A 121,896-nucleotide genomic window follows, 5' to 3' on the forward strand; every position below is an offset into this window, starting at 1 on the left:
TTACTCTAATCTGGCAGCACTTTACAAAGCAGGTTATCATTTTTTCCTCATTACTATAAGAAAAGTGAGACTCAGCAAACTTAGATCTTGGTCTCTCTGACTTCAAGTCTACTTTTTGGCCATTACAATAGTAGCTCCCACATTAGAGAGATTCCAAAAATAAGATTCTCAGGACATATCTTGGAACTTCTGATTCTAAAGTTTGCAGGGGCCATTCCAAGTGATTCTAACAGTGATGCAGGTTTGGGAACCCATGTACTGCACATATTGCCACTACCCTGCTGTAACCTCCAGTATGATGCAATCCACCTTTGAAATTAAACCAGAATCATTTTTAAAACCACAATGTGTTCTTACAGATTCATGAGACATATTTTGTTCATAGGCATTTCATATACTAGTCTGCTCATGTGAAGAATATATTATATGGTGTAGATTATTTGCTAGACTCATTCTTTCTCTTGCTCTGTCTTCTTACCCAGACCCATTTGAATGGCAGTTAGTTAACACCAGTAGTTCAGTTTAAGTCTTGGAATGAGAATTTTTCTCTGTAGGCCTAGCAGACCTACATAAGGACCAAAACCCTGTCCATGAGGTCATAATCATATAGCCATCTCTAAGTTGCCTTGTGTATTGGGAAGAAATAAGAATGAAGTACCAGCCTGGTCTTCTATAATAATTAGCATTGAAAAGTGTATGCAATTTGATTGCTTATATAAGGAGATCAAATTTTAACCAAAGTATTCTAAATAAATATTTCTCTTGGAATACAGCCATGAATATTTTTCATGACTTGAGGATATACTTTATTACATTGCTATATTCCAACAAAAATGAGACAAAATTCCATTATTTCCTCTCAGACCTTCTAGGTTTGCAACCTAAAGCCACGTATTTTAAAAATGCAAAATGAGATACATAGAATACTTTTATATATATGTCTATAATATTTTTTTTTTTGCTGCTTGTGCTTTCCACATCAAATGTATATCAAAACACTCAAGAGCTTTAGAACAGTGAGGAAATCTTCAGACTGATGGATTTACAAAATAAGAACAAAGCATCTAGACCACTATTTACCAAACATGGTAGTGACCATAATTTTTCCACATTTATACAGGCCAGGAAATGAGGTATGGAGATATCCAGTAATCTTCTAAATCAATTAAAGATTCACCAGAAGATATAGAGAGAAAATCCAGGATTTATGACTGAAGACTGTTTACTGGACTCAGTAGTACCTCATGATGCTGTCTTTAATGTTTCTACAGTGCTTTCTCATGGATACAGAATCCTCTTAGTCAACACTGTCAATTGTGTTTGTCCTGTAAGTCAATAAAATAATTTTAAAAGATTTTTTTTAAGAGACGGGGTTTCGCCATATTGCCTAGGCTGGCCTCAAGAAATCTGCCTGCCTTGGCCTCCCAGTGCTGGGATTAAAGGCGTGAGCCACCATGACTGGCCCAAAAACTGATCTGTTAAGCCCAATATAAAGAAGGCCAGAGGAGGAATGTTGCCTCTGCCTGGCTGTCTCATCTGTGGTAGAGCTAAAAGTAAAGGTCAGGGCCTTGGTTGGTGAAGACTCCACTTTAAAAGTTTCAGTTGAATGTAGTTGATTTTGGAATAAGTCCAAAGAAGGAAGAAGGTTCTACTTCTGAGATGGAAGCCCATGAAGGCATTATGCCAGGAAAGATTTTAAAAGCCAGGAAATGAATCAGGATGGTTGTGAATGGAGAAAGTCAAACACATCACTAAATCAGGAGGGCCAGGCAGATGAGAAACCAAAAAATGTAGCCAGCTTTGGCAAATGCTCATTACAAACGAGATTCCAGCCAGATGAGCTGATGGTTTATTCATCCACTCCATTGTTCTTTTTATGTATGACATAATGCTTCAGTGTAATTTCCATAAAGCAAGACATATCTATTCACTTTAGGTTGTTGTGTTAATTAAATGGAGAAATCATGTTTTCTAAATTCTGACCTATTGTTTGGTATTGCACCTTTTGTGAACTCCAAAAATAATCTAAGAGGAAGATCTTAAGCTTTAGTATAAGTGGCATCTTTTTTCAAGGATGAAAATTTAACATGTAAGCTAGTGTCAAATTCCTGACAAATATTCATTCATGTATTCAACAAATGTACTTTCTACTGTACTCAAGACAGGATGGTGTTAGGAGCTAGAGACTGAGCATATTGCTAAATGGCCGTGGCCTCGAGATTTAGTAATATGAATTTAAGGGGAACAAGAAGTTCTCCAGTTCTCCACTCAAATTATTATTGCTCAGAGCAAGCTATTAGATATAAATCTGAGAAACAAAAGAAAGACCAATTAGATAATCTATTTATGCCTTGGAGAACTAAGCAAAATGAGAATGCTTCTAATTTGTTTTGCATGAATAAACTCCAATCAAAAGATTGCCCTTTTGCATAATAACCATAATAACATAGTAGGTAGTTTTATAAATCTCACATTTATAATTTGAAGTTTTGACAAGGCATTTCTAAGTGGCATTTCAGGATTCTTATCAATTATTTTATTGACTGTAAAATTACATTTAGTGACTTGCTTAAGCTTTCTCTGCAAATCAGGAGTTAGAATCAAATCCTTGCTTTATTTAATAATACTATTTCCGAACACCATAAAATTTTTCCAGTTACAAAAAGCACTATTTTATCTGTTATATGGTGCAGCTATGGGCTGTAGTAAAAGCTACAGACTTTTTACCACTTTTCTTGGTCCTGAAGGAAAGGAGACAGAAGATGTCCACGTCTGCTTCATAAAGCATTAGAAATGGTGATCTTACAGATGGAAAAACATTCAACTGAGATAATTGTAAAATTCAAATCTAATTAAACCCTGGCATTGGAAGGTTTTTTATTGCTTCTTCTTATTTAATGTATAATCATTGATAAAGCAGTACCTCTAAAATGGGCCTTTGAAAACTAAACATGTGTTTACTTTTTTTGTAACAAAAAGGTGGGGAAATTTGAAAAGTTAGCTTCTTTGTAGGTTTATATGTATGTTTTGAGTGTGTTTAATTTCCTGCTTGTTTAGCTTTCTTTTATAATTTAATTTTGCTGCTTATGATAATACTAAGTTATATAAAGTACTTAGAAAAGACATATAGATATTTTTAAATTACACAGTCATTAAATCCTCACGACAGCCCTACGAGATAATAAATTATTGTCCTTATTTTGTGAATTGAGAAACTGAAGCACAAATATATGTAAATAACTTGTCCTGAACATTCTTATTTTATATTTCAACAGTATCACTGAAATTTGCTGTTCAAATATCACAAATAAACTATTCCTTGAAGGATTTTCATGTAATATAAAAATAACAGGTAGGGGAAATTCTCTTTCCAGTTACTGATTTTTAAGTTAAAATATAATTCCTGAATTAATTTATTTGTCTTTCTTGAAGTTAGACAGCCAATGTGTATTTGAGTCTAGGATTGAATTCAAGCTAGGCATTTTCATAGAAATTAACATATACAAATATAAGTCATTATTTTAAAAAATTTCCCTGCTATATATAGAAAATATTTTTGAATGAAGTAAACAGATACATTATCTTTCTTTTTCTTTCCCTCTGGATATTGATTTTTCTTTTTTCTAAACATAAGTATTTTTTAAAATTATATTTGTTTATAATCATTGATTTTACTTCTGTATTAAACCCAAAGCTGGGGGAGGGGCATGGTGGCAAGATAGCCAAATAGGAACAGCTCCAGTCTGCAGGTCTGCAGCTCCCAGCAAGGCCAATGCAGAAGGCGGGTGATTTCTTCATTTCCAACTGAGGTACCCAGTTCATCTCATTGGGACTGGTTAGACTGTAGGTTCAGCCCACAGAGGGTGAGCTGAAGCAGGGTGGGGCATCGTCTTACCTGGGAAGTGCAAGCGGTCAGGGGAACTCCCTCCTGTAGCGGGGGGAAGCCTTGAGCAACTGTGTCTTGAGGGACTTTGCACTCCAGCCCAGATACTGTGCTTTTCCCACGGTCTTCGCAAACCACAGACCAGGAGATTCCCTCTGGTGCCTAGACCACCAGGGCCCCAGGTTTCAAGCACAAAACTGGGCAGCCATTTGGGCAGACACCAAGCTAGCTGCAGCAGTTTTTTTTTCATACCCCGGTGGTGCCTGGAATGCCAGTGAGACAGAACTGTTCACTCCCTTGGAAAGGGGGCTGAAGCCAGGGAGCTGAGTGGTCTTGCTCAGAGGTTCCCACCCCCATGGAGCCCAGCAAGCTAAAATCCACTGCCGTGAAATTCTCAGTGCCAACACAGCAGTCTGAAGTCGACCTGGGATGGGATGCTTGAGCTTGGTGCAGGGAGGGGCATCTGCCATTACGGAAGCTTGAGTAGGTGGTTTTCCCCTCACAGTGTAAATAAAGCCTCAGGGAAGTTCAAACTGGGTGCTGAACCTACTGCGGCTCAGCAAAGCTGCGGTAACCAGACTGCCTCTCTAGATTCTTCTCCAGGCAGGGCATTTCTGAAAGAAAGGCAGCAGCCCCAGTCAGGGGCTTATAGATCAAACTCCCATCTCCCTGGGACAGAGCACTGTGGGGAAGGGACAGCTGTTGGCACAGCTTCATGAGACTTAAACGTTCCTGCCTGCAGGCTCTGAAGAGAGCAGAGGATCTCCCAGCACACTGCTTGAGCTCTGCTAAGGGACAGACTGCCTCCTCAACTGGGTCCCTGACCCCCATGCCTCCTGACTGGGAGACACCTCCCAGCAGGGTTCCACAGACACCTCATACAGGAGAGCTCTGGCTGGCATCTGGTGGGTGCCCCTCTGGGATGAAGCTTCCAGAGGAAAGAGCAGGCAGCAATCTTTGCTGTTCTGCAGCCTCCACTGGTGATACTCAGGCAAACAGGGTCTGGAGTGGACCTCCAGCAAACTCCAGCAGACCTGCCAAAGAGGGGCCTGACTGTTAGAAGGAAAACGAACAAACAGAAAGCAATAGCATCACATCAACAAAAAGGAACCCAGGCAAAAACCCCATCTGAAGGTCACCAACACCAAAGATCATAGGTAGATAAATCCAGGAAAATGAGGAAAAACCAATGCAAAAAGGCTGAAAATTGCAAAAACCAGAATTCCTCTTCTCTAAAGGATCACCACTCCTCGCCAGCAAGGGAACAAAACTGGACAGAGAATGAGTGTGACGAATGGACAGAACTAGGCTTCGAAAGGTTGGTAATAACAAACTCCTCCGAACTAAAGGAGCATGTTCTAACCCAATTCCATGGAAGCTAAGAACCTTCATAGAAGGTTACAGGAACTGCTAACTCAAATAACAAGTTTAGAGAAGAATATAAATGATCTGATGGAGCTGAAAAACACAGCATGAGAACTTTGCAAAGCATACACAAGTATCAATAGCCAAATTGATCAAGCATATCAGAGGAAGAAAGGATATCAGAGATAGAAGATCAACTAATGAAATAAAGTGTGAAGACACGATTAGAGAAAAAAGAATTAAAGGGAATGAACAACGCCTCCAAGAAATATGGGACTATGTGAAGAGACCAAATCTATGTTTGATTGGTGTACCTGAAAGTGATGGGGGGAATGGAACCAAGTTGGAAAACAAACTTAAGGATGTTATGCAGGAGAACTTCCCCAAACTAGCAAGGCAGGACAACATTCAAATTCAGGAAATACAGAGAACCCCACAAAGATACTCCTCGAGAAGAGCAACCCCAAGACACACCATCATCAGATTCACCAAGGGTGAAATGAAGGAAAAAACATTAAGTGCAGCCAGAGAGAAAGGTTGGGTTACCCACAAAGTGAAACTCATCAGACTACCTGTGGATCTCATTGCAGAAACCCTACAAGCCAGAAGACAGTGGGAGCCAATATTCAATATTTTTAAAGCAAATAATTTTCAACCCAGAATTTTATATCCAGCCAAACTAAGATTCATAAGTGAAGGAGAAATAAAATCCTTTACAGTCAAGCAAATGCTGAGGAAATTTGTCAACACCAGGCCTGCCTTACAAGAGCTCCTGAAGGAAGCACTAAATATGGAAAGGAACAACCGGTACCAGCCACTGCAAAAACACAAAAATGTAAAGACCATCAACATTGTGAAGAAATTCTATCAACTAGTGTGCAAAATAACCAGCTAGCATCAAAATGACAGGATCAAATTCACATATAACAATGTTAACCTTAAATGTAAATGGGCTAAAATGCCCAAATTAAAAGACACAGACTGGCAAATTGGATAAAGAGTAAAGACCCATCACTGTGCTGTATTCACGAGACCCACCTCATGTGCAAAGACACACATAGGCTCAAAATAAAGGGATGGAGGAATATTCACCAGGCAAATGGAAAGCAAAAAAAGCAAGGGTTGCAATCCTAGTCTCTGATAAAACAGGCTCTAAACCAACAAAGATCAAAAAAGACAAAGAAGTGCATTACATAATGGTAAAGGGATCAATGCAGCAAGAAGAGCTAACTATCCTAAATATATACGCACCCAATACAGGAGCACCCAGATTTATAAAGCAAGTCCTTAGAGGCCTACAAAGAGACTTAGACTCCCATACAATAATAGTGACAGACTTTTACAAACCACTGTCAATATTAGACAGATCAATGAGACAGAAAATTTACAAGACTATTCAGGACTTGAACTCAGCTCTGAACCAAATGGACCTAATAGACATCCACAGAACTCTCCACCCCAAATCAACAGAATATACATTCTTCTCAGCACCACATAGCACTTATTCTAAAATTGACCACATAATTGGAAGTAAAACACTCCTCAGCAAATGCAAAACACAGAAATCATAACAAACAGTCTCTCAGACCACAGTGCAATCAAATTAGAACTCAGGATTAAGAAATTCACTCAAAACCACACAACTACATGGAAACTGAACAACCTGCTCGTGAATGACTACTGGGTAAATAATGAAATTAAGGCAGAAATAAATAAGTTCTTTGAAACCAATGAGAACAAAGACACAATGTACCAGAATCTCTGGGACACATTTAAAGCAGTATTTAGAGTGAAATTTATAGCCCTAAATGCCCACAGGAGAAAGCCGAAAAGATCTAAAATTGACACACTAACATCACAATTAAAATAACTAGAAAAGCAAGGGCAAACAAATTCAAAAGCTAGCAGAAGACAAGAAATAACTAAGATCAGAGCAGAACTGAAGGAGATAGACACATGAAAAACCCTTAAAAAATCAATGAATCCAGGAGCCAGTTTTTTGAAAAGATTAACAAAATAGACAGACCACTAGCCAGATTAATAAAGAAGAAAAGAAAGAAGAATCAAATAGACACAATAAAAAATGATAAAGGAGATATCACCACTGATCTCACAGAAATACAAACTACCATCAGAGAATACTATAAACACCTCTACACAAATAAACTAGAAAATCTAGAAGAAATGGATAAATTCCTGGACACATAAACCCTCCCAAGACTAAACCAAGAAGAAGTCGAATTCCTAAATAGACCAATTACAAGTTCTGAAATTGAGGCAGTAATTAATAGCCTACCAACCAAAAAAAGCCCAGGACCAGACAGATTCACAGCCAAATTCTATCGGAGGTACAAAGAGGAGCTGGTACCACTCCTTCTGAAACTATTCCAAACAGTAGAAAAAGAGAGACTCCTCCCTAACTCGTTTTATGATGCCAGCATCAACCTGATACCAAAACCTGGCAGAGACACAACAAAAAAAAGAAAATTTCAGGCCAATATCCCAGATGAACGTCGATGGCAAAAATCCTCAGTAAAACACTAGCAAACCAAATCCACTGGCACATTAAAAAGCTGATCCACCAAAATCAAGTCAGCTTCATCCCTGGGATGTAAGGCCAGTTGATACGCCAACCAATAAATGTAATCCATCACATAAACAGAACCAATGACAAAAACCACATCATTATCTCAATAGATGCAAAAAAAAGCCCTTCGATAAAATTCAACAGCCCTTCATGCTAAAAACACTCAATAAACTAGGTATTGATGGACCATATCTCAAAATGATAATAGCTATTTATGACAAACCCATAGCCAATAGCATACTGAATGGGCAAAAGCTGGAAGCATTCCTTTTGAAAACTGGCACAAGACAAAACCCTCACCACTCCTATTCAATATAGTATTGGAAGTTCTAGCCAGAGCAAGCAGGCAAGAGAAAGAAAGAAAGGGTATTCACATAGGAAGAAAGGAAGTCAAATTGTCTCTGTTTGCAGATGACATGATTGTATATTTAGAAAACTCCATCATCTCAGCTGAAAAATTCTTTAAGCTGGTAAGCAACTTAAGCAAAGTCTCAGGATACAAAATCAATGCGCAAAAATCACAAGCATTCCTATACACTAATAATAGACAGAGAAACAAATCATGAGTGAACTCCCATTCACAATTGCTACAAAGGAATAAAATACCTAGGAATTCAACTTACAAGGGATGTGAAGGGCCTCTTCAAGGAGAACTACAAACAACTCCTCAAGGAAATAAGAGAGGACACAAGAAAATAAAAAAAATTCCATGCTCATGGATAGAAAGAATCAATAGCATCAAAATGGCCATACAGCCCAAAGTAATTTATAGATTCAATGCTATTACCATCAAACTACCATTGACTTTCTTCACAGAATTAAAAAAATACTTTAAATCTCATATGGAACCAAAAAAGAGCCCATATAGCTAAGGCAATCCTAAGCATAAAAAATAATAATAATAATAATAATAACAAAGCTGGAGGCATCACGCTACCTGACTTCAAACTATACTACAAGGTTACGGTAATTAAAACAGCATAGTACGGGTACCAAAACAGATACATAGCTCAATAGAACAGAACCGAGGCCTCAGAAATAGTGCCACACATGTATAATCATCTAATCTTTGACAAACCTAACAAAAACAAGCAATGGGGAAAGGATTTCCTATTTAATAAATGGTGTTGGGAAAACTGGTTACCCATATGCAGAAAACTGAAACTGGACCCCTTCCTTACACCTTATACAAAAATTAAGATAAATTAAAGACTTAAATGTAAGACCTAAAACCATAAAAACCCTGAAGAAAACCTAGGCAATACCATGCAGGACATAGGCATGGGCAAAGACTTCATGACTAAAACACCAAAAGCAATTACAACAGAAGCCACAATGGATAAATGGGATCTAATCAAACTAAAGAGCTTCTGCACAGCAAAAGAAACTATCATCAGAGTGAACAGGCACCCTACAGAATGGGAGAAAATTTTTTCAATCTATCTATCTGACAAAGGGCTAATATCCAGAATCTACAAGGAACTTAAACAAATTTTAAGAAAAAAAAATCCCATTAAAAAGTGGGCAAAGTATATGAACAGACACTTCTCAAACAGACATATGAAAAAAAGCTCAACATCACTGGTCATTACAGAAACGCAAATCAAAACCACTATGAGATACCATCTCACACTGTTAGAATGGTGATCATTAAAAAGTCAGGAAACAACAGATGCTGGAGAGGATGTGGAGGAATAGGAACACTTTTACACTGTTGGTGGGATTGTAAATTAGTTCAACCCTTGTGGAAGACAGTGTGGCAATTTCTCAAGGATCTAGAACTAGAAATACCATTTGACCCAGCCATCCCATTACGGGGTATATACCCAAAGGATTATAAATCATTCTACTATAAAGACATGCACATGTATGTTTATTACAGCACCATTTACAATAGCAAAGACTTGGAACCAACACAAACGCCCATCAACGATGAACTGCATAAAGAAAATGTGGCACATAAACACCATGGAATACCATGCAGCCATTAAAAAAAATGAGTTCATGTCCTTTGCAGGGACATGGATGAAGCTGGAAACCATCATTCTCAGCAAACTAACACAGGAACAGAAGACCAAACACCGCATATTCTCACTTTTAAGTGGGAATTGAACAATGAGAACATATGGACACAGGGAGGGGAACATCACACACCAGGGCCTCATGGGGGTGTGGGGCAAGGGGAGGGATAGCATTAGGAGAAATACCTAATGTAGATGACGAGCTGATGGGTGCAGCAAACCACCATGGCACATATATACCTATGTAACAAACCTGGACGTTCTGCTCATGTATCCCAGAACTTAATTTAAAAAAAAGAGAGAAACAAAAATTGAATTAACAGAACATAAAGTAAGAGATGCACAAAGCATGGGGAAAAGGTATAAATCTGTTTAATTGGAGTCCTGGAAGGAAAGGAGAGAATAGGGCAGAAGCAATATTTAAGGAAAAATAGCCTATTCCACAACCTTTTCTCTTTATTTCTGAATTCATTATTCTGTCCTTCAATGACAATTTTTTTTTGGGGGGATATAGATTAAGAGTTTTATTGCAATGAATTGGCTTACATCATTATGGATTCCAAGGGGCAGGCCATCAGGAAAGGCAGGCTGGGGCCCTGGGACACGATCTGTGGCCTCAGTCTACAGGCAGAATTTCTTCTTCAGGAAAGCCTCGGCCCTGCTCGACTGATTGAATCAGGCCCACCCTGGTTATCCAAGACAATCTTTCTTATCCAAAGTCAACTGACTTCAACGCCATCTACAATACACTTTCTTTCTTTTTTTATGAAAATTTTTTTTTATTATTATTATACTTTAAGTTTTAGGGTACATGTGCACAATGTGCAGGTTTGTTACATATGTATACATGTGCCATGTTGGTGTGCTGCACCAATTAACTCGTCATTTAGCATTACATATATCTCCTAATGCTATCCCTCCCCCTCCCCCCACCCCACAACAGTCCCCGGAGTGTGATGTTCCCCTTCCTGTGTCCATGTGTTTTCATTGTTCAATTCCCACCTATGAGTGAGAACATGCGGTGTTTGGTTTTTTGTCCTTGCGATAGTTTACTGAGAATGATGATTTCTAGTTTCATCCATGTCCCTACAAAGGACATGAACTCATTATTTTTTATGGCTGTATAGTATTCCATGGTGTATATGTGCCACATTTTCTTAATCCAGTCTATCATTGTTGGACGTTTGGGTTGGTTCCAAGTCTTTGCTATTGTGAATAGTGCCGCAATAAACATATGTGTGCATGTTTCTTTATAGCAGCATGATTTATAGTCCTTTGGGTATATACCCAGTAATGGGATGGCTGGGTCAAATGGTATTTCTAGTTCTAGATCCCTGAGGAATTGCCACACTGACTTCTACAATGGTTGAACTAGTTTACAGTCCCACCAACAGTGTAAAAGTGTTCCTATTTCTCCACATCCTCTCCAGCACCTGTTGTTTCCTGACTTTTTAATGATGGCCATTCTAAATGGTGTGAGATGGTATCTCATTGTGGTTTTGATTTGCGTTTCTCTGATGGCCAGTGATGATGAGCATTTTTTCATGTGTTTTTTGGCTGCATAAATGTCTTCTTTTGAGAAGTGTCTGTTCATGTCCTTCACCCACTTTTTGATGGGGTTGTTTGTTTTTTTCTTGTAAATTTGTTGGTGTTCCTTGTAGATTCTGGATATTAGCCCTTTGTCAGATGAGTAGGTTGTGAAAATTTTCTCCCATTTTGTAGGTTGCCTGTTCACTCTGATGGTAGTTTCTTTTGCTGTGCAGAAGCTCTTTAGTTTAATTAGATTCCATTTGTCAATTTTGGCTTTTGTTGCCATTGCTTTTGGTGTTTTAGACATGAAGTCCTTGCCCACGCCTATGTCCTGAAGGATAATGCCTATTTTTGAATGGCTGATGTGTGTATTGATTAAATGGAAGAGCTGAGCTTGAAGAACAAATCTTGCTGATGCTGGAGTTTAAGGATTGCCCTTTCTTCTGTACCATGCTGCATCCTTCTCACCCTCTAGCCCCTGCTCCAATGCTATATTCTCTCTCAGAGATATTCTTTTCATCTATGCAAATAGAAAGGCATCTTTTCATTTGCCACATTCCTTTCTTTTCTCTCAGGGATCACTGTCCTGTGCTGCTTGATGTTCAATATCTGAAAACCAGTATTTTACATACTTTGTTTTTCTAATTGTTGCTTAAAAGGATAAATCTTGTCCCTATTGTTTTATCCTGGTAGGAACTGTTCAAGTCCATTTACGTAATTTTTGTAACTACAAATGGTTGTTTATACTTTGTAAGGACTTCTTCCAAATGGGGTATTTCACATAAAGTCAGTTCATGTAAAAAAATCCGAAAGATATTGAAATGGTACCTGCGAATAATTGTATAAGGCAATTTCTTGTTAAAGTGATCATGCTTAATAAGTATTACACAATCAGAAAAGGTCTAGGTAAGCCTTTCACTTGTCAGACTTAAAAGAGCATAGTCCTACTCAGGATTTTAGCGAAGGCACACATCTACACTCAGGTGTGGGATGGCAACCATTCAAATTTCCTGAAAGAGGGCTTTAGATCATTCTTTGCCGGTGCTTCAGTGTTTTCTGGCAGTCTTTTCTATTTGCCTCTTCTGCAGGGAACAATAGAATTCCATGCATCTCACTCATAACTTTCAAGGTAGGTCTGCTTACCATTTGCAAAAATAAAAAAAAAAAGTGATTTTTTAAAAGCTACTGCCAAGAGTTTTAGAACATTTACTTAGAGCCAATTGTGAATCACAGGAAGTCATTTTGTGGCCAAAGTCTGACTCTTAACAATCTAACTAGGTTAGTAGGTCACTGAAATTTTTTTCCTTTACTTGAAGCTGATCTTTTTGGTGGGAGGGCAGTGCGGGGGAGAATGCCATAATCAAATGTCAACGGGATTCATTTTTAATAATTAGCTAGGAAAGAGTGACAATCTATGAATTACATTTTAGAGTCTAAAAAGAAGCCCCCATTTTGCCCATCTCTTTCGAGTTATGCTGCCAATGGTAGTGTGACTTAGGGCTCTTTTTTTTTTCTTGTTTTGAGACGGGGTCTCTCTCTCTCGCCCAGGCTGGAGTGCAGTGGCGCCATCTCTGCTCACTGCAAGCTCCGCCTCCCGGGTTCACGCCATTCTCCTGCCTCAGCCTCTCCGAGTAGCTGGGACTACAGGCGCCCGCCACCACGCCCGGCTAATTTTTTGTATTTTTAGTAGAGGTGAGGTTTCACCGTGGTCTCGATCTCTTGACCTCGTGATCCGCCCGCCTCGGCCTCCCAAAGTGCTGGGATTACAAGCGTGAGCCACCGCGCCCGGCCAGGGCTCTTTTTCTAGCTCCTGTCTTCTGGTAACTTGCTCTCTTCACTGAACCAACTCACAACATAGGTAAATGTATAGTCTCTACTTTTATTTTACCGTGATAATGGTGAAAATTCCTGAATTTTCCCCTCAGTGCTTCTATGTTCATCTGCATGTTTTAGCACTGAGATGCGTGTTCTTAGTTTTTCTGTTTACACAATTCAATTTTGAACAATTGATTTTTTATCACTTCAATTATTATTCACCTCCAATTTTTAAATGTGAAGTTAAAATTCTTTTGTTTCTTTCATTTTTATTAAAAGATAAAAGTGTTTAGAAGAGAGGAAAAGGCAGCAAAATGCTTTAGAAGTCGTAGCGGACAAGAGAGTAAGGGACCTGAGTCTAAAGCCCACTCATTCATTCAGATATTCCATAAGTGTTTCTGTATCTCAAATTCTGTGCCAGATACTGGAAATAATATTGTGTGCAATACTTTCATCTTTCCTGCTCTCATAACACTAACAGTCTGATGGGGAAGGCAGGAAGGCAGGAGGTAATCACATAATCACAAAATAAAAATGTAACTAAAAAATGTGATAAGGGCATTATAATGCAGAAGAACTTGAGAGAGGTTAAAGAATGCTTCCTGGAGGAAGTGATATCTAACCAGAGATATAACATATAAGGTGGAGTAGGGAGCAGGGTAGACGAGTCCAGGCAGCGGGAAGAGTTTAAGGAAAGGCCCTGAGCCAGCAGAGTGGTTTAAAGCAAGGATGAGAGTGGTTTAAAGTAGTGTGTCCGGAATTGGTGGGTTCTTGGTCTCACTGACTTCAAGAATGAAGCCGCGGACCCTTGCGGTGAGTGTTACAGTTCTTAAAGGTGGCGTGTCCGGAGTTTGTTCCTTCTGATGTTCGGATGTGTTCGGAGTTTCTTCCTTCTGGTGGGTTCGTGGTCTCCCTGGCTCAGGAGTGAAGCTGGAGACCTTCGCGGTGAGTGTTACAGCTCTTAAGGCGGCGCGTCTGGAGTTGTTCGTTCCTCCCGGTGGGTTCGTGGTCTCGCTGACTTCAGGAGTGAAGCTGCAGACCTTCGCGGTGAGTGTTACAGCTCATAAAGGCACTGTGGACCCAAAGAGTGAGCGGTAGCAAGATTTATTGCAAAGAGCCAAAGAACAAAGCTTCCACAGTGTGGCTGTCACCTCTCAGTAGGTAAGGGGAATAGAGGTTCCAGACAGGACAGGAGAAGTCAGATCTTGCAGGACCTAGTAGGACTTCATAGCGATTTTGGTCATAAAGCTAGCAGCATTTCAAAGGATTAGATTTTCATTTTGAAAGAATTCTTGTGCCCACTCTGTGGAGAATAAATTAGAAAGATGTAAGAGTAGAAGCAGCAAAGAGACTTTGCAGGATTTCAGAATGTAGCCTGTGGTCCTTTAGGATTTCATGATGGATTATATGTAGTGAATGAGAGTGTCAGCAGAGACCTGCATCTTGCCATTAACTGAAATGAGGAACATCTTTGTAAGGGAATATCTTGGGTTTGGGTTTAGACTATTAACACTGTAAATATCTTTGAATGATATCTTTGAAACTGAGGCTTTCAGGGATTTACTTTCTGTATCTATAAAATGAGAAAGTAAGTAAATCAGCTCTAAGATACTTCTTTTTCCTATCTACTTTGACTTTATTCTGTCTCCTTTAATTCTTATCCATAGAAGAAACTGTGATACATTGCCTGATTATAACCAGAAAATTTTAGAATTGGAAAAGAAGGGACTTTATGCTAATCTTGACCAAGTATATTTTCAGAGTTAGAGGAAAAGATGTTCGGGGTCTAAACTGTCAACTATAGTTTATTGTTCTTGTCTCTAAACTGAATACAGCATTAAATTCCCTATCTGATTTATTTGCCACCTGTTCTCAATCCTTACAGGTGTCTTTTTCAAAGGAAGTGTGGGTATATTAGTTTGCGCTCACACTGCTAATAAAGACACACCTGAGACTGGGTAATTTATGAAGGAAACAGGTTTAGTTGACTAACAATTTCACATGGCTGGGGAAGCCTTACAATCATGGCAGAAGACAAATGAGCAAACATACGTCTTACATGGTGGAAGGCAAGAGACTGTTCAAGGGAACCCCCATTTATAAAACCATCAGAACTCCTGAGACTTGCTCACTACCACAAGAAAAGTATGGGGGAAACTGCCCCCATGATTCAACTACCTCCACCTGCCCCATCATTGACATGTGGGGATTATTACAATTCAAGGTGAGATTTGGTTGGGGACACAGCCAAACCATATCAGTGGGAGAACCCCAGTTATACCAAAGAATTTTTTAGAAGAAAATGCCTTTAAAAATAGTTAAAAGGTAGTAAATACACAAAAATAAAAGATCAATAAATAAATTTTCAGGTCAAGTCTACAAATGCATTCATTAATGGTGCATATATCTCAGAACATCTAAATCATAATTAGCTCAAGAATATACTGCATTTGCAGTGATAACACATACAGGATTCTTCCTGAAAATAGTGGCAATTGAAGCCACCTACATGGGAATGCTGAAAGTAGGAATTCAGCTAGTGTGGCAGGCAGCCTCTAAGATGGCCCCTAATGATCCTACCTCTTCTCATTTACACAGTTCAATGAGGGCTATACTTATTGACTCTCTTCTAACAGAACATGGCAGAAGTGATGAAATGTCATTCCAGTATGCAGTCTTAAAATATCAAGGGAACAGCAAAAAATTTACCCATGCTCCAATCTCTCCCAAATTCCACCTCAGGCAAGTCTTCAAACAACATTAAAAAAATCAAAAGACCATAATTTCTTGAGAGACCTTGACCTACAGGCAACCAGCCAAGACATGCTGGGATTTTGTACTCAGAAACTGTGACAGAATACATGTTTATTGTTTTGAAACACTAAGTTTTAGAGTAATTTGTTATGCAGCAATGGATAACTATTACAGCTACAGGAAATATTCACCTGACTTCATTATAAAACACTAAATTAGATTCTTCATGTAGTAGAACCATGCCAGTTTGGTTCATGAAAAACAAAATTTTATTACTCTTAGTAACTCATTTTGCTGTACTAAATCATCCTTGGTTGTATTAAACCATGAGTCTGTAGAATTCCCAAGCCATTTTTCCATGAGAAATAAAGAGAGGATGTGAATTTCTGAATCAGTTCTTGATCTCTTGGCTGACACTGACTGCCTACCAGTCATAAACTTTACTTAACACAAGAAATAAACAACAAAAAAAAAACACTGATCTATATCATCTGTGCTTTCTTTAAAATAAATGCAAAGTGGAGAATCTTGGGCTGTGGAGATCAGTATCTTCTGATGGGATTACCACTTTTCATTGGAGATTGAGTACAGTTTAGGAAGAACCAAATTAGTGTGTTTCCCCAGAGAGCAAGATAATATCAAATGGAAATGAAGGAAGAGGGCCACACTTCCACTTAGGATGTATAAATATGCAAAAAAAGCATCACTCTCAATATAACAATGAGAAAAAACTGGATAATCTATTATGTAAAATAGTCACTTTAATTGAGAGCTTACATCTCAAGGCAATCAGGTGAACTCCATTCCAAAGTGTGCCAAGCTACTCAGGAGAAACAGGACACATGAACTGTTTACATTTGGAAGAGTACAGGAGGAAGAGGTGACAGTCATAAAAGCAGTTAAGAAAAACTCTGCAAAAATTGTAGTAAACTGAGGGTTGGCTAGCATGAGCATTTAGAATCTCTGGGAGCCCCAAACACAAGGAGAGCCCGTATCCATTCATTAGCTCCACAAACCTCCTCTAGGTGCTCAGAAGGAAGATTGGGGACAGGGCGGGAGACCTGAGAGACCCCCTCCTTGGTAGCGAAGTTTTAGTACCTGCCAAAGTCTGAGGGAAGAACAGGAATACCTAGAGAAGCCCATCCAAACTTCAGGTTCTGCTGCTGGGAGACAGAAACAAAACCCACCTATGCTCCAAACTTTTCTCAGACATGAAACAAAAATACCAGAAGAGCGAGAAATCCACTCATGCCCAGGATCTGACCGTACTTTGACATGAGGCCAAAGGTGTTTGCCACAGTTGTATGGGCATTCACACCTCTCTTCTTTAAAATCTGTTCTTACCAGATTTGCGTTCCTTTCATGTTATTGAAGTTTTCATTCTGTTTTTTTTTTTGGTTTTACTTCCTCCATTAACTCCAGCAACTCTCCAGTCTCTAGAGCTGTGCGATGTGTGAAGTGCTCCTTAAGCCGTTTCCCCTTCTCAAACGTTCTGTGAGGTCTGTTTATGATGCTGATGTTCACCTTTGGCAGGAAGGAGCACTCTCCCGCCAGCCACCCAAACAGCCTTCCAGCCTCCATCCTCTTTGTTAGGATGTAAGGGTTGACATTCCTAATGAAAACCGTTTCTCTTGGGGTTAGCCCTTAGCAACTTGCTTGGTAAGGTGTACAATAGGAAGCAAATGCATTGTCTTCCACTGAAGCTGATTTGAACAGGGCTTTACTGTAAGCTTCCAGAGGCAGATGGAAACTCTGCCATGTGGGTGGTGGGTTTTGTTTTATTTTTCCACGTGGGCCCCTATTCCTAAAGAGAAAAGAACATCTGCTGTACTAGGAAAATTGCACATTAACTCTTACAACCACCCTTTCTGGAAAGGAAAAACAGTCCTCCAAGGCAAGACAACCTCTGATCAGGGAAGGGGGCCTGTGGGCCAAAGTGTAATTGCATTTTGCTACAATATTGCCATTGGTGAAAGAGGACTGGGCTAAATGGTCAAAACTCTATTATCCTTTATTCTAGTGGCTGGTGTGACATACTTCTTTAATGTTTGTCGAATAGAAATAGAAGAAAAAAATAATAAATACAAGAGTTATGTTATTCTAAAGTTCTTGTGAAAGGCAACAGCAATCATTTTTCAGCCAGACATTTGGTAGACTTTAGCAGCAAGAAATAGCAACAAGACATTCCCAACCAAGCTTTCATTTCCAAAAGCGGGAGAGTGGGGTTATTCAGTGAGGCATTTTTAGAAGCTAAGAAGCAATAAGAAACATGCCAGAACTTTCATATTCGCTGAAGATACTTTGACAATGTGGGAAGGACTCTGTTTCACGCAACATCAATTTCCATGGTCCCTTTTGATTCAGCTAATATTTATGAAGCACTTGCTATGGAACAAGCATGGTATCAGGCCCTGGGACTAGAACAGCGAACAAAAACTGACCTAGTCCTTACTCTAGTGTGTGTGCTGGCAGGGGTGAGTAAGGACAGGAATTAATCAAATACCTACACGATCTTTATAAACTGAAATAAACATTGTGAAGAAAAGAAACATGGAGAAGATAAAGGGCAGAGCTGATGCATGGTCAAATATGTGATTTTTTAAAAAACGTAATTGCTGATTATAGAAAATGGATTGGAGGAAAGTCAAATAATTACAGACCTCAGTAAGTAGTAAAATGTTCTGATGTCATTTTGCAAGAGGATTGACTTTTATATTAGGTTAATAAAAATATACATAGAAGAAAACTCATGCACTTGTCTGAAACTTTGTAAGACAAACTATATTCTATATGGGAAAGCAGTAAATTGGGCAATGTTCATGCAGAGTTTCCCTATGTTCTTAGTGCTTTTGATGTGTTATTATATATTCTTTTCATGCATGTCTTAACTGGAGTAGCAACTGAGTGGGTGGTAGGCAAATACCCTTTGTTAAAACTTGTTCTAATTATTTGCTCCAAAATACAGTTCCCAGTGAGATCAGATTCAACTAGTTGTTTGTTATTTCTGAATCAAAGAATTAGGTCAACAACATGAATCCTTAAAAGAAATCACAATAAAATATATACCTCTATAAAATAGATCCCTCTAGCTATTTCCTGAAAATAACATTGGTTTATAAAATGCAACTGATAGACATGATGTAGAAATGTTAAAATTAAAATAATATATGAAAATGTTATGCTTTTATTGAAAGTTATTTAAATAAAACGTTTCAAAATGTGTAATAAGACAACTATCACATTTTTATCTTTCCATCTACAGTATTCTTTCAATTTTATCTTTTCCTATATAACCTAGAATTATTTAAAACACCACTATTTTTTTTACCATTCCCTATCCAGTCTTGAATTAAAAAGGCTTCAAGCATCATAAAAAATTTACTTATTTTCCTAGCACTTTGGCCTTTTACTGTTTCACAAGATATGAGCAAAAAATACTTTCATTTCAAACATCATCAAAGTTGACAGCAGTGCAAAAAAAAAGAATAATTAACCATAATCAAAATTTTCTACTTAATAGTTTATGAAATTGAAAAGCTCCCATCCCACTAGCTATACACATATAATTATTGCTTATTTTATTTTAAATTCAAATACATATAAGTTAATTGGATGATTCCCCAAGGAGATACTATATATTTAAATGTATATTTACCTGTAATTTTTTTTTGCTATAACTATTAACATACCCTTGTAAAGAAAGTACAGGTTTCTTAAATTATTTCATACAAAAAGAAATTCATGAAAGTTACAAAAGTAGTTTCTGTGTGGCATTAAATTGAAAGATACAGAAAAAATATATTCAACTTATTCCCAAGGGTTTTTAAGGTGGATATTTTTAATTAAACTTCAGTCAGACTTTATGGCTCAGAATACTCAATATGTTAATAGAAACATCTGCAGAAAATCTGTTTTCTTATTTATTGTGGCAAGAAAGCACAAGATAATCACAAGGGGAAACATTTCCCATAAATTTATTTCTATGAGCCAGATCTTTGATATTAAAAGGAAATTATATCAATTACAGTAGTATTTAAATCAATGAAGTAATCAACATATTTCTCATGGGATTATTTTAATATAAAAATCTGACAAGCCACATTTTAAAATATGAAATACTGTTTTAAAAAGTATTTCTAAAACCTTATCAGCGAAATAAGCATTCCCTATTTTGGGCAAGAAATGTTCTAAAACATCTGCATTTGTTTTAGTATTGCCAAACCACAGTCTTATTGCTTCAGTTGACCCAGTGATTTAAGATTAAATGCTTCCTAAGAGGCTGGGGTGAGGGGCTGAACAGGGAAGGGAAGGAGGGGTACTCCCCAAGACTTTCATCATCATAGAAAGCATATTCCTTGACAATTCAATTTGCTTTTTGAAAATTAAATTCCTTCTGAACTAAGTGTAAGAATTGACCTAATAATTTACCTATAAAATGCTGTGTTTTAACTTTTTTTCTAAATTAAACTCTTCTGGTTAATATATGAAACGAGGAAGACACAAACTTCAAAATAATAACAATAAAGAGCATGACATAATAAAAAAGCAAGCATGGAAGCCAAGGCAAGAGGCCCATACTTTTATTATCACTTAGGCAATGATTTGCTATGTACTTCGAGAAAGTCACATAGCAATTCCTAGCCTGCCTTTGCTTATCCTGAAGCAGATACATGGAAATAGTTACCAGCTGTTTCCAGGTTTAATGAGTCTGGGTGGGGTCTTCCTGCATTACATAAGTACACTCCTGCCGCTGGGCCTGGCTGGGCCTGGCTGGGCCTGTACGTAGCAAAAAGGGATAAGCTCGATCACCACAGAGCATCAGGCCCAAGCCGGAAACCACACAGGATGGCGCCAGGCAGCTCAGGTGAGAGTGTGCAAAGATCGAGGCTGGACATCCTGGGAGACAGACTCTCTTTCAGTCACTGCAGAATCATGAACAGAGAGGGCAAATAAGGGCAAGGGACAAAAAGAAAAAGGCAGGGCACACAATCAGCACATTTTGAGCACCTGCTATAAAGTGCAAATAGCAATAGTACCTTAGAGAAAAATTATGAGAATTGAATGACTTGACTTTTACTCATTAAAACTTTAGCAAATTCCTCAAATAAGTACTAAAAAATTGTTGGTTTTTGAGGAGTGGCTTGGAAGCCACATTGACTGGGTTCAAATCCCTATTCCAATACATTAGCTATGTAAATAACTTCCCTCTGGCTGAGATCCCTTAATTATAAAATGGAGGTAAAGATATTACCTATTCATAGGGCTGATGCAAGGATTAAATGTGTTAATACATACATAACACAAAGTAAACAGTCCCTGGCACCAATAAGCCATTCAATACTTGTTAGAGGTACAATGAGCACATCACATCCTGCCAGGTACTTTGAATGATGCTTTTACAACTGCGTCTCATTCCCTATGCCCAATTAGTGTTCTCTGGGGGGAAAAAGGCTATATGGTAATTTGAACTCTCTTAAAGCAAGATATAACGAAGACTGCAAAGTGTTTCCAAACCAAATAAATATGATATACAATATTTTTAAGTGGAAAGTATTGCACAACTTACTACTACTAATCTTGGAGTATCCCAGTAGAAAACATGTCCATTGAATTCACTTCTTTTCCACAAATATTTACTAAATATCCACCATGTGGCAGATGTGGGTTGAAACTCTGTATATATCATATTAGGAGTGTCTTTCAAAAAGGACCGTTTTATTATTTTACAAAGATAAAGATCGGAACAAACTTTCTTCCCAGTTCAGTATGTTATTACTTCCATTCCCAGTTCAGTATGTTATTACTTCCATATAATATGATATATACCCTGTATATATCATATTAGGAATGTCTTTCAAAAAGGGCCGTTTTATTATTTTACAAAGACAAAGATCAGAACAAACTTTCTTCTCAGTTCAGTATGTTATTACTTCCATTCCCAGAAGCATTTTATCTGGATGTGATTTTTCATTTATCTTACAAGTTCTTCTTTTTGCATCTTCTTTCAAAGGAGTTTTGCATCTACTTTCAAAGAAACCATTCCACTCTATTTTCTCCTCACTCTGGTCCCTGGAATCAGTTCTTATTGGTCTTCCCATTCTCACCTCAGGAGGCTCCTCCTTTAGGACAAGCCTCCACCGATGCTGACCCTTTGCTGTCAGGTAGATGTTGGTGTTGTAACCTGGGCACAGCCAGAGCCAAACTTCCCACTCAGCAGGAGGACGGGTGCTGAATAACAACCCCACCCAAGCTGGGCAGCATAGAACAACCACCAGTTTACATGGTGATTCTGTGAGTAAACAGGGCAATTCTTCTACCCTGGCCAACTTGCTGAATCTCTCTGGTCACCTAGTGTGACTCAGCTGGGGTGGTGGTCTGGGGTGACTTCATTCATAGCCTTTAGCAGGCTGGCTAGGCCTAATGAGCCTCATCTCTGAGACAAGGGACAACTCATCCATGCGTCATGTTGTCTCTCATCCTCCCATAGGCTAGCCCTGGTTTCTACCCACAGTTGTCTCCAGATTCTGAAAAACAAAACACAGAAATGCCAAATCTCAAAGTACAAGCACTTTTTAAGCCTTTACTTGCAAGTTTACTCATGTCCCATTAGCCAAAGTGAGTCAAATGGTCAAGCCCAGATTCAAGAAGTGGAAAACTAAATGCCATCTCCTGACGGGAGGAGTTTTGCAAAGGGGCTGCAAACAGAGATGGGAAGAATTTATAACCAGTTTGCACAGGAGACAAAGCCAAAAAAAAAAAAAAAAAGATAAGATGTTACAAATCTTGAAGGGAAAATGAAATTTTTGATATTTCAAAAAGCATTAATGTGGTTATAATGGAAAAATCTGCACTTAGTTGTATTTCCTTATACTTATGATGGCACCGTATCTTGATGTTTTAAATTACATACGGAGCAAAGTTAGGCACAACTTCTTTTCATTACTTAGAAACTCTCTTTTGGTTATCCTCCTTCTCTTCTCCCTCCTCCTCTTCTCCTTCTTCCTCTTTTCCCTCCTCCTCCTCTTCCCCACTCCTCATTCTCTTCTTTCTTAGTATCCATAGTTGATACAGTTTTAGAAGAAGCAATTTCAGAGTAAACTTAAAACTTAACAGCTCATGTTAGTTTTATAGGTCAGTAATATTAACATGGATCCATGATACATTCTTAGCATTTTAGAGTCAGAAGCTCTAGTTCTATTGCATTATTTCATATAAGCATAAGCAGGTAAAAAATTTATGTGTAAGCAATTTACACTAACTAAAACTATAAGAAAATGATTTTAAAAATCAGAATGTGGCCAGGTGTGGTGGCTTGCACCTGTAATCCCAGTGCTTCAGGAGGCCAAGGTGGGAGGATCACTTGAGCCCAGGATTTCCAGGTTTCAGTGAGCTATGATTGTGCCATTGCTTTCCAGTCTGAGTGACAGAGTGAGACCCTGTCTCTAAAAAATGAAAGCAAATCAGAATGTCAATTTATTATTTGATAATGGATATATCTTTTCAGTAGCCAGACAGATTGCACTTGCTATTTGATACGGTTTGGCTGTGTCCCCACACAAATCTCACCTTGAATTGTAATCCGCATAATCCCCACATGTCTAGGGAGAGAGCCTGATAGAGGGTGATTGGATCATGGGAGCGGTTTCCCCATGCTGTTCTCGTGATAGTGGTGATAGTGAGTGAGTTCTCACGAGATCTGATGGTTTAATCAGGGGCTCTTTGCCCTTCACTCTTCACGCTTCTCTCTCTTGCTGCCATGTGAAGAAGGTCCTTGCTTCTCCTTTGCGTTCCACCATGATTGTAAGTTTCCTGAGGCCTCCCCAGCCATGTGGAACTGTGAGTCAATCAAACCTCTTTCCTTTATAAATTACCCAGTCTTGGGTATTTCTTTATAGCAGCGTGAGAACGGACTAATACACTATCGAAGGTGACCGCTTTTTATTTTCCTTGTACTATGAATACTAACAAAAGGTCAATTTATATGAAATAAATCAAGACAAATAGATGTGATGATTCTTAGGAGATATTTCACTAGGCATAGATAGAAGCTCAGAGTAGCAAGTCTCCAAAATGAAGAGAAAAACAAATCTATGTGTTCTCTGTATTAAATTTAGCTATATCCTTTTGGTATGAGATTACCATATGCATGTAAGCATGAATTACATCACAGCCTATTTTACATTGATTACATTTTAGCCTTTCTTCTTCTTCTTTTTTTTTTTTTAAGACGGAGTTTAGCTCTTGTTGCTCAGGCTGGAGTGCAATGGCGTGATCTCGGCTCACTGCAACCTCTGCCTCTCAGGTTCAAGTGATTCTCCTGCCTCAGCCTCCTGAGTAGCTGGGATTACAGGCGTGCGCCACCACACCCGGCTAATTTTGTATTTTTGTAGAAACAGTGTTTCTCCTTGTTGGTCTGGCTGGTCTTGAACTCCGACCTCAGGTGATCCACCCACCTCAGCCTTCCAAAAGGCCTGCCTGCATAAGTTAATAAAGGAAATATCATCCACTGGTCTGATAGGAATGAAAGTAGAGGAAAGGCATAAGCAAAGATTTTCCATTTTGAGAGATTAGGAGGCCCAAAGTGAAACTGAGCCTAAGGGTGGTTAAAGTGGAGCTAAGTAGGAGGTTAAGCAATTAAAGAGGTTAATCAATTAAGGATCCAGGAACAGGACTTTAGACTTGGGCAAGAAGGACACTTGCCCATGTCCCACCCTATAGAGGGGCTACTTTCTGTCCCTCCTCCAGTCCTGTTTCTCCCCAGAAGGCAAAGAGCACAGAGCAAACATGCCCCCTTCTAGGTCACATTTTTAATATCTGAGACTCCAGTATCTTATACACAGTTCCCTTTTCCAGGTCTGTGCCCCTAGGAGGGGCCACACAGCTATTGTCTACTCCCTGGATCAAGAAGAGAACAAGAGGGGACTGTCTGGAGCAGGGATGGTGGGGTGGTAGGAAAGTTTGGACATGTGGTCTAGGTTATGTATGCCTTTGGATCCAAAGGCCTCAGGAGATGCAGAGCAGGGACGGAAAGAGAAAGAAGTGAGTATGGGCTGTTGCCCAACCACTGGAACCACCAACTCATGATGTGGAGCTTCAGCAAGCCCAGGAATTTGAATCTTGAACCAGGCCTCCAGATCATTCTGAAGGGAAATACACCTTCCCTTTCTTCTAAATATACCATCTAATTCAAACTAGAATTTGAACTTGGTCTTCAACAACCCTTTTATTTTTCAATTAAGGAAATAAGTGATAGCTTTACAAAATGTGAAGGTTTCTGTTAACAAAAAAAGGTATGTAAATGTAAGTGAATACATATATGTCGTTTTACCATGAGACTATGGTGTGTTAGTCTTTGAAAAGATCAATTTCTCAGTTGACTTCTGTTTGAAATCTCTCTGACTTCATCAGTGTAACTGGAGTCCAACTGGCTTCTGCCCTAGAAATCCTGCACTTTCCTTTATTAAGGAGAGAGAAAGGAATATAAAAGGAAACCAAAGAATATAATTTTAGGGCTTGAATTCAGTAACTCTTTACATTTACTTGAGGTCAATGAAGTTCAGAAAAGTTAAGTAAATTGCCGTATAGCTCAAAGACATAAAACAGAGAGCTGGGCCATGAAACCACATCAGATTTAGAATTCTCAGGTTTCCCTTTTCTCTGTGTCCTGTGAAACAAACTTCACACATCCAGTGAATTTTATTATTTTTTCCTTATGTTTGTTTCATCCCCTATTCTGTTGAACACTGTCTCTGACAATTATTCAAAATTACCAATTTGAAAATATATATATCTTATGTAGAAATAAATATGTATGTCTTATATAGTTAACATATATTTAATATATGTTATAGTTCCAATATACAAAATATCTTTTTCAATTTCCATATGTATTACATTATAAGCATATTTTAGGTTTATTTATTCAAAATGATCACTTCTAATGGTCATAGCATCACATCAAATTAATTCATTTCCTATTATTTCATATTAAAGTTACTTCTTTTTTCCGTCTTAATGTATACCAAATATTAAGGTTATTTCTATATTTTCTATTATAGATGGTTCGGTCATGACCACATTCATGAATATACCTTTGAATTCTGCTGAATCATTTTCTTGAGGTAAATGTCAAAGGATGTTATTACTAAGCTAATGTATAGAGATGTTTGTATTATTTGTGATTATTGCTATGTTATTTTTAAAAGGACTGTATCAAACCAATGTTCTCAGTAAATTGTTGGTTTCACTCCAATATTACCAGTATTACATATCATATACCATTATTTCTACTAACTTACTAGATATAAGTATATGCCATAAATTTGCTTATTTTATATTTCTTTAATTATAAGATATATATTTTTATTTTTTATTCATTTCTATTTGCATTAATTGTTTGCTTAAGCTCTTTACATATTTATTATTAGTGGTTAAGATATTTTTCTTATAAATTTAAATGAATTTTTTTATGAAATACATATTAAACTCTTTGTTAATTTCCTGGAAATATTTTCCAGTTTATTTTCCTTTCTAGGTTTAGTTTTTAAATTAATTTTCATATAACTAAAAATTTTATATCTAATTGTTACACTGAACAAGCAAAACCAGTTATGTGAGCATCTTTGTTTTTATTTCTCAATGTCACACTAAGTTCTGTGGGCCTGACTTCTCTGACCTCTGAGACTTCTGGAGTCACTCTTAACCAACAAATGATCTCATGGGTGCTGAACATCACAAAACCTGATCTCAATTTAGAATTCGGATGTCCAAAAAGATATTATAAAAACTGTAGAGTTTAGTTTAAGTAAATCTTTTGTCCTTTCCCAGGTCAGTACTACTTCAGTGTGGAAAACTAGAATATGTCTCCCTTTCTCTGCCTAGTATTGCTACTCCTCCTTCCCTAGCTTAACAACCTCATGAGGAGCCAGCCAGCTTCTGTAACTGCCTCTCTTCCTCTGGTTCATCAGCAGCCGGTCCTGAGGCTTTCCTAGTATTTCCTAGCTTGTTAACTTGAACTTCTCCTCCTCCAGGATCAATGTGTAGACAGAGACAAGAGTACTTAAATGACCAATATGGTGCACTCTGGGGCTGGTAGGTGTACAAAGATGATCTTTTGAATACAGGCTCCCCACCAACCTCTGAGCATCTCCTATCTACAGTTCCCTTGAAATGAGACAAGGTATCTCCAAGCATATTCTGTGGAGTCAACCCCTTAGAGCGGAGAACTACCCCTGATTCTCTTTATAGAGGTCTGTTCAAGACTGCAAGAAACCCTCCTGCACAGGACCGAAGGCAACCCCAGGCCAGCTTTTTTCACATGTGGCCCACACCTGGTTTCCAGGGAACACTCAAGTATCCTTCACCCCGACAAACTCGTGGAGAGCTAGCCAGCTTCTGTAACCTCCTCCCTTCCTGTGCTTCAGCAGCGGCCAGTCCTGAGGCTTTCCTAGGCAGAAGCCAGATGCCACTTGAATTTCATGGGTCAGGTCAGCACCTTCCCATCTTGGACTATGTAGGCAGGTGTAGGTGTACTCAGGGCACATCAACTTTTAAAAAATGTCTCTCACAAATCCTCTGTGATGTGACCCTTTTATTACCTTGATATGAGTAGGAATTTTAAGAGTTGTCCAACTGGTTTTTAATAATCTTTGAAAATTGGCACCTTGTTCTGGCACACTTCTTTGGAAAATCACAGAGTTGAATCTTGGCACCTCAGTTAAGACTTTTGATTTAATAGTCTGTTTAATGTATTTTATAATCAATCATGTGCTTTTGAAATTTCTGTATCATTTAAAAAATGAAAATAGAACAGTTTACCCACATATATTTCAATTAAATTTTCTGTTGGGTTTCTTTACTTTAATATTTTTTCATTTAGCTTTCCAATTTCAACTAGATATGTTTTTCTTTTGGCATGTGCTATAAGATGCGGATCAATTTTTTTAGGATAAGGTCTCTGGGAATAGCTAACTAATGCTTTTTTCTTATTTGTGAATTCACAGTCATCAACAAAGATACAGTTCCAAAGTGTCAAAGTATTGATAAGTACAAATGAGCTTGGAAAGAAAACAGGGCTTTACCCCGAAATCTACACAATTATGCAACACGTATCAACACATTTATTCAAATGTTGTTTATTACTCAGAATGCTTACCCTTTATTTCATTTTGAAAAGTTTATGTTCACATTATTTTCTTACAGCATGAGATTTATTTTTTGTCTCTCCTTTCTTTCACTAACCAGTATTTATTACTGGTGTATAATATTATGTTCTACTGTATAATAAGGTTGGGGCCTTCTTGTTACTGCTTTGAGATTACCATATGTTAGGTTCCAAATTATTGTCATCAGATTGAGGTTTTGATGTAATGACATTAAGCTATAAATTAATATATGAAGAATTATAATAGGAATAGCAAATTAAAGCAAACATTAATATTGCTTACAATGGACCTAGCACTGTTCTTATGTGCTTTTCACATATTAACTCATATAATTCTCAAAACAACCATGGTAAATGTAATTATCAGCCCCAATTCTTCCCTGTTTCCTATGTCCACAGCTTTGTTATAATCTCTTCCTGGGAGGTATGTATTTCCCATCTCTTGACTCTGGGCTTGGTCATGTGTTTTGCATTGGCCAATGGGATAGAAGCAGATACTCTGAGTCTGATATGTGCTTCCTTGATGGGGCTTGCTCTCTTTTACTTCAGCCATTGCCATGAAAGAACATGTGTCTACATCACTAATCTCAGGAGGACATGGGAAACACTTGGGGCAAAGCTGGCCCAATGCTTAGATTTGTAAGAATAAATTATTGTTGATTTGAGTTTTGGGATGGTTTGCTAAGCAGCATTATTTAGCAATAGCTAATGATTGTGACACACTATGAAGTAGATACTATTATTATCCCTATTTTAGAGATGAGACAAATGAGGCAAGGAGAGGCTAAGTCATTTAGCTAGCAAGTGCACAGGACGGCTTTAGAGTCTATGCTCTTAACCATCTTTATAATATTTAGTTCTTAGTTTTGAAAAAAATTTATTCAAACATGTTTATTCAAATTCTTTCATCTTCCAATATAAACATATACTTTTATGAAATACATATTAAATTTGAGGTCACTGAAGCTCCGAAAATTTAAGTGAATTGTCATATATCTCAAAGACATAAAAGGAAGAGCTACGCCATGAAACCACATGTCTCATCTTGTTTATTTTAATGTTTATATTTTTTGGTGGTTATCAGTTCTTTTATATAGATTTCAGGGTAAAACCGTGTTTTCTTTTCAAGCTAATTTCATTTATCAATACTTTAACACTTTAGAACTCTATCTTTGTCAATGCCAGTGAACTCACACATAAGAAAAAGGCATTAGTTAGCTATTCACAGAGACTGTATCTTTGTAAAGTAAAACCTGCTAGAATATGTGCCTTATGACACTGGTCTTCTTGATTACTCTTGACTCTATCAACCTCTCCTACTCCCTGGTGTGCCGGTTTACTGGCCCTTGGTGCTATGATATCCTGCTCTCTTATGATGTTCCTATTCTGCCTCCTACTCTTTGTACAGCCACCTGGTGTAACTCAACCTTGGTTTCCTCATATGTCCCTACCTGCATAGTGTGGTTACAAAGAGCAAGGGGATAGTTCACGTAAAACCACTTAGCATAGTTTGGAACCATACCATTACTAAGTAAATCTCAATAAATGCTGCTATCTTTACAGTTACGTTTCTCTCATGACTTCTTGTCTCCTTATGGACCTCATGTCATTTTCCCTATCCTTAAAGAGTTCTCTCCCAGACCCCGTTCTCATACTTATTTTCTACCTTTCCATGGAAATTCTGTCTACTCTATCTAGAGGCCAGTGGAATTTCTCATACTGCCCTCTTCCCTGAGGTGAAGGCCCATATATGCACCTCCCTACTGCACCCCTCTATTGGGATGCTTCATAGACCTCAAAATCAAAGTAATTTTTTTTCCACCTATTCACCAAACCTGCTAAATTCCTTCAGGATTTCTACCATTATAAATGGCACCACTATTCAGTCAGTTACTCAAACCAGAAACTGAGGATAATCATCTATTCCTCCCTCATTTTTATTCTCCAATCACCAACTTCTATTGATTTTACCACTGGATGTCTTATTAATTCACATTATTTTTTACTGCTTCCTGGATGCCACATCAGGCACTTACTCTTATGGATTAGCCTGACTCTGGATTCCACATCTGTCTAGACCCATTGAAACTAGACAGCAGCCCACTTTAATCTCAAGAGGTCAGTGCCTCCCACCTCTGGCCCATGCCACGAGGAGAATGCCAGGAATCTTGCCTAAAGACTTCACTTTGGAGGAGCTGGATTTAGAATTTAGCTTGTTTCCTGGTCTTTTGTTTGAATGTATCTGAATCCAGCAATGCCTGCATGGACTGTTGCCTCTGGCATCCACCCACTTAGGCTTTAATGCCTCTCCCTTCTTTTCTTGATCCTGGTGACTTGGCCATATCTCAACCTTGCTGCTTCCTGCCATCTGACAGAAATTAGGTGCTCAGCCCTCAGATGTTTCGACTCTAGACTTGCCCATTTGTTTTTCAGCTGTTTCCCATATTGCATTTGGTAAATGACTCCAACTTTACCAAGTAAGCAGTCCTATTAAAACTTTTTCATAATTTAAATTGTAAATCAGTGGTTTTCAAAACTCATCACACACAGGATCATCTGTAGCACTATCTGTAACATAAATAGTTGCAGACTATGAGTATTTTGATTTAGGTCTTGGGTCTGGGAATTTTCTTTTTTAAAAAAAGATCCTTAGGACAGACATGGTGGCTCACTCCTGTAATCCCAACACTTTGGGAAGCTGAGGTGGGCAGATCACCTGAGGTCACGAGTTTGAGACCAGCCTGGTCAACATGGTGAAACCCCGTCTCTACTAAAAATACAAAGTTAGCTGAGCACTGTGTTGGGCACCTGTAATCCCAGCTGCTGGGGAGGTTGAGGCAGGAGAATCGCATGAACCCAGGAGATGGAGGTTGCTGTGAGCTGAGATTGCACCATTGCACTACAGCCTGGCCAACAAGAGCGTAACTCTGTCTCAAAAAAAAAAAAAGATCCTTAATGGATTCTAATGTCCAGGTAGGTTCAGGAATTGATAGTCTAAACAAAATCTCTATGTAAATAATATAGAATTTTATTTACAATTTAAGCAATAGGAGTGGATTTTTAAAATGTAGAAATTTTAGGATTTTCTCATCATAAAAATTCTGTTTAAAAGTCTGCTTTTGGGTAAAGATGTTTGTTGAATGAAAGAAAGATCTTTTTGACAGTTTATATTTTCTGAGTTTCTGATGTCAAAAACCTTGCTACTTTTGGGTAGCTACATTTATACATGGTTGGAACTTTAATTCTCCCACATCATTCATCTTTTCTTGACAAATTATTACTGTTACTAATCAACAGAGACTTTCCAAAAAAAGGAAGCTGTATTAGTCTGTTCTCATGCTGCTAATAAAGACATACCTGAGACTGAGTAATTCATAAAGGAAAGAGGTTTAATAGACTCAGTTTCACGTGGCTAGGGAGGCCTCACAGTCATGGCAAAAGGCGAATGAGGAGCAAAGTTAGGTCTTACATGACAGCAGGCAAGAGAGTGTATTCAGAGGAACTCCTCTTTATAAAACCATCAGAGATCATGAGACTTGTTTACTATCATGAGACAGCAGCACAGGAAAGACCTGCCCCCATGATTCAATTACCTCCCACTGGGTCCCTCCCATGAAACATGGGAATTATGGGAGCTACAATTTAACATGAGATTTGGGTGCAGACACAGCCAAATCATATCATTCCAAACCTGGCCCCTCCCAAATCTCATGTCCTCACATTTTAAAACCAATCATGCCTCCCAACAGCCCCCAAAAGTCTTAACTCATTTCAGCATTAACTCAAAAGTTCACAGTTCAAAGTCTCAACTGAGACAAGGCAAGTCCCTTCTGCCTATGATCCTGTAAAATCGAAAGCAAGTTAGTTACTTCCGACATTCAATGGGGGTACAGGCATTGGGTAAATATAACAGTTCTAAATGGAAGAAATTGGCCAAAACAAAGAGGCTATAGGCCCCATGCAAGTCCAAATTCCAACAGGGCAGTCATTCCATCTTAAAGTTCCAAAATGATCTCATTTGACTCCGTGTCTCATATCCAGAGCACGCTGATGTAAGAGGTGGGCTCCCATGGCCTTGGGCTGCTCCACCCCTGTGGCTTTGCAGGGTACAGTCCCACTCCTGGCTGCTTTCACAGGCTGGCATCGAGTGTCTGCTGCTTTTCCAGGCACATGGTGCAAGCTCTCAGTGGAGCTACCATTCTGGGGTCTGCAGGACGGTGGTCCTCTTCTTACAGCTCCACTAGGCAGTGCCCCAGTGGGGACTCTGTGTGGGGGCTCCAACCCATTTCCCTTCCACATTGCCCTAGCAGAGGTTCTCCCTGAGGGGTCCATGCCTGCAGCATCCAGGCATTTCCATACATACTCTGAAATCTAGGTGGAGGTTCCCAAAGCTCAATTCTTGACTTCTGTGCACCCACAGGCCCAACACCATGTGTAAGCCACCAAGGCTTGGGGCATGCACTGTCTGTAGCAACAGCCTGAGCTGTACGTTGGCCCCTTTTAGCCACAGCTGGAGCTGATAAATACAGCTGGGACACAGGGCACCATGTCCTGAGGCTGCACACAGAAAGGGGGCCCCTGGGCCCAGCTCAGGAAACCATATTTTCCTCCCAGGCCTCCAGGCCTGTGATGGAAGGGGCTGCCACAGAGGTCTCTGACATGCCCTGGCGGCATTTCCCCCATTGTCTTGGTGATTAACATTCTGCTCCTTGTTACTTGTGCAAATTTCTGCAGCAGACTTGAATTTCTCCCCAGAAAATGGGTTTTACTTTTCTATTGCATAGTTAGAATGCAGATTTTCCAAACTTTAATGCTCTACTTCCTCTTGAATGCTTTGTGGCTTAGAAATTTCCTCCCCCAGATACTCTAAATCATCTTTCTCAAGTTCAAAGATCCACAGATCTCTAGGGTAGGGGCAAAATGCTGCTAGTCTCTTTGCATAGCAAGAGTGAACTTTAATCCATTCCCAACAAGTTCTTCATCTCCATCTGAGACCACCTCAATCTGGACTTCATTGTCTATATCACTATCAGCATTTTGGTCAAAACCATTCAACAAGTCTCTAGAAAGTTCCAAACTTTTCTACATTTTCATGTCTTCTTCTGAGCCCTCAAACTGTTCCAACTCTTCCTGTTACCCAGTTCCATAGTTGCTTCCACATTTTCAGGTATCTTTACAGCAGCATCCAACTTTGCTGGTGTCAATTTACTATATTAGTCTGTTCTCATGCTACTCATAAAGACATACCTGAGACTGGGTAATTTATAAATAAAAGAGGATTAACTGATTCACAGTTCCACATGGCTTGGGAGGCCTCACAGTCATGGTGGAAGGCCAAGGAGGAGCAAAGTCATGTCTTACATGACAGCAGGAAAGAGAGTATGTGCAGGGGATCTCCCCTTTATAAAACCATTAGATCTTGTGAGACTTATTCACTGTCATGAGAACAACATGGGAAAGACCCTCCCCCGTGATTCAATTATCTCCCATCAGGTCCCTCCCATGACACATGAGAATTATGGGAGCTACAATTCAAGATGAGATTTGGGTGGGCACACAGCCAAACCATATCAGAAGCAAACTCAACTTAACATTTACTAAACCAGCAAGTTAGCCATCCTACTTGGTCTTGATCAGAAAATGGATGTTGCTTGTGATAACTTAATGGCTCAAAGCAGCCTAAGTTCCATAGCCTAGTAAAGAGTTAATAATACTTAATAAGGAGTTTATTATATGTCATCCATGTCAAAATGATCATATTAGGGTAAACATCTGTTTTAGACTATTTGTGTATTAATTTAAACACAGTGACATTCCTTCATTTTGAGTATTTAATGTACTTATAAATGCAACCAAGCTGCAATCAGGTTTTAAATCTTTTTAATAGTCTTTAAGTCTCTGGATTGGCTGTTTTCACTATTTTTAAATCTGCACTTAGCTGTATCTTTTTGAAATTTGAGTATATGTTTAGCTGAAAATAAGTACCTACAGAAGAAACGGGAATGGTGTGGCAGTCATGCTGTCCTACTAGGCATCCCTTCAAATATTTTTTCAGGTATATGAAATTCATAAGCTATTCAGTCCATGCATACTGGGAGGCTGTGGGAAATGTCATTTTAATGGTGAGATTTAACATCGATGTTTCAAAGAAATACTGTTTAGCTACCCACTTTACTGCTTGCTTGTAATTTTCTTAGCTTTTATGTTGACTGACAGGCTCCCCATACCCCATCCTTCACTCCACCCTCCAACCTCTGGGCATCCAGTACCCTTGGTCTGTCCCTTGAGGAACCGCGGGCACCCTGTGGTGCCTTATTCATACCATCCCTTTTTGTTAGTGGCCATTATCCCAATTTAACCTACTCATTCTTTTCTATTATCCAATCAAACAAGGTCCTATCTTGGGTCTCTTATTCTTTTGTCCCTTTTGCCCCCCTCTTAGTTGATTAAATATTTCTGTTTTTAATAAATGCTCTTCTCCCACCAGGTAACAAAACGAAAGCATAATTTTTTAACCTAAGGAATATTTTGCTGTACAATTTTTACACACCGTGGCAGCTGTGTGATTCTAGTCTTTACTCCCTCAAGTCTCTCCCTGAAAATGCCCTGGGAATTCTTTTCCTATATTTTTCATCATGTCTTACTCTAATCAAGAAAAAAAAAAACCCAATAAGAAGTCAACAGATTCAGTACTCTCAGAGTAAAGTTACAACTCTTCAAACTTTGATCGACTGAAGCAGCTCATTTGTAACTTCTATCCTTATAAATCCATCCCAGAAATCACCTCACTAAAATAGTTTATCATGTTATGTCCTACTCAAAGGATTTCATTCCTCCTAATGCCCTCAGAATCAAGTTCCAGCTCTTCATACTTTTTCAAAGTCCCTCAAATCTGGTGTCACCTGAACTTCCTAACATTGTTTCTCATAATCTTCCAATCCAAACATGTGTTCAGCAAACTGGCTTTCTCTTTTCTTTAATTTGAAATGTCCTTCCTTTAACTTTCTCTCCTCCTTCCTAAATTTTTATCATACTTTAAGGCATGGCTTCATCTCACCTCCTGATTAGCCCTTACTTGAAGACTCAGTCCATACAGATTTCATTTCTAGGCAATTCTATTTTTCTTTCATTTTTTTTTCTGAATCAAATAACAGCTTAAATTTTTATATAACCATTCCACAACCAGAGTTTATGTGTAATAAAAGCATATTCAAGCTGAAATAAACCTAAGATGGAAGTCTGTAAGGGCAGCCGATGCCTGAATACTAAAATGCTGATTCTAAAATCAGGAAAGATCTAGTAAGTTACAGAAGGTCTTTAACTGGAGACTTCATGAGAACACTAAAACTGTTGCTTAGAGCGCATGAAACCCAAACCTATAATGAGAAATGCAAAGCATATGTTCTTATAATACCAGTATATGCACTATAAAGCTTAGGGCGTTCAATAGACTCTGATGTCATTCTCCGTGTCTTCCTTAGGGATGTGAAATAAGTCCTACCTACTGTGGGTAGGGCACTCAGCTGACTTTGATTTTCCTCTTTGAGTCACATCTTATTTGGTCTACTGTGGCATGGCCATTCTTGTTTCTTGGCTCTTATTACTAATTGTTAGTAGTTCTTAGTCTTTCTTAGTGTTAGTGCTGTTTAATCCAGAAATGACCTTTTAGGGCCTGAATTCAGTCCTTCTATCCTGAGCGTAGAGTGTCTGCATGCCTCGTGTGGGGATTAGAATTCTAACTCTAGCAGCTGTGTTATCTCTGTGCTATGTGGCTGGCAAAGACTTTAAAGCCCATTTGTAGGAAGAATATCTTTTGTAAACCATCGGCTTTGAAGTCAGATTTCTAAGTCTAAATTTTCTGTAGAAAGGCAATGGCAAACAAAATAACATGCCCTCAGTTTAAAGATCACTCCCCTGAACCACCTCACCCAGTAATTGTACCCAGTCTAAATCATTTTTTGTGTTTTAAAATTTCTTTGAAAATGTTCCTTTTTTCAGAACATTTGTATAGTAAGTAATATAGTAAGTAACTATTGGAGTTGTAGGGTGATTCATTGATGAATGTATTTCTTCTCCACTCTGGTGTATATTCCAACAGAGCAGAGACTGATTTATTGCATCATTACCTTCCCATCTGCTAGCATTGGCCCAGCTCCCCAAATACTTGTTGGATGGAAGAATACCTCATAAGGTTGATATATAAGGAAAAGAAATAAACTGTATACAGCACTATATAAACAAACATACCCAGTCAGCCCTCTGTATTCGCAGGTTCTACATTATGGGACTCAACCGACTATAGACTGGAAATATTCGAGGAAAGAAGAAAACAAAAAAAAAAAACAATACAACAATAAAAATAATACAGTCCAACAACTATTTTCATAGCATTTACATTGTATTAGGTATCATAAGTAATCTAGAGATGTTTTAAAGCATAGAAGATATATTAATATGTAGGTTTTATACACATAGTGCACCATTTTACATAACAGACTTGAACATCCATGAATTTTGGTATCCCTCAGGGTTCTGAAACTAATCCCTGATAGATGCGACTGTATATGTGTGTATGTATCAGTATATAGAGTACTATGCTTAGCACATGGTAAGTATTCCATACATTTTGATTTTTTTTTATTATTATTGCTTGGAACCTCAACTGAAAATGTGTCTCCTTCTCGCACAGAACATGGATACTTCTTGTGCTATGTCACAAGAAGTCACTATCTCCCCAAATAAAAGGCTAGATTGATCAGAATGTTTGCATCTTTCCCATTCAAGCACCTGGCTAGGCCCATTAAGCCTAGGGCCCTACCTCTCAGTGTTTTTCAATCCCCTGACACTCAGTACTCTCATTACATATTTGGTGACTTAACTTACAGAATTGCTAAACTCACATTTCTGAACATGGCTTCTAAAACTGACTATCTCTCCCCAGATTAGCCAGAAGGTCTGCAAGGAAGAACAGAGACCAGATGGCCTACAGCAGCTAGGAAGGTTAACTTCACAGAGCACCATCGCGCCTTTCAAAGTTACCATTTCACAAAGTTTTGCCTGGGAACTCAGCAGGATCTTTAGTAACAGGAGAGAATTCGAAATAAATGGCTAAATGAAACCTAGATTTATGTTTCAGTCAATTGAGAGAATCTGACATGGTATGTGCCAGCTCACAGTAGGTATTCAGTAAGTAACTGTTGAATAAATTTGGTGGTAGAAAAAATATCTCAGTGGCTCTTGGCATTCATTGCCTCTTCTATAAAGAGAGACTGTACTATACATCCCTCTTCTGCCTTTGAGCAGGACTTTAAAACTATGACTCTAGTAAAATCAAGAGTATTTTCACAACCAAGACAAGTTTTTACAATGGTTTTACTCCACACAGTAAAAAAGAAAGAAAGAAAAAAATGATGAAGCTCCCTGAATTACTGGATGGGAAACACTGGCTTCTTTAATGCAGGAATGCAGACTGGCTTCGCGGTTCTTGAAGGAGAAATGCATAACACTTCCTCTCCACGCTTTTGGCTGGAGACACCCTGTGGGTAAGTTTGGGGGAAAGGTAAAAGAGGGAGTGGGCAATTCCAGTATCTTCACATAGGGAAAAGGTAACGAAGAATCAGGCTGTAAAAGCCAGCTATTGGGAGAGGAAATAAAACTTAAAAATTTGTCGTTACTGGAAAAAAAAAAAAAAAGGTAGGGACAAAAGGAATAGGAAAATGATGGGGGTGGCGGGACTAGTAAAGGAAAACCTGAGAAGGAAGTTGGAAAGAGGAAAGAGTGTCATACGCATTTTGTTTTTACTCCTGCTCCTTCTCTCTCACTCCCTCCAGAAGCTAGAAAAAGTTTGCACGCGCAACTTTAGGGATAGGAGACGGGGCTCTTCACCAACAGACCCATGAAAAGAAGTGCCCGCTTCACTCTTCCTCATTCGCGCCGCTGTCCTTTCCCTCTCGTGGGGTGATGGGCAGGAGGCGACACTCTTGGGACACGGTAGCCCAGGGGGATCCTCCGGAGTCCCGTCAGGCTCGAGCAGCACGCAGCTCTCCCTCTGGCAAAGCCTCCTCTGCCTTGGCCATCCACCTCCCGGAAAAGAAAAAGGAAAGATTGAGCCTCTAAACCTTCCTTTTCCCCCTCCCCCTCTTCCCGGGGGAGCTAAGGAAGAAAGTACCGTTCTGTGATTCACTGGAGAGAAAAGAGGGAGGAGGCAAAAGAACTCGGAGTGCCAAAGCTAAATAAGTTAGCTGAGAAAACGCACGCAGCTTGCAGCGCCTGCGCCGGGTGCGCCAACTACGCAAAGACCAAGCAGGCTCTGTGCGGACCGGCCGCGGGGCTACGGACCCGGCTTTGGCCTTCAGGCTCCCTAGCAGCCGGGAAAAGGAATTGCTGCCCGGAGTTTCTGCGGAGGTGGAGGGATATCAGGAAACCGCTTCTTCCTCACTTCGCCGCCTGGTGAGTGTCGGGGAGATTGGCAAAAGCCTAGGAAAGGACTGGGGAAAATAGCCCTGGGAAAGTGGAGAAGGTGATCAGGAGGCCGGTCCACTACGGCAGTTTATCTGTCCGATCAGAGCCAGACGCGACGCGTCCACTTCGCAGTTCTTTCCAGGTGTGGGGACCGTAGGACAGACGGCCAATCCCGCCGCCCTCCGTACCAGCACACCCAGGACAGTCAGCCTCGCTCCCCAACGTCGAGGGCGCTCTGGCCACGAAAAGTTCCTGTCCAGTGTGATTCTCAATTCCTTGCTTGGTTTTTTTCTCCAGAGAACTTTTGGGTGGAGATATTAACTTTTTTCTTTTTTTTTCCTTGGTGGAAGCTGCTCTAGGGAGTGGGGAGGAGGAGGAGAAAGTGAAATATGCTGGAGAAGAGCGAGCCCTCCTTGTTCTTCCGGAGTCCCATCCATTAAGCCATCATTTCTGGAAGATTAAAGTTGTCGGACATGGTGACAGCTGAGAAGAGAGGAGGATTTCTTGCCAGGTGGAGAGTCTTCACCGTCTGTTGGGTGCATGTGTGCGCCCGCAGCGGCGCGGGGCGCGTGGTTCTCCGCGTGGAGTCTCACCTGGGACCCGAGTGAATGGCTCCCAGGGGCTGTGCGGGGCATTCGCCTCCGCCTTCTCCACAGGCCTGGGTCTGTCCTGGAAAGATGCTAGCAACGGGGGCGCTGGCAGGATTCTGGATCCTCTGCCTCCTCACTTATGGTTACCTGTCCTGGGGCCAGGCCTTAGAAGAGGAGGAAGAAGGGGCCTTACTAGCTCAAGCTGGAGAGAGACTAGAGCCCAGCACAACTTCCACCTCCCAGCCCCATCTCATTTTCATCCTAGCGGATGATCAGGGATTTAGAGATGTGGGTTACCACGGATCTGAGATTAAAACACCCACTCTTGACAAGCTCGCTGCCGAAGGAGTTAAACTGGAGAACTACTATGTCCAGCCTATTTGCACACCATCCAGGAGTCAGTTTATTACTGGAAAGTAAGTGTTCCAACTTCTTATATTTATTCCTTGGAGAAATCTTAAGCATTTAATGAAGATGCAGCTCCAAATTTAAGGGAGTAACAGAAACTATGGGGAACAACTGAATGAATGAAGAATGAATGAATGATGTATGGTATTGGGGTACCGTGTTAAAATGGATACAATGTTAATGATCTCAATTTTCTAGTCACTAGTGTAGTCTAGTTTTCCCTTTTAGAGCCAATTGTAAGTTTTTAAATGAGATGAGAACGTATAGATACCCACCAACCAGAGATTTCCAGAAATGGTCTCCTGTTTCAAATCTATTCTACTTTTGAGCATGCTCAGATTTTGTTTCAGATGTCATACTAGAATTCACACTCACCGTCACTGATAAGAAAGATCAAAATTTTTTTTTACTCTTGGTGCATTCTTAAATCTAGAATTGAATTATCAGAGAAAATGAGCCAACGAAACAGATATAGAGTAATGTAAAATATGACCAGTTTATGTATGACTCTGCTTCGGTCTTTGATGGGTCATTTTCTCTTATGAGACCCCCTAATGAAGGCCATATTTAGTTAGCAAAGCAGTTCTCAAAATGCAAGGAAATACAATGGTAAGTGCTCAAGAGGAGTCAAACTTCATCTGCAGTTTTCTGCTGCTCTTCACAGGTCTGGAATTTTCTGACTAACCAACAGAAATCAGACTATTTTGATGCTTAACTAAAGTGCTTCTCATATTGTTGCTGCTTTGCTAAGTAGCTAAATCTTCTACTTAAATTGTTCATACATTTTCATATTTCTACTCTATCCTATCAGAACACAGGCTACTGGAATTTATTTGGATGTACAAATTCAGCCTGTGGAACGAAGATAAACTAGGAAGGGCAGGGGTTAAGCTGGACAGAGGTAGAAGAAAAGCCTTAGCCATTTCAATCTATGTCTTGTGATTTCAGTTGCAGGACAGGGAACCCTTGCTTCTGTGAAGTTGTTCTTGGAATTGGATCCTATAAAAGTAGCCAGTATCCATTGGAAAAATAAAGACTATTTTGTAAGAATCTCTGTCTCACAGAGACTTTTGCTTACAGCATGATTTCCACTGCTTAGCAAACTGTCAGAACTTAGCATCATTGCCAGAAAAGAAAAAAATTATTGTCCTTCCCTCGCCTGAGAATGAGAAAAGTCTCACTGTACTTCAGGGTCATTTTAAAGGTTAACTGTGGCATCAGAAAATCAAGGGTATTTGATATTTATAAAGGAGTAGATTATTGGCTGGAAAATAAGTGTATCTGGTGGCCTAGAGGTCCAAGTTCTTCATGTCTAATTCCAAACACTCTTATATTTGGCTCATGAAATAAATGTCTCACAAAGCCTCACTGGACCTCTTCAACTAACTTATAGAATTTACATTTACACAGATAGCCAACAGTGGTTGAAAATATGTAACTGAACTATATGAATTTATTTTTCACAATAAAGCATATGTTCAAGGCTTTTCACCAAACAAGAAAATTTGTTCTTAAACATTATCTTGCACTGAAACAATATGTAGGTTTTATCTTTTAACCATTATGTTTACTTAATAAAATGAAACAGAAACTAAGGTGGAAATATTTCCTAATTTTTCTCTTTGGTGAAAGATTAATGTCTCTGTAATTTCAATGCAATCAAACATCTGATGAGATTTCTTTTCTCATTAAAAATTTTTATTCAGTGCAACAGGTTGTATAACTTTTATAGACAAAAAGTACAAATAGCTACTGTGATTTGATTTAAATTTCTATTTGAATTAAACATTTGAATACTTTTTCACTTGCAATTTCTCCTTTTAGACAAATTGCTGGAAGCTTCATTTAAATGAACACAGATGTAAGAAATAAAGCACTTATGGAAGCCCAGTTCTGGACACATTATTAACCCATTTATGCCTGAGGTTGCAATTTTTTGAATTTTTGCAATCAGACCCTGGCAATGATCTTGAGCAGTAGTATATAAATTACTCCCACATGCTTAGAATTCCAATAGTGGAACACTAGGCATAAATGAGTTAATAATGCAGGTCCCAGGGAATACGGTCATTTGTTCTCTCTATGAACACATGTCTATGCCTTGTGGATCTTCTAAATTAAAAAAGGAAGCCATAAAAAAAACTGAAATGAACTAAACTATTTTAAGAGAAATAAAACGGGTTATGTGAAGCATGACATGATTCAAATATCTTCACATGACAAAGAGTTTACATAATTGAAGCTGAAGTTACTTTTGATACTATTAACAAAACAGCCCTCCCTTTATATTTTTCTGGAGTCAAAAATTAAAAATCCATTTTCTTTTACTACACAAATCTGTAACAAATTGAAGATTCCCTTAATAATTTACATCATACTAGTCTGGCAATATTGATTATTAGTCAGCCTGTCAATAAGCATTCATGTGTACAGACCCCTGCATTGGAGCTATGAAGAAGAAACAAGAAGTGAGCCCTAATCTCTGGATAGTAGTTCTCAAGTTGTAGTATGCAAAAAGAATCAGTCCAAATGCTATTTAAAATGCAGATTTCTGGGCCCTTCATCTTTGGTAGGTCTGGGGTTGAGTCTAGAAATCAACAGTGATTTAATGAGCATGTCAGGTTATTGTGATGATGACATTATCAAAAATAAATTAAGACTGTTAGTATTAAATGTTGGTGTCTGCTGAACAGTCACTGTATTCTGGGGTAATGAATTTTATATGCATTGTCTCATTTAATCCTTGCAACAACTTTAGGTAGTTGCTCTTATTATGCCCATTTTATATTGATGTTGCAACAGATTCTAAGAAGGGTAGTGATGTAGGGATTCTATGCACTGGGCTTGGAGAAACAGCGTTCTAGGTGTTCACAGTTGTCCTGATGAGATAAAAGGTTGATTGGGAAAGTGACTGCCTGTGTTTGATTTACTTCAAAGTAATGTACTCACTTTTTTTTTTTACAGTTTTGCAAATAAAGATATGGATTAAAAATATCATTTTTTTCTTAAAAGAGAATATAGTGAAGGCTTCATAAAGTGAATTATAAGTTTTGCAAAACCTAGACATGTTTTATGCAGACTTTAGAGGAGGAAAGGTTGACAATCTGAATTGAATTCATATCTTTGATAGTAATTTTGTGTTTTTACTATTTTGTTACTCATTTATCCCACTTGAAATACCATGATGATCGCTGTTAAGAAATGCAAAGGTAACTCAAATAATGTTTATTTCTAATGGGATATTTGATAAATTCACTGTGCTTAAAACAACCTCCTACCCAACTGGTATCCCTCACCGTCGATAATCACTCTCCCAGTTTCTCATACCTTAAATTAATTTTGCCTGGTTTTGAACTTTATACAAATGGAATTACAGAGAGGGTACTCTTCTATGTCTGGTTTCTTTCAGCATTAAGTTTGTAAAATTTTTCCATGTTGTTGCCTGCAGATATTCACTATCATTGAATAGTATTCCTTTGCATAAGCATATTACAATTTATTTATCCATTCTACTGTTAATAGACATTTGGGTTGTTTTCATAGTTGGGTTGTTATAAACAGTGCTACCATAAAAATACTTGTATATGTTTTTTGTGAACGTAGTTTATGCATTTCTCTTAGATATCTGTCAAGAAGTGGAAATCCTGGGTTAAAGGGATGTCTATGTTCAGTTTTGGTAGATACTGCTCAAGTTTCCCAAAGTGATTCTACCAGTTTGTACTCTCACCAGTAATTGTATGGAATATTCTACTTGCCTCACATCTTTGTTAACATTTAGTATTATCTTTTTTCATTTTAGCCACTCTGGTCATTATGCACTGCTACATCATTATGGTTTAAATTTGCATTTTCCTGACAACTAATAAAGAAGAGCATCTTTTCACATTTTTATGGACCCATTTTATATCCCCTTTAAAGAAGCATTTATTCAAGTATTTTGCCTAGTTTCTCTTTAGATGATTGTTTCTGCCTTATTAATTTGTGGTAGTTATTTATATATTCTATTCCTTTGTTAGATATTTGTATTGCAAGTCTCTTTTCCCATACTGTGGCTTGCTTCTTCACTCTCCTCTACAGCGTTTTGGTTTTTTAGTGTATGTTTTTTGGTGGTTTTGGTGTGTTTGGTTTTTTTTTAGCGATTTTTCATTTTTTTTTATTAACAGGAGGTTTAAATTTTCTTGTAATCCACGTTATAATCTTTTTCTTTTTATGTCCTATTTAAGATATTCTCCCTACCCCAAGATCATGACCATGGTCTTTTATCCCTAAGAGTTTTATTGTTTTGTTTTTATATTTAGATTATGATTCATCTGAAATTAGTTTTTAGTATGGTTCTCCATTGGACTGCAGCATCACCTTTTCATAAATCAGATGAATGCACATGTTTGATCTGTTTCTGCACTTTTCCATTCCAATTCTCATTGTTTTTGCTGTCAATTTGTTGTGTCAATCCTATGTTCTCTTAACTACTATAGCTTTATAATAAATATTAATATCTTGAATGTAAAACCTCCTGCTTGTTCTTCAAAATTGCCTTGGCTATTTTATACCAGTTCATTAATTTTCCTAGGAAAGAAGAGAGTATAGATGTACAGATGCAAATAGCTTGGAAGATTTAGTTTTGGGACTCTGAAGTAATTCTCTTCTGAATTATCCTACAGGTAATTAGCTGAGAAGGAAGATCTGAAGGTTTAACGAGAGAGGGAGAGAGATACAAAATATCTGCTAGGAGAGTGAGAAAGTGAATTGGGTAAAGAAATGCAGTAAAAATTCTGGGCTGTAATGAGAGCCCACTTGAGATTTGTGGTCATAAATTTTAACAGACACCAGGCATTTTTTGTTTGTTTTTCTCCCACCTTGCTTGGTGCTTGTGTGCAGAAGTACGGTTGAAGAGGTGGAATTAACTAGTTTTTGAGATTTGCTGAATAACTAGCATGGTGGATCGTGGACTCTTTGCAAAGAAAGGGGGAATACTATGGGGGCTTATGTTCTCTTAAAAAGTAGTGAGGTCAATAAATTAACTGTCTGGATGTCATTGAAATGAGAACACTACAGTAAACTTGGAAAGTTGAAAACATAGATAATAGTGATTGGGAAAGTGTATGCATGGGGTCAAAATTCAGTTATGCAGTACAGGTTTTGAAAATTATATGGTAATGAGTGCTAAGGTCAGATGGGGGAAAATATCTTTGGAAGTAAAGAAGGCAAAGTATTTGAAGGACAGAGTGTTGAATAATCACTCCCATGGATATCCATTGAGAAATCACTGAGAACAAAAAGAGAAATAGTAGCAAAGACGACAGCGAGCCAGTGCTGGGATCATCTATGAATGAGGGGTCAGGTTCCGGAAAGGCCTGAAGTTGGATGAAGGACTCTAACAGCAAAGATAATGAGTCTATTGTCTGTTGCCTTACTTTTCAAAGGCGTTGAGCTTTTAAAGGGAGACAAGAGCCAAAATTGTCTAGAAGTGCCAGTGAAAAACTGAGAGAGCACCCGTACCTGCTGCAGGCTCTGTGAATATTGGGATGTGAGTAAAAGCCCAGCCCCAACTTGAAAATACGGCAGGGACAGCCAGCAGTTAATTACAGCAAAAAGGTACAGGGGCTGTCCAGGGAAGAGATGAAGTTAAAGAGGATTTTGCTTTGAGACCAGATTGCACAACATAGTGAGACCCTGTGTTTAAAATTAAAAATAATTAGCTGTGTATGGTGGCATGCACCTGTAGTCCCAGCTACTAGGGAGGCTGAGGTGGGAGGGTCCCTTGAGCACAGGAATTTGAGGCTGCAAAGAGTTATGATTGGGCCACCGCACTCTAGCCTTGGTAACAGAGCAAGACCCCATCTCTTAGAAAACAAAAGTTTTAAGGAGGATTTTGCTAAATAACAGTGGGCCTATTGGAAAGGGTTAGGGAGTTGGGATGGGGAAAGGATTGAGTGAGAGTAGAGGCGGGACACAGACATATAGGTATTAGAATCTGAATGAAAGCAAATATATTGGAAAGTTTGAAATTTTGGTAAAGACTTAAATAGGGATGAAAATCATGGTGGGTTTTTTTTTTTTTTCCAGATCATCTCTTAGAAAGTGGTGAGTTTCTGGTTTTAATTATAGCCTCTTTCTGGAATTGCCTCAGCTGGGCCTTGTCAGCTACAGCCACACTGTATAGTCAGGCACTCAGTCGGGAGCTCTGGTGGCCTAGTTTGGTCTAGGAAGATAGAATCCAGATAGGCCTCCTCCGTGGATGGTAGTGGCCTGTCAAGGCAGGGGAACGTGTCTTCCGGTTTACAAAATATTACAAATATTTTAGATATTAAATTTTCAAGTTAGAATTGTCCTAGTGTTGGAAACCCTGAAAAGGTAACTGAATTCTTTCAGCCACTCTGATAGGAGAAAGAGTCAAGTAAGCTTAGGGCAATAGAGTTTGATTATTTCATTTCATAGGCATGTGTGTACACACACACTCATTTCCCATCAGCTTATTGTAAACATCACAGTCATGCATGCTTCCTCTTCCAACCACTTCTTTTATTCAAGGCCTAGTTTTAAGCAGCATGTTACATTCAGACAATACTCAATAAATATAAATTACATTAGTTATATGAGTTCAGTCATTACTTTCATAAATATTTAATTGATACTTAAAAATTTAGAAAAATGTACATGTTTACTGTTAGAAGTTCAGGAAAAACAAGTTTCCTTTAAGCCTTACTTTGACTCTGGAAAATGAATATAACAAGTGGAGAGGGTGGCTTTGACACCTCACACATCCATTTCAAAAAGAATGGCTCAATAGTCAAACCATTTGACAAAGAGCTGCCAATTCCTATTTGACCATATGGGTTTTCTGATAGTAGAATTATGGTCAAGTAAACTATTGGCACACTATTAAGCTCAAAGTCCATAATTTTAAAGAGTCTTTTAAAAAGCCATTGAAGTGAATTCCTATTCAGATAATTCTATTGAGTTTCCGAAATATCTGTTCTTAAAGGTGGAAATTATCCAGGCGCAGAAGGCTGACGATGTCTTGTGTCATCCAAATGACAAGTCTTAGAAATCAAAGCTAGGAGGACCAAAAGACCTAGAGCCCCTGCTTTTAATATGAGCTCAGTATAAAAGTCTTTTTATTTCAAAGTTTGGTTTCATTCAGTTTTTTCTTATAGCAATATTCTAATATTAATTTTGATTTCATCTTTTTTGTAAGACTTTACCTTGATGTAATTAGAGTTTGTTTCAGTGTTCTTTTATAATTCTAGATATATTCCCAGTAGTGTTACCTCATTGAGGCATTTTTTCCATGCCCTGTTGTAAAAAAATAATAAAAATAAAAGACTTTCTGCTTCTCATCTTTTAATCTCTCTCTTCTATTTTATTATTTATTTATTTATTTATTTTTTAGTGTTTTTTGAGATAGGGTCCTGCTGTGTCACCCAGGCTGGAGTGCAGCGGCATAATCACGGCTCACTTCAGCCTCAACCTCCCAGGCTCAAGTCATCCTCCTGCTTCAGCCTCCCAAGTACCTGGGACTACAGGTGTGCACCATCATGCCAGGCTAATTTTTGCATTTTTTGTAGAGACAGGGTTTTGCCATGTTGTCCAAGCTGGTCTCTAACTCCTGGGCTTAAGTGTTCCAGCCACCTCGCCCTCCCAAAGTGCTGGAACTACAGGAATGAGCCACCTTGCCCAGCCCCTCTCTCCTCTAATTTACCCAACACATTTGCTTTACTAAAACAGACTGTCATGACATCACCATCCTCAGCGAACACCCTCCCTGGTCCCCTACTGACTACCAAAGAATAGGAAAAGAAGTAATTTTATATGGAAGGCCTTCTTGTGCCACTTGTTTTTCAGACATCCTGTTATTTGATCTTCACATTCACGCTGAAGGTAAATTTTTTTTATTTGAAAAATATTTCCAAAATATTTCACAAATGTCCACATTTTATGGATGGCCTATGAAAATTTTAGAGAAATTATATAAATTGGTCATGGTCACACAGCTTCTTAAGCAGCAGAGCTATCTGAACCTAAACTTGTGTGACTTTATTATTTTTCTTCACCCCATTCTGCCTCCTGTAAAAATTATAAACACCTCAGTCCAGTCTTTAAACAATATTTTTAGCCATATCTTTCTCCTTCTACCTTCAAACTCTACTCCAGGGAAATGGATGATTCACAGTTTCTCAAGAACATCTCGATTTCCTCTCTTCTTTGGCTCATTCTGTTTTCGCTTGTTGGAATTTACACCCTATCTCTCTTTGCCCAAATGCCAACCACTCATTAAAACTCACCTAAAATACCACTTTGCTTATACAGCTTTCCATTATTCCTTAGCCAGAAATAATTTATCTCAACGATGAGCTTTCTTATTCCTTTCTGTAACTGTCTCATTAGGCATGATTTTCCACTCCTTCACAGCTATTACTGAACCTCTTCCTTCCCTTGCTGGTCCCCTAAGCAGCAAAGCTGATTTATAATCTCCATAAATCTCACAGCACCCAGTCCAGTGCTTTGTACTAATAGGCACTAAGCAAATGTGTGAAGAATGAATGAATGGATGAATTGATGAATAAATGATTATTTACTTCCCCCTGGCAGGCAATGTGATTGAGAAGAAATAGCATATAATTTATAGTAAGGAAATCTGAGTTACAGTACAGTGCTGATTCAACAGATTACTGACTTTGACCTTGAATACCTTTTTTGATATTTCTGAGATGCATTGTTTTCATCTGTAGAATCATAGTAATGATATTATTGACTTACCAATCTTAAAAGTTATTCCACTCATCGATTGACATAACATATGTGAAAGTACTTTGATAATTTTACATATTATGTAATTTTAAAGTAAACATTCTTTTAAATTTAGAGTTATGTCTTCACAATTTTAATCATATAAAAACCTTACAAGAAGTGGCTTTTGTTCTTTTTTAAAGCTTTCTGTAAGTATAGTCATAGCTCTCATCCAATTTTAATCTGTTGATTAAAAAAAGGGTTAAAATTAAACCCCATATGTTTTAATTTTAATATATTTTATCTGGCATGGTGTTCTGCATGATATTGTTAGTTCTGAGATGTCCAAAAAGGTGACTGGGGTGTATTTTTTAAGGTCTCTGCGCTTGCAAACTGTTTTAGTTGTTGTTGGTTGTCATATTTGGGAGAATCTATTGGAACCCTGCTAAGCCTGTGACAAGTGAGAGCAAATGTGTATTTAAACAGTGATGTTAAAAGTATAACACTAAATGAGAAATTGAAAATAGGGTAATGGAAAGGCCAGTGATTAATTACTTCAAATTCCTTCAACCAAAAATGTCAAGACATGTTATTGAATATTATTAATATATCTTATCCAGCTTTGAATTCCAGCTCACCCCTGGGACTACCACTTACAAGGTACATAATAGTTTTGAATTAATATATTGTTTTAGGGTTCATAGGTATTGAGACTTCTGTGCTCTATTATCACTCTTTCAATAACCTCCTAAATGATTATATTGCTTACAGGTTCTGAATCCACCTCTACAATAAGAACTGAGTAAAATTCCTACAATAGTAGAAATCATGACACTTCCCTGCTTAAAATTTTTAGAAGTTTCCACTGCTTGGAGACTAAAGCATAATTTCTAAGCATTCCATATAAGGGCCCTCAAAATCTGGCCTCCGCCAAGGTTCCGTTGCAATCTCCCAACAATTTTCCGTTTATACCTTGTTTGGATTATCACTGCCAGAGTACTTGTACTTTCCCACTAGGGCTGCATCCTCATACCACCCTGTTTCCTTCTAAGCAGGGCTTCCTTTGGTAGAATGTTCTTCATTCACCTCTGGGAAGACATCATTGCATCTTTCTAGACTCTCTACCACCCTCATCTCCTCACCAATGCTTTTCTGGTCATTTTCTCACCCCATCTCAGGCAGAGTCAAGTGCATTCTGCTCTGTTCCTACAGTCTTTTCTGCATACTTCTGTTTCAGTTTTTATACTTACCTCTTTCCTCTTAATCCCTAAGTGTACAAGAATACACTAAATTATAAACTTCATATAGTCTAATTTAAAAATACATAAATATTATATGTATATACATATCTCTCATATATATATATATCACAATGATTAAAAGCAAAGAACTTATGTGACATCAGCCATATAACTTAAACTATCTATCCTTCAGTTTTTTCATGGGAAAATGGGGATGATCATTATAGTACCTCATGGGGTTTATTATGAGGATTAAGTAGAATTGTGTACCTAAAGCATTTAGAACAGAGCCTGCCACATAGAAACCCATATAACCTTGATAATCTTGGTTACCTCCAGGCTGGGAAACTTTAACTTAGCCCATAAATAGTTAATGAATGTTTGCTGATAAGCAGACTCTCAATAAACATTTATGCAATAATTAAACCAAGTGAAAAGCTCTGAAGGAGAAGATATTCAAAAACTATGTTAAGTGTTTTATGACTGACATATTGAAAATGTCAGAATGACATTTTATATTCATTCTGAATTTTAGGAGCTTTCAAATTTTTCATCTGTTAGTACAATAGCTTAAAATTTAAGAGGAATGTTTTGATTTAAAAATTGTTAACATCATATTACCATTGCTCATCAACTGAAATATGATGCCATATTTGATAGAGTTGGATGAACATAGATATTTAGATTGGTAGCAACCTTTAGTAATTGTTCAAGCATAATTTTAAATTATATCATATTCGGAGAAAGCAGTTATTTTAAGTGGAAGTTATTTGAGAAGCAGGAGGCACAGGATTGGACACCTATGTCTAACCCCAGCTCCACACTTCAAGTGAAACCTTAGGTTACTTAAAGCCTGTAGATCTCCTCATCAAATGAGAGTAGTAGGAACTTAAAAGACCATTCTTTCTTATCTTATTAAATAAGACCATAAGGGCAAAAATACATAGAGCATTACCTGGCATATAATAAATGCTCAATACATTCTAAGTTTTAGATTTAACTGAATTTTCAGGGAATTTATTTTGAATAGAAAGGGAAGAGTATTTCCAAAGTCTCAACTACTCCTATAAATTTTGTTCCAAATGGGCATATGTAGAATCCATATCAGAAATGACAGCATACTTATGAAATCAGAAATGACAGCATACTTACATAAGGTAAACCTAAAAGTTTTAGGTTTACCTTATGTAAGCTTTACACACTTTTTCTTGGGTATAATAAGATGTGGCAGCCAACGAAGAGTGATAGAATTTTTAGAGCTCAAAGAGATGTTGAAAATTATCTTTCTCAAAACCTTCATTTTATAACAATGAATTCTCTCTCCACTGACTGAATATAATCAATAATAAAATTTCTCTATCCTATCACCAACACCAAATCTACCAGCCAACTGAGCCTCGTAGGGAGACATGCCAGAAAATAATCACTAGGTCATTGTCCCCTTCCTGAGGAGATACCATGATATGCTTTTCTTGAAATTTGGTTGTTCTCAAGCTTGGTAGACAGGGTAGGGACCAGCCATAGATGAGAAAGAGGATGTGGCAACTGACTGGACCCTGTCAGAGTGCTGAATTGTTCCGTGCACAAAGCCTAAATGGGCTGGATAGGCATGGTTTTGCAACATTCAGTGCCCAAGAAGGTCCAGCCAGCAGTTGGACACAGCAGCAAAAATTTGGGTGGCAACCAATGTTTGATTAAATCAAATTCATAACCACAAATCTAAAATAGGCACTAAAAATGCCAGCAGTTTTTTTACCTTCCTATATTATGTGTCCCATTCTTCAGAACTGCTATTTCCAAATTTCTCATCTTCTCAAACTGCTAATATCCTTTCATCAGCTCATTGCCTTACTTCAAAATTCCATTGAGAATTAGAAGCAATAATAAATTAGCCCTTTCATTACCAACACCATATTTACCAACTTACCAGCATTGACAGCACATATGCAGCCTTCTTCTTCCAGTAGGCATTGAGATACATGCATCGGTCAAAGACCCATGCCTCCCCAAGCCACTTTTTTCCTCCTCAAGGACTTAGGTTTTACAGTTTTACATTCTTTGTCATTTTTTTTTACCTCTACTAAAGCATTTCTACCATCACATAAATGAGAGTAAGTTCCTTCTATCTAAAAATAAACCAAAATAAAGTGCACAATTTACTTAATTTTTCTGCACTTCTACCTAGCAAAAATTCATGAATTATATATACTAACTCCATTTCAATTATTAAGCTATAATATATTAATACATACTGTAAATTTGATAGCATACTTGTATTATAATATTAATTCATCTCTACTATAATCTATACTAAAATTGAAATTTTTAAAATAAATTTATAATTTATTAGAAATTTATTTAAAACATTGTCCCTAATCTTCAGTCTAAAACCAAATAATTTTTACATTGTTTTATCAGATTTTTAAAAATTGCCTTTGGAGTTGAACATTATGAGGTTAAAGATTGTGTTAGATCCTTTGAACACACCAGGTTCTTGCACAGGATAAGGTCATAATGAATGTATGTGAACGGAGTGATTCAGACTCAAATTAAAATTTAATTTGGTTTAGATATTTTTAAAATACTTGAAAATATAAACTCAAACATTTGAAATCAATTTTTTACTTTGTTCCTAGTTTGGCTGTCTTTGTAACTCTATAGTTTAATCATACATTTTTTCCTAAATAAAAGATTTAGTTGAGCATAAAATCTTGTTAATAGCAATTTAACATTTATTTGGCATGTATGTGCTAAGAAATATACCTTATGTACATTACCCTCTAATATATATTCTTAGTACATCTATCTCTAAAAAATATATTTATCTCTCTATATATGTATATATCTATATCTGTATCTCTTTTATATATTCTCCAAGTCTCAAAACTCTAGAGTAATTATTATTATCCACATTTTACACTTGAAGAAATCAAGCTCAGAGAAGTAAGGTATCTTGGCCAAGGTCCCATGTAAGCAATGAAGCTAAGATTCCAACTCCAACACTAGGATTTTTCAATGACATTATTCAGATGGCTGACAGGATGGGTTTGTTATCCCTGCACAGCTTTCTTTAGAGTAGAAAACAATAAATATCTTTTGTTATTAAAGTAAAGCAACAGCAGGCTAAGTAGATATAGTTATTCTAAAAACCAGAGACTCATATTCAAAATTGTTTCCCATACAGTTTTGGGAAGTTGGAAGAAGTTCTTGTGTTTTATTTGTTTCATATATAAATTAATGATGTCAATATTACCTTTCAGAATTTCTAAGAATACTTAACCTATTAATCAAACTATGTTTCTCTTATTGAGAGATGAAATGAAGAACTCAAATATTCCATAAGTGTAGATGCCATAAGGCATTTAAAATATAATTCCAGTTCTATTTTTGTTACTGTGTTTTGAAGTAATAACTAGTTCCTATACAATCTTTTGTTTAAATTTGACTGTGAAAAGTTTTTATATTTTTTTCCACATATATTATTGATCCTAACAACCTCTCAAATATTAACAATTAGATATTTAGGACTGTAAGATGTATATAATAGAGCAATGTATAAGAATTACTAAGAGAACTTGTTAAAATATTATGCCTCTAGTCCTACCCTAATATTTCAGAAGGGCGAGGGTGGCGATCTTGGTTCTGCATTTCCAACAAGCTCCCTGGTGAAGATGAAGTTGCTGGTCTGGGAACCATACTGAATAACACTGCGGTAGAGTTTTGATCTTTAATGCTCCATGATGATTTATTACCATCTTTGTCTCTTTTTTTTTTTCTCCCAACTGTTTATTTAACACCTGCTATATGCATATGACTATTTAATTTAAGCACTATCTTAGAATCAAGTCAGTTGACTTGTGTTTTTCCTCCTAAAGTCTGCAATTGAAAGCTTGTTTAAGGTCTCGTAGAGTTCAATCTTGGAAGAAACATCCCTATTAATGTATGTCTGTTCTCCCATAAAATAAGTTTATATATTCTTATTTTAGGCTTAGTAATTGGTTCAAGAGCAAAAAGCAACTGATAACTGAATAATGAGTTTCTGAGAACTGAATCATGAAGTTAAAGGTACTAGGAGATGTAAACATTTTGGAGTATAGTTCTTTTTTATGTGCTCCTTTTCTACTACAGTGTGAACTTGAAGAAAACAAATGCTTATTTCAGTGCGTTGTTTAAATCAGGAAGCTATGAATTTTATCTTGTTTTCATCAGTTTCAGAGTATGTGCATATACAGTATATCATAATTTTCTAAAGTGTTGTAGCCGTCTTAGCTAGATAATTCACAGTCATTATTTATCTCTAAAAGAAAAATGGGTCAATTGGATCAATAGTCTGAGATTTGCTAAAATTAAAATTATTCAATGGTTCGTTTCCAAGAATAGAGCTTTTTAGATCTGTTTTCTTTTCCACTGTGTCTCTGAATGATTCCAGATGTCGAAATAATACAATAAAAAAAAAGTAATTTAAAATAGTGTCTTAAGATCAATGTTAATACACTGGATTATGTCATTTAATCCTCACCTCAAACCCATGATGTAGCTGAGTGTGATTATTTCTTAATTACATAAAGGAAACTCCCGAGGTTAAATGTTTACCTTTAGAAATTCTAAAAGGAAGAAAATTATTCATCGACTAATTTGTAACCCATGTGACACTCCACTACCAGCTAATCGTTCATTAAGTAATGGCCCTTGATTTAAGTGGTGTCGTTTTTATTTCCCTGAAATTCATCCATCATTCATTCATCCATTCATTCAATATTGAGAACCTACTCTTTGCCAGGTGGTGTTCTAGACACTGGGTGATTATGGTTTGTCTTTGTTCCTACCCAAATCTCATCTTCAATTGTAGTTCTCATAATCCCTAAGTGTCCTGGGAGGGACCCTGCAGCAGGTCATTGGATCATGGTGGTGTTACCCCCATGCTGCTGTTCTCACGATAGTGAGTGAGTTCTCACAAGATCTGATGGTTTTATAAGGCTCTTTTCCCTCCTTTGCTTGGCACTTCTCCTTCCTGCCATCATGTGAAGAAGGACATATTTGCTTTCCTTTCCCCCATGATTGTAAGTTTCCTGAGGCCTCCCCAGCCAGGTGGAACTGTGAGTCAATTAAACCTCTTTCCTTTATAAACTATCCAGTCTCGGGCAGTCTTTTATAGCAACATGAGGATGGACTAATACACCGGGAAACATATAAGTTGACAAACCTATAAAAATCCCTGTTTTCATGGTGTTCATATTCTAGTGCAAGAAGACAAAAATAAGAAAACTATATAGTATGCTAGAGGGTGACATGCTCTAAGAAAGAAGATAAGGCGGGAAAGAGGATTGGGAGTCACAGAAATTGAGAGGACAATATTACAAAGGTCACTAAAGGCCTTGATAAGAAGGGAGGCAAGGAAGGGATCATTGTATGTAGCTTCTCCAGGCAGAAAGAAGAGTGAATGCATAAGTATTACAACAGGAACACCCCTGGTGTGTTCAAGTACCATTACAGGGCAGCCCCACTAAGCTAGTTCAGAGACAGACCAGGAGAGATTAAGAGGAAACGGGGTCAAAGCAGTGAAAGAAGCCAGATCCTGTAGTGTAATGTAGGCCCAGGCAGGGGCACTGACTTTCACTCGACTAAAATGGGACCCACTGGGAAGCTTGCAGCAGAAGGGGAACCTGATCTAACTTCGTTTTTAACAGAACTGCTTTAGTGGCTGTGTTGAGGATAGATCATGCAGGTGGGATGGAGAGCAGGTGGGTCTATTAAAGAGACCATAGCATTAACCTGTGTGAGAGATTGTGGGACGGAGGGAGGGGTGAGGGAAAGTGATGGATTCTGAGTATATTCTGCAGATAGAGCAGACAAGATTTTTTGATGAACTACAAATGCAACAGGAAGAAAAGGAGGAGTCAAGGACAAATTCAAGTTTATTCATTCAACTATTAGCAAAAAAAAAAAAAAAAGGTGCTTGCTCAAGCAGACATGTATCACAAGTTACAGGAATCTTTTTGACAATTACATTTCACATTTCAAAGCCTACCAATAAATAATAGTCTTTGCTTCTCCCTTCTTTTTCTTTTTTTTTTTTTTTTTTGAAAATTACAATAAATAAAATATTTATTGAATGAATTTAATGGCACATTGGAAATGAAAAAAAGTCATAAACTTGAAGACAAATCAAAAGAATCTATCCACACTAAAGAATAAAGAAAAAAATACAGTAGAAAAATAAACAGAACTTCATGGGCATATGGGAAAATATCAAATGTTCTAACACACATGAAATTGGACACTCAAAAAAAAACTCTGAGGATAAATACAAACAAAAATCACACTTATGCACCTACTACTCAAACTGCTGAAAACCAGGAATAAAGATTTTTTTTAATTTTAATTTTTTTTTTTTTTGAGACAAGATTTTGCCCAGGCCGGAGTGCAGTGGCATGATCATAGCTCACTGTGGCCTTGGGCTCAAGCAATCCTCCTGCCTCAACCTCCCCAGTAGCTGGGACTAAAGGCACATGCTACCATGCCTGGCTAATTTTAAATTTTTTTTTTTTTTTTTTTTTTATTATACTTTAGGGTTTTAGGGTACATGTGCACAATGTGCAGGTTTGTTACATATGTATCCATGTGCCATGTTGATTTCCTGCACCCATCAACTCGTCATTTAGCATTAGGTGTATCTCCTAATGCTGTCCCTCCCCCCTCCCCCCACCCCACAACAGTCCCCGGAGCGTGATGTTCCCCTTCCTGTGTCCATGAGTTCTCATTGTTCAATTCCCACCTATGAGTGAGAACATGTGGTGTTTGGTTTTTTGTCCTTGCGATAGTTTACTGAGAATGATGTTTTCCAGTTTCATCCATGTCCCTAGAAAGCACACGAACTCATCATTTTTTATGGCTGTATAGTATTCCATGGTGTATATGTGCCACATTTTCTTAATCCAGTCTATCGTTGTTGGACATTTGGGTTGGTTCCAACTCTTTGCTATTGTGAATAGTGCCGCAATAAACATACGTGTGCATGTGTCTTTATAGCAGCATGATTTATAGTCCTTTGGGTATATACCCAGTAATGGGATGGCTGGGTCAAATGGTATTTCTAGTTCGAGATCCCTGAGGAATCGCCACACTGACTTCCACAATGGTTGAACTAGTTTACAGTCCCACCAACAGTGTCAAAGTGTTCCTATTTCTCCACATCCTCTCCAGCACCTGTTGTTTCCTGATTTTTTAATGATGGCCATTCTAACTGGTGTGAGATGGTATCTCACTGTGGTTTTGATTTGCATTTCTCTGATGGCCAGTGATGAGGAGCATTTCTTCATGTGTTTTTTGGCTGCATAAATGTCTTCTTTTGAGAAGTGTCTGTTCATGTCCTCTGCCCACTTTTTGATGGGGTTGTTTGTTTTTTTCTTGTAAATTTGTTTGAGTTCATTGTAGATTCTGGATATTAGCCCTTTGTCAGATGAGTAGGTTGCAAAAATTTTCTCCCATTGTGTAGGTTGCCTGTTCACTCTGATGATAGTTTCTTTTGCTGTGCAGAAGCTCTTTAGTTTAATGAGATCCCATTTGTCGATTTTGGCTTTTGTTGCCATTGCTTTTGGTGTTTTAGACATGAAGTCCTTGCCCACGCCTATGTCCTGAATGGTACTGCCTAGGTTTTCTTGTAGGATTTTAATGGTTTTAGGTCTAACATATAAGTCTTTAATCCATCTTGAATTAATTTTTGTATAAGGTGTAAGGAAGGGATCCAGTTGCAGCTTTCTACATATGGCTAGCCAGTTTTCCCAGCACCATTTATTAAATAGGGAATCCTTTCCCCATTTCTTGTTTTTGTCAGGTTTGTCAAAGATCAGATAGTTGTAGCTATGCGGCATCATTTCTGAGGGCTCTGTTCTGTTCCATTGATCTATGTCTCTGTTGTGGTACCAGTACCATGCTGTTTTGGTTACCGTAGCCTTGTAGTATAGTTTAAAGTCAGGTAGCGTGATGCCTCCAGCTTTGTTCTTTTGGCTTAGGATTGACTTGGCGTCTCCCTTCTTTTTCTGACTCCCTTAGGTTTTATATTTTGAAGGATTGCAGTTATAGATTTTTTTTTTTCATTTATCATAGTAAGTGGTGTCAAAAGGTCTGTATCTGAGTTCTGGCTCAGCCACTCACTAATATTTCAAAAGAAAGAAAAAGCAGCACAGGTGAATGTTGGGGCAGGGTGCTACATTAGGGCAAGCATGCTTGTCTGGTCTCACGGCTGTCCCAGAGTTGAATGAACTGGGTGAACTCACCATTCTCCCTTACTTCACTACTTTGGACTTGTAGCCAAAACTCTGCATGTTATTAGTGCATCCATATGGTCAGATGGTTGGTGATAAAAAGAAATCAACACAAAGAGCCAATGTATGAACTCAACATCTCTATTTTCATCAAAATGAAAATGTTGCTACTTCAGACTATTGATTGCATCAAATATCAAGTGTTTACACACACACACACACACACACACACACAGAAAGAGAGAGACAAACACAGGCACATATACATGTTTTTCCCTTTCTCTTGGATTGATGTCAAAGCAAAAGAGTCTGAGCAGTAGTTGGTGGTCCTGCACTACATTTTTAGAATTATAATTTTTAAGGATTTACATCTGGCAAGATTTTTGTTAAAACTTGAAGTCCACCTATTTTGCTTCTTATTTTAAAATAGCTAAAAATAGGTCATTTGCTTTAATTTATAGAACATAGTCATTTATTACAACTTTTCCACATTGGTGATCTTTTTGTTCTCCAAAAGCAAAGTACTCACTAAACAGTTTATGGGCCAACCTGAATAAGTTGTATTACTGCTGGCTTTTGCTGCAGTCTTCTGGGCCAAAGAGTTAACAGCTGTGCAGACACTGAGAAAGATTTCATTGAAAGGAATGTTTGTTTTAATGCATTCACCTTAGTTACCACACACAGTATTGAAATCAAAACGTCCAACCTCCATCTGATGTAACATGTTAGCCCAAACATTCCCTTTCTTAGATTTTAAGAACAAGCACTACAGAACATATCCTGCAAAAGAACATTTGGGATTGTTTATTTGTTAAAGAATAAGAATCTCGTAATCTTTTACAAGTTCAAATCCCTCCTCTAAGCTCCTTTATTTTAAATCTTAAAGTGTAAAACTTTAGGCAAGCCAGGTTATGCTGTCGGGTAAGTGCTACTTCACTTCCAACGTGCTGGATGCCTCCTCCAGATGTGATCAGAGTGTGGGTGTCACATCTCCATGGTGTCTGCTCAGGATCTGCACTGTAGTCTCTCTCTCCCATTACTTATTTTTCACCTAGAGGAGCTGCCCTATTCACATTACCTATGTTTGACAAAGGTAAATTGGTTTATTTCCCTGTTGGACTTGAAACTTATTCTATAATTTTTCAAACTCTTTTTCACTGTGGCACTTTTCAGTCAAATGAATTTCTTGATGGAAAAGAAGTCCAGCATACAAAACAAAAGAAAGTAGATCTGTTACTGCAGGTTCCAGCCTCAACCCCTTCCTTCTAAGGCAGGCTTGGGGCACTTCTGCCAATCTCCAGGGCTCCTGGGTCATTGTTTGAAATACACTGGCCTATTCAATCTACTCTGAGGGAATTTTCTTAACCTATCAAGAAAATAAGTTACTGACTTAATGCTACAAATAAGTAATATGTTAATAAGACAATCATTCTCAAGAAGTACCAGCATCAAGTTACAAAGTGTAAAAATAATGAATCAGCAGCAGTGATAATAAAAAGCTAGACATCTATTAAACACATCTTTTATAAGAAAATTCTTTGATTCTTTTTTTTCTACAGATTATAGCTGTCATTTTGATGAATACACTAGAATCAATTATAGCTATTAAAGTTGAGGCAGTTCACTGATAATCCTGTGGTGTTATAACACCACCATGGAGGTGAGCATGAAATACTTTAACATCCAAACCAGGATACTGGAGGTATGCAGAAAATAATTATAAAGCAACAATGTTCGTAAAGTAGAGGAGCTTTTTCAGATGATCTCGAACTCTCAAATTTTTCACTTGTCATCAAATTCAATAGCCCAGTAGTGAGAAAAGCATACAAGGAAACTATTATTCAATAACTAAGCTGTAGTTAGGCATACCAGAACAGGTATAGGGAACCACACACAAAATTTATTCTCCATCAATGTGTATTTTGTAAAATGCCCACTACAACTCATTGTCAATACCTTGTTTTCTTATCATTTTATCATTGCCTAATTGTTATTTTATCAATGTCTCATTATTATTTCTCCAACTCTAAAACAGGGAAACCAGTAGGAAGCTGTCTGAATGGGAAACAAAATCCTGAAAAAAAACATAATGATAACACTAAGAATGGAAAGAGAACAATAATTCATGAGAGAAGCAATGATAGAAGGTACATTACTTAATGCCCCAGTGAACATAGGCTTGAAGACAAGAGAAACTAGAAGACTTTCAGAAAAAAAATCTACTGGGTGACTGATAGATCACAGTAAAATTAACTAAAATATGAGGTTGGGAATATTCTGACTTTTAGCTCTGCCGTTTGGTTCCATACTTTCATTCCATTTTTCAGAAACCAAATTCCATTTGATAATATGCAACCATATAAACACATTCTGATGAAACAGTTAATCTCATGTTGATTATAGTTGCCAAATGTTCAAGAAAAAAAACATGTTTAATATACATAAAGTAAAATATACTGACTGTGAAATTTGTATTTTAATGCTACACATGATCATTGCAATGTCTGTAAATAAAAAATTATAGAACAGAGGTTCTTCTAATCAATGTTACAAATTCAGAAAAGATAAGACATGAAAACAGGGAAGTGCTGGTTCTCTCTTACCCAGCCTCTCGTAACAGCTAAAAATTCTTTCTTGAGGCTGTGAAATTGTTCACAGGTTTATATATGTCCCTAAAGTTCAAACAGTGAAGTGTCTCGAGAGCTTTATTACTCTGACTCATGTTTGGCCAGATGACTCATTATTAAGGAATTGGTTTACTAAGTCAGATCTAGTGTGTGCGTTTGAAACATTAAACAGAAAATTTTTGAAAGGAAATGTCATGCATATTTAGAGGTAGAGCTGTTAATGGGACAGAACACTGAACTGAGAGTGAACAGAAATTATTCCCCCCACAGTATGCTGTTGGCTTTTAAGGTTTACGTTCTGTGTGAGCCATTCAGAAAAATGTCTCCCGCAACATGAAACAGATTATTTAATTTCACATTTGCCTGAAAAGAAATGTTCTCTTCAGACAGCTCTAGTTATTATTTAAATTTTATCATGCTTTTAAATTGCTATTTTAAGAAGAAAGTCATCATTTTTATCTTCCCACCCCCATCCCGCTCCCAAAACACAAATGGTTTGATTCTGGAGAGGTTATTAAAGGGGTTGGTAGAGTAGAAATGGCAAGAGTGGGTGTAGCCTGTGTGTGGGGTTTAACCTTGCAACAAAGGAAAGAGAAGTGTTGTGGCAATTTAAAAAATAGCAGGTTCAAAGAAAGGATATTTTCAGGATAGAGAGAGACATATGCTTGAAGGTGAAGGCTGAGGAGAAAATGTAGGGAAATTAGTGGAAAGTAGAAGATTAAAGAAATGGGAGAGGTAAATTTATACCACAATCACCCTCTTCTCAGCCTATTTGAAATTTTATTTCTCTTCAAAGAGCTACATCAATGCCACATCCTTCTCCCAACCTTCCATGCCTTAAGCTCTGTTATGTATCTATTTGTATATATGTATCAGCGAAAGTCCAAACATGCAGGTTAATATCCATAGAGAAAAAAATAACCTATCTATGATGTAGGAGCCTGATCTTTATCAAAGTTAGGGGTTCAAAGACCTTCTTTGGTTATTATAGGTGTCTAGTTTGGAGAACATAGTGCAAATAGAAAAATCATTAATGGATTCTTTCATTTTTCTACAAATAGGTGAACATTAGACACCATGCTGTCTTTAGTCATAATATTGATAATGCCTTTTGTGCTGCTGGTAATGCACTTAAATTTTTTAACGTTAATTTTGCTTCTATACCTCTGTCCTTAATTCAACTGAATTTTCATTGTACATTTTATGTACAGCAACATTTAATAAGGAGGCTGATTTTTTCATCTCCTTTTTGCCAGACTGCCTAATTCAGTTCATGTTGCATCAGGCAGGAGAACTGGTGTTCAACTTGCTTTTCCATGGTTTGTTTGGAAGGAGAGGGTAAGAGGAAATAGAGGCTCCAGGCAGTGGCAACAGCTGGAAGGCATCTCTAATTAGATTCCAAGCAAACTTGGGCTGCATTTATAACTTTCCATATGCTGGCTTACAGTTTCTTTTAAAAGGCTCCCAAAACAACATGCAAATTTAAAAAGATTTGCTGCACTTGTATATGTCACTCAATATGAAGTTGTTTTTCTTGAGCACCTTAGCATAGAACGTAGACTAGTAATCACTGAGTCCTAACTTTGAAGATGTTATCCAGACAAGATGGTCTCAGAAGGTCTGTGTGCTTGACTGATTTTTTGTTTGTTGATAAAAATTTTTAGGCTGCTCTTACATCATAACAATTAAGAGATGTTTTTAAGCCTTGTAGATGAAATTCTGTCTCACTTTTAAGTTTGTTCCTACATAAGCAATTTGGAGTCTTTTTTGCAAGTTAATGTTACTTTTTTTAAAGAAGCACAAAGGAAGAAAATCATTGTGTTCAATACACAAATCAGTCACCATGAACTATGAAAGTAAATGTTGTGCATTTGTGATTTTGGTTTTGTGCTCAACAGTAGAGAGAGAGCTCAGAGTTGATGGGTTTTGTTTTTTAATGTTCTATCCTGGAAAGTTTGATTTAAGATTTTCCCACTCAATGTAACAAAAGACCACATTTGTTGCAGAAAAAACGACTTTAGAGACTTATTTCCGTTTTTAAATAAAAGGTTCTCTACTTATTTTTATATTTTTTCCCAATACAATGTATTGCTTATAGCTTTGCAAGCATAAAGAGCTTCTTTCTATTTTTTTCTCAGGAGAGGTCTCTGAAATTAACTTTTTTAAAAGAAGAAGAAATCCCTGATATTTAAGGATGCTAATAGAGATACTTAAATAAAATGGTGGAAATACTTTTTGGAGAGCTAAAACTAAAAGAACTGTCACCATTCCTAAGACATCAGACATCACATTGAAGCCTTTATTCCTATTAGCTTACTATATAATGAATCTTCCTCAAGGCCTTCCTCCCCAAACCTCCCCTTGCTTGAAAACATTTTATATTATGAACTGCCTACAATTATTAATGGCATTGACTATTCTAAAGTAAAATACACCCTCTAATTTAGGACAATATGTATAATTCTATTGCTGCTACAACTGCAACAGCCTGTAAAATGCTGCATTGCCACCAGTCTCTTCCCACATTAAGCCACCAGAATTGTCTTTCGAAATTGCACATTCCACGGTGCTATTGCCTGCCTGAAAAGCATAAGGCTATTGGCACCCTGGAGCCTGCAAAGTCACTACATCTCGTATGTCATCAAAGATCCCTCTCAAACTGGCCCCTGCAGCGTTTCAGACTTCTTTCTCGCCACTCGTTCAAGTACCCTGTGATCTACTTGCAATGACCATGTCACCATTTCATGAACTTAATCTCTTTCTCGTACTTTTATGCCATTGCATGAGCTGCTCCTTTCCAAATGCATTTTACCCATTTCTCATCCTGTGAAGATACAATTTATCCTTCAGACCTCAAATCTAATTTTACTTCCCTTGCTTATTCCTGCAGACAAGTTTCTCCTTCCTAATTCAAACATTTTATTCATTGCTTTCTTCTCCATTGCACTTTGAGCTCTTCAAAAGGATAGGCTTTTTCTGATAAAATTTAAATTTCCCCAAGTATTTGGCATTATATGATATATAGTAAATGGCCAGTAAAGATTTATTAAGTGAATGTGTGGTCCCACTGATTTCTAGTTTATTTAAAACATTTCTTCCCATTTTTGCTTTTAATGTCTTAGAACCCCTTCTCCTAGTCTTCCTGATAAGTGATTAACAATTAACTCTTTATGTTCTAGGGGAATATATTAAATATTCCCTATAAGGAGAGGTGGCTCTTTATTATTATGGGTTTAAATCCTAATCTATTTTATTCTAAGCACATGTTTCATAAAGTAGGCTTTATCTAGCTTGCTTTCAAAATCACTACAAACTCTTTGAAACCAGCCTGGGCAACACAAAACCCTGTCTCTACAAAAACTAGCCAGGCATGGTGGTGCATGTCTTTAGTCCCAGCTACTTGGGAGGCTGAGGTGGAAGGATCACTTGAGCCAAGGAGGTTGAGGTTTACAAATTAACCAAATAACAGCTTTTAAATAGATTTCAATAATGTTTTCAAATGTTCAGTTTCCATACTACAAATAACTCAGAAATATGACCTCATAAAATATTAGCTGCTGTGGCTGGAAGATACTAAAAGGCAGCATTTTCTAAAAATTACATTGAAAGGTATAATCACAACATTATTGTTGTTAAAACATTTTCAGAGAGGCACCACAAGGTAGCAGAAGCTCTGGATTTGGAATCAAAAAGCTTCATTTTAGAGTTGAAATTTATGGTTTAAAACAGTTTTTTGCTGTGTGCTCTTAACTAGATCACTTTACCTCCCTAAGCCTCGGTTTCCTGAGCTATAAAAGAGGATTATAACAGTTATGAAGGTTAAACAAAGCAACATGTAGACCGGAAAGCACTCTACAGATGTTAGTAATTATTATTTGCATGGTATTTATTGAGTTCTACCCATATGGATTTGGTGCTTGGAAAAACCAGTCCGACTGCATCCTAATAGTAGTTTCTTTTATAATAAAAACTATGGCACAGCTCCTGCAGATGGCATGGAACCTGGGCTTGAGTATTGCCACTGATTCTTTTTTTTTTTTCCTAAATATACTGATTGGTTATACAGTCATTTGGATTACCACCAGTCCATGTAAATTTACAGCCTAAAAGAAGTTGGCAAATTGGGTTAATATTTAAATAATAACCAGTCTGTTCATTTATTTTGATATATTTTATTTAGAATTTGGAGTGAGGAGAAGGTAAGTGTATCTGCAATAACTTCTAATGGACTTTCTCAATCTAGATTTATGGCAGTGCCATTGGATCTATGGAAACTCTGAGAAGTGGCTTTAGTTTACTCCTGTCAGTGTCTCTGGTTTTCAATTTTTGTTCAACCCTTTCATTATCTTCTGCTGATGTTAAAAGTGCCTTGATCTTCCTTTTCTCAGATTTCTCCAATAATTATTTTCATCCATCTGGCATAGGCTTGGGAACAGATGCTGTATGCTCACATATGCTCAAAAAAAAAAAAAAAAAAGAAAGAAAAGTCAATAAATTGAGAGGGAGAAGAAAGAACATACTTCTGTTTACAGCGGGGACAGAAGGAATCAAACCAAAATAAGACAAGACAGAAAAGTGCAAAGAAAACAGCAAAGGGAAAGATATGACTGTATTAGAAAAAATAAAAATCATCTCTAAGAGCTTCCAGACATCTGGCTCAGACTATAGGTTTAGAATGCCCACGGACATTTTAGAAACAGCCCAACTTTTATAAGGTTCCATTTTCAGCAAGTAGGACGTTGCTCAGTAAGTGCCCAGTGTGAGCTGTGCTCATCTATCCTGCTGCTATAAGATAAATTATCACCTATTGGTTCCTTGTGCATCAAAAAAATGCCATAATAACTATGTAAATCTTTGGGACAATTTGTACAGCCCAAGTTAAGGGAGATAGATGTGAACTTTTAAAGCACACTTCTATGTTTAACCTTAAATAAAATTAGAATGAAATTTCAAGTTTTTGAAATACAGGGCTTTCCAGGTATTTGGATTGAGGCAGAATTTAAAACAAACATCCCATTTATTTTTTACAAGTATTTAAAATCTGTATTTTCAGAAAAGATGAAAACATGAATAATATGAATTATGAGTCTCCAGTCTATAAACCTGAAGTTGTTTTCTATTTCATATTCCTTGTAAATTACTTTTTTTGGATCAGAGAAATCTGCTAAGAAAACATTATTAAGTTCAAGGAAGAAATTTGTATTAATTGCAAGGAATCTTGTATTCGTATATATTGTGGGGGAAGAAGACAAACAGGAGGGAGATCATTCTTAATAGGTTTAAACACATTGAGATATGTAATGGATATATTCAAATATGTAGTGAGATGTTGGTGACTTGAGGAAACCACAGGAAATCCCATCAGAAGACCTAACATGGATTTTGATGGTAATATATTGTTTTAATTACCTCTGTCTTGAGAAAAGCATTAGAAACCAAGAACAGGAAAACTCTAAAGAACCATGCTTATTATATAGTATTCTAGCTTGTTTTAGAATGCTTCCAGTATGTTTAGAAATATTGCCTTTTGAACCTCAGATTTCTTGAAACAATTTTATTCAAACATATGTATACATCCTTGAAATCAGGGACCTTATCGCTTGAGCTATCTTGTGAATCATTTTTTGAACTTTCTCTTTACTTCCATTGAGTTATTTAAGGTTCAGTGCTTTTAAAATCCTTTTATTATGCTGCTACTGATCATTTTATCCCTGAATTCATTTACCTGTTCACCTAATATTGGCTTTACAGATGCTAACCCTGAAAATTCTTTTACCCCCTATAAACATTTGCTCCCTTAACTACTTAGTGTGCATTTTTACCAGATAGATTGGTGCCATGTTTATGTGGCCAACATTTGGGCCAAGAGGTGCAGATCCTATTGGAAATTCAAATTGTCACTGAGAATTTTCACTGTACTAAGTTTGTATTCATTAATATAACTTTTAAAAAGCCATATATTATGTTTACAAAGTAGTCATTTGCCTTGACTTTAAAGAAAATAAACTGTATTAATAGGATACATTTTGTTTGCATGGCCCTAAAAAAGCAGAATGAACTTCAAATCTGTGAAGGACTGATGAAATTTGATTACAGAAAATAGAAGCCTATGATAAGTGAGAAGATGTGTCCACTCACCACAAATTCTAAGAGAGAAGGCCTTAGAGTTGCGGAGAAGATTGCTCCAAGCTTTTACAGAGCTCTCTTCCCAGAGTTCTAATTACTGAATCAGAATACGGTATTGTCCGGTCTTTCAGCATAGTGAGTACATGCCTTGCAGCTCAACTAATCTCTGTTGAGATCCCAGTTTTGCCACTTAAATTTCTTAAATCCTGTTCTTCAGTTTCCTTTTTGTGAAATGGGGAAAATATTACTTTCCAAAGCTTGTTCCAAGAATGGGAGATAATATTGGTTCGTTTTATATATATATATATAGTAGATATATAGTAGACAGTCAATAAATTGTAACGATTATTGCTGAATTGATATAATCTTGATCTTAGCTTGGACTGCAGATTTCAACCATGACACTAAGACTCCTGCTTCAAGGTCATTTTCTAGCATTGATATCAAACTTCCTAAAAACGTTGTCATTGATGTGTCTTCCAACTGAGTGCTGACTGGCTGATCTGCCTTGATTGCGTCCCAGCTCTATCTCTGTTCTTATGTGAACCATATCTAAAGTGGAATTTCGGGGTAAACCTGAGAGTAGCCTCTTCTACAGAGGTTTAGCCTTCTCCAGCCTATCCTTCTCTTGGTCCTTCTAACCAGGGGTCAACCATTCCTGTACCTAGTTCTCAGCCCTCTATTTCCCTCTAGTGACTGCTTTCAGCGTTACCTCACCCAGGGGTTTAACCTTGTATGAAAGCGCTTGGTTTCATGGGTTAACAGACTGTAAGAACAGTTAGCTAAATTGAAACCCCAGAGTGCATTAGATTACATGCCATATTTTAAATATTGATATGTGTATGAAAATATTTTAAAGCATTCATTGAAGACTCATAAAAAGCAAGGATACTGAAGACTAGTATCTCAATGTCAAAGAAGAGAGAAGTCTGGATTTTAGAAATAAAACTACTTAATAGGTTAACTATGGTTCCCTGATTTTAAAAAATCAAGTTGGCTGGGAAGTTGATTTTTATTCAGTAAGTTACTACAGGAATTGGTGATTATTAGAAGTGGTCTTAAATTGTTTGAAAATAATTCAAGCCCAAAATATATCACTTAAATTTCTTGCAGTGGTGCCAGCTACTCAAGAGGCTGAGATGAGAGGATTGCTTGAGGCCGGGAGTTTAAGGCTGCGGTACACTATGAATGCACCTGTGAATGGTCACTGCACTCCAGCTTGGGCAATATAGTGAGACCCTGTCTCTTAAAAAATGTAAAAGAAAAGTAAATTTCTTCCAGCATGCAAAATCCGGGGAGGTTATATTATACATATGCTATATCTCAGTTTCAACAAGACTTGTAGAAAAGACAGTCCTTTTAATCAGAAAAAAAATAAACTGAATGGTGAGTAAAAAGTTGAACGTGCCATTCAAAGTGAATTGAGTAACAAATCAAAGTTAACCTAAGGGCAGTTATTCAATAACAATTTATAAGGCTTTGTTCTGAGTCAGTTCTGTCCCCTCAAACTCTTGAACGCATGATTCAGATGAAGACACATATTTACCAAAATTAACAGGAGGGATAGCTAACATATTGAAGGACAAAATTAAGTATCTTCTAGATCTTTAAAGAACAGGAAGAATGAGAGAAAGCATCAAGAAACAAAACATTCTCTCTGTAGATTCATAAAATACACTCCTCTTCTACAAGAGAGAGGACAACTGGCTTAAGAACAGTGAATATAGAAAAAAAAATAGATTGGAGTTTTAGCTGCCTACAAGTTCACCGTGTGCCAACAGTATGACGTGCTGCCAAACAAGCTCGTGCGAGTCTTAATAAAGTGTCGACTTCAAATCAAGAAAGGGAGTAGTCTCATTGAACTTTACACTGTCCAGACCACATCTGAAGGATTATGTTCAAGTTAAAGTGCCAGACTGTAAGAGGGACACTGACACACTGAAGTGTGTGCCAAGGAGATCTGGCAACCAGAGAGCATGAGGATTGGCTGAAATAACTGAGACAACTCAGAAACGTGGTAACTGTCTTCACATATTTGAAGAACATTAACATAGAAGAGATTCCAGATTTGTTAAGATTCCAGACAAGAAGAGCCTGGATTAATCCAAATGAGAACCTTATATTAGTAAACTCTTCAGAAATAAAATGAGCTGTCTGATGAGATATTGAACTTCCCCCTACTGGAAGCATTTTTGACAGCTGTAGTACTAAGTAACAAGTATGGGCCTTTATAGCTGTACTGCCCTGGGTTTCTAATGCCTTCTCATAAATCTTTATCTTTTATGATTCTGGTTTCTTTTTCTATTTTATATTTGTTTCTTCAAGTGTTTTTAAAACTTCCATTTATTTCCTTTTATTCCCAATCCTTTCTCCCAATTCTTAGTCTTGGACAGAGTTGGCAGTGTTTGGTGCCATAAACAGAATGACAGGACCCCACATCAGTACACCAGTGCTTCAACTGTATGCAAATTTCTTTAAGAATAGGGTGCTGCCTCATAAAAACTCCAGAGAAAATAATTCCCATTCTTATGCCTAGTCACGGTATAAACAGGAAAGCATACCCTCTTAATGTGCAAGACTTAATAGCTTTAAAAATAAAGAGAATAGTCACTTTAGCATAAGTTTAAGGGGCTGATGTGTAATATTTTAATATTCATATTACAAAACCAAACAGAATTTATATACCTCCAGAATTTGCAGGCCTTTTGAAGCAAAATTACTGTCTCTCCCCTCTTCCTCTCCCTCTCTTTCTTCCCTTTCTCTCATCTCATATTCGCCCTTTTTCCCTCTTTCTCTCTCTTTCAAGATTTATCTCACAACTGTTGGATAATGTTTCTCAGTGAATAATTCAATGTCCTTTTCCCATGCTTCTCTTGAGCTGTTTCCTTATTACCAAACCAAACCTACTGCCAGCTCCAGGGCTCATCTGGCTGGGGCTTCCTACATCTGCTATGCTAGGAATAGCTTTTCCCTTCACCAGCCAGTCATAAAGCAATGATGAGGTTGCAGCAGGGGCAGGTATTAGGGGAGCATAAAAGGAAGGGGGGAGGGTTAGAATAGGACTATTCTTTCTTTTCTATGATGGATTTCCTTCAGGGCAGCTCTGGGCAGCTGAAATCACTTCAAAGGGAGGGAAAAGGAGAAGCTGTTCTTTCAGAAGCAGGTTTCTCCTTTCAGACAGTCCCACATTATTAGTGGCGTGTAATCACTTTTCAGTACATTTCATTAGAACTTCATTTCATTTCCCGAGAACCATATAGCTTACATCTGTATAGCATCTATTTCTATGAACCCCCAGAGCCTGGGCTTCTACAGTGTCTGCCTCCATTTCCAGATTAAAAGTGGGGGGAAACTAGAGGAAAGAACATCTCCCACACCTCTTTTATGTCCACCAAAGAGCTTTTAAAATTAAGGGGAAGACAAACTGTGTGCCATAGCAATGCTCTTCTACTTCTCAAGGGTGTTGCAAGACATAAGGATCTAATAAAATATACTTGGAGTGGAGTACAGATCGCAAAGTGCATTAAGAGTGAAGAGATCATCAGTTTTCACTCTTTTTGCCTTCGTTTCTTCATATTCAAATGACACTAATATATCTATCCCATGGGGCAATGAGGAGCAAATAGGGAAAGGGAGGTAAAGTCCTTAGTACAGAGACTGGCAGGGACTAAACCCTCAATAACACTCAGCTAGTAACATCATCTCTGTCTACGTTCCAGTTGGGCCTTAAGGGAGCCATCAGTAAATACCTATGGAATGATGAAGGCTAGTCCTTGTTCACTGGGTGCAGATTCTTGAACTTCTTTCGGAAATGGCAAGGTCCAGTGTCCACCACCTCAAGTTGTGTCCGTGAGCCTTTTTTTACCTCCTTTGATGAAAGTCAAGCATAAAGGAAAGAGATAGTCTCTGGTACTCACCAGATCTTCAATTCTAGGCAGAAAAAAGTGCTAGGGAAGATGTAGCATATTTCGTTTTGTTGTTGTTTTATTATTATTATTATTATTATTATACTTTAAGTTCTGGGATACATGTGCAGAATGTTCAGGTTTGTTACATTAGGTATATTTGTGCCATGGTGGTTTCCTGCACCCATCAACCTGTCATCTACATTAGGTATTTCTCCTAATGCTATCCCTCCCCTAGCCCCTCACCCCTCCCCCCACAGCCACCTGTTATGTTCCCCTCCCTGTGCCCATATGTTCTCGTTGTTCATCTCCCACTTATGAGTGAGAACATGCAGGATTTGATTTTCTGTTCCTGTGTTAGTTTGCTGAGAATGATGGTTTCCAGCTTCGTCTATGTTCCTGCAAAGGACATGAACTCATTCTTTTTTTATAGCTGCTTAGTACTCCATGGTGTATATGTGCCACATTTTCTTTATCCAGTCTATCATTGATGGGCATTTGGGTTGGTTCCAAGTCTTTGCTATTGTGAATAGGATGTAGCACATTTCTTAAAGGTGAACTTTAACAAACTCTTTGAGCATCTGTTGCAATGAAGAGATACAGAAAATTCCAAGAACAAAGCCAAATACCAAGAGGCCTAGAAGACGATGTGGAATGGCTACAGCCAACTCCTCCATGTCACGGTGCTGGATTGTTTCCTTTCAGCTATTGCACTAATATAATTGTTAGGTTTTCCAATATGTGCTATGAAACTTGGTTCTAAAGTATGATCACTTAGACATATACATATAGCTAAAATCAGTGAAGCATAATAAATAACTCAAGACTAATGATAACATTAACAATATGTCTGGAAAAAAATTCTAGAATATAGTATGCTTGCAACTATTATTATAGCATAATAAAGGATAAGTGCTTTAGTTTTAAAATAAATAAAGCTGCCTAGATACTATAAAATATGACACTTAATATACCTTTAGGGTTCCAGAGAATACTCAAATCTTTGTTAACTCTAAGGAAATTTCTGAAGAAAATAATAAAAATTTTAAAATTTTTCCTGATTCAAATTTCCTGTTGATGTCAGTAAACCATTTGGATTTACTGATCTATAGTTATGAGAGAATATAAATTTCAACAGGTAATTTTCTACTCAGGCTAATATAAATAAGACAGTGGGTTGAAGCTGTAAATAACTCACAAGCCCAATACTTCCTAATATAATAAACAAAATACTATGTTAATTTTTTTTTAAGACAGAATCTTGCTCTGTCACCCAGGCTGGAGTGCAGTGGCATAATCTCGGCTCACTGCAACCTCCACCTCCTGGGTTCAAGCGATTCTCGTGCCTCAGCCTCCCAAGTAGCTGGAACTACATGTGTGCACCACCACGCTCTGCTAATTTTTTTATTTTTATTAGAGATGGGGTTTCACCATGTTGCCCAGCCTGGTCTTGAACCCCTGGCCTCAAGTGATCCGCCCACCTTAGCCTGCCAAAGTGCTGGGATTATAGGCATGAGCCACCGTGCCTGGCCAATGTATTTTGATTAAACATTTAAAGGCTTACTTTTGAAAATACCATAATTAAAGAAAATATCTATATTCAGACAAATTGGATAATATGTTTTGCCATACTACACTTACAAAAGTATATAATTTCTCAAGGTTAATGAACAAAAAAGGGTAAAATTTATGAAATAACTTATAAAATACAGTCCATATACTTTTTAAAATTTAATTGCTCAGGTAGATTATTCTCTACCCAATAAAGATAAAAGTTATTTTTCAATTTTTTCTACTTCCTTCCTTCCTTCCTTCCTCCCTCCCTCCCTCACTCTCCCTCTCTCCTTCCTTCCTCCCTTCCTCCCTCCCTCTCTCTCTTTCTCTCTTTCTTTTCTTTCTTCCTTTCTTTCTTTCTTCCTTCCTTTCTTTTCTTTTTCTTTCTTTCTTTCTTCCTTCCTTTCTTCTTTCTTTCTTTCTTTCTTTCTTTCTTTCTTTCTTTCTTTCTTTCTTTCTTTCTTTCTTTTTCTTTCTTTCTTCTTTCCACTTCCTTTACTTTGAAACAGAATCTCATTCTCTTGCCCAGGCTGGAGTACAGCTGCACAATCTCGGCTCACTGCAACCTCCAACAGCCAAATTCAAACGACTCTCGTGCCTCAACCTCCCGAGCAGCTGGGACCACATGTGCATGCCAAGACACCCAGCTAATTTTTGTATTTTTAGTAGAAATGGGGTTTGCCATGTTGCCCAGGCTGATCTCCAACTCCTGGGTTCAAGTTCTCCTCCTCCCTTGGCTTCCCAATGTGCTGGGATTACAGGTCTCAGCCACCACATCTGGCCTATTTTTCAATTTTAAATCCCTATTGGAGGACTTAAATATCACAATTTAAAATATTTGAATATATATGTCTATATTACAAAATATCTTATTGACAGAAACTTAATCTAATGGTTTTTACCTAGTTTATGGAATTGATGAGAGGTAATAACTTACAATTATTTTTTAGTGAATCATCAAATATTGGATATATTGGATACCATTTCATTTTGCTGATGCCTCTCCTCTAATGTATGAAGGTTTAAACATCAGAACTTCTAAATTATCTACATAACCTGAACTATTACAATATCTTTAACATTTTTATAATTGATAAAGTAAACAAATTTTAGAAGAGAAAATAAGGAATTAGAAATGCTATACAGAAAAACAAAACAGCTGTAATTCAAGTCACCAAAATAATTTTAATACCGCCTTTGTTTCCTCATGGAACAGCTACTGAGCTCAGTTATAATAACATGCGTGAAAATAAATTGTGCAATTTATGCAAAATATTATAAGTGCATTATTACTATTATTGAGGTCAAGGAGAAATGTAGATTTATGTAAATTAAAATAGAACTTGGAGAGTTTGGCATATCAAATATATAAATCATATTTACTGATGTGTGTGTGTGTGTGTATGGTGTGTGTGTAAAACCATCTTCACTGATTTTTTTTTTTTTTTACTTTGAAATGCTCATTGGAGACAATGTGCAAAATCATGGCTCCTAGTCCACTGTAATACATGATGTTTTAAAATTATCTTTAAGATCTTAACATTCTTTTCTTTTAGGCACAATTTTTTATGCACCTAAAAATGCCGTTTGATGTGCAAAGGAGTCTTCTTGGTGTGAAATTTCAATGTGTGCCTGCATCATTGTTTTCATGCATGGTGATTTGCAAAGTCATTAAAACATGGGGGCTACGTTCAGGATTTCTTTTCATTCTAACCTTGGAGAGCAAGCACAGCCCCTATTGTCGACCGTTCAAGAAAAGCATAAAGCAGGCAGATGAAAAAGTGAAGAAAAAGACAACTAGAAAAGGGTAGAGGGATAAACTCTGGCTTTCTTTTTACTTTGTTTCACCCAGCCAGGGGAACATAGCTAAAAGTGACTTACAGAAGTGACTCACATCCCAATAACCACAAAGCAAATTATTTTTCTACCAAGAAGAAAAAGCAATTCTTAAGGAAAAAAAATGTTTAAAGAGAAGAGGAAAAGTATTTTATGAGAAATTGCTTTCCTAGATCACTCTGCCTGAAACTATGAACAAACTGACATTTTTAAGCCCTCAAGAACCCTGTCAACAACCAAGATTGTTGGTTCAAATCAGAAAATAAGTTGTGTGGAATTACTTGGGAGAATTATTTTTCTTTTCATCAGGAAGCAAGTGAGAAGAAATCAAAGGACAGACAAAATACAAGTACACAGTGTACTTCTAAACAATGGTTGTTTTATCTATTTATATAAATGTCAGATATAGAAAAGTAAACTGCATTGGAATTTTAATATGTAAATGTAGCAACGGAATTTATGACAGCAGTTAAGCTGGTTTTCTCAGAGTTGTTTATAATGCCTTTTATGAAATAATGAGCTCCCTCAAAAAAAATTCCCCTATAGCATGAATGTCTTAAGATCAATTCTATTTATACTCAACTATTATCCATAACTCTACCAATCAATTTTGGTCCTAACTATTGAAAGTTTACTTACTTCTGTCCTCTCTTGTGCCATTGTCAGGAATTAGCATTTGAAGAGACACCACAAAAGGGCCAGGTATGGTGGCTCTCACTTGTAATTCCAGCACTTTAGGAGGCTGTGGGAGGATCACTTGAGCCCAGGAGTTTGATACCAGTCTAGGCAACATAGTGAGACCCCCATTGCTACAAAAAATACAAACAATTAGCTGGGTGTGGTGGCACACATCTATAGTCCCAGCTTCTAGAAAGGCTGAGATGGGAGGATTGCTTGAACCCAGGAGGTCAGTGAGCTGTGATTTCACCGTTGCACTCCAGCCTGGGTGACAAGAGTAAGACCCTGTCTCTTAAAATATGTGTATATATTTTTAAAAAGAGACACCAACAAAGAGCATATGAGTTTCTATTTGGACTTCAAAAATGTCTGCACTATTTTTACTCTTGTTAAAATGTAACTTCAAAAGCTAAATAAATTATTCCTATTCAGATATAAACATGCCAAATATTTTATTTATTTAAGTCATTAATTAAGGACAGAACAATTAAGATGCCAATACAAATTCAAATGGGAATTTGAAGACAGATGGATAGATACACAGATGCAGATATATATATATATGTATACAATCAGGAATGTTAAAATGAATTTGTTAATAGTTACAAAATGTTAATATTCATAGGCAACAAAATGTTAGGACTCATCTTTTCTAGAGGGTAGAAATCAGTTGTACCTCTACTGAATAAAATTCATTTACATTGCTATGGCAAAAATCATTTGTATTACTCTCAATTTCTACCACTTAACTTCTACACCTATTAAGCTGTAAAACAGTCTAGTCAATCATAAGACTCACAACCCTATAGAGTTGATAATCCCCTGAGAGCTGCTAGAAAACTCTACCTCCTGGCATTTTCCTGAAAGGAAACCCAGTTATCTCTTTTGCCCGTTTCTAGATCTTGGACAATATGTTCTCGACACTGCATATAATTTTATTGGACATGTGGTTGTAACTAATTTTATTGTAGTTAATAGGTCTCTTTTGGTAACTAGATGAGTCCAAAATTATGAGATCATTTTTCTTGAGGAAACCTAAGATACTTGCCTACCTGACAGGGAACTATGAGATTAATGTAGTGGTCTCAAAACTTTTAAGAGAGCTATTCATTTCTCTCTTTTTTTTTTCCATCATTGGCTGAGTTGTTTAAACCGGAATCCTACATGTCCTCCTGCCTCTTTTTTTTTTTTTTTTTTTTTTTTTTTTTTGAGACAGAGTCTTGCTTTGTCGCCCAGGCTGGAGTGCAGTGGCATGATCTCGGCTCACTGCAAGCTCTGCCTCCCAGGTTCACGCCATTCTCCTGCCTCAGCCTCCTGAGTAGCTGGGACTACAGGCGCCCACCACCACGCCCGGCTAATTTTTTGTATTTTTAGTAGAGACGGGGTTTCACCGTGGTCTGGATCTCCTGACCTCGTGATCCGCCCGCCTCGGCCTCCCAAAGTGCTGGGATTACAGGCGTGAGCCACCGCGCCCGGCCCATCCTGCCTCTTATACATTCATCTTCCGCAGCCTAAACACGTAGAGCCATACAGATTCATAAATAAACATACACATATACACATGCATCCCTTATCTGGCCCTGTCACTTCTACCTGCAAATCGTTTCCTAAAGATCACTTCTCAGAGTCTCCTGGTTCGAAGCCACAGCCCAAACCACAAACATCACTTGCTTTTGCAGCAGCGTTCATATTGTTTCCGCTTTGCTACCAAAATTCCATTCTCTATAAGTCAGCCAGGGAGATTTGGAAAACTTAAATTAGATCACATTTCTCCCCAAATTTTTCAATGTCTTTGTCATTTCAATGAGAATAAAATCCAAATTGCAAGACTCAGCCTACAAGGCATGACATACTCTCATCCCTGACTACCTCCCTGGCCTTGTTTCCTGCCATCTTCCCTCATTTTGTTCTCCAGCCTGTCTTTCCCTCTGTTCATGAACATGCTGATCTGATTCCCAGCTCAGGATCCTTATGTCTACCATTCCTTCTGCGTGAGTGACTTTTCCCATACCTGCACTTGACTGGCTCCATCTCATTATTCAGGTGTCAGCTCAGAAGCTACACCCTCAAAGAAGTCTCCCTTCCCACCTAATTTAATGTAACTGCCTTCTGTCACTCTCTTCCACTAGCTTATTTTGCTTTTTCCCATAGCAGTTATCACTATCTGAATTATTTTGGTTGCAAAGTGGTTTAATTTTTTTATCATCTGGCTCCCCCTGTGGGAAGTGAGAAGCCCTGTCTCATCTATACTAGTACCTGGCACAAAGTAGTGTTCACTTAATATTTTTTAAAAGAAAGGAGAGGTCAATCCCAGGAAAACGTATTTGAGATATTTACAGAGGAATTATGCTCAGTTGGGAAATCCAAACTGCTTCCCGTCATGTGATGGAACATCACAGAATGGTATTCAGGGCAGTCATGATCCTAGGCCCCTGTGTCGCAGGACGGCAAGAAGTGTGGCAAGGATTCCTGCACAGGGCTGTGGCAGATAATGTAGGAGTAGGAGACACAAGTCAAATCTTTAGATGTGAGCCAAGATATGAAGCACTGATTCAAGGACATATGATTCCCAAGAGAAAAACAAGAGCAAAGAAGGTTGAAATTGGAGCCTATGGCACATGCTGGCTCCTCTTAATTAAAGTTGTCTAAGCAAGTTTCAGCCCACAGTGATGTACTTTGGCCAAAAGGAGGTTCGTGGCTTCCATATAAACCTTGACACTGATTGGGTTTGAGATGTATTGAGATCCACCAAAGAGATTCAAAATCTACCTTTATGAATGAATATCTTGGAATTCTTAGGAGAAAGATGTTTTGCACTGCAAGTTGTTACTGTTTTTTAATAGCTAGGTAAATTTCTGTCTCATAAGGCAAGATATTTTCTTCACATATATCTATTAGCTGCACCAAAGGGATAACAATTATTCTTGGTTATGATAGAACATACATCATGCATCCTATTTAGTAATTTTAAAAGAAACATGGTAAATTTTCTTCATAATTTTAAAATCACTTTTCCATTTTAAGAAAAACCTCTGAAATTCTAGCAGAACTCTTTGTTGTGTGTACGCCAAGTTAAAAAGGAAATCTGGAAAGATCACTCGTAACCACTGCATGCTGAAATTGAAGAACATTCCAAGTTCTTGTTGACTGTATTCTACCTTGTGCTTAAAGGAGAGAGGAAAGTCCATGACAGAGATGGCATTCGAAGTGGCCTTTAAATATGGAAATGGTTCCAGATCAAAGATTTATTCCAACTAAAGTCCTAGGAGTGATATTGTTTGGGGTTTATTTGGAACAGAGAGGAAATAGGCATTTGTGACTTGGGTTTGCGAAAGGCTGCAGCCATAATTTCAAGAGCCTAGTATTCTGAGATATCTATACTTTAGGTACTTTGTAGGTTAACTGATTTTATTTAGCAGTAGGATTATATCATTGGGCTTTACTTATAAAATATTGATCTGGAAGCTGTTTGTTAAATTAATTTGAGCAGAAGGACATGGGAAATGAGAAGTAGGAGTGGAAAGATAAATTTAGAGGCTATTAAGGTAGTTTATATCTTCCAGTCCTGCCATGATCTGACCTTTCTTTGCTTTTCCAACCTTTATCACTCACTATTTATTCTTTACATTCCAGTTAAACTTGACTGTTCTTACACTCTTGGACTCTTCAAATTCACCTCATTTACTTAACAAGATTCCTTGTAACTTGAATCCAATCTGCCTTCCTAGGTATCTTAACATTCTAAACAGTCTAGTCATACTTCAAAGATTTCAAGTTGTTGATATCTCTGTCACCTGCTCCACCCTCTACCCCTGAACCTCTGCTTTCTGGAAACATGTCCTTCTTACGTGTTTTCACTTTCTAAAACTCTAATTTCTAATCCATAATAATAATGTTATCTGCCTCAGAATTCTGCTAAAGTAGATAATGAATGAAAAGATTTTTAAGCATTCTTGTTTTGAATTGTTGCATCTTAACTTGGCAATATTAATTTAACATTTTGCCTTGCTGACAGTAATTTGTATATATAAATTAGTGATTTATCTAGATCATAATTTAATTAACATTGGAAATTGTATGTTTATTTTTGTTTCTACTGCAGAGTTTAGTTTTGTGCCTTACACATTATATATTTAATTCATGTTTTGAATTTAAATTAAATGACATTTTGTAATTTTTAACAGCACATCTATCTTAAATTATTATTTTGATAATGTTCTTAAATGTTCTACAATGTTATTAAATTATGATTTTTAGGGGCTTCTTGGGAACACACTGATACCAGACACAAGTTGTTTGAGGACATATATGCCATGCCTTCTCATCTTTGCATTATCCTATTAAATTCCTAGTAGATTTTCTTCCATGTGGTAGAAACCAAATAAACATTTTCTGAATCAAAACACGAATATAAAGAAGTGACTCTTGTTTCCTTTAAAATTACCAGAGGTACCAAAAAACTACACACTTTGGATTGTTCATGTATGTAACTACAAAGTGTTTGTTTTGTTTTGCAACTTTGCAATGTCCTTAGAAAACTGAAAAGTGCATTGTATTTTCAGAATATGGAGTGTGTTCTCATGTTGCTGCATATATCACATTTACCTCTAGAAAGAACTCATTCACCCTCTCTAAAAATATATTTGTAGCCTCTACAATGTTCCCAGCTCTGTGAGGAGTGCAGAAGTTTAGATATAGAACCAAATAGAAAGATCTATTTGCTCTCTGTGATAACTCATTGAAGGCTACTCAGCTACCTGACCACCTTCTTTTTCTCTGTAACCTGGAGGTTTACCTCAGAGAGGACATTGAAGAAACTGGAAGAGAACAAAGAAATCAGTTGTGTAAAGGACCTCTAAGACCTTACCCTAAGAGTAATTTGCCTTAACATATATGCCCAGACTCAACAAGTATGCATGTTGCCTGTAAAAAAATTTGAATTCAAGATGAAAAAAAAATTATCTTATTTTAAAATTTTAATCCATTTTGAATTTACTCTTTAATGTAACTCTTCTTAGAGCCAGTTCTAGACATAGTTTTAAAGTGGGCGAAATCCATCTTTGGTAGTTCTGCCTCCTTCTCTGGATACTCTGTCTTTATACACATTTTTTTTTTTTAAGTTCCAGGGTACATGTGCAGGATGTGCAGATTTGTTACATAGGTAACGTGTGGCATGGTGGTTTGCTGCACCTGTCAAACCATCACCTAAATATTAAGCCCAGCATGCATTAGCTATTTTTTCCTGTTGCTCTCCTTCCGCCCACCCCCCACTCCCTATAGGCCCCAGTGTGTGTTGTTCCCCTCCTTATGTTCATGTGTTCCTATTGTTCAGCTCCCACTTGTAAGTGAGAACATGCACTGTTTGGTTTTCTGCTCCTGCGTTAGTTTGCTGAGGATAATGGTGTCCAGCTCCATCCATGTCCCTGCAAAGGACATGATCTTATTCCTTTTTAAGGCTGCATAGTATTCCATGTTGTATATGTACCACATTTTCTTTATCCAGTCTATCATTGATGGGCATTTGGGTTGATTCCACGTGTTTGCTATTGTGAATAGTGTTGCGGTGAACATACGCATGCATGTATCTTTATAACAGAATGATTTATATTCCTTTGGGTATAAACCCAGCAATGAGATTGCTGGGGCAAATGGTATTTTTGGTTCTAGGTCTTTGAGGAATCACCACACTGTCTTCCACAATGGTTGAACTAATTTACATTCCCACCAGCAGTGTAAGTTTTCTTATTTCTCCACAGCCTCGCCAGCATCTGTTGTTTCTTGACGTTTTAATAATTGCCATTCTGACTGGCATGAGGTGGTATCTCATTGTGGGGTTTTGATTTGCATTTCTCTAATGATTGGTGATGTTGAGCTTTTTTTGTATGTTTCTTGGCCACATAAATGTCTTCTTTTGAGGAATGTTTGTTCATGTACTTTGCCCCATTTTTAATGGGGTAGTTTTTTTTCTTGTAAATTTGTTTAAATTCTTTGTATATTCTGGTTACCTCTGTAATCTACCTTTGTAGATTCTGGATATTACACCATTACAGATGGACAGATTGCAAAAATTTTCTCACATTCTGTAGGTTGCCTGTACACTCTGATGATAGTTTCTTTTGCTGTGCAGAAGCTCTTTAGTTTACTTAGATTCTATTTGTCAATTTTTGCTTTTGTTGCAATTGTTTTTGATGTTTTCATCATGAAATCTTTGCCCATGCCTATGTCCTAAATGGTATTGCCTAGATTTTCTTCTAGGGTTTTTATGGTTTGGGGTTTTACACTTAAGTCTTTAATCCATCTTGAGTTAATGTTTGTATAAAGTGTAAGGAAGCAGTCCAGTTTCAATTTTCTGCATATGGCCTAGCCAGTTCTCCTAGCACCATTTATTACATAGGGAATCCTTTTCCCATTGCTTGTTTTTGTCAGGTTTTTTGAAGATCAGTTGGTTGTAGATGTGTGGTCTTATTTCTGAGTTATCTATTCTGTTCCATTGGTCTATGTGTCTGTTTTTGTACCAGTACCATGCTGTTTTGGTTGCTGTATCCTCATAGTATAGTTTGAAGTCAGGTAGCATGATGCTTCCAGGTTTATTCTTTTTACTTAGGATTATTCTGGGGATACCAGCTCTTTTTTGGTGCCATATGAATTTTAAAGTCGTTTTTTTCTAATTCTCTGAAGAATGTAAACAGTAATTTAATGGGAATAGCATTGAATCTGCAAATTACTTTAGTCAATGTGGCATTTTCATATTGATTCTTCCTATCCATGAGCATAGAATGTTTTTCTGTTTGTTTTTGTCCTCTCCGATTTCCTTGAGCAGTGGTTTGTAGTTCTCCTTGAAGAGGTCCTTCCCTTCCCTTATTAGCTGTATTCCTAGATATTTTATTCCCTTTGTAGCAATTGTGAATGGGAGTTCATTCATGATTTGGCTCTCTGCTTCTCTGCTGTTGGTGTATAGGAATGCCTGTGATTTTTGCACATTGATTTTGTATCCTGAGACTTTGCTTAAGTTACTTATCAGCTTAAGTAGCTTTTAGGCTGAGTCGATGGGGTTTTCTAGATATAGGATCATGTCATTGCAAACACAGACAATTTGACCTCCTCTGTTTCTATATGAATACACTTTATTTCTTTCTCTTGCCTGATTGCCCTGGCCAGAACTTCCAATACTATGTTGCATAGGAATGGTGAGAAAGGGCATCCTTTTCTTGTGGCCCTTTTCAAGGAGAATGCTTCCAGCTTTTGCCAATTCAGTATGATATTGACTGTGGGTTTGTCATAAATGGCTCTTATTATTTTGAGTTATGCTCTATCAATACCTACTTTATTATCCATATTTTCTACGCATCTGGAGCTTTCCTGTGGCTTTGATCCAGCAGGATCTAATTCTTCCTAAGGGTTCATGTTCTTACGTGTCACTACAGGATTATTAGCTTGATTTGAACAATTATTCGTGGTCAGAAGTGGTGGAAAAAGTATAACCTAAATAATGTGTGAACACTGAGAATCTCTGGCCCTTGCATAGAGCAGATATTGAAGGAAATGAATCTTCCCAGTACCACTGAAATTACTACCAGAATATGTTCATAATCAGTGAATATTACTTATTGAGTGAACACAGTTATTTATTAATAAATGATGGCATATACTTATCTATGTTGGTTAATTTTCTTTGCAAATAGTTTTGTGTATTTGTTGAATTTTACAAGATTGCGTGCTCTTAGCTGCAGTAATGTTCTTGTGTTCTCAGACTCAGTACAACTAAAAGCAAGGATGTGAACATATGAACAGATGTTAAAGGCACATTAATATTTTATTTGAAATAACCAAATGTTTATTGTATTCTCAGAGGTGTTTTTTTAACGTTTTGCTTCGTTATTATTTCTGCTTTTATGAGTTCCAAAATAAAAATAGTCTGGTATTTGAGCTATAATAAAGTAGCTTCACCTTTATGATTAATGACAGTGCCCTTCTAATTATTTTTAGATTAAGGAAAGCCTACGATGAATCTGATTCTGATTTGACAGGGATGCATGTTACCTTTTAAAATATTTTTAATAACTAATTTTGTGGTTAGATTATTTTAGTGTAGTACAAAAAGTAGAACTAAATTATGTTTTTAAACTTAGTTCACTATTTTTCATTCTAGCTGTTAAATATCTGTCTTCTTTACATAGCAACATTCTCTAGTCAAATCAAAATGTTTAATGAAAAACTTTTTCTGTCTTGATGGGTTATGGTGGAGAAGATTATATTGTCTTCATTTTATGAACATGAATTATAAACAAAAATCTATAATTTTTTATATTCTTTTTCTGGTTTTTAGTATTTAAGTCCCATATAGTATCCTGCCCAATGACACATAAACCATAAAAACTCAACAAATATCACTTATCAGTGATGAGTCTGTTTTTCAAGGCAAATTTTATTGTTTATAATAGTTAATTTTACTGTCTTCTCCACTCTGCCATGCTTCTACATTAATGCTTTTACTCATACTGCACCATTTGAGTTACACTATGCATCGGGCACTGTACAATACATGAACAATACAGTGATAAAGATGCCAAAAAAGGCCCTGCCTGCATGGAGCTGACATCCTAGTGGGCAGCAAATGAGGGGCAAGTAACAACAGTATGATCATTTTAGAATATGCTAAAATGGAAATGAACAGGCTGATTTGACAGCAAATACTATTTAACATTCAACATTCACTTCTGCATGTATTTATACATTTATTTGTTGAATAGCTATTATGTACACCAGAAATTACAAATTCAAGTGCCTATATATGAAGTGTGGGAAGCAGCTACCTAATGGAAGTTGTACATGTGTTTTTCAAGTGGTCTTCATTTCATATTTTACTGCTAAATCAGATTCCCCCTTGGAATACATCTGACCCACTTCTGGTTACCACAACATGCAAATGTCTTTTTAAGAGGGTAGCAGATACATCGTTTTTCTTTTGAATGGCAGCCTGTTCCATGGACATACATATACACAAAACGCATTCATCTACTCATTTACTCATTCATTCAAAGACCTTTTAAGTGATAACTTTATTTCAGAATGCATGTACAAAGGGGAGAGCTAGAATGGTAAGACGCAGATACTACACTTTACTAACTTATAAGCCACATGACATGAACTCTTTCCTTATTTTTCTGTCTAGTCAGCCAGAACTAGGTTCCTCCAATTTAGAACACCCAAAGGGTTTTCTGTCTTGTGTACATTTCTATGTCTTGTCCTTCTTATTTAGCTCCTTTTTATATATCTTGACATTCCTCATGGCAACAAAAACTCTGACTTACTCACAGAAGTTGCTCAATAAATGTTTACTCTATGAATGAAGAAAAGATCAAACTAAGTCAGGGCTGTTGCCCATATGATCACAGTGCTTTTTGTAGGTTACAGAATCATATTTTGCATTTATTTACATTGCAAATTATCATGAGGATATAACAGACAGCACCTTCTCTGATTATTTGGTTTTATTTGACATTTAATTTCCTGACTAGCTATCCTTAGTTAATTACTTCAGTGTTGAAAGAATGTTTAAAATACGTTTTAAAGTTTTATGCAGACTTTCAGAAGGAGAGTAATTTGAAATCCAGACATTGCTAATTCCCATTTTAGGGAAAGTTTGAGAATCATAGTATATACTTAGGCTAAATCGGAAAGCAGAGGAATAATTGACCAATCCATCAAATTAAGAAAATAGATTAATTTCTAATTCAGATTTGCACTGGAAAAGTGGTTTAGTTTACTCTTACTTCTTGGGTCAATTCATATTCCAGTGAAGTAAAAGATAAATCCCAAGGTTTAGAATACACGATTTTAAATTATTAATTAAGAAATTTTTTGTTGATACCTAGTAGACATACATATTTTCAGACTACATGTGACAGTTTAATATAATTTCACATGTACCCTGAAAATATGTACATCTAATAGGTATCAATAAAATACACTCATATAATCCAATCAAGGTAAATGGGATATTCTTCTTAAATATTCATCTTTTCTTCATAATAGGAACATTCAAATTATTCTCTTCTAGCTATTTGGAAATGTACAATCAATTAATATTAACCATAGTCACCTTACTGATCTTACTGGTGATCACCAATCTACTTCAATCTCAAAGACATGATATTTTTTAGCTCCCATATATGAGTGGAAACATGCAAAATTTATCTTTCTGTGCTTGACCTCTTTTACTGAATATAAAGACCCCCAGTTCCATCCGTGTTGCTGGAAATGACAGGAGTTAATTCTTCTTTATTGATGAATAATATCCCTTGTGTGTACATGTGTACCACATTTTTTATCTATTAATGAACACAGGTTGATTTCATATTTTGATTATTACAAATATTGCTTCAATAAACATGGGAGTGCAGATGTATCTTCAATATATTGAGTATACACCCAGCAGTGGAATTTGCTGGATTACATGGTAGCTCTATTTTTAGTTGTTTTGGAAACCTCCATACTGTTTTCCATAGTGGCTATACTAATTTATATTTCCACCAACAGTGTACGAGGATCCCTTTCTCCACATCCTTGCCAGCATCCGTTATTTACTGTCTTTTTGATGCAAGTCATTTTAATTGGGATGTATCTTAATTTCATGTCCTGCAACTTTACTAAATTACTTTATCAATTCTAACGGTTTTTTGGTAGTCTTCAGGCATTTCTAAATATGAGACCATGTTGTCTGCATACAAGGTAAACTTGACTTCTTTTTTGCCCATTTGGATCCCTTTTCTTTCATTCTCTTGCCTAATTGCTCTGGCCAGGACTTCCACTATTACGTTAAATAAACGTAATTCTATAAAAATGCTAAAAACAGGAATCCTTGTGCTGTTTTGGATCTTAGAGGAAAGGCTTTTAATTTTTCCCTGTTCAGTATGATGTTGACTATGGGTTTATCATATATATGGCTTTTATTATTTTAAAGTATGTTCCTTCACACCCAGTTTGGTGAAGGTTTGTCATATGTTGAATTTTATCGGAAGCTTTTTCAGCCTCTATTAAAATTGTCATATGGGTTTTTTTTCTTGCTTCTGTTAATGTGATGTAATTTATTGTGATAATTGTTCTGTTAATATAATAAGTAATTTATTGATTTACTTATTTTGAGCCATCCTTGCATCCCTAGGATGAAATCCCACTTGATCATAGTGAAAACCTTTTTAATGAGGAGTTGAATTGAGTTTGCCAGGATTTGTTGACAATTTTTGCATCCCTGTTCATCACTGATATTGGCCTGTAGTTTTCCTTTTTTGTTGTGTCTCTATCTGGTTTTGGTATCAGAGCAACACTGGCCTGGTAGCATGAGCTTTAATATATTCCCTTTTCTTCCATTTTTTTTTGAAGATTTTTCGTAGTATTGGTAATGGTTTCTCTTTAAATGTTTGATAAAATTCACCAGTGAAGCCATGAGGGTTTTTCTTAGATGACAGACATTTTATTACAGTTTCAATCTCGTTACCTATAGGTTTGTTGAGATTTTCTGTTTCTTCATGGTTCTATTTTGGCAGGCTGTACGCATCTACCAATTTATCCATTTCTTCTAGGTTTTCTAACTTGTTGGCATAAAGTTGTTTGTAATAGTCTCTAAATATTCTTTGTATTTCTGTGGTCTCAGTTGTTATGTCTCCTTTTTTGTTTCTGATTTTATTTATTTAGGTCTTCTCTGTTTTTAGTTAGTCTAGCTTAAAAGTTTGTCAATTCTGTTTCTCTCTTCAAAATACCAACTTTTCACTTAAGTGATCTTCTGTATTGTTTTGTTAGCTCAATTTTACTTATTTACAATCTGACACTTATTATTTCTTTTCTTCTATTAAGGTTGAGTTTAATTTGTTCTTGCTTTTCTATTTCTTGAGGTAAATCATTAGATTGTTTATTTGAAGTTTTTATACTTTTTTGACATAGCATTTATTGCTATAAACTTTCCTCTTCATACTGTTTTTACTGTATTCCATAGATTTGGGTATGTTATGTATCAATTTTCATTTGTTTGGAGAAAATTTAAATTTTTCTTCTTAATTTCTTCTTTGACCCACTGGTCATTCAGGAGCATGTTGTCTAATTTCCATGTGTTTGTGCAGTTTCCAAGGTTCCCCTTGCAATTGATTTCTACTTTTATTCCATATTGGTCAGAAAAGATATTTGATATGATTTCTACTGTATTGGATTTGTTGAGACTTGTTTTGTTGCCTAAGAAATGGCCTATTCTGGGAAATGTTCCATTTGCTGATGAAAATAATATGTATTCTGGGTTAAACATTCTGTATATGTCAGTTAGGGCTATTACTCTAATGTCTAGTGTAACTTTTTTTCATTGTTGTTGATTTTCTATCTGGATAATTTGTCTATTACTGAGAGTGGGGTGTTGAAGCTCCCTACTATGATTACATTAAGTTCATCACTGCCTTTGGATCTACTAATATTTGCTTTATTACATGGGAGTTCTGGTGTTCAGTGCATAGATATTTATAGTTGTTGTAGTGTCTTGCTAAATTGACCACTTTATCATTACACAGTGACCTTTATTGTCAGTTTTTACTGTCTTTGATTTGTAGTCTATTTTTATCTGGTATAAGTATAGAAAGTATAGCTACTCCTAGTCTTTTTAAGTTTCTGGTTGCATGGAATATCTTTTTCCACTCCTTTGCTTTCAGTTTATGTGGGTCATTATAGTTGAAGTCTTGGTTTCTTGTAAGCAGCATGGAAGTATACAGTTCCAGTCATAGTTTGTTTATTTGTTATGAATTCTCACCATTCTTTATTGATTGGGATTAATTATTTCATTGCACCTGTGTTTACATTTTGGTTTATTTTGATTCAGGTATTAAAATTACATTTTAATGTCTCCTGGATCAAGCGTTTCTTGTGTTTCCATTTGATTCTAATTGTTTTTATTATTTTTTATATCTATTATTTATTTGGTCTTGCAATTATTACTTTTTTCTTGCAAATACCCTGAGCCCCTTGACATGAGGCCCTGCCTGCACGTAAGGCTTTCTTGCTCAGAGGAGAAACATATTGAACCTCTCCGGATTCCAAAATAATTTGAAACGTATTTTTAATCATAACTGGTAAAAATAGTTTCTTGAAGACATTTACTTTTATAGAAATACTAGTAACACAAAATGAGGCATGGAGTATGGGAGATTACATCTTCTTTGTTAAGGGTGGTGTTACTCTATTGTAAGCAGGTGGAAAACATAGCTGCTCCTTTCATAGCTCAAATAGCCTCCTTCTTCTGTACCCTTTATGTTTTGGTTATCTCATTAATTCCTTCTCCTTCTTCTTTTCACTTAATCTTGGGTCACAGTAGGTCCAAGAGGAGAGTAAACTTGTTAATGAAGAGGAATATTCTATTCTTGTTTTTCTTCTTGCTTAAAATGTAGAATGTGAGCCAAAGTAAAGGGGGCTGAGCCAAGGGTAGCATTTTATGTACATTTATTTATACTTCAAAATTTTAGAATTAAGTTATAAAAAAATGTTCACTTTCAAACTGGGGGCTATAATATTTTACTAACAGTAAAAACTACCAATTATTGAATACTTACTGTGATGGTTAATATGGGGTGTCAATTTGATTGGACTGAAGGATACAAACTATTAATCCTGAGTGTGTCTGTGAGGGTGTTGCCAAAGGAGATTAATATTTGAGTCGGCCAACCCACCCTTAATCTGGTGGGCACAATCTAATCAGCTGGCAGCAAATATAAAGCAGGCAGAAAAACGTGAAAAGGTGTGACTGGCCTAGCCTCCAAGGCTACATTGTTCTCCCATGCTGCATGCTTCCTGTACTCCAACATTAGACTCCAAGTCCTTCAGTTTTGGGACTCTGACTGGCTCTCCTTGCTCCTCAGCTTGCAGACAGCCTATTGTGGGACCTTGTGATAGTGTAAGTTAATACTTACTAAACTCTCATTTCTATTAGTTCTGTCCCTCTAGGGAACCTTGACTAATACAGATTTGGGTACCAGGGATGGTTCTAGAGGAACAGAATATTAAGGATGGAGTTCTTTCATTGGTTTTGGGGTTTCTGGAGTTGGCTGCTTAATATGATTAGACCCAAAAATGCTAAGGGCTCTACTTCTAATAGCATAGAGAACACTGATAGCCCTTGACATGAACTGTTTAGAGAGTTATGCAAAATAAATGCATTTGACACTCCTGATTCACTCACTGCTTGTGAGAGGCAAGGAGTTTAGTGACTCTGTACATAATACATTTGACCATATGTGGAGAACCAAGGAACATAATGAAGCTGGTTGGTTGTTCCTAAGTTCAGTCGACAAACTGATGAAAGAAAATGATGAACTAAGAGATTCTGTCCCATGGCTTCAGAAGCAGATACTGAGCCTCAAATCTGCTAAGATTGCCCTGAGTGAGAGTCTTATCTCCTATACAGAAAGAGCTGAAATTGTGGAAAAACAGACACAAGTTCTTATCATGCGAGTGGCTGACCTGCCAAAAAAGGTGCATGCACAGCCTCACCAGGTGTATACTGTTAAAGTGAGGGCATTGACTGGAAAGGAACAGGACCCTGCAACTTGGAATGGGGATGTGTGGGAGGACCCTGATAAAGCTGGGGACACTGAGTTTGTAAACTCTGATGAAACTTTTTTGCCAAAAGGGACAACTTCCCCATTCCCAGTAGTAGCAACATCCCTCCTGCCCCAACCCATGCTGCCATCAGCCTTTCCACCTTTGTCTGAGGAGATAAACCCTGTGCTGCCTGAGGCAACAGTGATGGCCTCCCCTGAGGCAGTTGCCAGGCAAGATAATGATTCTCCTCAGGAGCCACCCCAATACCCCTGTTTGTTTCTAGACCTATAACTAGACTAAAGTCCCAGTGGGCCCCTAGAGGTGAGGTTAAGAGTGTAACCCATGAGGAGATGCTCTACACTCAAAAAGAACTTTTTGAGTTCTCTAATTTATACAAACAGCAATCTGCAGAACAGGCATGGGAATGCATATTAAGGGTATTGGATAATGGTGGAAGAAACATAGAGTTGGATCAGGCTAAATTTCTTGATTTGGCCCCACTAAGTTCGGATTCTGCTTTTAATGTTGCAGCTCGATGAGTCAAAAAAGGTTCTAATAGTTGATTTGCTTGGTTAGCTAAATATATATTTAAAGATGGCCCACTGTGAGCAAGCTGGAAATGCCTGCTCTCCCCTGGTTTAATGTACAGGAAGGGATCCAAAGGCTTAGGGAGATTGGGATGGTGGAGTAGATTTGTCACTTTAAACCTACTCATCCCAACTGGGAGGGTCCAGAAGACATACCCTTGACCAATGCCTTTCAACACAGATTTGTGAGGGCAGCACCTGCATCTTTGAAGATCCCTGTAACTGTTCTTCTCTGTATGTCAGATCTAACAGTGGGAACCACAGTGACTGAACTACAAAATGTAAATACAATGGGAAGAATTGGACCCTGAGGTGGCAGGGGCCAAGTGGTGGCATTCAACCATCAAAGGCAAGGTGAGTGTAGCTGCCATAATGGACAGCAGAGACAAAGCAGCAATCAGAATGGCCTGACTCGTGTAGACCTCTAGCACTGGCTAATCACAGTGTTCCTAGAAATGAAATTGACAGGAAGCCTACTGCATTCCTACTTAATTTATATAACGAGAAAACTTCTAGGTCGAATGGATGAAAGACTATTTTGAATTATAAAAACAGAGAATCACAGCTCCTCAATCAATTTCCAGACTTTATCCAGTTTACAGACCCCAAACCCCTTGAATGAAGGGGAGGCCAGTTCCTCTTGAGGAAGGACCCCACTATATTACCGACATTTTATGCAATGAATCTTTCTCCCATCCTTCCCCAAGGAGACCTCCGGCCTTTTACAAGTGTAACTGAGCACTGGGGAAAGGGAAATAATCAGACATTTCTGGGACTACTGGACACTGGCTCTGAGCTGACATTAATTCCAGGGAACCCAAAACATCATTGTGGTCCTCCAGTTAAAGTAGGGGCTTAGGAAGGTCAAGTAATTAATGGGATTTTAGCTCAGGTCTGACTTACAGCGGGTCCAATGTGTACCCAGACTCATTCTGTGGTCATTTCCCCAGTGCCAGAATGCATAATTGTCATAGACATACTTAGCAGCTAGCAGAACCCACACATTGGCTTCCTGACTGGTAGGGTAAGGGCTATTATGGTGGGAAAGGCAAAATGGGAGCCATTAGAGCTGCCTCTACCTAGAAAAATAGTGAGTCAAAAATAATATTGTATCCCTGGATGGATTGAAGAGATTAGTATCACCATCAAGGACTGGAAAGACATAGGGGTGGTGATTCCCACCACATCCCCATTCAATTCTTCCATTTGGCCTGTGCAGAAGACAGATGGATCTTGGAGAATGACAATGGATTCTCCTAAGCATAACCAAGTAGTGACTCCAATTGCAGCTGCTATACCAGATGTGGTTTCATTGCTTGACAAAATTAATACACCTCCTGGTACCTGGTATGCAGCCACTGACTTGCCAAATGCCTTTTTCTCCATTCCTGTCCATAAGGCCCCCCAGAAGCAATTTACCTTCAGCTGGCAAGGCCAGCAATATACATTTACTGTCCTATGTCAGGGGTATATCAACTCTCCGGCTTTGTGTGATAATCTTATTCAGAGAGAACTTGATCACTTCTTGCTTCTGCAAGATATCACACTGGTCCACTACATTGATAACATTATGCTGATTGGATCCAGTGAACAAGAAGTAGCAAACACACTAAACTTATTGGTGAGACAGTTGTGTGTCAGATGATGGGAAATAAATCCAACTAAAATTCAGGGACCTTCTACCTCAGTAAAATTTCTATGGGTCCAGTGGTGTGGGCTCCAGTGGAGTGGGGTCTGTTATGGTATTCCTTCTAAGGTGAAGGATAAGTTTCTGCATTTGGCGCCTCCTACAACCAAGAAAGAGGCACAATGCCTAGTGGGCCTATTTGGATTTTTGAGGCAACGCATTCCTCATTTGGGTGTGTTACTCTGACCCTTTTATTGAGTGACCCGAAAGGCTGCCAGTTTGAGTGGGGTCCAGCACAAGAGAATGCTCTGCAACAGGTCCAGGCTGCTGTGCAAGCTGTTTTGCTACTTGGACAATATGACCCAGCAGATTCAATGGAGTTTGAGGTGGCAGTGGCAGATAGGGATGCTGTTTGGAGCCTTTGGCAGGCTCCCATAAGTGAATCACAGCAGAGGCCTCTAGGATTTTGGAGCAGGACCCTGCCATCTTCTGCAGATAACTACTCTCCTTTTGAGAGACAGCTCTTGGCCTGTTACTGGGCTTTGGTGGAAACTGAACGTTTGATTATGGGTCATCAATCACCATGTGACCTGAAGTGCCTATCATGAACTGGGTGCTTTCTGACCCATCTAGCCATAAAGTGGGTTGTGCACAGCAGCATTCCATCATCAAATGTAAGTGGTATATACATGATCTAGCTCTAGTAGGTCCTGAAGGCACAAGTAAGTTACATGAGGAAGTGGCTTAAATACCCATGGTCTCCACTCCTGCTAACCTGCCTTCCTCCTACCTCCCCCAGCATGCACCAATGGCCTTATGGGGAGTTCTCTATGATCAGTTGATGAAGGAAGAGAAGACTAGGGCCTGGTTCATAGACGGTTCTGCACAACATGCAGACACCACCCAAAAGTGGACAGTTGCAGCACTTCAGCCCCTTTCTAGGACATCCCCGAAGGACAGAGGTGAAGGGAAATCTTCCAGTGGGCAGAAATTTGAGCAGCGCACCTGGTTGTGCATTTTGCATGGAAGGAGAAATGGCTGGATGTTCAATTATATACTGATTCATGGGCTGTAGCCAATGGTTTGGATGGATGGTTAGGGACTTGGAAGAAGCATGATTGGAAAATTGGTGACAAAGAAATTTGGGGACTAGGTATGTGGATGGACCTTTTTGAGCAGTCAAAAACTGTGAAGCTATTTGTATCCCATGTGAGTGCTCACCATCAGGTGACCTCAGCAGAGGAGGATTTTAATAATCAAGTGGATAGGATGACCCATTCTGTAGACACCACTCAGCTTCTTTCCCCAGCCATCCCTGTAATTGTCCAGTGGGCCCATGAACAAAGTGGCCATGGTGGCAGGGATGGAGGTTATGCATGGGCTCAGCAATATGGACTTCCACTCACCAAGGCTGACCTGGCTACGGCCACTGCTGAGTGCCCAATTTCCCAGCAGCAGAGACCAACACTGAGCCCTCGATATGGTGATCAGCCAGCTACCTGGTGGCAGGTTGATTATATTGGACCTCTTGCATCATGTAAAGGGCAGAGGTTTGTTCTCACTGGAATAGACATTTACTCCAGACATGGGTTTGCCTATCCTACACACAATGCTTCTGCCAAGACTACCATCTGTGGACTCATGAGGCATCCACCATCATGGTATTCCACACAGCATTGCCTCTGACCAAGGCACTCACTTTATGGCTAAAGCAGTGTGGCAGTGGGCTCATGCTCATGGAATTCACTGGTCTTACCCTGTTTCCTATCATCCTGAAACAGCTGGATTGATAGAATGGTGGAATGGCCTTTTGAAATCACAAGTACAATGCTAACTAGGTGACAATACTTTGCAGGGCTGAGGCAAAGTTCTCCAGAAGGCAGTGTATGCTCTGAATCAATGTCCAATATATAGTACTGTTTCTCCCACAGTCAAGATTCATGGGTCCAGGAAATCAAGCGGTGGGAGTGGAATAGGTACCATTCGCCATCACCCCTAGTGATCCACCAGCAAAATTTTTGCTCCCTGTTCCTGTGACATTACCTTCTGCTGGCCTAGAGATCTTACTTCCAGAGGGAGGAACGCTGCCACCAGCAGACTTAAAGATTCCATTAAACTGGAAGTTAAGATTGCCACCTGGACACTTTGGGGTGCTCCTACCTTTAAGTCAACAGGCTAAGAAGGGAGTTAGTGTTGGCTGGGGTGATTGACCCGGACTATCAAGATGAAATCAGTCTACTACTCCATAACGGAGGTAAGGAAGAGTATGTATGGATACAGGAGCTCCATTAGGGTGTCTCTTAGTATTACCATGCCCTGTGATTAAGGTTAATGGGAAAATACAACAGCCCAATCCCGGCAGGACTACAAATATTCCAGACCCTTCAGGAATGAAGGTTTGGGTCAGTCCACCAGGAAAAAAACCCACAACCTGCTGAGGTGCTTGCAGAGGGCAAAGGTAATACAGAATGTGTAGTAGAAGAAGGTAGTCATCAATACCAGCTACGACCACGTGACCAGCTGCAGAAACGAGGACTGTAACTGTCATGAGTATTTCCTCCCTCTTTTGTTAAGAACATGTTTGTGCATGTATAACATTTATGCTAAGAAAATATCCTCATTTTCTTTTCTTTTCCTTTGTCATGTGCCATAAGATTTATTGACTTTATGTTAGCTTTTAAGTATTGTTAAAACTTTATGTAATAGTATTTGAGTGGGGATTGGTGCACTTCTGGTTGTATGAAGGAAGTTGTATTATGTTAGGTGTAATTATGACTTTATTCTTGTCTTTATTTGAAAATTATGTATGATCTCAGGAGATGTGTATGGGTTCAAGTTGACAAGGGGTGGACTTGTGATGGTTAATACTGAGTGTCAACTTGATTGGATTGAAGGATACAAAGTATTGATCCTGAGTGTGTCTGTGAGGGGATTGCCTAAGAAGATTAACATTTGAGTCAGTGGGCTGGGAAAGACCGACCCACCCTTAATCTGGTGGGCACCATCTAATCACCTGCCAGCGAATATAAAGCAGGCAGAAAAACGTGAAAAGGAGAGACTGGCCTAGCCTCCCAGCCTACATCTTTCACCCATGCTGGATGCTTCCTGCCCTCGAACGTTGGACTCCAAGTTCTCCAGTTTTGGGACTCTGACTGGCTCTCCTTGCTCTTCAGCTCGCAGACAGCCTATTGTGGGACCTTGTGATTGTGTAAGTTAATACTTAATAAACTCCCATATATATATATATATATATATATATATAATACTATCTATGAGAAAACTAAAGCACAGAGAAGACAAATTCACTTTGATAATTAGCTCCAGAACTAAATTTGAACCTATGCAGTCTTATGCTAAAGAAATGTGATCCAATAGAACTTTTATTTTATAGGCACTTTATTTTTATGGAAATTTTATTTTATAGGATAATTTTATTTTTGTAGAACATTCCTACAAAAATAATTGAATTTTTGTCTCATATTTTCTTTTGAAAAATAAGTAGAATTCAGTTTACTCTGATCTACATAGGCTGAAATCTAAGAGCTATTTTCCTCAAAATTTTGCTTCTATATTATTTTTTATTCTCTGAAAGTTCAAGAAATATCAAAGGCATTCAAGAATAATGTATTTCTAAGACACTTTAAAGTACTTCACTATCCAATACAGTACCCACTAGTCACATATTGCTATTGAACACCTGAAATATGACTAATATAACTAAGAAACTGAATTTTCATTTTATTTAGTTAAATTACTTTTAATGTAAATAGCTGCTTGTAGCTAGTGCCTCCCATGTTCGACAGTGCAGCTCTGCATCCTAATTCTAAATCACTGCATTCTACCACCTCCCTTACTTTTAAACATGGACAATGGCAGTGCAAATAGGATGTAGGAAAGGATGCTGGAAAGGTATACACCATTGACAATATTTGTTTACTAAGAAAACTTAAAAAGAAACTAAAGAACAAAATCCTGTCTACTGTTTTATTGAGCAATAGAGAAAATCTAATGCTAATTAGAGAAACTTGTTTACAACTTTCAGTGTGAAATAAAACCTTTTTCCTCTTTCTTAATTTTTGTTTCATATTTTCTTTTGAAAAGTAAGTAGAAGTCAGTTTACTCTGATCTACATAGGCTGCAATCTAAGAGCTATTTTCCTCAAAATTTTGCTTCTATATTATTTTTTATTCTCTGAAAGTTCAAGAAATATCAAAGGCATTCAAGAATAATGTATTTCTAAGACACTTTAAAGGCATCTTTTATTATTCCAAGAAATAGTTTGTATTAGCCTTCTCTAGAGAAAGAGAACAGCAGGAGGTATACAAACAGAGAGAAATCAATTTATTTTAAGGAATTGGCTCATGCAGCCATGGAGACTAGCAAGCCCAAAGTCTACAGGGTAGGCCGGCAGGCTGGAGACCTAGGGGAGGAAGACCCAATGCAGCAGTTGAAGTCCTAAGGCAACCTGCCGGCAGAATTCCATCTTCTTCAGGAGACATCAGTCTTTTTTTATTAAGGCCTTCCACTAATTCAGAGAAGCCCATCCACATTATGGAGGGTGATCTGTTTTACTCAAAGTCAACTGACTTAAATGATAGTCTCATCTTTAAAAATACTTTCACAGAAACATTTAGAATACTATCTGGTTACCATATCCTAGCCAAGTTGACATATAAAATTAAACCTTACATAGGTCATTTAACATTTCTTTATGTAGTACAATAAGTTTCACTGTTCCGTGGAGTACACTGGAAAGAATCTGACTTATACTAAAGAAAATTGCTTTCATATAACCAAGCAAAATTGGCATGTTTAACAAATCACCAGATAGAGCATTCTAAATTGTTACACTGTTTCATATTACTCTAAATTTTTTGATGCTATCTAATTACTATCAAATAGTACTTTCTTGTTTTCTATAATGTATAAGTAAAAGCATGAAGACAGCTATAAATATTGTCATTTTCCAAGTAGTGAAAATATAACAGTGACTGGTCAGAGTTGAATCTACCATTACTTCCATCAACTACAGAACATGTCTAATATATTTGGGGGAAATATATTGCATAGCAGTAGAGCTGATGGGATGATATCACATTACACATTTCATAATTAAACATGGAACAATAGTTCATCATGAAAGATAATGAGAATATTTGTTAGTAATCCTGTTTACATATCAAATATGAAAATTATGTGTTAAATTACATTTCTTTGTTGATTACAAACTCTTAGTAATTGAAACTATTTAAAATTGAATAACAATATTTGATTTGGGCTGGTTTGTAATTTCACACCACAAATTTCAGCACAGTACCTTTCTAACATAATATCTTTGACTAAGGCATGAGATTTTACTTAATCAGAAGATGTCCCTTGGGAAGAGAATTTGAGACAGAGATATTTCCTTGATTTTTAAGATGTTCTTTCTTGTAGTAGACATTACTTCACCTTCCTCACAAACTATGATGTTGATACTGCTCTCTTTCACATTTGTATAGGGAAGTTGGATCACAAGGTAAAGAAACAACTGCCCTGTCCATATTGTCCAAGCATGATGGCTATTATTTGATTTCTTCTTAGAACTATTTGAGAATTCCTTACAAATTGTCTAAACTATTTGCCCATTTATGTAGACTCACTGTCCACCTGAAGTTTTCACCAAGGTATTCCATTCTTGGTTGTTGTGCCTGCATGTGACTATCGTGAAAGATGAAATCTTATGTCATATTTGGCTGAGAAACTGCTATGCATAGTCTTTATTTCAGAAGTTTGCAAAAAAGAAAGCTGGCCTCAAAGTGCAGTAGCATTCTGACTAAGAAGAGAAGCTAGGCTATGTGACAAGTTGAATTAACACAAGGCTAGTGAGATTATTCCTAGAGTTAATATTCACTAAGCTGGTGGCTTCATTTACAGCTTAGGTGAACAAATTTCACCATAACAAGCCACTGAATCTAACTGGCTTTGTGAGGTCTAGAGCCCAGAGCCTTGGTTGAAAGTTACATTCCTTATGCTTTTAAATGAATTTTGTAGTTTCAGGTGAATAACTTTGAGAGCCTTTGCCCCTTCGCAGTCAACGTTAAAACAGAAAAGCTATCATCCAAGATAATAAGGAAAAGAGCTTATATAAGCGAAAAGAATCTCAACTAAGGAATCTTAACTAAGTTTTTTACTAACACACATCCTACCCCAAAGTCCTAACAGACCTGTTCTTTGTAATCTTCCTTCTCTTACTGAAATGAGTAATACTCAGCACAGTTTATGGAAGTTGCAAAGCGCATATGTCAGCAAAATTCTTTTCTCTCAAGGCTTGTAATCAATTTTTTGTGGCCTATACTTTTATTTAAGTTTGAAGCTTACAATTTTTAGCTATTTATTTTGGTTTCACAGTTATGATTATTTAAAGTGTATGTGTGTGTGTGTGTGTATTTCAGGGAATTATAAACAATATACTGCACTCCCTCTTTGTTGGATGAATCTAAATCAACTCCATGCAGCACCTATACAGTCCAGCTATCTCATGTCATGTAGCAAGCCCAGCTTTAATGTTCCAGTCTGTTATTATTAGCGCCACTGCTCTTTATTTAATGTCTTCTAATGCTTGTCAGTGGTTCAGATTAAATTGTTCGAGAATATGAATGTGACATTTCTGGTTTCCTGGGCCTCACTGATACTTAAAACTTATGAAACTTCATTTTTACTCTAAAATAGGATGATGTATATAAAATGCTTGCCAGATTGACTTTCTCATAGTTGACATTCAAAGTAGACAATGCTCAGAACTCTTGTCCCCTCATGGACTTCGATAATAACTACGTGCCACACTTCTGTCAGCCTCCAAAGAGACATGTAGCCTTCTGAATTAAGATTTGTCTTTTTAAACAAAGGTTTCATTTAAGGAGAATTTAGTCTGTATTTCAGCTTTTAGTATCTAATAAAAGTCATTGACTTACAGAATGTTAGAACTGAAACCCCCTTGAGGCTCCCTAATTTCAGACTCCTCATTTAATAGAAGAAATTTTGTTAGTGTTTTGAAGAGTTTTCTTAACGTTGACTAGTATGTTTCTTTAGGGTATCACCAATAGTTATTTGGACTTGTTTCTGCAAACATATTATTGTCCACAGTGTATGGGGATGTTGCAAAGTGATCTGGATGATTTTTACTTTTACGGTTGTGTTTTATGAATGTGTGTTTTAAGTCTGCTCATCTGTACCTATTACCTACTGATGCTTTTCTATAGAATATTTTATATTTGAACACTCATGCAAACATGAATACTCTGTGGAAACCTTTTTATCCTCACCAAAATAATCTTGTATAAGAGTTAGAGAACAATTACGATCTTTGGCAAAACAGTGTTTTTAATTTTTTTAAGTCTCAGAAACTATAACTGTCAGCTTTAAAGTCCTACTCCAACAAATATATGAAGGAATATTCATCTGTCCTCTCTTTTATTAAAATGTGAAGGGGTAGACAGCATGGTATACAATACACAAGAAGGAAGTGCTTTATTTGTATAGAAACAGCTTGTTTCTAGCTCCTGCAAAAAAAAAAAAAAAAAAAAAAAAAAAAAAAAAAAAAACTAATAAAACTTGACCATACTCACTTTACAAGCAGGGTTCCTGCTAGGTACAAAACTACTTCAACACCCAACATTTCTTAGCCTTTTTCAGGCTGCCCTCCTGCATTTACCCATCTTTCAGGTTCCTCTCCTTGTCATGCTGAGTCATGAGCCTCTTCTTTCTCCACAAGATTCGCAGTGCTTTTCTAAGGCATTACTAATTTTTCTAAAAACATGGGGTTAGCAACAACCTTCTGCCATCTCTCTGACTCCGCATCTCACACACTGCTCCTTCCCAAAGCCCACACCATCACACATGTCCCTTCTACCTCATATGGATAGAGAAATCGAGGTTTAGAGAGGATAAGCGAAGGAGCCAAATGACGGAACATGACCTGAAAGTCATGTGGTCTGACTACAGTCGGGGCTCCTTTGGTTACTTTCACAATATCAACAACAACAGTTTGTTGAGCACGTTATAATTTGTATAGATACTTCATTTACATTAATACATGTAATCTTTTAAAATAACCCTGTGAGGTAAGTATTATTGATCCACTTTACAGAAGCAGATGTGAATACATAGAGAAGTGACTTACCTAAGTCTATGGTGTAACTTTGCTGTCACCTTGGTTTGGCCTTTTCTTTGAGATTTCACTATATAAGACCGGTTTCAATTTCTAGTAGTCCAGTAGTCTTTCAGGGATTTCAGTTTATTATTAGGATTTCACAGTCTCATGGTCACTTCTTTCTGCAACTGAGCCCTTGGTCTCAGCTGAATCTCTTCTTCTAGTCTAGGACTACACATCTCTCAGCTTCAGTGCAACCTAGATAGGAAAAAGTGGTGTTTTTATATTTATTTATTTTTAACTTTTTGTAAAAACCAAAGCCAAATACTCTAGAAGTTGAAGAAAGCAGTATGGAAAAATTTCACCACTGACATGAATTATGCCAGGATCAGCCTAATATTTTGGCATTAAAGATAATTTAAAGAAAAAATGTTCTGGGCATGGTGACATGCACCTGTAGTACCAGCTACTCAGGAGGCTGAGGTGGGAGGATCACTTAAGCCTGGGTGGTTGAGGCTGCATTGAACTGTGATAATGCCACTGCACACCAGCCTGGGTGACAGAATGAGACCCTGTCTCAAAATAATAATAATAATAATTTTTTCATCTTACTACAGCATTAGTAATGGATTCAGTATTGGAATTTAAAATCCAAATCTCATATTCTTTTTACTACAAAACACTGTATCATAAAATCATTTGTTATTTAGGTTTTGTAATGTGAGATTTTTGAAATTTAAAGAAAGAATGTTTGGCATAAATTGGCTTTGATTAATATATCTATTCAGAAAATTTTAACCATAAAATAATTTAAGGAAATTTTAGATGTTAGCAGTTCTCAAACTTTTTGGCATCAGAATCCATTTGTATTCTTACAGATCACTAAAGACCCCAAACAGCTTTTGCTTATCTGAGTTACATCTACTGATTTTTACCATAATAGAAACTAAAACTGAGAATTTTCAAAAATATTTATTCATTCAAAAGTAATAACAAGCCTTTTACACATAACATAAATATTTTATGAATATAAATATATTCTACAAAATAAAAGATGAGTACTGAGAAAAGTAGCATTATTTGTCATTTTTTCAAATCTCTTTAATGTCTGCTCTAAGAGAAGATAGCTGGATTTCTTGTTGCTAGTTATTGTTTCTGTTGAAGTGTATGAGGACAATTCGGCCTCGTGGATATATGCAGTTGGAAAAGGAAGATGTGCCTGAGTCATGTTTTCTGATACTTGTGATATATTCTTCTTTGTTACTGCACCAAAAGTTGACCAAAAGTGGTGGTTTATTAGAGATTCTTATTATTCATTGGTTAGGTGAGAGCAGACAATAACCCATAGGTTGGGAAACGTAAGGCTGATAAAATTCTAACAACCACATTGAACTCTGTAATTTCTTAAATATTGTGTTTCTATGTGCTAGGCCTTATTTTGCAAACCTCACATTTATAAGCTCATTTAATCTTCATGGTAACTCAGTGAGAAAAGTGTTATTATTAATCCCATTTCATGCAAATTAGGAAACTGAGGCATAGAAATTCTTTGAAATGGATTTGCCATTTTGATTTTCAGCTATATTGTTTTACAGGATAACAATTCAAAGTAAAATAAACCTAATGTGAAGGATGCATAATAGAATTTCAGAATTATTGGTAAGTATTCATATTGAAGAATCATATTAAAGATTCATAAGAATCATATTGAAGATTCTAATAATATGCTGGTAAATTTCAAAGGGAAATAATGTAATTCTCCTTTAGTAGGTCAAATCACTTATTATTCTCTTAATATTCCTCTAACGATATTGTGATGAATGATTTTTAGCTTGTGTTCTAATATAATTTTTCTGAATGTGACATATAAGAATCACATTAATATGGCTTCTGAATATAATTTTTAGCTAATCATTGCACTTTTACATGCATTTTCACTTATATTATTATAAAATATCCTTAAATTAACTTTGAGAATCTGTGTCTTGTATCTTGGTAAAAAGACAGCTAAAACAACATTTTGCTTGCCAGGATTGCAAAAGCTCAGGAATATGGAGATGACAGTTTTGGATGTTATAAGAGAAATTTTGGAAGGAGGTGGCAGGCAAGGCATAGCATGAGGACACATGATTCCTCTCATTGGTACAGGAAAGGGGGCAACAGGCACTAAGAGAAGCAACACTGTAAGAAACAGCTTTGACTGCAGTGAATTTTAATGATACTTTCTGGGTGCTTCCCAGAATACAATCAGCTGAGAAACCTGTGGTCAAAAATGGTTATGCTTTCCCAGGGTAATAGATGCAGTATTTGTATAATATTTTGGAAACTTACCTGTTATGATATGAGTAAAGAATAAGAAAAAAATTGGATGGAATATCCCAGCTGAGATGTATCCGTCAGTTGGTTTTTGATTATAACTACAACACAGCATACCATGAATATTCCTTTAGATTCAGCACCTATCCTCCTTGTTACAAAATTTTCTGTTCCACATATTTATTGTTTTGTAAAAATAAAGTTAATTGGCAAGTTAACATGTGTCTCCCTATAGAGCACTATGAATTATTTCTTTGCATTCCTCCATAGACATTTAAAGAACTGACACATGAGTCAAATAAAAAGAAAAACAGAAAGCAACTCCATGGGTTGAACTTCAGTTTGGCAATTGGAAATTCCAATCTGGCTACCAGGAAAAAGAAAGAGTGGGCAAGATAGTTATTTCATGAGACCCAAGCAGTGGTATCATGTTTTGCTTTGGTTTAGTTTTGATTTCACCACTTGCACAAGATAGAGCAGAAGTGGGAGGAAGACATGGAGTTGAAGAGATGATGTACCAGAGGACAAAAAAAAGAGAGAACATGTAGTAACAATTAGTTGTAACTAGCATTTTTATAAAATTTTACAATTTGCAATATGTTTAATATATTTTATTTCATTTTATTCTATACCTCACCACCGAAAAAAAGAAAAAAAAATCCCGTGGCATTGGTGTGCTGCTATCATTAATATCGCCTTTATAAATGAAAAGACTGAGGTTCAGGTTGAGGGGCACGCTCAAGGTTACACAGTCTGTAGAGGCAGAATTCAAATCCAGGCATTCTGATTTCTGATATTGTGGGTTCTCTCAATAGAAAAGGTAGGCCAGATTGTTTCCACAGTACATGCTGGAGAAATTCCTATGATGTCAAGTCATCAGGCAGAATGTCCAGAGATAAAGTAAGCCCTCTACCAATCTCTCTACCCACCAGATTTATAACAAATATAAAATATTCATTTTCTCACATACCACGCAGGAAACACCCTGTGAGACATTGGGCTATGGATTCAACCCTGACCATGAGGGGCAAACTTTTTGCAGAAAATAAGAGAGTTGCCAGAGAGCATGTGAGATTAAAACTGCGAGCTTTCCAGTTAGTGTCCTTTCCGGTCTATAAGCAGTGAACCCTCACTGGAGGGAAACAGTCCGCCTAGGCAGTGATCACTTTTCACTTAACTTGCAATTTTGGGATGTCTTTGCTGGGAACAAAAATATGATCTCTATTGTTGCAGAAAGAGTGCAGACCATCTGCTTTTCATATTCAGTGATGACAGAAATGAGGCAAGTATTTTACCTGCAGCAGATGAAGGGTAACTGTGATACAGATGTTCTGATCCAGAGGTGGAGTGGGCAGAATTTCATCCTGGAGGTATTTCAAGGCAAAGAATTTTATTTATTAGAGATCTTCAGAGTATATTTATTTTGTCTTTTTATTTCTGGTTTTAAAAATTGTTATCCCTACAGTATATTTCAAACAAAAACTCTGGGTATTTTTCTACATAAAAGAGAAAGTTAAATGAAAATAATTATATAAAATTAAGTCAGCTATAACCATGCTACTGTACATGTAATAGAGGAGGAAAGATGATCTATAATAAATATCAGGGCAAAGGGTCCATTTTAATTTGCTAATTTTCTTACTCTCTAAATGAGAGTAGCTTTAAATAAGCTACTTATAAAGTTCACTTCAGAATATAAAATGTTAATTCCATATCTTGATCTGTCAGGACTAATTGCTTAGTAATACTGCCATTAATAATAAATCCTAAACTATTCAAAATAGCTTAATATCTGTATTAGAGACAGAGCCAATAACCATTACCGTTGGAATTTAGAAAAGACACTAATAAAAGGGCAAAGTCACAGATAGATTACAAGTTCAGAGATTTATATTTTAGGGAAAAATATCTAATACCTGTTAATTGGGCCTATATACTATTTTTAATTATATCTGCAGCCTACATTGATAGTATCCATCAGGTATCACTGTAGCCTACAATGATACCTAGATGCTTCTAGCCTTGAGAGTCTGGTCATACCAAATTAATGCAGTGTTTACTCAATAATTCTCTTTATTTTTAGCTGAAACTGCTTTATAACACAGAATTATAAATGCCCTTTATAAATAATGAACGGACAGTGTAGGAGACTCAACTGTTTTGAAGAATAAGCAAATATATTCTCAACTTTCTCTAAATCATAAAAATTACTCTCTACTGTGGATATATAGTATTCCACAATGTTTCTTACAGAGTTATTTCTCATAAACTCTCACTATTCTTTATGTTTCTCCACAGTACAGTACCTGGAATAATGTGGGTACTTAATAAATCTGTGGTAATTTTTTCTGGAGACTGCCTCATTTTCTCTACTAAGTTATCTTGGATTTCAGTTTGTTGTCACATGGCTTGCAGCTAAGACATTGATATGTCCATATGAGTTTGACATGAAATGCTTTCATCTATGTGTGGCTAATTGTAGGTGCAAAGACACTCAGTTATTTGACAGATCTTTCCTAACCGTGGCTAAAAGAAAGAAATTCTGCCCAAAAATGGAAGAACATTACCATTTTTTTGGTTGGGCTGTTTTCCGGAAAAACCACCTGGTGAACATAAATATGAAACTTTTGATAATTTTTCTTTCTTCAAAGTCAGAGGTACAAAGAAAATGCTAAAATTCTTAAATATGGCAGTCCTGCCCATATTAGAATAACTAAATATTAATGGACCAATTCATGTAAAGCAGAGTGAGAGATCACATTTTCAAAATATTGAAAGGGTTTTAGGCCGGGTGCGGTGGCTCACACCTGTAATCCCAGCACTTTGGGTAGCTGAAGTGGGTGGATTACGAGGTCAGGAGTTCGAGACCAGCCTGGCCAACATGGTGAAACCCCATCTCTAATAAAAATACAAAAATTAGCTGGGCGTCGTGGTGGGTGCCTGTAATCCCAGCTACTCAGGAGGCTGAGGCAGGAAAATCGCTTGAACCCAGGAGGTGGAGGTTGCAGTGATCTGAGATCACACTATTGCACTCCAGCCTGGGTGACAGAGCGAGACTCCATCTCAAAAAATAAATAAATAAAAATTTAAAAATGAAAGGATTTTAAATTCTCTTTAAGCAATCTATATCTTACATTGAGGATTCTAACTAATATTATGATGATATGACTTAAGGATATCTTCCTTAACAATTCCTGTCATAGGGCAAAGTTGGTAGTATCAGGAATAGTTTAGTATTTAAGCTACTCTCTAGTCTACATATCTAAGTGCATTTTTGGCTTGGAATAGAGGAGATGAAAACTTGTACATTTCTTTAAAAATAATTTTACATTATTCTGTGGTCATATTGAAAATAGCAAGAAAAATATAAATATTATTTTGGCAGTGTGGGTACACTTGCTTTATGGAGTGTACGTATCCTTGAAATAGTCTCTATAAATTAGATAATTTTAAAATGTACCCCTGGAGTTCCCTCTTAAATTTTATTCTGTAAGTAATTTTATAAATGAGAGATTCATTAATTACATAAGTGAATATTCATGTTAATAGGTATTTGGTAGTCTGTAACTTATATATTAAATCTTATTTTTTTGAAGTACGAGTCTTCAAATAAATAATTCCGAAAAAGAGAAAAGAACATGAGATAATAAGAGTCAGAGAAAAGACCATCTAGTAGGAAAGAAACTTACTTTTGGATGAAAACTATTTCCAGAAAAGAATCACTTAGCGTGTTATTTGTAGCTATGTTTCCAAAGAGACCAGGAAAATTGTAATCAGTGTAGAAAAAGCTTTGGTGTCCTGAAGGTTCACCGACAGTAGATGAGTAACGCAATTGCAAGGACAAATAGCAGAGACTAGGAAAGATTATCCAAAGGCAGAAATTTTAAAAGTTACTTGACAAGTTTCCTTATCCGCTTGTGTAGTGAAAGGAGACATTTTCTCTGGATTTGAGGGGTAATTACAGAATTTATTTAGCTCATTCCATCCCCTTCTGTCTAGTCCGAAGGTAATCTGAGTAGATGTCCCTGCTAGGCAGAACAGGAGATGAGTGTGTCCATTCATTTGACATTTATATTTAATCTTTTTTATTTCAAAGCCTTGATACAATTAGTCTGAGTAGAATAAGCTAGTTTTTTTGAAACCTAATCATCTAAATTTTATTTACATGTAAATTTACATAACAAGTTGAAAGCTTCTCCTCCCACAATTATTATGTTCCCAGAAATAATCATGTTCAACAGATTGTTATATATGTATACGTTTTTTCTTTATCTTTCTCTCTTTATGAACACACACACACACACATTCTCATTTATTCATTCAACAATTGATGTGCTGTTATGAGCCATGTATTGTTTCAGGTGATATGTATATACTAGTGAACAAAGTTCCTGCCCTCATGGAACCTATACATTTTTTTATTGTAAAAATGTAATAATACAATAGATATTCTGCCATAGCCAGATGGTCTTTTACTTAATAATACATCATAAACACTTTTCTACATCAGCACTTATAGTCCCACCATATTCTTTTTTTTTCCATCTACATATCTTGAAATAGTGTATGCTTACCATCTGTACGTTTTCACTTTCCATTCATTTCTCAATCCACTATAATCTGGTTTCTTCCCACACCATTCTACTAAAGAATAGCTTATAAGGTCTACATGCTTATTGCCAAATCCAGCTGATGCTGTGCAATTCACTTTCCCTGGCTTCTCTATAGTAAGTGATGCAGTTGACTCTAAAACTCTTCTCCACTACTCTAGCTCCCAGGGTAGCTGATTTACCTCAGACTCTTTTAATGCTGCTCCTTGCTTTTCTTCTAAATAATGGTATCTCCTGGGCTCCATCTATGGCCTTCTCCATTTTGTCTTTAGATGATGACATGAGTTCCCATGAATTCGCCTACCGCCTAAAAGCTAATGAGTCTCAAATCTCTATTTCATAATTAAATTAACTGCATTTTTATTGTAACATTCCATTCCACTATTTGTCATTAAGAAATACATATCATCTTAACTTTAATGCAGGTGAAAAACATTATGGTGATCTAATTTGGGTAGCACACCACTCTTTTAAATACATTTTATTGTGTATATTTAAGGTATACAGTATGATATAATGGGCTAGCCATAACTACTAAATTAGTTACTATGGTGAAGCAAATTAACACACTCATCATCTCACATAGTTACGCTTTTGTGCATGCGTGTGGCAGGAGCAGCTAAAATGTATTCATCAAATATTTATTTTACTTTATCCTGTACATCTCCAAGTGGATATCTGACAGGTGCCTCTAGCTAAATGCAGGGCAGGAATCATTGTCTTCCTATTTATTCCTATCCCTTTTCTGGATTTCTTAACTCAATGCAAAGATTTCCTTCCACCCGGCCACCCAGACCAGACACTTTGGACTCATCTTTAACATTTCCTTCTCCCACACTTCCCACATATAGTCTGTAACCCTATCAAATGTCTCTCTTTATAATATCTACTCTTCCCTTTACTGCATCCTCACTGTAACGAATCTCAGTCTTGGATATCATCCTTTATCTCTTAGATTAGGGCACATCTCCCTGCCTAGGTCTTGTTCCACTCCAATCCATTCTTCACACTACAACCAGAGTTGATTTTTCCAACGCAAAGCTTCAATTGTGTCATTCTCTTTTCAAAAGCATTCTGTGACCTCCTGTGACCTTCACATTAAGTTAGAAAACCTTAGTACAGCTCTATCCTCTAATACAGCACTCTGTCGTTGAGCACCTACTTACCTCTATAGACTAGTCTCCCATCAAGATATGTCTGAATCTCTGCCCTTAAATTCTAATATTCTAAATTGTTGATCTACAGACACCCAAATTCTCTCTCACTTTTTGCATTCAAACATTCTGCTTCTCTTGCTGAAACACCTTCTTTGTCTTCCCTTCAACTCTTCACCTAGATGGCTCCTCCTGCTGCAAAAATCATCTCAGATTCACCTTCCCTTGTGAATGCTCTTTTGTCCAAGTTGTTTCAGCTGCTTGCACTACCTGCCTTCATTCCACACTCACTCAGATACTCCTGAATGCACTAAAACTCAAATGAAACATGGCCCCTTCCGAGAGGTTTCCTGACTCTACTATGAGCACTTATAAAATGCTGTTTTGGTTCTCTACTGTAACACTTAGTCCTGTCATAATAATCCTCTAATGGCTTGTCTGTTTCTCCAATTATACTGAGTTCCTTGAGAGCAGAGACCATCTTATTCACCTGTTGTAATCCCCGAAGCTAGCACAGTCTAGGAGAAGGAGTGTTAAACAAGCAATTAATTCACTTATTCATGAGATTAAACAACTAGGCATATATTTGTTGCCACAGCCCGCCCCACTTTCACCCTTTCCAGAAGATATAATTAACTGAAAGATAAAATTAAGGCCTGTAAATAGAATGTATTTATAGACAAGAGAGTCTTTTGGAAGGCAGTCATAAGCAAACACCTTTCAGAATATGGAAAATTAGTTATATTCTTCCTACATAAATATCCAAGTGATATTTGATTTGTAAACTACAGTCTCTTGCACTTATTTCCTTCCCTTCAAAATATGAATTTCTACTCCACTATTGGCCTATTTTTTACTCGCTAACCATTCTGGACTTTAAAGTCTGCATAAAACTATTAGTATTCATATTTTATCCCACTTACAAGCGCACATCAAATATGTAATTAGGTTAAAACAATAACATTATCTTAGACAATATTTTCAGACAAAGGAGAATTCATCGACTATAGTATCCAACACCCAGTAATACAAATTAATACAAAAAATTATAAACCTTCACATATTCTAATGCCAAGCTGAAAGGTCTACTTAGCATTTTTCTTTTAAGTTGGCAGTAAAGTGAGAATGATGGCGATTGCTTTTAATAGATTTGGCAACAACTCTAGGTTTACTATTATTCATATGGAATTTTCTTCACATGGTAGCCAGCCTGTGACAAAAAAATTTACTAAATTTCACAATTATTTTATTTTTTAGCCAAGGTAATACAAGCATTTGGAATGTATTATATGAAAAATCTATTTTTAAACTAATTTCATATTATACAAATAAATGTTAAATATATAATTGATGTTTGTGGAATCTTCCCTATGAAATATCTGTAAATTATAAACTTGGTATTGTGAAGCTGTTCTGATGTTAAATGGAGACGCTTTATTGACACATTGAGCAATAGTCTTTGACTCATGGATTCTTATAGTTAGAAGCTTAGAGGTGTAGTATTCTGTTCTCATGCTGCTATAAGGATATACCTGATGCTGGGTAATTTATAAAGAAAAGAGGTTTAATTGACTCACAGTTTCACAAGGCTGGGGAGGACTGAGGAAACCTACAAACATGGCAGAAGGGAAAGCAAACACAGCCTTCTTCACATGGCGGTAGGAGAGAAATGACAGCCAAGCGAAGGGGGAAGCTCTTTATAAAACCATGGGATCTCATGAGAACTTACTGTCAGGAGAACAGCATGAGGAAAACTGCCCCCATGATTCAATTACCTCTCACCAGGTCCCTCTCATGACATGTGGGGATTACAGGACCTACAGTTCAGATGAGATTTGTGTGGGGGCACAGCCAAAGCATATCAGAGGTCATCTAGTACTTTGTTTCCAATTCAGGAATCCCTTTTACAGAATCCTTGGCAAATGCTTACCTAGCCTGTTTACTATTTTTTTGTTTATTTTCTTTTTTAGAATGTTATTTTTCAAATTGAGTTGAAATCAGCCTCTTTATAATATTGACCATTAGTCCTAATTCTATGCTTTGAAATAAAACAGAGAGGAGTTGAACTATCCACCACTCTCCAGGTTATAAAAGTAACAAATCCAGAAATCATTCCTAATTTTTTTCTTTTCCACTCCTTCTATCCTTCTCTCACTGATTTAGTCCTATCAGTTCTAAATCCAGATACACATTTCATCCATCTACCTCTTTCCATTTTTACTGCCACTAGATGGTAGTCCAAGCCACCATCATCTTTGACCTAGACAAATCTAAACAATCTCTAAACAATCTCTTCTAAACAATGAGAAGAATTGTTTAGAAAAATTCTTTTCTAAACAATCTGTGTTTCAATTCTCATCTTTCTAAAATCTACTTTCTATACCAGTGGTCTCCAAATTGGAATACATACACCAAAGAGTAATGCAAGATGATTCATTAGGATGCAAAAAGAAACATAAGAAATTCTACTTACATTTCTTTTTATCTCATCCCTTTTAATTTCTACTCTGTGTAAGTTTTATAATGTTCCTAAATTAATACAATATACATAAGTGTAATTTATAAATAAGTAAATGTGCATATATTAGGGGTACATGCTTAAATATTGAATACTATTTTTCAGATGTGTTCTAATTAACATAATGGGATTATTACTCGTCAGATTTGCACACTGCCTTTATATAATGTAAAGATTAATTACAACTATAGCTCTCATTTGTCTCTTTTGCTTTTTATTAAATTTGTAGTCTAATATATTCAACTTCTCAGATCTGTTTATGTAGTCTTATATAGCTAACATGTAAAAAATTGATTTTTAAATAAAATATCTTTTATTTATCCCAGTTAGATTTTCTTACATCTTGTTTTAAATTTTGAGACAATCTTATAGAAAAATTGCAAGTGCAGCACAAATAGCATTTTTCCCGAACTGAGAGTTAAGAGCCAATGTGATGTCCCATCACCCTCAATACTTTAGTATTTCCTACAGACAAGTGTATTCTCCTATGTTAGCCACAAAACCATCAAAATCATGAAGCATTGTTATTCCATTTTAATCCTGAGATCCCATTTAAGTTTTGCCAGTTCTCTAGATACGTTCTTTATTGAAACTATTCCAATTCAAAACCACATATTGCATTTAATTGTCATGTCTCCTTAGTCTCTTTCTTTTAATTCCTTCCAGTTTTTATTTTAGGTTCTAGGGGTTCATGTGCAGTTTTGTTACATGGATAAATTGCATGTCATGGAGGTCTGGTGTACAGATTATTTTGTCACCCAGGTAGTGAGCATAGTACCTGATGGGTAGTTTTTCAAGCCTCACTCTTCTCCCATCCTCCATCCTCAAGTGGGTCCTGGTGTCTTTTGTTCCCTTCTTTGTGTTCATGTGCAATCAAAGTTTAGCACTCACTTATAAGTGAGAACATGTGGTATTTGGTTTTCTGTTCCTGTGTTAATTCACTTAGGATAATGGCCTCCAGCTGCATCCATGTTACTGCAAAGGACATGATTTTGTTCTTTTTTATGGCTACATAGTATTCTGTGGGTTATATGTACCACATTTTCTTTATCCAATCTCCTATTTATGGGGATTCAGGTTGATTCCAAGTCTTGCTATTTTGGACAGTGCTGTGAGGACTTATTTTCTGAGTTGTTTTTCTTTCTTTTCTTTTTTTTGATTAAATGAAACACTCCTACCTGGCCCACAGAGTTGTGGAGGCCAGAGAAGAGTATATCAGTAAAAAAAAATTTTCATATTATATTCACTTTCATTAAAGTGTAAGATTATCATTCTTACCCCCCAACTAAAGTGCCAACATACAGTTGATTTTTCATTATTTTATTAAAAAAGAATAATGGGCAGCCCTTTCAAATGCTAAATCATTCCTAAGCTATTTACCTAATGCTGATCCTTTTTTATAAAAGACAATGAAGCTAACTTGGCAGGATTTTTCTTTTTTGACTTTGTCCCATTTGTTATTTTTGAAATGCTCACAAATCACGTACTTCAAAAAAATCATTCTCAAATTTTTCTGGGATCAACATAAGTCTCACTATCCGGTTTACAAATCCTTCCTTTCTTTAATTGGAAAGTTAGAACAGATTTGCTTCTCAAGACTTCTGGCATCTTTCCTCTGCTCCTTGATTTTTCAAAAAGTACTGATATTAACTCTTAAAAAGAACAGAGCGCATCGGACTTTGCCACTGCTGATCAGGAATCAGTTTCACAGCCTGGTGGGGCAGGTTGAGGGTGCTGGGGAGAAAACCACAACTTCTCTACGTCTCTATTTTCTCATCTATAAAATGAACTTAAAGAATCTGACTTCTCACTGTTGTAGTGAAACTTAAATGCAATCATGCATATAAAAAAATCTATAAATTAAAAAGTGTTATGCAAATGTTAGTGACACCCAATTCAGCATTCTGGGATAATTGTTAAAGCTATCACTGAATAAATGTACTTTCCTTACTAGACTCTGCTCCCTTCCAATGCTTGCAGCAACCCAATATGTATTATTATCCCTATTTTACAGATGAGGAAACTGAGGATCAGAGGGATTAAGTACTTCCCAAAACCACACAGATAATAAGCAGTGGAGCAAATTCAAACCCAGGTCTGTTTGATTCCAAAACCTACACCCTTAACCCACACCCCAAATTAACTGAAACTTCCTCCTATTCCACCATAGAAGCTGGAACTCATTTAAGCAGGAGCTGCTCTGAAAACCTCTTCCCTGTTATAAGCTGCTGTCAAACTTTTATGTTGCTGGTTTTAAATTTTCCAATTTAAAAACCATTCTACTTTCTAGAGAAGACAGAAACCTTATAGTTGATTAATAGCTCTGAACTCCTATTTATCTGTGAACACTACACCATTTTCTGAAAGCAGTAAACCTCTTCTTGCTTTCTTTTTTTTTTCTGTAAACGTTTCCTGTATTTTATGTTTTTCATAAGCCTCTTTTCCTGTTGCCTTTGCCAATAGGTGAGAAAATGACCAATTTAATTAGAAATGCTTAATTGGTTTACCATTTGATGAATTAAATAGACAATCCAGCCAAATCCATTTTCTGCATAACATAATTATTTTGTTAATAACTCATCCCCATGAATGATTCCCAAAATTTTTACCCATATAGATATCTCCCTTTTTAATTTCCTCCAAGTTTCCATTAATGTGTATTTACCAATTTGTGATGTACTTGTGTGAAAAATTGTTTTTTTTTCTAATTTTAGAAAACATTTACTTGTTAAAAAATTAGTTTTTTCACAATTGAATGTTTTGGATCCTGGACTGGTCCAAAACTTATCAAGAACAGGCCAGGTGCAGTGGCAGTATTTTGGGAGGCCAGGGCAGGTGGATCACCTGAGGTCAGAAGTTCAAAACCAGCCTGGCCAACATAGTGAAACCCTATCTCTACTAAAAATACAAAAATAAGCCAGGCATGATGGTATGCACCTATAATTCCAGCTACTCAGGTGGCTGAGGCAGGAGAATCATTTGAACCTGGGAGGCGGAGGTTGCAGTGGGCCAAGATCGTGCCACTGCACTCCAGCCTGGGTGATAGAGTGAGATTCTGTCTAAAAAAAAAAAAAAAAAAAAATCAAGAACAGTAACAATGCTTTCTAAACTTGGTATTTTTATGATGTTTATGAAATGATTATTTCTTTGGGAATTTCTTACATTTTAAATTACCACGATCATGACTATTGCAAAACTGACAGCTAAATGATCAGTGGAATAAACAGGGTCCATGTGAAAGCTGCTTTGCAATAGTGATAAGATATCACTCCAGCGCCCACAGAAACATCAGTGTGTGTTGCAATTAACACTTCAAAAAGCTCATAGTTTCATAATGCTATCATTAAAACATTAAAAATAAATTGAACTATTCATCCAAGGCATGTATAACATGTTGGCCTTTCAGGTTAAATCACTGTGAAAAAAGTTGCTTTTGACCCCAATTTTTTTTTGTAATTTGATTCCAAGAATATCTACATATTTACCCTGACAATTTTCTGCATCCTTAATTTTATTTTCATTTTTATATTTTCTATTTTGAAAGTGTTTTTCAACTTATAACTACAGAATCAATTTTTAAATGTCAGAAACTAACTAGTATATTGTGGCCCAAGTGAAAATTCATACACTTATGTAATAATAATCCCTTCTTGGAAAACGCCCTTGGCAAATACCACTGGAAAGAGAAAAATGCAAGAAATTAACATTCACTTAATTTTTAACATATTAGAAAGTGTTATGCTTTCTTAGACTATTTTATAAGTGATTATAGTTTTTTAAAAAGAGACACTGTGGGAAACATACATAAGGACTTATTACCTGTTATTTTTGGAAAAATATAATTTGTAGCACTAGCTAAAACATTTATTCTAAAATGATTTTTAAACAATAATGTATTGTGTAGTCAGAAACCTCTTTCTCGTTCCAGAGATCTAACAGATTAGAGATTAAGGGCTGGGCACGTTGGCTCACGCCTGCAATCCCAGCACTTTGGGAGGCCGAGACGGGCGGATCACGAGGTCAGGAGATTGACACCATCCTGGCTAATACGGTGAAACCCCGTCTCTAATTTAAAAAAAAAAAAAAAAAAAAAAATTAGCTGGGCGTGGTGGCAGGCGCCTATAGTCCCAGCTACTCGGGATGCTGAGGCAGGAGAATGGCATGAACCCGGGAGGCGGAGCTTGCAGTGAGCCTAGATCACTCTACTGCGCTCCAGCCTGGGTGACAGAGTGAGACTCCGTCTCAAAAAAAAGAATGAACTATTGTTTGACAATCAAACAGGAGATTTTTCTATAATTTTCCTTGTATTTTTAGTACTTCAGAGTTAGCTTGAAATAAATGATCTCAGGAAACTAGGAGCTAATGATTTAGAAGGCCCCTAGGTTAAAAGTAATAATAATAATAACACTCTGATTCTGTATATCTTTTCTCTTACCTTGTCAGTTTTCAGTCATGTAATTAAGAGATTAGAGTTTATTCAAATTAATTCCACTACAAGAACTTTAAAATACTCTGAGACTGGGCACAGTGGCTTCGCGCCTGTAATCCCAGCACTTTGGGAGGCCGAGGCAGGTAGATCACTTGAGGTCAGGAGTTCGAGACTAGCCTGGCCAACATGGTGAAACCCCGTCTCTACTAAAAATACAAAAAAAAAAAAAATCTGGGCATGTTGGTGCATGCCTGTAATCCCAGCTACTGGGGAGGCTGAGGCAGGAGAATCGCTTGAACCCAGGAGGTGAAAGTTGCAGTGAGCCGAGATCACGCCACTGCACTCCACCCTGGGTGACAACCAAGACTCCATCTCAAAAAGACTTTGAGATAAGTGGCAAAATTTTAGTTTCAAAAGTACTGGTTTAGATTGAAATGTATTTCAAATGTTAAATAGGAAGTTAATTAGAGTAAGACTTGTGAGTAAAGAGCAGAAATGCTGAATCGGTCATTTATCATTGGGGTCAATTATAATTTAACAATGATGCCCATAGAAACATTTTTTAATTTAGGGATCATTGTTTTATGTAGAATATCTCTTTTATCCTGCCCTGATAACAAATTTTTTCTCTTTTCTTAAGGTATCAGATACACACCGGACTTCAACATTCTATCATAAGACCTACCCAACCCAACTGTTTACCTCTGGACAATGCCACCCTACCTCAGAAACTGAAGGAGGTTGGATATTCAACACATATGGTCGGAAAATGGCACTTGGGTTTTTACAGAAAAGAATGCATGCCCACCAGAAGAGGATTTGATACCTTTTTTGGTTCCCTTTTGGGAAGTGGGGATTACTATACACACTACAAATGTGACAGTCCTGGGATGTGTGGCTATGACTTGTATGAAAACGACAATGCTGCCTGGGACTATGACAATGGCATATACTCCACACAGATGTACACTCAGAGAGTACAGCAAATCTTAGCTTCTCATAACTCCACAAAGCCTATATTTTTATATATTGCCTATCAAGCTGTTCATTCACCACTGCAAGCTCCTGGCAGGTATTTTGAACACTACCGATCCATTATCAACATAAACAGGAGGAGATATGCTGCCATGCTTTCCTGCTTAGATGAAGCAATCAACAACGTGACATTGGCTCTAAAGACTTATGGTTTCTATAACAACAGCATTATCATTTACTCTTCAGATAATGGTGGCCAGCCTACAGCAGGAGGGAGTAACTGGCCTCTCAGAGGTAGCAAAGGAACATATTGGGAAGGAGGGATCCGGGCTGTAGGCTTTGTGCATAGCCCACTTCTGAAAAACAAGGGAACAGTGTGTAAGGAACTTGTGCACATCACTGACTGGTACCCCACTCTGATTTCACTGGCTGAAGGACAGATTGATGAGGACATTCAACTAGATGGCTATGATATCTGGGAGACCATAAGTGAGGGTCTTCGCTCACCCCGAGTAGATATTTTGCATAACATTGACCCCATATACACCAAGGCAAAAAATGGCTCCTGGGCAGCAGGCTATGGGATCTGGAACACTGCAATCCAGTCAGCCATCAGAGTGCAGCACTGGAAATTGCTTACAGGAAATCCTGGCTACAGCGACTGGGTTCCCCCTCAGTCTTTCAGCAACCTGGGACCGAACCGGTGGCACAATGAACGGATTACCTTGTCAACTGGCAAAAGTGTATGGCTTTTCAACATCACAGCCGACCCATATGAGAGGGTGGACCTATCTAACAGGTATCCAGGAATCGTGAAGAAGCTCCTACGGAGGCTCTCACAGTTCAACAAAACTGCAGTGCCGGTCAGGTATCCCCCCAAAGACCCCAGAAGTAACCCTAGGCTCAACGGAGGGGTCTGGGGACCATGGTATAAAGAGGAAACCAAGAAAAAGAAGCCAAGCAAAAATCAGGCTGAGAAAAAGCAAAAGAAAAGCAAAATAAAGAAGAAGAAACAGCAGAAAGCAGTCTCAGGTTCAACTTGCCATTCAGGTATTACTTGTGGATAAGCACAAATATTTCCTGTTTGGTTAAACTTTAATCAGTTCTTATCTTTCATCTGTTTCCTAGGTAAACCAGCAAATTTGGCTCGATAATATCGCTGGCCTAAATGTCAGGCTTGTTTTCATGCTGTGCCACTCCAGAGACTTCTGCCACCTGGCCGCCACACCGAAAACTGTCCTGCTCAGTGCCAAGGTGCTACTCTTGCAAGCCACACTTAGAGTGGAGATGTTTATTTCTCTTGCTCCTTTAGAAAACGTGGTGAGTCCTGAGTTTGACTGCTGTGCTTCAGTCAACTGACCAAACACTGCTTTAAATTACAGGAGGAGAACAATAACCTACCATCCGCAGGCATGCTAATTTGATGGAAGTTACAGGGTAGCATGATTAAAACTACCTTTGATAAATTATAGTCAAAGACTGTGTCACCTCAAAGGCCTTGAAGAATATATTTTCTTGGTGAATTTTTGTATGTCTGTCATATGACACTTGGGTTTTTTAATTAATTCTATTTCATATATATATATGTTTCTTTTCCTGTGAAAAGCTGTTTTTCTCACATGTGAACAGCTTGCACCTCATTTTATGATGCATGAGGCAATGGCAAATAAGAATGTTTGAGCACACTGCCCACAATGAATGTAACTATTTTCTAAACACTTTAATAGAAGAACATTTCAGTATAAAAAACCTAATTTATTTTTACAGAAAAATATTATTGTTTTCATAAAGTTATGCAAATGACTTTATTTTATTTTTATTTCCTGCATACCATTAGAAGAATTTTATTTCATTTCTTCAAATTACAAAGCACTGTAATACTATAAATTAGTGTAATACTGTGTGAATTCATAGACTATAAAAAACATCAGAAAACATTATAATCATCATTTTTCAACCAAGATTTTGAATGTAATAAGATGAATATATTCCTTACAAATTACTTGGAAATTCGATGTTTGCGCAGAGTTGAGACAACTTTATTGTTTCTATCATAAACTATTTATGTATCTTAATTATTAAAATGATTTACTTTATGGCACTAGAAAATTTACTGTGGCTTTTCTGATCTAACTTCTAGCTAAAATTGTATCATTCGTCCTAAAAAATAAAAATCTTTACTAACAGGCAATTGAAGGAATGGTTTGCTAACAACCACAGTCATATAATATGATTTTACAGATAGATGCTTCCACTTGGCTACGACATGGAGAAAAACGTTCCCATAATAATAAATAACATTTATATTAGGTTGGTGCAAAAGTAGTTGCGGTTTTTCCCATTAAAAGTAATAACCTTACTCTTATACAAAGTGGACGCTGTGGGGAGATACAGAGAAATGGAAGATATGGATCCTGCCTGGAGTGAGTAATCTTGCTTGGAAACCCCACATGCAAATGTCATAAGGAGAATTAAAGGAGTATTATCAGTAATGAAGTTTATCATGGGTCATCAATGAGCATAGATTGGTGTGGGTCCTGTAGACCCTGGTGTTTTCTTTGAAGTGTCCTCTCCTAATGCAGAGGCCTCGAAGCTCACAGTATGCACTTGAAAAGTCACAGATAGCTAGAATTGTCATCTTTGAAGTTATAACTGTGATCAGAAAATGTGTGTGGTGGTATGACAGCATACCATTAAATACATTTACATCACAGCTCAAAGGACTGTGATATAATACATTTATATCACAGCTCACAGTTTATGAAAATGTATAAAAGAATCTGTAATCTAGTACTGAAATTACTAAATTGGGTAAGATGATTTAAAGGATTTTAATATTTTGTTTCTAGAATATATGGCTCCATTTTATTTTATAAAGTTGTATTTCCTAAAGTTTGTGTTTTGTCGACAGTATCTTTTAAATGAGTCTTAAAAATATAGGCATATTGTTCATGTTTTCCTGTCCTGGTGGCACAAAAATAACGTGTCTTAAAATAGATGGCATCTTTTACATTTTTAAAAAATAGACATCTTTACACTAAAAAAGAGTTCTGAAGAAAGTAAGTTTGGGAGATGCTGGGTTAAAGAAAGTCAAAGGAGTCACTTTAATGCAGATTTTTCTTAGAATTTTTAAAATCTTAGCTTGTATTGTAACCCTGACAGAAGGAAAATGTTATACAGTATTTCATAATTTCACCACAAAACTGCTCTCTGTGGAACAATGCACAGGACTAGGGTTCTGAGGAACTATACTGTTATTGGAAACATAGTGTAAACATAGAATCATCTAGAAGTTCCTAGAAAGACAAAAAAAGAAGCAAAGAGGCAAATTAGGATTATGAAATACCAGTAGGTATCACCTATTGTGATGTAATTCTAAGTTCTCTATAAATGATTATAATCTCAGTGAAAATAATTTAGCCCACAGTATTCTACTGGAAATGGCTTCATGGATGTTAATCACTGTTTTAGAGAGTACCTGCCACCTGCCCAGGGCTCTAAGCAGGATGTGGTTTACGAGAAGTCTCAGTGTCTTGCCCTCAAGAAATTAAAATATAATCTAATAGTCATGTATAAGTCATGAACAAAAATGTTTCTAAAAATGCTGTCAGCAAATCACTAGGAATTTCAAGATGACCAAGAAGGAAAATACTGTGTCCTTAAGTTTTGTGCCCTAATCACTGATGCCATGTTAATATGGGGAATTCATTCTCAGGTGTTAGTTTCCTAAACTGTGATCTTCAGGATGCGTTTCTAGGCTGCCTGTGGTTCTTTCAAGTGTAAACTGCACCTCTTTTAAACCTCTGATCTTTCTTAGGGTTTCAAAAGAAACTCTCATTAGCTTTGTCGGAAAATAATTTTTGAATATGGCTATGTTTCTGGGTTGAGAAGGGATATAAAAACATTTTTTTCCAATGAAAACATCAACAACAAAAACATTTGTCATACCTTTCAGCCAGTGAAAACATCTACCCCACGTCTGTCAAGTGTCAAGTCTAACTAAAGAACTTGTTTCATCTGTTTTTACATACTCTTGCTTCCTTTTTTTAAAAATTGAATGGATATTTTTGTTTTCTTGACCAGGCCCCTTTCAAAATTCTTAAGAACAGAGGAACACTGTCATTGATAGTTGAATAATAATACTTTTTTGTACTTTCAACATTCCTCTGTGAGAATATACCATATTAGTGCGCACATCTCCACATTATTTCTTTATATTACTGAACAGTGTTTTATTATATAGATATGCCATTTTTTATCTTTTCACATGTTAATGGACACTTGGGTTGTTTCCAGGTTTAAGCTAATATAACTAAAAATGCTATATATTTTCACGTGCAGGTGTTTCTTGATTTTTTAAGGCACATGAATTTCGCATCAGGATCAGCTTCCTAAGCATTTTATTCATACGATTTTTGAACATACACATTGTGAATTTGTCAGTGGCAGAATGCATGAGGTTGGCAGGAAAAAATTTCCTTGCCAAAAGCAGCACAATTCCTCTGTGATAAACTAATAGCTACATCGTTTCCTCATACAATGACTTCATAGAATTCATTCACTCATTCAACAAAAACTTGCTGCATCTTACTCTCTCAGGCAATATTCTAGGATCTTGGGATATATCAGGGTATGAAATGAATAAAAATTCTTACCCTTGGGCAGGTTATCTTCTAGCTGAGTGAAGCAGACAATAAATAATAAACATAACTAATTATAACATTATATACCATATAAAGTAGTGTGAAAAAAGAGTAGATCAGGATAAGGGGAGGATTCACTCTACACCAAGTTTATCCATCCATTCATTCAGCATTTGTTAAGTGCCCCATGTAATGGTGTGCATCGGGATGTGATGGCAAGTGACATCACGCAGAGTCCTTGCCTTCGGGTAGTGCCCCTACCTTCAGGTAGTGCACATTCTCCTAGAAGATGCAGCCATGAACCCAATAATCAAACACTTCATCTCCGCCATCCTCCCGCCATGGCTACCCCACTTTCCTGCTTGATCTTTCTCGTTAGCATTTAATATGGTTCAGATTTTACTCACAAGTTTTCCTTATTGTCTGTTTCATTCCCCTAGAATATAAACTTCTTAAGAAAAGTGATTTCTGTAAGTTCTGTTTACATATGCATGGCCAGTATGTAAAATGATGTCCTACTTATACTTAGCACTCAATGTTTTTGAGTGAATACATAAGATAATCACATTTATCCATATGTTCAAACACATTTGTCTAAGTTTCCACTTTCCATTTCTGGTACAAGGATTTCATTGTTGAAAAACAGAACTAGTCATCCTTAATACCTTTAACAGCAATGATATGAAATGCAGAAATTTCTAACACTATAAAAAACTAACTCTAATAATGTATACTTATAGCAACATGGCGTTACAGCAAAAGCGAAGCAAAAATTACACAAAATTGAGAGCAAATTTTATCTATCATCTTTATTACATAACAGGATAGAACATGATTATTCTAACGCTACTTGGAATATTACAGAATACATTAGCATAAATGAGTTCCCAGAAAAAAGAGATGACGGCTTAAATTGTCAATATTTTTTTGTACCAAATCGTGAAAGGAAAAAAATATAATTAGAAAATAAACCTCTATGTCTTCACAGAATTATAAAGCCAAATGGAATATACCTCACATCCTTGGGTATTTTATTACAAACCTCTCCAATCTGGCAGAGCAGAAATTCTGCTTTTTTAAAGATATATTTTTCTTAAATATTTTACTAGTCATAGCATCTCTATGAATTTGGTTGATTCATTGGTTAAACATGGTATTATTTAAAGCACAGAACCTGAGTGTTGCCTTTGGGGATTAGGTAGATTTGAACATATTTACCTACCTTTCAATTTCATATCTATGATTTGAAATTGCCTTATGCTCAAATTTACTGCAATCCTATAACATTTTTTGTCAGTTGTTTGATGCAATTTTAGATAAAATCCCAATAATTGAAAAACAAACAAGAGAATAACAAAGGCTTATTAGAAATGTCTACCTATCCACTCTTTGTAGAAATTCTTCAGCCAATAATTATAAGTAGAGAGCATCTTATTGCATAATCAAGAAAAGTAAAATTTGTCTTTCAGTATAAAAATCCAAAAATAATTTTTAATATCACTTCTGTCATATTAATCTCTCTAGAAACAATGTTTTAAGAATTAAAGTACTTCAACTTTGAGAATTATGAATAAGGAATACCTTCAGCTGACCTTCTAAATCCTAAACAACTGTGAGAAAAAAACCTTTTTATAACCAAGGTTTTTAAAAAAACTCTTGATTTAATTTAGTATCTGAAACCATATTTTTTATGTCATTATCACCAGAATTTCCAGAGGCTCCCTTTGGGCAAATAGCGTTAAGTCCTCAGTCAGAGTGTTATTCTGTCTCTAAGGCAAATCCCACTAAAACTTCTCT

General features: G+C 37.1%; 1 protein-coding gene and 1 long non-coding RNA gene across 6 annotated transcripts; one reads left to right on the forward strand and one right to left on the reverse strand.

The window, feature by feature from the left end:
• Positions 1–37,471: 37,471 nt before the first annotated feature.
• LOC129480703 (uncharacterized) lies at positions 37,472–38,394 on the reverse strand. The gene is made up of 2 exons (XR_008657108.2): positions 38,287–38,394; positions 37,472–38,198 (listed from the first exon to the last, which is right to left on the reverse strand). It is a non-coding gene; the product is annotated as an uncharacterized lncRNA (long non-coding RNA).
• A 730-nt stretch (positions 38,395–39,124) lies between these two features.
• ARSJ (arylsulfatase family member J) lies at positions 39,125–120,518 on the forward strand. Of its 5 annotated transcripts, none has more exons than XM_055274740.2 (3): positions 39,125–39,585; positions 115,122–116,506; positions 116,585–120,518. In XM_055274740.2, exons 1-3 carry the CDS (start codon positions 39,188–39,190, stop codon positions 116,608–116,610), a joined length of 1,809 nt encoding a protein of 602 aa, XP_055130715.1. In that variant the 5' UTR covers positions 39,125–39,187; the 3' UTR covers positions 116,611–120,518. The 5 variants fall into 5 exon arrangements, with proteins under 5 accessions (XP_055130715.1, XP_055130716.1, XP_055130717.1 ...); XM_055274741.2 differs by having other exon boundaries at positions 115,122–116,488; XM_055274742.2 differs by having other exon boundaries at positions 115,122–116,255.
• Positions 120,519–121,896: the final 1,378 nt, after the last annotated feature.

This window comes from Symphalangus syndactylus, chromosome 4 (genome assembly GCF_028878055.3).
Source record: "Symphalangus syndactylus isolate Jambi chromosome 4, NHGRI_mSymSyn1-v2.1_pri, whole genome shotgun sequence".
In the NCBI taxonomy this organism is placed as follows: domain Eukaryota; kingdom Metazoa; phylum Chordata; class Mammalia; order Primates; family Hylobatidae; genus Symphalangus; species Symphalangus syndactylus.

Coding starts and splice junctions, on each gene's coding strand:
- ARSJ (XM_055274740.2), top strand. CDS start 39,188: ATGGCTCCCAGGGGCTGTGCGGGGCATTCGCCTCCGCCTTCTCCACAG. Junction 39,586..115,121: donor AGTCAGTTTATTACTGGAAA/GTAAGTGTTCCA, acceptor TCTTTTCTTAAG/GTATCAGATACACACCGGAC. Junction 116,507..116,584: donor AGGTTCAACTTGCCATTCAG/GTATTACTTGTG, acceptor TCTGTTTCCTAG/GTAAACCAGCAAATTTGGCT.